General features: G+C 39.9%; 1 protein-coding gene and 1 pseudogene across 5 annotated transcripts; both read left to right on the top strand.

Annotated features, from left to right (window-relative positions):
- The first annotated feature begins 53,206 nt into the window (after window positions 1-53,206).
- Window positions 53,207-112,707, top strand: Gm5150 (predicted gene 5150). 5 transcript variants are annotated; one of them, XR_389592.2, is made up of 5 exons: window positions 53,207-53,328; window positions 68,592-68,948; window positions 95,903-96,259; window positions 98,602-98,750; window positions 100,094-100,155. XR_389592.2 is itself a non-coding variant. In XM_006535485.1 (5 exons), the coding sequence occupies exons 1-4, from the start codon at window positions 53,256-53,258 to the stop codon at window positions 111,503-111,505; spliced, it is 900 nt and encodes a 299-aa protein (XP_006535548.1). In that variant the 5' UTR covers window positions 53,207-53,255; the 3' UTR covers window positions 111,506-111,507; window positions 112,514-112,707. The 5 variants fall into 5 exon arrangements, 4 of the variants coding, with proteins under 4 accessions (XP_006535548.1, XP_011247987.1, XP_006535551.1 ...); XM_006535485.1 differs by lacking the exons at window positions 98,602-98,750; window positions 100,094-100,155 and adding exons at window positions 111,393-111,507; window positions 112,514-112,707; XM_011249685.1 differs by lacking the exon at window positions 98,602-98,750 and adding an exon at window positions 111,393-111,480 and having other exon boundaries at window positions 100,094-100,160.
- Window positions 116,710-117,379, top strand: Gm7343 (predicted gene 7343; annotated as a pseudogene).

Below are 144,179 nucleotides of genomic sequence, written 5' to 3'. Positions count from 1 at the left end.
AGTTTCACTGTGTCCATGTTTAGTTTCTGTTTCCACGATCTGTCCATTGATGAAAGTGGTATGTTGAAGTCTCCCACTATTATTGTGTGAGGTGCAATGTGTGCTTTGAGCTTTACCAAAGTGTCTTTAATTGTTGTGTCTGGCCAGCAGACCACAACCTGGGTTCTAGCCTGGAAAGGCATTTTGGAAACCTGGAAGTGAAGAGGGGCTAGGTGGTGAGAGAAAGAAATGTAGCCAAGACAGTTATTCTGATCAAAGCTCAAATTTTATTGTTGCAACACTAGTTATGAAGGAAGGGGGAGCGGACCCAATTCCCGCCGAATAATCTCTGGTCCAGTAGAAAGGTGCAAGTGTGTGGCTCCGCAGGTTCCAGCAGTGGGCGTGGCAGAATGAATGAGTAGGAAGCTCCACCCCTGAGCAAGCAGGTTTCAGGCTGGGGGAGGGGAGACTACATTTCCTCCCTTTTATTAACAAAATTTTAAAAAAAGAAAAAGCTGGCCTGAGGGTGGGGGGGGAATTACCTATGCTCAATAGTTCTGCCTGGAATCTAGGGCTAAAGAAAAAACCTGCTTCCCTGGGATTCTTTAACTTTTCTTATGGTAAACTGTATCTGGCTTAAGACTGTCCTTTCTTATCTTAGTAAACAACTAACTAAAAAGCTTGGAGCTGCAGGCTCTGACTTTATGATGCTAATTAGTACTTGGTAGGTAACTTTCTAGTTGAATTTTAAGTAGGGCGTTGGAACTCTGGCTAAGTTTGACTGAACAAATTTGAAATACACTATAATAAGAATAACACTAAGTTGATATTCCTCCGCAGTTTTGGGTGATAGGTGGGAAACAGGGAGAAGGGGTTCGACCGGCTCTGTAGTACAAGGCCAATTGGTTTTTTTATATGGGTGGGAGGCAGTGAAGGGCTTGCCCTTTCAATAGTACGGTCTCCAATCTCTCTCCCCCCTATTAATTAAGTTAAATAAGGCAAAACTCAACTGAGGTGATCAAATGATTTTCTCATCCATAGATGAGTGGGCCTTTAACCTTGGCTTGGGTGGACATTGACCCGATTCCTCCCGTGGGTACTGTTAAGACCCACACCTGTGGCTCTCGGTATCTTTTGGGGAGGGGAGGCAGAGCCGAAAAATATTTTTGGTTTTTAGCCAAAATTTGATACCAACCTCTTTCAAACCGGGTTTATCTCACAGGAAACTCAGAAATGGTCAAGCTGGACCTTCCCCTGCAGTAGCTCTCTGCACCAAGTGATACCCATACTGAATTTGTACAATCACAAATCAGTATGCACAGTTCTGAGTGCTGTGCAGCTCCTAAAGGAGAATTATCAACCTCAGATTTAGCAAGGCCTAAGCAATAATTATGTCATTAGTAACACCACGATTTGTGGCTAAAATAGGAGCTGGAAGCCGTTCCTCCTCATCCCTGTTTTTTCCACAGCCTAAGGAGCTAAGGACAACTTGCAGTAACAGCAAGGGTGAAAAGCCAGAGGTCAGCTAAGGGACTAAGCCTGTCTATCAAAATAAAAACCAATCTTTATTAATATAGAAATATCTACTTTTCTAGCCCTCTTGGTAAACCTAATTTTTAACTCAGACTGAAAGTCACGTGCTGGAAATGTCCTGAGAATGGAGATAACAGCTGCCACCTGTGCGCTCTAGGGGGGCGGGGATGCACATCCGCTGGTCTGGCTGGAGAATGTTGATTTACCTGCTTGAAAGACAAAATCTCAACAGTGAGAAAGTAGGAAAGCAGAACTTCTTTTGGGGAAGTCCAGGTACTTTATTCAAATGCAAATTGTAAAGCTGAAGCTAGTCTCTGGCCTCCTGTCGGGGAGCTGGCTCAGAGAGTAGCTTTTTTGGAGCCTGAGTCCTCAAGCTGACTTTTAAGCAAAAGAGGAATTTTAGTCCTCAAGGTGATACTTTAGAAAATTTAGAATCTGTGTTCATCTGACGAATTAATTTATCTGGCAGCCACTGCGCTCTATCTTCATCTCGTGAAAAAACACAAACTGAGCCCCTACCCCAAATTAGAACTGGATCTGGACCCTTCAATTTGTTAGTCAGGGGGTCCTTTTATTTTACCAATGTATTAAGTGACCAATTGCTCTTTAATAGCTTTTTCTAGTAGCTGTAAGGCCAGCAATCCTTCTGAGGTTAGGGATCTAGGGGGAGTGGGGGATGTGCTCTGAATTAACTTTGCTAGGTAATTTAGAATATAGGAATCTCTAACATTGGACTGAATATTAGACCAATCTAAGATTGAGTTAGACTGGCTGGTCACACTGAAGAAAGGAGAAAAATCATTATGACTCTATTAAATGACTAATTTTACTAAGTCTGAATATATAGTCTCTGATGAACTATTGCCATAAAGTTAAAAGGCTAGAAGCTAGTCTAAACTGGAAAAATGGCAAGTAAGGATGGATCTAAAACATGAATTTAATTTAGTTTTTTAGTCAATTCAATCAGGACATGAGCCAACTTACCTACCAGCTCGTCACACGAATTTACTAATATGCTTCTGCAGCGTTCTGTGGAGAAAACCTGTTTTTCCCTTTTCTAATAAGGTAGCTGTTTTAGGATCAATCTATAAGCCAATAAGTAGATTCCTTTAAGATACTATAAAGCATTTATTAAACTCTGACATTAAAATATTAAATTTTGAAAATAAAGCTAAGACTTAAATAGTGTGCATGGGAATGCACTAAATAGTATGCACGGGGATACAATTTTTCTCTTTTTTTGTCTTTTAAGAAGTTAAAGTTTTAAAATTTCACAATACCTAAACTTTTGAATTAATAACTAGTTGACCAAATATTTTAAATACTTGGCTGTAAAGGGGCAGTGACTAATTGCACTTTCAATCAATTTTCTTAAGGAGCGGTTGTAACTAGAAGGCTTATAACGTTATTAAGAGTCACATGTGCATAATTTATTTATTTATTAACTAGGAATATGCATAAGCAATTGTAAATTTGAGAATTAATAGTATCTGAGGGATGAACAATTTAAGCAATTGCGAGCTCAGAGATATGGCATTGACTATTAATATACAAATTAAGGTTTGATTGTTCAGCATTTTAAAACACCGTCTACAGCACACAACTAGATCATCTGTGCTGAAACAGAGGAAACTGTGTGTCTTAAGACTTCACCCCACAGAAGCTAGTTGGGCCCAAGTGGGCCAACGATTGGCTGGGAGGATGAGAAAAATGACTTTACAATAATGTTTTCTCTGGCCAAAGAATTGTTTTGGGCACAACCAAGTTTTAATTACCAATTAATAACAATTATAAAAGCTTTCTTTATTTTTTGTAGAAACTTTTGTAGTAAACTAAAACCCTAAGTAATAAAAGGATATTGTCTCTGAATCTTTTGGGTGAGAGCAAGGATTTAAGGTAAACTTTAAGAAGCATTAGTTAATAAAATACTTTTCACTTAGGAAACAATATACACTGAAAGATTAAAACTCCTGGCTTCTTGTATAGAAGCAGAAACAATAAAAATTTTTCTTACATAATGTAAAGCTATATTAGCCATACCTAGAGGCAGAATTTTCTAGTGATTACAGTTCACTAGAAGCAAAACTCTTTGAATTTAAGCATTATTTTAAACATCTGAATAGATCTGCAACGCTGTTAAAAAGAAATTCTCTTGAACACAGGGAAAAAACTTTCTCAGGCACTGTTTGCAAAACAAAAGAAAGGCCACAAGCCGCTCTGGGGCTGCCCAGAGCCCTGCATTGACTCAAAGGTAAAATACTTTTTAATCTGAGCATCTTGGCCCTCTTGTAATAAGGACCGATTTTAGAGAAACAATATAACTGTCTACGCCTCTAAATTTTGATACTCTTTCTTAAGATGACTTACAGTTAAAACGTTCTTCACAACTTTAGTGTTGTGAAAAAATTGCCCGTACTGCAGTTTCCTGCCAAGCAGCAACTATAGCCAAACTGTTTGTCTAATTTATTCACAAAGACAAACATAACTAGATAACTCTGTCACAGTTTTGTATGAAGTGAGCTGTATGAGCGCTCTCATAAGATGATTACTCTTGTAATTATCTTAATTACAGTATACAGGTGAATTAAAGATCTTAAATTTGAAATCAAACTGCAAGCTGCAGTCAATGGAACAATGGCAGTTTTAACCATAATTTTTAAGTTTCTTGTTCAAGGTTAGGATAATACCTACAACCTTGGGAAAGCAAAACCCAAGTTTAAAACAATTTATTATCTTTAAAATCAATATTAGAAGCATTACTATCATATTACGAAGTTTGGATGTCAATTAATACCTATGAATACCTATTAAAGCAAGCTTTAATGTTTTAATAAAGAGGCATTGCTTTAAATCTTATCTTAAATTTTACTATTTAGGATACGAACCACATTAATTATTATCCTAGAAATATCTTTAGAGACCCAGCCTCTTGGGCTGCCTTATGCCACGTGTCGGAAGGACTCTAAACTTGAGTTATCAAATTTAACACTAACCATCTGTAGCAATGTAACAATTATTAATCTTAATCAACAACTTATGAGCTGAATGTGAAGACATGCAGAGCACATTTTCAATAAAAAAGAACCAAATGAAGCAGGTATATTTAGACCAATCAGAGAACATTAATTTTTGTAGCTAAAATCATAGAATAAAAAACACTTTACCATTGTCAAACACATTAATCATGAACCATTTATTAGCTTTTTTACTCTGAAACTAAGAGGCTGTGCACTCGCCCTTATTTCCTAAAAGGAACAGTTTTTCCAGCAGGGGCCCTCCCGCCATGTGTCTGATTCCTGGCTGAAACACGTGGCAGCTCTCGGCTTTGCAGATAAAGTTTTTTATACCATCTTTATTATCCAACATAAAACATAGAACATTCATTCATAGAGACTGGACACGAACATACATGAATTGAACATGAGAACAGATTGGTGCACTGGACATTAGACAAGACACAAAAGGGAACAGAGTACTCCTGCTATAAGGCCCAGAGAGAAATTTCTCTCTGCTTTTTGGGACATTTTCTTCCCTTATGATGCATTTTTTATTAACTGGGGCAATCCGCCTTTTCCTTTTAATAAACCCTTTCTTTTCTCACACCTCATGTAGCTTCGGAGAGCTACGGCCTACCGCCTATTACCCAGCTCCTCACTGCTGAACCTAAGTGAACCAGCGCTCGGGTTTAACGCTGTCTCAGCTTAGCCCATACCTTCTCCGGTATGAATTTCCTTTATCCTTTATTTTATGGAGCCCCGAACCAGCAGCGTCTCTTCCAAAAATCCTTTGCCGTTTCTCAGTCCCGCATTGGTTCGCCAATTGTTGTGTCCGGCCAGCAGACCACAACCTAGGTTCTAGCCTGGAAAGGCATTTTGGAAACCTGGAAGAGAAGAGGGGCTAGGTGGTGAGAGAAAGAAATGTAGCCAAGACAGTTATTCTGATCAAAGCTCAAATTTTATTGTTGCAACACTAGTTATGAAGGAAGGGGGAGGGGACCCGATTCCCGCCGAATAATCTCTGGTCCAGTAGAAAGGTGCACGTGTGTGGCTCCGCAGGTTCCAGCAGTGGGCGTGGCAGAATGAATGAGCAGGAAGCTCCACCCCTGAGCAAGCAGGTTTCAGGCTGGGGGAGGGGAGACTACATTTAATGAATGTGGCTGCCCTTGCATTTGGAGCGTAGATATTCAGAATTGAGAGTTCCTCTTGGAGGATTTTACCTTTGATGAGTATGAAGTGTCCCTCCTTGTCTTATTTGATAACTTTGGGTTGGAAGTCGATTTTATCCGATATTAGAATGGCTACTCCAGCTTGTTTCTTCAGACCATTTGCTTGGAAAATTGTTTTCCAGCCTTTCACTCTGAGGTAGTGTCTGTCTTTTTCCCTGAGATGGGTTTCCTGTAAGCAGCAGAATGTTGGGTCCTGTTTGTGTAGCCAGTCTGTTAGTCTATGTCTTTTAATTGGGGAATTGAGTCCATTGATATTAAGAGATATTAAGGAAAAGTAATCGTTGCTTCCTTTTATTTTTGTTGTTAGAGTTGGCATTCTGTTCTTGTGGCTGTCTTCTTTTTGGTTTGTTGAGGGATTACTTTCTTGCTTGTTCTAGGGCATGATTTCCGTCCTTGTATTGCTTCTTTTCTGTTTTTATCCTTTGAAGGACTGGATTCGTGGAAAGATAATGTGTGAATTTGGTTTTGTCGTGGAATACTTTGGTTTCTCCATCTATGGCAATTGAGAGTTTGGCCGGGTATAGTAGCCTGGGCTGGCATTTGTGTTCTCTTAGTGTCTGTATAACATCTGTCCAGGATCTTCTGGCTTTCATAGTCTCTGGTGAAAAGTCTGGAGTAATTCTGATAGGTCTGCCTTTATATGTTACTTGACCTTTCTCCCTTACTGCTTTTAATATTCTTTCTTTATTTAGTGCATTTGTTGTTCTGATTATTATGTGTCGGGAGGAATTTCTTTTCTGGTCCAGTCTATTTGGAGTTCTGTAGGCTTCTTGTATGTTCATGGGCATGTCATTCTTTAGGTTTGGGAAGTTTTCTTCTATAATTTTGTTGAATATATTTGCTGGCCCTTTAAGTTGAAAATCTTCATTCTCATCAACTCCTATTATCCGTAGGTTTGGTCTTCTCATTGTGTCCTGGATTTCCTAGATGCTTTGAGTTAGGATCTTTTTGCATTTTGCATTGTCTTTGATTGTTGTGCCGATGTTCTCTATGGAATCTTCTGCACCTGAGATTCTCTCTTCCATCTCTTGTATTCTGTTGCTGATGCTCGCCTCTATGGTTCCAGATTTCTTTCCTAGGGTTTCTATCTCCAGCGTTGCCTCACTTTGGGTTTTCTTTATTGTGTCTACTTCCCTTTTTAGGTCTAGTATGGTTTTGTTCATTTCCATCACCTGTTTGGTTGTGTTTTCCTGTTTTTCTTTAAGGACTTCTACCTGTTTGGTTGTGTTTTCCTGCTTTTCTTTAAGGACTTGTAACTCTTTAGCAGTGTTCTCCTGTATTTCTTTAAGTGAGTTATTAAAGTTCTTCTTGATGTCCTCTACCATCATCATGAGATATGCTTTTAAGTCCAGGTCTAGCTTTTTGGTTGTGTTGGGGTGCCCAGGAATAGGTGGGGTGGGAGTGCTGCGTTCTGAGGATGGTGAGTGGTCTTGATTACTGTTAGTAGGATTCTTACGTTTGCCTTTCGCCATCTGGTATTCTCTGGAGCTGTGCAGGGTACACTCGGTGGGGTCCTGGAACCAAGATGTCTGTGCAGGGTACACTCGGCAGGGTCCCGGAACTAAGATGTCTGCTGCTAATGCTCAGGCAAAGCGCTCCTGTGCCAGGCAGGTCCCTATCCTCTGGCCGGGAAAATGGTCACCTGCCTGTACAGGATACACTCGGCGGGATCCCCGAACCACAATGTCTGCTGCTGATGCTCAGGCAAAATGCTCCCATGCCGGGCAGATCCCTATCCTCTGGCCGGGAAAATGTCCAGCTGTCTGTGCAGGATACACTTGGCGGGGTCCCGGAACCAAGCTGTCTGCTGCCGATGCTCAGGCAAAGCGCTCCTGCGCCGGGCAGATCCCAATCCTGAGAATTCTTAAGATCGCGTGGCTGGTGTTGTGGTTAGCTGGCGGTAGTCAGACGACTGTGCACCCTTGCTACCCCGGTGATGCTCGGACCGAAAGGGGCTTGTGCCCCTACTCAGACCGGGTTTTTGCTTCCCTGACTAATGCAGTTTCAAGTCCCGCGCGATTGGATTGGAGCAGATGCTGTGTTCCACTCACCAGAAGTCTTAAGATCGCTTGGTGGGTGTTGTGAGTAGCTGGAGGTAGTCAGCTGACTCTGCGCCCTAGCTACCCCGGTGCTGCTCCCATTTTCATTTCATTATAAATGTGTTTAATTTCTTTTTTATGTCTTCCTTGACCAAGGTATCATTGAGAAGAGTGTTGGGTTTCTATTACTTATGCTGTTATTGAAGGTCAGCCTTAGTCCGTGGTGACCTGATAGTATATATGGAATAATTTCAATATTTTTGTATCTTTTGAGTACTGTTTTGGGATCAATTATATAGTAAATTTTGGAGAAGGTGCCATGAGGTGCTGAGAAGAAGGTATTTCCTTTTGTTTTAGGATAAAATGTTCTGTAGATATCTGTTAAATCCATTTGTTTCATAACTTCTGTTAGTTATGAGGATCTGTCCAATGATGAGAGTGAGTTATTGAAGTCTCCCACTATTATTATGAGAGGTGCAATGTGTGCTTTGAGCTTTACAAAAGTTTCTTTAATGAATGTAGCTGCCATTGCATTTGGAGTATAGATATTCAGAAGTGAGAGTTCATCTTGGTAGATTTTACCTTTGATGACTTTTTTGATAATTTTTGGTTGTAAGTTGATTTTATTTGATATTAGAATGGCTACTTCAGTTTGTTTCTTTGGCCAATTTGGAGAAGGTGCCATGAGGTGCTGACCAGTTGGGTCCTGTTTATGTAGCCAGTCTGTTAAGCTATGTCTTTTTATTGGGGAACTGAGTCCATTGATATTAGGAGATATTTGGGAAAAGTAATTTTTGCTTCCTGTTATTTTTGTTGTTAGAGTTGGAATTCTGGTCTTGTGTCTGTCTTCTTTTAGGTTCATTGAAGGATTTCATTCTTGGTTTTTCTAGGGCATAATTTCTTTCTTTCTTTCTTTTTCTTTTTTTTTTTTTTTGGTGTTTTCCCTTTATTATTCTTTGAAGGGCTGGATTCATGGAAAGATACTGTGTGAATTTGGATTAGTCATGGAATACTTTGGTTTCTCCATCTATGGTAATTGAGAGTTTTGCTGGGTATAGAAGCCTGGACTGCCATTTGTGTTCTCTTAGGGTCTGCATAACATCTGTCCAGGATATTTTGCCTTTCATAGTCTCTGGTGAGAAGTCTTGTATAATTCTAATAGGTCTGCCTTTATATGTTACTTAACCTTTTTCTCTTACTGCTTTTAATATTCTATCTTCATTTAGTGCAATTGTTGTTCTGATTATTATGTGTGGGGAGGAATTTCTTTTCTGGTCCAATCAATTTGGAGGTCTGTAGGCTTCTTGTAAATTCATTGTCATCTCTTTCTTTAGGTTAGGGAAGTTTTCTTCTATAATTTTCTTGAAGATATTTACTGGCCCTTTAAGTTGAAAGTCTTCATTCTCATCTATACCTTTCCCTAGGTTTAATCTTCTCATTGTGTCCTGGATTTCCTGGATGTCTTGAGTTAGGGTCTTTTTGCATTTCGTATTTTCTTTGATTCTTGTGTCCAGGCTTTCAATTGAATCTCCATATCTTTTACTCTGTTGCTGATGCTTGCATTTATGGTTCCTTATTTCTTTCCTAGGGTTTCTATCTCCAGAGTTGTCTCCCTTTGGGTTTTCCTTATTGTTTTTACTTCCATTTTTACATCCTGGATGACTTGGTTCAATTCTTTCACCTGTTTTGCAGTGTTTTCTTTTAACTCTTTAAGATTTTTGTGTTTTCTCTTTAAGGGCTTCTAGCTGTTTACCTGTGTTCTCCTGTATTTCCTTAAGAACTTCTACCTCCTTAGCAGTGTTCTCTTGTATTTCTCTAAGTGAGTTGTCAATGCCCTTCTAAAATCTGCTACCAGCATCATGAGAAATGATTTTGAATCCGAATCTTGCTCTTCAGGTGTGTTGGGGTACCCAGGACTTGCTGTGGTAGGCTCACTGGGTTCTGATGATGCCAAGTGGTCTTGGTTTCTATTAGTGAGATTCTTAAGTTTGCCTTTTGCCATCTGGTAATCTCTGGTGTCAGCACTCCTGGGAGTCCAACTCTCTCCTGAATCCCAGTTATTAGAGCACTGTCTGCAGGCAAGGTCTCTTCTTGCAGGGAAGGTGCACAGAAGTCTGTAGTTCAGATCCACCTCCTGAGTCCCTGAGTCAGAGCTCTCCCTGGAGGCTGACTCTCCTATAGTGGGGACGGTACCCAGGGATCTGGGTCTGAGATCTGCCTTTTGGCTGAGGATCAAGGCCCAAAGGGACCCTGTCCAAGAAGCTCTGTTGCTTCTGCAGTCCATGTGCTTTCCCGAGTAGACTGGTCTCAGTGTTCCCAAGATTCTGAGTGTGCTAGAGCCTGCCATGTTCTCATCCAAGATGGCGCTGGGCTGGCGCCTATTGAAATAAACCCTAGCTGCTGGTCGGCAGGTTTCCTCTGTCCCTGTTCCTACTGGCACAAGACCCTCTGGGATTTTATAGAGTGTTGTGTTCCACTCACCAATGATCCCAAAGATACTGGGTATGCTAGGGTGCCTGCAGCGTGGAGAGTCCTCTGGAGACCTTGGGACCCTCCTCCGAGTTCGCTCCCAGGATCCACATATAAGTTTTAATTGAAGGATGCACTTATGTCTTATTTTCACAGAACTCATCAAGCAATTTACTAAACAGCCCCAGAGAAATTGTTTTCATAATAACCTTAGAAAATTATACCTCCATGGGAGCATTTCTAACAAGTGAGTTATGATACAGAAATAATGTAACCTTCCTAAGCTAGGCATACCCAAGTATAGTAGGAATATGAATGTGACACCTCTCCTACTTTCCTTTCTCCCACTGTCTCTAGAAACAAACACTTCTCCTCATTACATACATAAAAGCATGTAGTCATATGTGACAACCCTCAGTGCCTACAGTTTCTGGAAAGCAGGAATGCTGTTATTTGCAACTTGCATCCTTACAACTCAGCACTACTTCTGCCACACAGTTGAAAATTTTTGGAAAAATGGTGTCATGAAAGTCTTTTGCAATGTGGTTCAACCTGCCCTGTGTAGTTCCATTTCCCACTGTTCCTCCAAACAAGTTCATATCTCTGAACTGTTCTGTGGCCCAAACATATGCTACAGTTTTACCCTTCTGATTCTTGATGAACTATTTTGTATTAAACATGTTCTTTGTCCAAAGGCTAGAGAGATAGCTCAGTGGTGAAAAACATTTGCTATTACACTCACATCAGGCAGCACACAATAGTCCATAGCATATATATATATATATATATGCATATATATGCACACACACACATACACACACACACACACACGATCCATTTTTATTCTGCCCTCTCTCCAAGTTTCAGATGTCTTCAGAATCTCAGATATTTTGGTTAAATCATCAGTATCTGATGAATGAACGAATGAATGAATGAAAATATGCCGTCAGTTCTCCTATTCATCTATTTACTTTTCCTGTCTCTATTCCTATATCATTTTAGCCAGTTCTCTCCATCAACACAATTTCAGGTTCTCTTTTTCACTCTAACACTTTATGTTACATCAAAACCTAATACTACTCATTGTAGTTGTGCCTGCCTTTAATCCTTAGGAGGGAGAACCAGAATGATCTCTATGAGTTAAAGGTCAACCTGGTCTACACAGCAAGCTCCAGGGCAGCATAGAGACCCTTTCTCAAATAACAAACCAAACCAAACAAAATTGTTGGTCAAAAGAGGCTGGATTCACATTTCTAATTCAGCTTTTTCTTATTTTCTCATCCTCTCATCTAAAATAAAGAAATAAGAAAATATAGCATGTATTCAGGAACAAAGAAAAATCTCATGAAACATCCATGTATGGAGCAGAAAGAAGAGTGAGATGATTTATAAGTTGTCATGTATTCAGTTTCACTCTGTGTCACCTATTAAAATGAATAGTTCATGAGAGAAAGTGTGTGTGTGTGTGTGAAAGAGAAAGGTACAGAGACAGACAGACAGACAGACAGACAGACAGACACACACACACACACAGAGAGAGAGAGAGAGAGAGAGAGAGAGAGAGAGAGAGAGAGAGATGCATTATTAAGATAGAGGCTGTATCTTACTTACACCTAAGATATTTGGTTCCCTCTGAAACAGCACAGCAGTTAGTGGAGGCACCTCTATCTTGTTTAAAACCTCAAAATACTCACCAGCTCCAGCAAAAACTATTTTCTGTGGCCAAGCGTAAGAAAATGCAGAAGTTCTTTGAGCGAGGACACTGAGAGAAGTTCTCTGAGGATGGACACTGGCCTCCTCTGTGTTGAAGACAAGCTGCTCTTAGAGACTCAAATTGCAAGCCTCCTGGATTGGAGACCCCTCTAGTGGACAGGAGCAGGCACAGAAAGTATAGACGATAATTACTACAGATGAAGCCTAGTTAGAAAATTTAATGAGAAGAGAACAATCTGAGAAGAACTTTAATAAAACATAATGAAAAGTTCGGGGTAGATTTATATAAACAAACATGTTGGCACATTAAAAAATAAAGTTTATTTCTTTACTTAAATACCTAAGAAAAGGAACAACTAAAATAATACTACTGCTAAAAACTCAAGGAATAACCACAACAAGTGAACTAACAGGACTTACAAGATCAACACAGCAGAAAGCCAAATTCAGAGGTACTCACAGAAAAGAGGGAAGCAGCTGTCAGGAATATACTTATAAACAAAAATAAGGTTTTCAAGAGACAAAAAGACAAGATGACACAAAAAAGTACATTTTCTTCTTTTCCAAGCTATGAGGCGTCGAGAGATTCCAAGTTGCAGAAGGCCAGACAGGCTTAATGAAAAGTTTAGTCACTTTCTGTTGAAATGTCTGAGCTTCAAGAATGAGGGAGAAAATTTAAAAATCTCTCTCTCTCTCTCTCTCTCTCTCTCTCTCTCTCTCTCTCTCTCTCTCTCTCTCTCTCTCTCTCCTTTTCAAAATGGATTAGGCACCTTAAAGGGAAAGAAGGGACTGATGTGATGCTCAATCAGTAATAAACTTGCCACATAAGCATGAGGTCAAATTTCTAACTCCAGCTTGCACACACTGGAATTATCATATTACTCAGAGCTGGGGACATGGAATCAGGAGTCTAGTCAGCCTAGCCAAAGCAAGTTCAAGTCAAGTGAGAGATATAAATGGGAGTTTTTGGAAGGGAGTTGCCTCTGCAAGGACTGACTGATTAGAATGACAGTGATGGGCAAAGGTCGTGATGCTGCAGGTACAGAGCATACTTCTAGCTTAATTCAGGCTAGCATCAACCTCCTAAATAGCCATTCCTTGTCAACTGTGTTAGACCTGACATCCTCTGACTAAGAGATCAAAACTTTTGCAATTTAACTAGCTTTCACCAATCCAAAGGCTAACAATGTCATTGGATAACAGCTGAATCCTATAGTTCTAGAGATTGTCCCATCTTGCTAAAACCACAGCAGAGAAACAAGAATCAAGTTATGGAGGTCCTCTCCCCACTTTACCCTGCCCCACCAAACACACACACACACACACACACACACACACACACACACACACACACCACACAAACACATAAAAATCATTCAAAAATAAATGGAAAAGGAAAGAGAATCAGAACTGCTTTCTTTTCTTTTTTTAAAATATTTTTATTAGGTATTTAGCTCATTTACATTTCCAATGCTATCCCAAAAGTCCCCCATACCCTCCCCCCACCCCCCTACCCACCCACTCCCACTTTTTGGCCCTGGCGTTCCCCTGTACTGGGTCATATAAAGAACTGCTTTCATATTTCTCACTGGTAGCATCAGGAACCAGAGGAAGGAAAGGGAATAATACTGAGGCCAGCAGATTTCACAGAGTGAGCAGAGACACGGTAGTGCTAGAAGGGGACCTATGTCTCCTGATACTAAAACATGTACCTTGAGGAAGCTGTAAGATGTAATGACATAACCAGCACATACTGCACATACACATGTAAGGAAGATTGCACTACATAAACAGCTCAGGACTTAAGACCCTTCCTACAGCTTTGCCTTCTCGTGTTCCAACATGCTTCTAGCCTTGGAAATGGATCTTGTTTTAATCATGTTCCTGCTTCTGTTTCCACCCACCAGTCTTTGTCCAGTTTCCCACTACAGGAAACAAGAACCTGGAACTTCTCCAGGGGAACCTACTGAACCCAGTTAGCAGTATTAAAGACATTTGAAAGAAGAGTATTATGATTCAAGGATTCTTTGTCTAATGGAATCTCATAAAATTGCAAAGCTCCTGTAAGGCAAATGACACTGTCAATTGGACAAAACAGCAACCAACAGATTGGGAAAAGATCTTTACCAATCCCACATATGATAGAGGGCCAATATCCAATATATACAAAGAACTCAATAAAGTAGACTTCAGAGAATCAAATAACCCTATTAAAAAGTGGGGTACAAAGCTAACCAAAGAATTCTCAACTGCAGAATACTGAATGGTCAAGAAGCACATAAAGAAATATTCAAAGTCCTTAGTTATCAGGGAAATGCAAATCATCACAACCCTGAGATTCCACCTCACACCAGTCAGATCAACAACTCAGGTGACAGAAGATGCTGGAGAGGATGTGGAGAAAGAGGAACACTCCTCCATTGCTGGTGGGATTGCAAGCTTGTACAACCACACTGGAAGTTCCTCAGAAAATTGGACATAGTATTACCTGAGGACCCAACTATATCACTCCTGGGCATATACCCAAAAGATGCTCCAACATATAAGAAGGACACATGCTCCACTATGTTCATAGCAGCCTTATTTACAATAGCTAGAAGCTGGAAATAACCCAGATGTTCCTTAACAGAGGGATGGATACAGAAAATGTGATACATTTACATAATGGAGTACTACTTAGCTACTAAAAACAATGACTTTATGAAATTCTTAGGCAAATGGATGGAACTATAAAATATCATCCTGAGTGAGGTCACCCAATCAAAAAAGAACATGCATGGTATGCACTCATTGATAAGTGGATATTAGCCCAAAAGTTTGGAATACCCAAGATACAATTCATAGACCACATGAAGCTCAAGAAGGAAGACCAAAGTAGTTAAGTGAGGAGAAAAGAGAGACTATTAATTTTTCATCAGCTAAACCCCAGAGATGAAGCAAGATAAGGAGCCAAGCAGGCAGGGCTGGGTCTGAAGTTTATTTGCCGTGGAAAGAAGCTTTAAAGAAGTGAGGTCATAGGGAAAATGCCCCTGACCACACTGGGGAAGAAGGCTAACAAGGATGCAGCTGAGAAACCAATTTGGTAACTAGTAAACATCTGGAGAGAAATGACAGTGAAAGCAGAACAGCAAAGACCGAGACGTAAGTGGAGCGCTATCCGGGGTCTTAGTATGTGAGACCATAAAGGGTAAGGGAGAAGGAAGGGGGGCTGAAGGCAGCCTGGGAGCAAAGCCCCGTGTATAAGGCTTGGGCACAGTGGGAAAGGAGCAGGAGAAGGAAGAGACAATCCAGGAGAACAGGGAGTCTTGGAGCCCAAGGAAACATCCCCTGCCTACTGGAAGAGTAGCTCTTGACTGATGAGCCGTCTCTCCATTCCCCCATTTAAACCTGTGCCTTATGTCAGACCCCCTTCCTGGTGCAGCCACATTGAATAAATTTCTCTCTGCCTTTGACTTTCTCAGCTCCTTGACTGGCCTACTGAGGACAAGTGACTGAGCCTAGTTATTAAGACTGCCAGAGCTCTAATACCAAAGTAAAATCCAGCCTGGAAGCTGTGACTCGATTGCTGGGGCCAGAAGTGTGCTAGACTGAAAGGAAACAGCCCTTTTGGTTTTAAAGGGCTAAAACCAAAGGATGAGCAAGCCTGAGGGCTTCAGACATGAATCTCTAACTTTCTTTCTTTTTTTTTTTTTTTGTACTAGAATTTTCAATAGTAATAGAACTTACAGGATGATTGCTCTCTTATATAGAAAGGAGATTTCTAAGAATGATTTACAGGCTTCATTCAAACTAGTGTGGCAGTAAACAGAAAGTGCAAGGATCCAGTAGTTGCTAGGATAGTGAGGAGGGAGCTGAGGAAATCAACCCAGGTAAACATCCTCAGAAGGCAAGAGAGGGCCAGACAGAACCCTCAGATAAGGGATAGAAGTGACTCAATTATCCTTAGAACTTAAAATAGCATGAAAGGATGGGCAGAAGCAGTCATGTTGCCAGCACTGATTTCAAGATATCCTTTGTTTCTCATTTTGTACTTAGTTTAATGCAGGGCAGACCCCTGCAGCAAGTAGGTAGCCACTAGGTGTCAGCCTTGCGTTATGTTTTGTCTTGACCTCAGGAAGTTCTGAGATCCAGAGTAACTAACTACCTTTTCCTCCCCTTACCTTTTCCCTCCCTGGATATTTGAATTCCAGTTTTGAATTTTGGAATGGTGGGGAGGAGGCTATGCAGTCAAGTATTTGCTGACTCACCACTAAGGCAAGACCCTCTGAGCCATAAAGAGAAACAAATGAAAAGGAGAAACTGAAGCCAGAGGGAGGGACTGTCCAAGAAAAAGCTGATATGGCAAGGAAGGGGGAGATGCTTCCAGAAAAGAGAATATGCTAGGTGTGTGTGCTGTAGAGACAGCACCAGGTCATACAGCCTGAGGCTTTCATAGAGGATGGAGGGTGGGATGCGAGTAGCAAAATATGAGTGGTATAAAATCTTCTGTTGCCTTTTTTCGTATTGTGGCTGACCAGAACTAAGTGTAAATAAGTCGATTAAAAAGAAATATAAGAGCCCTGGTAGAATCCGCAGTAGGTAAGGACACTTAAGCATGCTAGCCTGATGACACAAGTTTGATGCTAGAACTTGCATGGTGGGTCAAGTCCATGAGTTTGTGCTCTGACCTCTATACGCATGCTGCAATATACAGAGTCATCATGCACAGACAACAATAATAACATTTTAGAATGTGAAATTCAATGATGGCTTCTCATTGTCACAAATAAGAATTACCTTTATCAAAACAAAAAAAAATAGTGTTTAGTGCCTTTTGTAAATATTGACCTACATTTGATATGCAACTATGAAATGCTAAAAAAGTTATACTTTTACACAAGATATGAAGGAGGACATTTATGTTCACTGCTGGATTTTATTTTCAAAAAGCGATTATGATGCTCCTTTCTATGCTTTCAGCCCTGGATTCTCACCTTGCAGAAAAACAACAGTTTATGCCTTTGAGGTGGACTACATTGATTCATCCTTTCTTTTATGAATAATGTGGAGAAAACCACAGTATTTTCTGAAGCATTAGCATATCATTTCAAATCTTTTGTTCTACAGTCTCTTTTTGATCAGGTTTTGTGCAGCAATGTAGATTGTAAAGGTAGTGGAATATAGTTAGACAACAGGAATAATGTTTAAAACTCTATCATTCATACAAGTATTAAAATATGACAAACTCCCAGCTCTACATATTTTCCAAATTGTATGTACTATATATCAAGTCTCTGAAAAATTGCTTAGCCCTTATTTAACAAAAGAAGTCAAAGTAATCTTCTGAAGCAAGAGGAAAGAACAACTAATTGCACTAGAGTGTAGTTTGCCATTTCAATTACAAAAGTATTTGTAATGATTTGTTTAACTCTTTGGTCCTCCTCATTTAGAAGTTATAAATTAGAAGGACACAGGAGCCCTCTGATAGTCCAAGCCCCATCTGAAGGTAAGAGCCACTACTCAGCACGACATGATTGCTGACAGTTAAGAAAATATATTCCTGATGGTTGTTAGATCATTTGAACATGATAGGGCAACCCTGTTAGATTGCTTGAATCCTTATTGTAAAGTTCTGATAACCAATTTTTTTAAAAGAAAGAAACAAAAAGAAATCTGAACATATCATGAATCAAACAAAGCATGCATTTTTTTGTTTTATTATTTAATTAAAAAGTAGCCTTTGTGCATTAGTTGGAAAGCTCTGCCTTTGTATGTGTACACCAGAAGAACATGCATCTCTGTTTAGTTATTTGTGTTATCAGAGTCCAGTACATGGCCTTCAATAAAGCACCCTTAAATGGAGGTGTTGGGTGACTGAGACCTCACTCAGGAAAGATTCAAACTATGAAAAGTAATTTTAAAAGGCCTAGTACTAGTTGTGGTGATGCATACCTTTAACCCCAGGACTCAGTATTCATTAGCATGCAGGACTCTGAGTTCAAGGTCAGCCTGGTCTATAGAGCAGGCTCCAGGACAGCCATGTTTAATGAAGAAAACCACTGAATACAGAAAGCTGGTGAAGATGTAATTCAAAGAGGTGGCCATGTTCTAGCCCTAGCAAGTAGCAAAACCTGGCAGTTTTGGCCACATTGTTCTGGTTTTAGAGCCAAGGATAGAAGAAAGGAGTTATGGAATCTCCCTCTGTGCCTAAGCAAAGTCATTAAGGATAGCTGTGTCACAAGGGTAACCCTTCATCGAGGCCTAGAATGGGTATTAGGCGAATCAGTAAAGATGAAGCCTGGATTGACATGGAGACCCCAAGACATCAGAGATATTAGAGGCATGGGATGCCTGTTGAGAAAAGTTGATAACAGGGAGTAGAAACAGCTCAAGAGAAAGAAGTTTTGCAGTCAGCAAAGCTGAGAGGAGTTGGAGATCTGAAAAATATTTGGACATGAAGATGTAGAATTTGAAGTTTGCCCACCTTGTTTTTGGTCTTGCTTTGGTCCACTATTTCCTCACTGTGCTTCCTCCTCTATAATTTGGAATGGTAACATATATCTGCTGTAACTGTATTTTGTAAGTATGTGATCTGGTTTTAATTTATTTTTTTTAGGGTATTACAGTTAAGACATTTCATGAATCTCAAAAAAAGACTGAACTTAGGACTTCTAGACTGTGATAGACAAAAGTGAGTTTTGTAGTTTGACTGAATTCATTGTTGCATTATGTATCGCTACAAGCCTAAGGAGCCAGGGAGTAGAATGTGGTAGTTTGAATAGGTATGGCACCAGTAGACTCCTGTGTTTGACTGTTTGGCCACAGAGAATAGCACTAGTAAGAGGTGTGACCATGTTGGAGTAGGTATGGCCTTGTTGGAGGAAGTATATCACTGTGGAACCTGGCTTTGGTGTCTTCTATTCTCAAGCTTGCCCAGTGTGATACACAATCTTCTGATGCCTGCAGATCAAGATGTAGAACTCTCAGCTCCTTGTCCAGCACCATGTCTGCCTGTATGCCATCATGTTTGCTACTATGGTGATAATGGATGACAACTCTGATATTGTAAGGTAGTCCCAATTAAATGTTTTCCTTTATAAGAGTTGATGTGGTAATAGTTTTTCTTCCCAGCAATAAAACTTTTACTAAGTCACTGTTACTATACTCAAACTAAATGAATGAGTTAATTTTTGTTATAGGATCTACAGAATATGAGAGTTAAGAATGCTTGCTTGAGGCCAGACAAGAATCTCTCCAAGATCCTTTCTGTACAAGTAGTTATAGATTTCCTGTTGAAGAATGGCACCATATTTTAGGTTTATGATGACATGAAGGTGGAACCTATAGACAGAAGGTAACGCCAGAGTGTGCTTGTTAGTTCTATAACCAGAAGGCAACAAATTGGCTGTCATTGAAGATTTGTTTCAGGCCTTATCTAACAGCATGGCAATGTATTTTTTCTTAATGTAGCATTGTAGCCTCCACCAGCTTTGAGTAGGCTGGCTTTGACCTTGCTGCCTCTGAGAATGAGATCACCTGGGATGGAGCCTTCCGACTTAGATGGCTCTATTGTTCTGTCACCTGCTGCTGTTCTTCTCCAAGACACTGCTACCTGCTGAGAGGCCCTTGAGACAAAGTCCAGCAGATTAGAGACAGCATCCCTCAGATCTGCCTACAGGCTGGCAACAGGCATCAAGGATGGATTGGCAGGGATGAGCCTCCCTCCTTTATAAGCACAGACTCTTAGTAAACTTCGGGGGCCTTGAACAGAAACATGTCTTGGCCTCCATTATTTCCCTCACCATTTCATTCCATTCAGCTCTGGCTTCCCCACTCAGGAACCCAGTTAGTGTGGCCGCAGGCGGCGCCCAAACCGGGACCTGAGTACGGGGTGGATCAACTAAGAGAACACTGTCTTGGTAGAGCTCTACAAAAAAGTTTAAGAAGATGTATCAGCCCGGCATGGGATGCAGAGGCAGGTGGATTTCTGAGTTCAAGGCCAGCTTGATCTACAAACTGAGTTTCAGGACAGCCAGGGTTACACAGAAAAACCCTGTGTACTGGCTAGTTTTGTGTCAACTTGACACAGCTGGAGTTACCACAGAGAAAGGAGCTTCAGTTGAGGAAATGCCTCCATGAGATACAACTGTAAGACATTTTCTCAATTAGTGATCAAGGGGGAAGGGCCCCTTGTGGGTGGGACCATCTCTGGGCTGGTAGTCTTGGATTCTATAAGAGAGCAGGCTGAGCAAGCCAGAGGAGGCAAGCTAGTAAGGAACATCCCTCCATGGCCTCTGCATCAGTTCCTGCTTCCTGACCTGCTTGAGGTTCCAGTCCTGACTTCCTTTGGTGATGAACAGCAGCATGGAAGTGTAAGCCGAATAAACCCTTTCCTCCCCAGCTTGCTTCTTGGTCATGATGTTTGTGCAGGAATAGAGACCCTGACTAAGACACCCTGTCTCGAAAAACAAAAAAACAAACAAACAAAAAAACAAGAAAAGAAGAAGAAGAAGAAGAAGAAGAAGAAGAAGGAGGAGGAGGAGGAGGAGGAGGAGGAGGAGGAGGAGGAGGAGGAGGAGGAGGAGGAGAAGGAGGAGAAGGAGGAGAAGGAGGAGAAGGAGGAGAAGGAGGAGAAGGAGGAGAAGGAGGAGAAGGAGGAGAAGGAGGAGAAGGAGGAGAAGGAGGAGAAGGAGGAGAAGGAGGAGAAGGAGGAGAAGGAGGAGAAGGAGGAGAAGGAGGAGAAGGAGGAGAAGGAGGAGAAGGAGGAGAAGGAGGAGAAGGAGGAGAAGGAGGAGAAGGAGAAGAAGGAGAAGAAGGAGAAGAAGGAGCAGTAGTATCTGGCACAGTGAGCAACACTTTGTATTCATGCTAGCGCTGGCTTTAAACTTCATCTTTTCAAAATTGTTGCAGTAGGTGCAAAGGGATACAGGCTAGACTGAGTCGGTGTTGACCCAGTGCTGATATCAGCTAGGGGGTGACAGTGGAAAATGGTTGTGAAAAAGAAAACATGCATTTGTCTGCAGTCAAGAACTGCATCAGGCGAGAGGAGTAGGGATCAAAATAATAAAATAAAATAAAAGTAGTAAAATTCAATAAAAAATCACATAGGGAGAGAGAAAGAGATCAAGAGAGAAGGAAAATGGATTTCAGAACTCTCCCAGGGACACAGGGAAATCCGGAGTCATCCGGCTTTCTCTCTGGCCCCTACAGGAGACACTCCTAGATTTGGTTACATCAAGTTTTCTACCTTTTCTGTGTTGTTTGTGTTTGTTGCACCAATATTTGTCCATGTGTCAATTCACGTCTGTCTTTGTTTCATTGTATGAATGACTGTTGTTTTATGTTTCATGTTGAAAAAGAAAAATGGTTAAAACTTTATCTGCTGGCTTTCCATCTCTCGATTTAGTTAGTCTACCTAGTGGAGGGTGATTTAATTTGCCCTGCACTGTAGCCAGGAGTGACACACAGCAAGGAAGCTCCTGCTGAAAAACTGTTTTTAAAAATGGGAGTCTGCAGCTTCTTAGTTCTAAGGCAAAAAAGCTGATAGTTGTTTTTTTCCTAGAAAATTCTTTACAATTGGATTCAGCAGTTGACAAAATGCTTTTGATCTTAAAATTATAGCTAGAAAAAGTAAAATTCTTCGATTGGTCTAAATTTATAAGATTCATGTAGCCACTTCATTTGATTTTTGACTGGTCTTAAAGGTGTAAATATACTCTGCATGTCTTGATCATAGAATATTGGATTATAATTATTGGGTATGATCAAAAAGGTGTACCACAGGTTTCAAAAAAGTTAGTTTTAAATTGGTAACTCAGGATTGGAGTCATTTTAGATAACACGTAACAAAAACCAGCCCAGAAAACTAGGCCTCTAGGATACGTCTAAATTGAGATAATATTTAATTAATTCTATCGTTTTGTTTTTATTTATTTATTTTTTGATATTTATTTATTTAATTAGGTATTTTCGTATTTTACATTTCAAATGCTATCACAAAAGTCCCCCATATGCTCCCCCCCAACTCCCCTACACACCCACTCCCATTTCTTGGCCCTGGTGTTCCCCTGAACTGAGGCATATAAAGTTTGCAAAACCAAGGGGCCTCTCTTCCCAATGATGGTCGACTAGGCCATCTTCTGCTATATATGCACCTAGAGACATGATCTCTGGGGGTACTAGTTAGTTTATATTGTTGTTCCACCAATAGGGTTGCATACACTTTAGCTCCTTGGGTACTTTCTCTAGCTCCTCCATTGGGGACCCTGTGGTCCATCCAATAGTTGACTGTGAGCATCCACTTCTGTGTTTGCCAGGCACCCGCGTAGCCTCACAAGGGACAGCTATATCAGGGTCCTTTCAGCAAAATCTTGCTGGCATATGCAATGGTGTCAGTGTTTGGAGGCTGATTATGGGATGGATCTCCGGGTGTGGCAGTCTCTATATAGTCCATCCTTCCTTCTCAGCTCCAAACTTTGTCTCTGTAACTCCTTCCATGGGTGTTTTGTTCCCAATTCTAAGAAGGGGCAAATTGTCCACACTTTGGTCTTCATTCTTCTTGAGTTTCATGTGTTTTGCAACTTGTATCTTGGGTATTCTAAGTTTCTGGGCTAACATCCACTTATCAGTGAGTACATATCATGTGAGTTCTTTTGTGAGTGGGTTATCTCATTAGGAATGATGCCCTCCAGGTCCAACCATTTGCCTAGGATTTCATAAATTCATTCTTTTTAATAGCTGAGTAGTACTCCATTGTGTAAATGTACCAGATTTTCTGTATCATTCCTCTGTTGAGGGGCATCTGGGTTCTTTCCAGATTCTGGCTATTATAAATAAGTCTGCTATGAACATAGTGGAGCACGTGTCCTTATTACCAGTTTGAATATCTGGATATATGTCCAGGAGAGGTATTGCATGATCCTCCGGTAGTCCTATGTCCAATTTTCTGAGGAACTGACAGACTGATTTCCAGAGTGGTTGTACCAGCTCTCAATCCCACCAACAATGGAGGAGTGTTCCTCTTTCTCCACATCTTCTCCAGCATCTGCTATCAACTGAAATTTTGATCTTAGCCACTCTTACTAAGGAATCTCAGGGTTGTTTTGATTTGCATTTCCCTGATGATTAAGGATGCTGAACATTTTTTCAGGTGCTTCTCAGCCATTTAGTATTCTTCAGGTGAGAATTCTTTGTTTAGCTCTGTACCCCATTTTTAATGGGTTTATTTGATTTCTGGAATCCACCTTCCTGAGTTCTTTATATATATTGGATATTAGTCCCCTATCTGATTTAGGTTGGTAAAGATCCTTTGCGGGAAGCAGGTGTGGCTGCATGGGCCAAGATGTTTACTGCCGTGCCCGAGCATGTACAGTGAAAAAGCATGCGTGGGCTGCCTGCCAGGCTGGACTGTTCCTCATGATCCGGACCTGAGCTCGTGCCTGGAGCGTGTGTGAATTCTGATTGGATGAGGTGGGGTGGAGCTAGATGAGGTCAATCAGAGTGAGTATAGGAGTTTTGTCATGGTTACCCTTGTGGGAGAAGAGAGAGAAAGCTGCAGCGGGAAGAAGCTGCTGGGGAAGAGAGCTGTAAGAGTGAAAAGCACCAAGTAAAGACACCCGTCTTGGTATCCCTGTTGTTCTCGTCTCTGTGGGTCGGAGACAGTGACATCCTTTCCCAGTCTGTTGGTGGCCTTTTTGCTTATTGACAGTGCCTTTTGCCTTACAGAAACTTTGCAATTTTATAAGGTCCCATTTGTAGATTCTCAATCTTACAACACAAGCCATTGCTGTTCTTTTCAGGAATATCTTTGAGGTTTTTCCATACTTTCTCCTGTCTCTGGTTTTATGTGGAGTTCCTAAATCCACTTAGATTTGACCTTAGTACACGCATATAAGAACGGATCAATTCGCATTCTTCTACATGCTAACTGCCTATTGTGCAAGCACCATTTGTTGAAAATGCTGTCTTTTTTCACTGGATGATTTTAGCTCCCTTGTCAAAGATCAAGAGAACATAAGTGTGTGGGTTCATCTCTGGGTCTTCAATTCTGTTCCATTGGTCTACTTGTCTGTCGTTATACCAGTACCATGCAGTTTTTAATCACAATTGCTCTGTAGTACACCTTTAGGTCAGGCATGGTGATTCCACCAGAGGTTCTTTTATCCTTGAGAAGAGTTTTTGCTATCCTAGGTTTTTTGTTATTTCAGATGAATTTACAAATTGCCCTTTCTAAATTGATGTAGAATTGAGATGGAATTTTGATGAGGATTGCATTGAATCTGTAGATTGCTTTTGGCAAGATAGCCATTTTTACTATATTGATCCTGCCAATCCATGAGCATGGGAGATCTTTCCATATTCTGAGATCTTCTTTGATTTCTTTCTTCAGAGACTTGAAGTTCTTATCATACAGATCTTTCACTTCCTTAGAGTCACACCAAGGTATTTTATATTAATTGTGACTGTTGTGAAGGGTGTTGTTTCCCTAATATCTTTCTCACCCTGTTTATCCTTTGTGTAGAGAAAGGCCAATGATTTGTTTGAGTTAATTTTATATCCAGCTACTGTGCTGAAGCTGTTTATCAGGTTTAGGAGTCCTCTGGTGGAATTTTTAGGGTCACTTATATATACTATCATATCATCTGCAAATAGAGTTATTTTGACTTCTTTTTTTCTAATTTGTAACCCCTTGATCTCCTTTTGTTGTTGAATTGCTCTGGCTAGGACTTCAAGTACTATGTTGAATAGGTAGGGAGAAAGTAGATAGCCTTGTCTAGTCCCTGACTTTAGTGGGATTGTTTCCAGCTTCTCACCATTTACTTTGATGTTGGCTACTGGTTTGCTGTAGATTGCTTTTATCATGTTTAGGTATGGGCCTCAAATCCCTGATATTTTCAAGACTTTTATCATGAATGGGTGTTGGATTTTGTCAAATGCTTTCTCAGCATCTAACAACATGATCATGTGGTTTTTTTTCTCTGAATTTGTTTATATAGTGCATTACATTGATGGATTTCTGTACATATATATATATTTAATATTTTTATTAGGTATTTTCCTCATTTACATTTCCAATGCTATCCCAAAAGTCCCCCATACCCCCCCCCCCACTCCCCTACCCACCCACTCCCACTGTTTGTCCCTGGCATTCCCCTGTATTGGGGCATATAAAGTTTGCAAGTCTAATGGGCCTCTCTTTCCAGTGATGGCCGACTAGGCCATCTTTTGATACATATGCAGCTAGAGTCAAGAGCTCCAGGGTACTGGTTAGTTCATAATGTTGTTCCACCTATAGGTTTACAGATCCCTTTAGCTCCTTGGGTACTTACTCTAGCTCCTCCATTGGAGGCCCTGTGATCCATTCAATAGCTGACTATGAGCATCCACTTCTGTGTTTGCTAGGCCCTGGAATAGTCTCACAAGAGAAAGCTATATCTGGGTCCTTTCAGCAAAATCTTGCTAGTGCGTGCAATGGTGTCAGTGTTTGTGTGAGTTCCTTTGTGATTGGGTTTCCTCACTCAGGATGATGCCCTCCAGGTCCATCCATTTGGCTAGGAATTTCATAAATTCATTCTTTGTAATAGCTGAGTAGTACTCCATTGTGTAGATGTACCACATTTTCTGTATCCATTCCTCTGTTGAGGGGCATCTGGGTTCTTTCCAGCTTCTGGTTATTATAAATAAGGCTGCTATGAACATAGTGGAGCATGTGTCCTTCTTACCGGTTGGGACATCTTCTGGATATATGCCTAGAAGAGGTATTGTGGTATCCTCCGGTAGTATTATGTGCAATTTTCTGAGGAACCGCCAGACTGATTTCCAGAGTGGTTGTACAAGCTTGTAATCCCACCAACAATGGAGGAGTGTTCCTCTTTCTCCACATCCTCGGCAGCATCTGCTGTCACCTGAATTTTTGATCTTAGCCATTCTGACTGGTGTGAGGTGGAATCTCAGGGTTGTTTTGATTTGCATTTCCCTGATGATTAAGGAAGTTGAACATTTTTTCACGTGCTTCTCTGCCATTCAGTATTCCTCAGTTGAGAATTCTTTGTTCAGCTCTGAGCCCCATTTTTAATGGGGTTATTTGATTTTCTGGAATCCACCTTCTTGAGTTCTTTATATATATTGGATATTAGTCACCTATCTGATTTAGGATAGGTAAAGATCCTTTCCCAATCTGTTGTGGCCATTTTGTTTTGTTGACGGTGTTTTTTTTCTTGAAGAAGCTTTAAAACTTTATGAGATCCCATTTATTGATTCTTGATCTTACAGCACAAGCCATTGCTGTTCTGTAGCTATCTTCAGACACTCCAGAAGAGGGCATCAGATTTCATTACGGATGGTTGTGAGCCACCATGTTGTGGCTGGGATTTCAATTCGGGACCTTTAGAAGAGCAGTCGGCGTGCTTAACCACTGAGCCATCTCGCCAGACAGCCATTGCAGTTCTATTCAGGAACTTTCCCCCTGAACCCATATCTGTGAGGCTTTTCCCCACTTTCTCCTCTATAAGTTTCAGTGTCTCTGGTTTTATGTGGAATTCCTTAATCCACTTAGATTTGACCTTAGTACAAGAAGATAGAAATGGATCAATTCGCATTCTTCTACATGATAACCACCAGTTGTGCCAGCACCATTTGTTGAAAATGCTGTCTTTTTTCCACTGGATGGTTTTAGCTCCCTTGTCAAAGATCAAGTGACCATAGGTGTGTGGGTTCATCTCTGGGTCTTCAATTCTGTTTCATTGGTCTACTTGTCTGTCGCTATATCAGTACCATGCAGTTTTTATCACAATTGTTCTGTAGTACAACTTTAAGTCAGACATAGTGATTCCACCAGAGGTTCTTTTATCCTTGAGAAGGGTTTTTGTTTTCCTAGGTTTTTTGTTATTCCAGATGAATCTGCCAATTTCCCTTTCTAATTCATTGAAGAATTGAGTTGGTATTTTGATGGGGATTGCATTGAATCTGTAGATTGCTTTTGGCAAGATAGCCATTTTTACTATATTGATCCTGCCAATCCATGAGCATGGGAGATCTTCCCATCTTCTGAGATCTTCTTTAATTTCTTTCTTTAGAGACTTGAAGTACTTATCATACAGATCTTTCACTTCCTTAGTTAGAGTCACGTCAAGGTATTTTATATTATTTGTGACTATTGAGAAGGGTGTTGTTTCCCTAATTGCTTTCTCAGCCTGTTTATCCTTTGTGTAGAGAAAGGCCATTGACTTGTTTGAGATAATTTTATATCCAGCTACTTCATTGAAGCTGTTTATGAGGCTTAGGAGTCCTCTGGTGGAATTTTTAGGGTCACTTATATATACTATCATATTATCTGGAAAAAAGTGATATTTTGACTTCTTCCTTTCCAATTTGTATCCCCTTGATCTCCTTTTGTTGTCTAACTGCTCTGGCTAGGACTTTAAGTACAAATTTGAATAGGTATAGAGCCTTGTCTAGTCCATGATTTTAGTGGGATTGCTTACAGTTTCTCACCATTTACTTTGATGTTGGGTACTGGTTTGCTGTAGATTGCTTTTATCATGTTTTATTATGGGCCTTGAATTTCTGATCTTTTCAAGACTTTTTTCATGAATGGGTGTTGGATTTTTTCAAATACTTTCTCTGAATCTAACGAGATGATTATCTGGTTTTTGTCTTTGAGTTTGTTTATGTACTGGATTACATTGATGGATTTCCATATATTGAACCATCTCTGCAACCCTGGGATGAAGCCTACTTGGTCAGGATGGATGATTGTTTTGATGTGTTCTTGGATTCAGCTATCGAGAACTTTATTGAGGATTTTTGCATCCATATTCATAAGGGAAATTGGTCTGAAGTTCTCTATCTTTGTTGGTTCTTTTTCTGGTTTAGGTATCAGAGTAATTGTGGCTTCATGAAATGAGTTGGGTAGAGTACCTTCTGTTTCTATTTTGTGGAATAGTTTGTGAAGAATTGGGATTAGATCTTCTTTGAAGGTCTGATAGAACTCTGCACTAAACCCATCTGGCCCTGGGCTTTTTTTGGTTGTGAGACTATTAATGGCTGCTTCTATTTCTTTAGGGGATATAGGACTGTTTAGATCATTATCCTGATCTTGATTTAACTTTGGTACCTGGCATCTGTCTAGGAACTTGTCCATTTCATCCAGGTTTTCCAATTTTGTTGAGTATAGCCTTTTGTGGAAGGATCTGATGGTGTTTTGGATTTCTTCAGGATCTGTTGTTATGTCTCCCTTTTCATTTCTAATTTTGTTAATTAGGATGCTTTCCCTGTGCCCTCTAGTGAGTCTGGCTAAGGGTTTATCTATCTTGTTGATTTTCTCAAAGAACCATCTCCTCGATTGGTTGATTCTTTGAATAGTTCTTCTTGCTTCCACTTGGTTGATTTCACCCCTGAGTTTTATTATTTTCTGCCGTCTACTCCTCTTGGATGAATTCGCTTCTTTTTTCTAGAGCTTTTAGGTGTTTCGTCAAGCTGCTAATGTGTGCTCTCTCTAGTTTCTTTTTGGAGGCCCTCAGAGCTATGTGTTTTCCTGTTAGAAATGCCTTCATAGTGTCTCATAAGTTTGGGTATGTTGTGGCTTCATTTTCATTAAACTCCAAAAAGTCCTTGATTTCTTTCTTTATTCCTTCCTCGACCAAGGTATCATTGAGAAGAGTGTTGTTCAGTTTCTTCGTGAATTTTGGCTTTCTATTATTTATTTTGTTATTGAAGATCAGCCTTAGTCCATGGTGATCTGATAGGATACATGGGACAATTTCAATATTTTTGTATATGTTGAGGCTTGTTTTGTGACCAATTATGTGGTCAATTTTGGAGAAGGTACTGAGAAGTGCTGAGAAGAAGGTTTATCCTTTTGTCTTAGGATAAAATGTTCTGTAGATATCTGTCAGATCCATTTGTTTCATAACTTCTGTTAGTTTCACTCTGTCCCTGTTTAGTTTCTGTTTCCACGATCTGTCCATTGATGAAAGTGGTGTGTTGAAGTTTCCCACTATTATTGTGTGAGGTGCAATATGAGCTTTGAGCTTTACTAAAGTTTCTTTAATGAATATGGCTTCCCTTTCATTTGGAGCATAGATATTCACAATTGAGAGTTCTCTTGGAAGATTTTATCTTTGATGAGTATGAAGTGCCCTTCCTTGTCTTTTTTGATAACTTTAGGTTGGAAGTCGATTTCATTCAATATTAGAATGTCTACTCCAGCTTGTTTCTGCAAACCATTTGCTTGGAAAATTGTTTCCCAGCATTTCACTCTGAGGTAGTGTCTGTCTTTTTCCCTGAGATGGGTTTCCTGTTAGCAGCAAAATGTTGGGTCCTATGTCTTTTTATTAAGGAATTGAGTCCATTGATATTATGAGATATTAAGGAAAAGTAATTTTTGCTTCCTATTACTTTTGTTGTTAGTGTTGGCATTCTGTTCTTGTGGCTGTCTTCTTTTAGGTTTTTTTTTTTTTTTTTTTTTTTTTTTTTTTGAATGATTACTTTCTTGCTTTTTCTAGGGCACAGTTTCCATCCTTGTATTTTTTTTTCTGGATTCATGGAAAGATATTGTGTGAATTTGGTTTTGTTATGGAATACTTTGTTTTCTCCATCTATGATAATTGTGACTTTGGCTGGGTATAGCAGCTGGGCTTGGCATTTGTGTTCTCTTAGTGTCTGTATAACATCTGTCCAGGATCTCTGGCTTTCATAGTCTCTGGTGAGAGGCATGGAGTAATTCTAATAGGCATGCTTTTATATGTTACTTGACCTTTTTTCCTTGCTGCTTTTAATATTATGTCTTTATTTAGTGCATTTGCTGTTCTAATTATTATGTGTTGGGAGGAATTTCTTTTCTGATCTAGTCTATTTGGAGTTCTGTAGGCTTCTTTTATGTTCTTTACATATGGGAAGCTTTCTTCTATAATTTTTAAAAGATATTTTCTGGCTCTTTAATTTGAAAATCTTCATTCTCATCGACTCCTATTATTAGTAGGTTTGGTCTTTTCATTGTGTCCTGGATTTCCTGGATGTTTTGAGTTAGGATCTTTTTGCATTTTCCATTTTCTTTTATTGTTGTGCCCATGTTCCCCACGGAATCTTCTGCACCTGAGATTCTCTCTTCCATCTCTTTTATTCTGTTGTTGATGCTTGCATCTATGGTTCCTGATTTCTTTCCTAGGGTTTCTATCTCCAGAGTTGTCTCACTTTGGGTTTTCTTTATTGTTTCTATTTCCCTTTTAGATCCTGGATAGTTTTGTTCAATTCCATCTCCTGTTTGGTATTGTTTTCTTTTAACTCTCTAAGGCATTTTTGTGTTTCCTCTTTAAAGCTTTTATCTATTTACCTGTGTCTTTCTGTATTTCCTTCTTAAAATTGTCCATCATCATCGTAAAAAGTGAGTTTAGATCCATGTCTTGCTTTTCTGGTGTGATGGTGTATCCAGAACTTGTTATGGTGGGAGAGTTTGATTCTGATGATGCCAAGTAACCTTGGTTTCTGTTGCTTATGTTCTTATGCTTGCCTTCTGCCATCTGATTATCTTAAGTATTTGTTGTCCTCAATATATCTGATTGGAGCCTGCCCTTCTAATAATCCCAGCTGATTCAGGACTCCTCAGAGTCCAGCTTTCTCTGTGACCCTTTACTTGTGGGCTCCTGTTAACCACAGATTCTGGGTGTGTCAGCGTTCTTGGCAGTCAAGTTCCACTGAGACCCTGAAATACTGGTGTGACCAAGCTCCTTTTATCCTGGGATCCTATTGTCCAAGATCCTGGGCATGTTACAGTGCCTATAAGTGGTGTCTCCTTTGAGGAGTGTGGAGCTGTCTGGTCAATGATCCTAAGATCGCATGGAGAGTCCTCTAGGAACTGTGGGGGTGTCCGCCAACTTCACAGACAAGTGACCAGGTACTGGCGCCAACATCGAGGGACTTGTGACTCTGGTCAGGCCGGTTTTCTGTTTCCTTAATGCTGTCTCAGGTCCCTTGCAATTGGATTGGAGCAGAAGTTGTGTTCCACTCACCAGTGGTCCTAAGAAAGCATGGAGAGCCCTTCAGGGACCTTGGAGGTGTCTGCTGACTCCAAGCCTAAGGTGACCAGGTGCTGGCGCCGACCAGAAGGCATTTAATTAATTCTCATCCTAGAAAGTAGGCTTATAGAGACACGATTTAAAACAATGATGTCTCTTTAATGAAGCATTAAAATTTTCACTGTCATGCATTCTTATGTATAAATTGGCAGCCAAACTTTGTAACACGATATTGATGTTTCTAGTATTGATTTTAAAGATGATAAATTGTTTAAAATTGGGATTTGCTCACAAAAAGTTACATATATATTCTAATGTTGAAAAAAGCATAAATTATAGTTAAAATTGCCAATGTTCCATCGACTGCAGCTTGCAGTGTGATTGAAAATTAAAATCTTTAATTCACCTATATATTGTAATTAGGATAATTACAAGAGTAATCATCTTTTGAGAGCACTAATACAGCTCTCTGTGGCCATACAGCCGTACAAAGCTCAGAGCAGCCTCAGAGGGGCTTGTGTGGCTTTCTTTTGTTTTGCAAATAGTGCCTAGGGAAGTTCTTGCCTGCCTTCAGGGGAATTTCTTTTAGCAAAAAACAAAACAAACAAACAAAAACCAAAACCAAATCAATACAAAAAACAAAAAACAAAACAAAAAAAAACATTGTTGCATAGGTGATAGTCTTATTGAAATCTGGTAAATGGGACCCACTAGTGAAACCATGTCAGTATCATACAGATGTCTTTTAGAGACAGAATATCTGCTGAGGACCTGCATGGCCTTAGGAAAATGAGCTGAACTGGACAAAGGCCAAAATACTAATGGTCTCTAGCCTTTAAACTCTCTTTAACTGTACTAGTAACTAAAAAGTTATGGCTTCTAGAAGTTTAACACTCTTTTGCTTATTCTGTGGCTGAGAACTGCTAGATTTGGTGATTAACACATATTTTATAGCAGCAGAGACTTATGTATATGTGACCCTAAAAATTCCACAGAGAACTTCTAAACCCGATAAACAACTTCAATGCAGTAGCTGGATATAAAATTAACTCAAACAAAACAGTTGTCTCTCTCTACACAAAAGATAAACAGGCTGAGAAAAAATTAGGGAAACAACAACCTTCACAATACTCACACATAATATAAAATATCTTGGTGTGACTCTAAGGAAGTGAAAGATCTGTATGATAAGAACCTCAAGTCTCCGAAGAAAGCAATTGAAGAGGATCTCAGAATATGTCTCAGATTATGTCTCCTGTGCTCATGGAGTGGCAGGATTAATATAGTGAAATATATCTATCTTGCCAAAAGCAATCAACAGATTGAATGCAATCCCCTTCAAAATTCCAACTCAATTCTTTACAGAGCTAAAAGGGCAATTTGAAAATTCATCTGGAATGACAAAAAAAAAAAAAAAAACCTAGGGTAACAAAAACTATTCTCAACAATAAAAGAACCTCTGGTGGAATCACCATTGCTAACCTCAAGTTGTACTACAGAGCAATTGCAATAAAAATTGCATGGTACTGGTACAGCCACAGACAGGTAGATCAATGGAATAGAATTGAAGACCCAGAAATGAACCCAGACACCTATGGTCACTTGATTGATCTTTAACAAAGGAGATAAAACCACTTAGTGTAAAACAAACAAACAAACAAACAAAAAACAAAACAAAACAAAAAAAACCCCAGCATTTTCAATAAATAGTGCTGGTTCAACTGAAGACTAGGATGTAGAAGAATGCAAATTGATCCATTCTTATCTCCTTGTACAAAGCTCAAGTCTGAGTACATCAAGGAACTCCACATAAAACCAGAGACACTGGGATTTATAGAGAAGAAAGTATGGAAGAGCCTCAAAGATATGAGCACAGGGGAAAAAATTCCTGATGAGAACAGCAATGACTTGAGCTGTAAGATTAAGAATCAACAAATGGGACCTCATAAAATTGCAAAGCTTCTGTAGAGCAAATGACACTGTCAATAAGACAAAAAGGCCACCAACAGATTAGGAAGGGATCTTTACCAATCCTATACATGATAGGGGACTAATATCCAATATATTTAAAGAACTCAAGAAGTTGGACTACAGAAAACCAAATAACCCTATTAAAAATGGGGTATAGAGCTAAACAAAGAGTTCTCAATTGAGGAATACCAAATGGTGAGAAACCCCCCCCCCCAAAAATGTTCAACATCCTTAATCATCAGGGAAATGCAAATCAAAACAACCCTGAGATTCCACCTCATACCAGTCAGAATGGCTAAGATCAAAAGTTCAGGTGACCACAGATGCTGGCAAGGATGTGGAGAAAGAGGAACACCCCTCCATTGCTGATAGGACTGCAAGTCTTGGACATTGACCTAGAGAAAAATGCTGATCTCCCATGAGTCCTTTGGTCAGAGCACTCTCTGGAGGCAAGCTTTCTTCTGGCAGGGAAAACTCTAACATATTCTTATTTCTGTAGCTATTCTAGACATTTTTCTCTATTATCTATTATTTTGTAAGATAGTATGCCACTTACATCTATATTAATTACTGTCATTTTTCTAGTAGAATCTAACTTATACACAAGTAGCTAGCTATGCAGTCTATTTAACCCACCATGATACACATGTCCTTATAGTAGCTTCTGGCTCATTTTAAGTATCCTGTAACTCTAACTTACACACAGGCAGGTACACAGTCTCTTTTTCCACCAATGATACATATACTTTTATAGCAACTTCTGGCTCACAGCAAGTATCCTATAATTATTTGCATCATGTATGAATTAGTGTGACATCATCCAGGTCACTTAATATATTGTAAATTGATGAATATGTGTCATTTGTCAGAAACTCAGCCTTGTGAAAAGAAAGCATTTTTCATGTGTAGAGGAAACTAAAGAAGTACAGGAGAAAAAAAAATACCTCCTGTCAGTCCACTCTCCCCAGTACCCCATGACATAACGTGAGAAAGCTCATAGGAGAGATCAAGATATCTGCGAACAGTAATGTTGAAGCCATTACTACAATCTAACTACCTGAATTTGAACCACAGCTCTAGCCATTGTTGCTAAGGGACTTTGAAGTTCTTTGTGTCTTTGTTTGTCTATAATGCAGTGTAAGACAAGTACTATCCCGAGCTTATCCCCGTCCCGCGGGAAATAAACACAGGACACACCAGATTCTTCCACGGTTAACTTTTACTTCTATATCATATTGAGGTAGACAAAGAAAGCTCAGAAAATGTGTGGCTTAAATACTTTTGGTGACGTGTCCAAACTAGGACTGGTAGCAACACCCATGATCCTCATGCACCCTGGGGATAGGTTAAAGCCCCCAGGGGTTGGGCAAAAGCCCCGGAGACGGACTGGTGACTTTGGCTGGCTGTGCTCTCGCAGCTGCGCACAAAGAGGTTTAGCACCATCTAGTGGCGGCACATATATTGCAGCCCTTTACAAAGTACTTACCTGGACTATATTTCCACATGAGTTAGAGCTATAAAGTGCCTCCTTAGTGCCTGCCACATAGTATTTATGAAATAGCAAATTTATGAGTGACCTTCAAATACCATGTGGGATTTGACTCACATTAAAGTATCTGAACAGACAATGGGGATGGGCATCAATTTATTGGTGGATATATATCTAGACATAGATGTGGATATGAGCCTGGATATGGACCAGCATGTGAACATAGCTATAATTATAAATTCTTGTTTTACTTTTGTTGTGGCAAATACCTAACACAATTATTCTGAATGAGATATGGCTTCTTTGGTTTACAGTTTCCGGGACTCAGCATATTGTTGACTAGCTACTTTGCAGTGCTGCTATGTTCGTCCTCATGATATAGGAGCAGATGATAGATGGAATGTGCTCATTTAATGGTGGATATGAAATAGGAACAAGAATGCATGTTTGCTAAGTTTTGACTTCAGAGGCACAGACCTATTCCTAACCCCATCTTCTGTAGGCTTAGATTTTTCAAAACCTTCTTTAATAAGGGTTCTTGAATGCTTCAATGATCAGAGGTAGGGGAAAAGAAAGGTTAATAGGAAATAGGAGTTGTGGACCTGTTTAAAAGCAATTCTTTGGGGGCAATTCCAATCTTCCTTCTCAGCAGTTCTATCTAAAACATCAAACACAAATCAGTATCTGCAGTCCAGTCTAAGAGGCAAAGACCAAATCTGAATCAGTAGCAGTGGCTTGGTCCTGAAGAGACCTCAAGGGTTTACCAAATTTAACAGGAATCTGGGAGAAGTGGTGAAATGCAGCTGGAATACCAATAGAAATTCTCAGGTACATTTCTTTCTATGAAGTCACACCAAACAAAGATCAGTGAAGAATTGCAAGGCACAGCACTGTGAGAGCATTTTCAGTGAAGACCAGAGAAGTGTTGCAAGCCAATCCAATATAAGAACATTGTCTACTCTCTGCTTGGGTTATATTTATACCCTTTTCAAATATCATGTGTCCTCTCAAGCATCTGTTCCAGCAAAATATCACATGCCCTTTCACATGACAGCTTCTAGACACCTTTTGAATAAGGACACACTTCCTAATATTGTCCCTCCCTGTAGACCAAGCATTCAAAGACCTGAGTCTGTGGGGGTCAAAGGTATTCAAACAACTGAAAGGCTTATACTGATGTGTTGGTTACTTTTTTATTGCTGATATAAACACCATGAACAAGTAAAAATATAAAAGAAAGAAATTACATTGGCTTATCGTTCCAAAGATTAAGAGTTTATGATAATGGACTAAAGACAGCAGCAGGAACCACTGAGTGCTCACACTCCAGAGCTTTAAGCAGGAGATAGACTACATGTTAGGAATGTCATGAGTCTTTTGAAACCTAAAGCCCACTCCCAGTGATACACCTTCTAACCCTTCACAAATAGTTCCATGAACTGCCAATTATTTAAACATATTAGTCACAGGGACAATTCTCATTCAAACTATCACAACTGGCATAGAAATAGGGCACATAGCTCTTTGAGGAAGGTCATGGGCCATCATATTCATTCTTTTCCAAGATTGCTGCTCCAGAACCCAACCTGGGATGCTAGACCGAGGTGAACAGGGCTCTTGTCTTTTACCTCTAATGTAAGTAGTAATTTCCATTCCGCCATCACATGGAAGAAATGCCCCTTGGTATTGCAAACTTTATATGCCCCAGTACAGGGGAATGCCAGGGCCACAAGTTGGGGGTGGGTGGGTGGGGGATCAGGGCAGGGGGAGGGCATAGGGGACTTTTGGGATAGCATTTGAAATATAAATGAAGAAAATATCTAATAAAAATAATTCTTTATAGTAAACACAAAGACAATGTTTGGAGCAGAGACTGAAGGAATGTGTATCCAGACACTGCCCCACCTGGGGATCCATCCCATAAACAACCACTGAACCCAGACACTATTGCAGATACCAACATGAACTTTCTGACAGGAGACTGATATAGCTGTCTTCTGAGGAGCTCTGCCTGTGCTTGACTAATATAAAAGTGGATGCTCACAGCCATCCAATTGGACTGACCACAAGATCCCCAATGGAGGAGCTAGAGGAAGGACTCAAGGAGCTGAAGAGGTTTGCAGCCCCATAGGAGGAACAACAATATGAACTAACCAGTAACTCCAGAGCTCCCTGGGACTAAACCACCAATCAAAGAAAACACCCGGAAGGACTCGTGGCTCTAGCTGCATATGTAGCAGAGGATGGCCAAGTTGGTCATCAATGGGAGGAGAGGCCCTGGTCCTGTGAATGTTCTATACCACAGTATGGGGGAATGCCTGGGCCAGGAAATCGGGGTTGGGGAGCAGGAGGACAGGGGAGGGGATAGGGGATTCTCAGAGGGGAAACTTGGAAAGGGGATAACATTTGAAATGTAAGTAAGAAAATATCTAATAAAAAATAACAGGTAGTCAGTGCTGAATTTGAGTATGGTTAGTCTTTGAATCCCCCCCCCCCCCATTCTTTCTTTTTCCAACTTTCTGAGTCTCAGTCTCTCTCTGATTCCCAGATTGGCCTTGAACTGGAACTGAGAGTTAAGACCACACTTTGTGACAAAATTACTTTCAGCAAAATGACATTTGCATCATTATCACTCTGAGGTACACTGCACCCAGTGAGTCAGTTCCAAAGAAGTGGGTGGGGCTGCCTGGCTCAAAACTTAGGAAACTCTGTTAGCCTCCTGCCACATCGAGGCTGGCATGCAGGTTAGTGACATGACTTAAGATGCAATGTTTCTGGCAATACTCAGCTATCATCCTTTCTTAGTTAGCTTCCTCATTTTGTCCTCTGTCCTCTATTTCCTTCCTCATCTCATATCAGTCTTCTCACTGAATGCTGCTGCTCTGAGAAGCTATATCATTAATTTACTTTCCTAATGCTTATGTTACCTTGGAAAGGTGCCACAGGCTATTGGCAAAAACCACAGACATCCATTTCCTCACAATTCTGGAGCCTGGAAGTCCAGGGTCAAAGTCTCCACAAAACTATTTTCTTCTGTGCTTTCTCTTCTAAGTTGCACTTTTTTCCTATGTCTTCATACAATCTTATTTCATCCTATGTCTGTGGATCTTGTCCATGTCTTGAAAGGAAACCAGTTACATTGGGTCAGGATTCATACAAATGACCTCAGCAGACCCTTGCCTATTGAAAAACTCTCTACCAAACACAGTTACATTATTTGTTACTGTGATTTCGGCATTGATATGTAGAGTACAAACAATTCATCTATAATAGGTCCCCACACATCCCTTGCCTTCTTGGTCTTTCCATGTAGCCTTATTTTCTTTCTTATGAAAAGCAGGATTATTGACATGCTCTGATTAGTTCCTGCTCATGATTCCTGAGTGGCTGTTTATGCCATATAAGGAATGCTCCAAACTTGTCCTTGTGAATTGATCTGTGTGTTTTCTTTCAGTATTGTTTTATTATAGGTGCCTCCAAGCAATGACTTGCCAAATACCTAAGAAAAATTGAACTTTGCTTCTTGGCCTTCACCAATGCCCCAGGTAGCCCTTGAGCCAACCCTGGGCTTGGAATTCAGTAATAATGTTGCCTATTCATTGACATTCAGAATTGCCTCTAATATTGTAAGAAAGGTAGTGAAAGAAATCAGGCATTACTATCTACTACACAGAGTTAGTAATCTCAGGGCAAGCTTAGAGAAGTAAGTTTAGAATTCTTATTATAGTTATGTATGACAGACTACATTACTTATTAGTAGGAAGTCTACCCACACAATCACTTAGAATAAAAGGCAAGACACTCACATATACAGGAATTTACAATGGTTTAGGAAGCAGATTGGGTTGTGGTTTTAGGAGGAACTAAAGTATTGCATTATTCATGAGAAAGTTAGCTATAGCAGAACTCCCTAATTAGAACCATGACTTGGGCATGAAAGCCCTTGCCCCAGGAGTGTAAAGACCTCTCACCTGGCTTCTAAGAATATAGCGGACCTTAGATAGAGCTGACTTTGTCTCAGTTGTTTTATTGTCCAGTTCCTGGCAGTCTTTATGTTTGCATTCCTCTGTTTTCTGTGAGAGTCATTAAGCATTTGGTAACCTCATTGTACCTTGCAGATGTGTCACCTAACTTCCCTATTTTCTTCTATATTAAAAGTCTGATGCTCAATTTGACAAATAACATTCAGGTAAACACTCTCTCTGTGTCCCTGTCTGTTTGTCATCCTCACCAACTCCTTGCATGCCTGGAACCAGACCCCTGAAGTTTTCCTGAAGATCGAGGACCTAATTGAGGTCCATCTGCAGCACAATTGTTGATTGTAAACACCTGCAATCAAAATATTGAAAGTAAACATGAAAAAAAAAACCCACAGATGTTATTGGTAAAAGAATTCTAAGAAACACACATTCTCAGCACCTCCACACAATAACTCACCCACCTTTGCTTGCATGATTCCTGAGGTAGAGGAAAAATTTCTTGCTTAAGTTGGTGTATCTATCTTTGAGCTGTTAATTTTTTATCCTAGATTCACCTAACCTGAAGATGCAATGTAAATAACATATAATAATTCTTTACCAATTATCCATTCAGATATTGGTTAACATGTCATGGCTATAGGACTCATGTGAGTCTCCTATATGTTAACATCTCCAGTCTCTAGGCATTACTTTTTATTAAAAAACTAAATATTTTTTCCCACGTTTTTATTAGATATTTTCTTCATTTACATTTCAAATGTTATCCCAAAAGTCCCCTATATCCTCCCCCTGCCCTGCTCCCCTACCCATCTACTCATATTTCTTGGCCCTGGCATTTCCCCGTACTGGGGCATATAAAGTTTGCTAGACCAAGGGGCCTCTCTTCCCAATAATGGTCGACTAGGCCATCTTCTACTACATATGCAGCTAGAGACATGAGCTCTGGGGGTACTGATTAGGTCATATTGTTGTTCCACATATAGGGTTGCATACCCCTTCACATCTTGGGTACTTTATCTAGTTCCTATATTGGGGGCCCTGTGTTCCATCCTATAGATGATTGTGAGCATCCACTTCTGTATTTGCCAGGTACTAGCAAAGCCTCACAGGAGACAGCTATATCAGGGTCCCTTCAGCAAAACCTTGCTGGCGTATGCAATAGTGTCTGCGTTTGGTGGCTGATTATGGGATGGACCCCCTGGGTGGTGCAGTCTCTGGATGGTCTATCCTTTCATCTTAGATCCAAACTTTGTCTCTGCAACTTCTTCCATGGATATTTTATTCTGTCTTCTAGGGAGGAATGAAGTATCCATGCATTGGTCTTCCTTCTTGATTTCCTTGTGTTTTGGAAGTTGTATCTTGGGTATTCTAGGTTTCGGGACTAATATTCATTTATCAGTGAGTGCAGGATGAGTTCGCTGGTTTTACTACCTGAGTAGTACTCCATTGTGTAAATGTACCACATTTTCTGTATCCATTCCTCTGTTGAGGGACATCTGGATTCTTTCCAGCTTCTGGCTATTATAAATAGGGCTGCTATGAACATAGTGGAGCATGTGTCCTTATTACCAGCTGGAAAATCTTCTGGGTATATGCCAAGTAGAGGTATTGCTGGATCTAGTGGTAGGACTATGTCCAGTTTTCTGAGGAACCACCAGACTGATTCCAGAGTGATTGTACAAGCTTGCAATCCCACCGGCAATGGAGGAGTGTTTCCCTTTCTCCACATTCTCTCTAGCATCTGCTGTCACCTGAAATATTGATCCTAGGAATTCTGACTGCTGTGAGGTGGAATCTCAAGGTTGTTTTGATTTGCATTTCCCAGATGATTAAGAATGTTGAACAGTTTTGAAGTACTTCTCAGCCCTTCGATATTCCTCACTTGAGAATTCTTTGTTTAACTCTGTATACCATTTTTTTAATGGGGTTATTTGAATTTCTGGAGTTCAGCTTTTTGAGCTCTTTGTATATATTGGATATTAGTCCCCTTTCAGACTTAGGATTGATAAAAATACTTTCCCAATCTGTTGTTGGCGTTTTTGTCTTATTGACAATATCTTTTGCCTTACAGAGCTTTGCCATTTTATGAGGTCCCATTTTTCAACACTTGATCTTACAGCACGGGCCAAAGCTCTTTTGTTCAGGAATTTTTCCCCTGTGCCCATATCTTAGAGGGTTTCTCCAGTTCCTTCTCTATAAATTTCAGTGTCTCTGGTTTATGTGGGGTTCTTTGATCCACTTAGACATGAGCTTTGTACAAGGAGATAAGAATGGATCAATTCTCATTCTTCTACATGATAACTGCCAGTTGTGCCAGCACCATTTGTTGAAAATTCTGCCGTTTTTCCACTGGATGGTTTTAGCTCCCCTGTCACAGATCAAGTGACCATAGGTGTGTGGGTTCATTTCTGGGTTTTCAATTCTATTCCGTTGATCTACCTGTCTGTGGCTGTACTAGTATCATGCAATTTTTATCATAATTGCTCTGTAGTAAATCTTAAGGTCAGGCATAGTGATTCCCTCAGAGATTCTTTTATTGTTTAGAAGAGTTTTTGCTATCCTAGGTTTTTTGTTATTCCAGATGAATTAGCAAATTGCCCTTTCTAATTCGTTGAAGAATTGAGTTAGAATTTTGATGGGGATTGCATTGAATCTGTAGATTGCTTTTGGTAGTATAGAAATTTTTACTATATTAATCTTGCCAACCCATGAGCATGGGAGATCTTTCCATCTTCTGAGAACTTCTTCAATTTCTTTCTTCAGAGACTTGAAATTTTGTCATACAAATCTTTCACTTCTTTAATTAGAGTCACACCAAGGTATTTTATATTATTTGTGCCTATTGTGAAGGGTACTGTTTCCCTAATTTCTTCTTATCCTGTTTATCCTTTGTGTAGAGAAAGGCCACTGATTTGTTTGAGTTAATTTTATATCCAGCTACTGTGCTGAAGCTGTTTATCAGATTTAGGTGTTCTCAGATGGAATTCTTAGGGTCACTTATATATACTATCATATCATCTGCAAACTGATATTTTTGACTTCTTCCTTTCTAATTTGTATTCCCTTGATCTTTTGTTGTCAAATTGCTCTGGCTAGGACTTCAAGTACTATACTGAATAGGTAGGGAGAAAGTGGGCAGCCTTGTCTAGTCCATGATTTTAGAGTGATTGCTTCCAGCTTCTCTCCATTTACTTTGATGTTGGCTACTGGTTTGCTGTATATTGCTTTTATTATGTTTAGGTATGGGCCTTGAATTCCTGATCTTTCCATGACTTTTATCATGAATGGGTGTTGGATTTTGTCAAAAAATTTCTCTGCATCTAATGAGATGATCATGTGATTTTTGTCTTTGAGTTTGTTTATATAGTGGATTACATTGATGGATTTCTGTATATTAAAAAAATCTCTGCATCCCTGGGATAAATCCTACTTGGTCATGATGGATAAGCGTTTTGATGTGTTCTTGGATTCGGTTTGCAAGGATTTTATTGAGTATTTTTGCATCGATATGCATAAGGGAAATTCATCTGAAGTTCTCTTTCTTTGTTGGATCTTTGTGTGGTTTAGATATCACAGTAATTGTGGGTTCATAGAATGAATTGGGTATAGTACCCTCTGTTTCTATTTTGTGGAGTAGTTTGAGGATAGTTGGAACTAGGTCTTCTTTGAAGGTCTGATAGAACTCTCCACTACTCCCATCTGGTTCTCGGCTTTTTTTTTCGTTGGGAGACTATTAATGACTGCTTGTATTTCTTTAGGGGAAATGGGACCATTAACATTGTTAATCTGATCCTATTTTAACTTTGGTACACGGAATCTGTCTAGGAAGTTGTCCATTTCATCCTTGTTTTCCAGTTTTGTTGAGTATAGCCCTTTGTAGCATGATCTGATGATGTTTTGCATTTCCTCAGAATCAGTTTTTATGTCTTCTTTTTCATTTCTGATTTTCTTAATTAGGATACTGTCCCTGTGCCCTCTAGTTAGTCTGGCTAAGGGTTTATCTATCTTGTTGATTTTCTCAAAGGATCAGCTCCTGGTTTGGTTGATCCTTTGAATAGTTCTTTTTCTTTCCACTTGGTTGATTTCAGCCCCAAGTTTGATTATTTCCTGAAGTCTACTCCTCTTGGGTGAATTTGCTTCTTTTTGTTCTAGAGCTTCTAGGTTTTCTGTCAGACTGCTAGTGTATGCTCTCTCTAGTTTCTTTTTCTTTTTTTCTTTTTTTTTTTGTCACTCAGGGCTATGAGTTTTCCTCTTAGGACTGCTTTCATTGTGTCTCATAAGTTTGGGTATGTTGTGGCTTTATTTTCATTAAACTCTAAAAAGTCTTTAATTTCTTTCTTTATTTCTTCCTTGACCAAGTTATCATTGAGTAGATTGTTGTTTAGTTTCCACGTAAATTTTGGCTTTCTATTATTTGTGCTGTTATTGAAGATCAGCTTTAGTCTGTGGTTATCTGATAGGAATGATGGGCTAATTTCCAAATTTTTGTATCTCTTGAGGCCTGTTTTTGACCAATTATATGACCAATTTTGGATGAGGTACTATGAGGTGCTGAGAAGAAGGTTTATCCTTTTGTTTTAGGATAAAATGTTCTGTAGATATCTGTTAAATCCATTTGTTCCATAACTTCTGTCACAGTCCATGTGTCTTTGTTTAGTTTCTGTTTCCAGGATCTGTCCATTGGTGTGAGTGGGGTGTTGAAGTCTCCTACTATTATTGTGGAAGGTCCAATGTGTGCTTTGAGCTTTACTAAAGTTTCTTTAAAGAATATGTCTGCCCTTGTATTTGGAGTATAGATATTTATAATTGAGATTTCATCTTGGCAGATTTTACCTTTGATGATTATGAGGTGCTCCTCCTTGCCTGTTTTGATAACTTTGAGTTGGAAGTCAATTTTTTTTTTTTTTGATATTAGAATGGCTACTCCAGCTCTTTTCTTTGGACCCTTTGATTGGAAAATTGTTTTCCAGCCTTTTACTCTGAGGTAGTGTCTGTCTTTATCCCTGAGGTGGTTTTTCTGTAAGGAGCAAAATGTTGGGTCCTGTTTGTGTAGCCAGTTTGTAGGTCTTTTTATTGGGGAATTGAGTCCATTGATGTTAAGAGAAATCAAAGAAAAGTAATTTGTGTTTCCTGTCATTTTTGTTGTTAAAGTTAGAATATGTTCTTGTGGCTGTCTTCTTTTAGTTGCATTGAAGGATTACTTTCTTACTTTTTCTAGGGTGTAATTTTCATCTTTGTGTTGGTGTTCTCCCTTTATTATCCCTTTATTATTGAAGGGCTGGATTCATGGAAAGATATTGTGTGAATTTGGTTTTGTCATGGAATACTGTGTTTTCTCCATCTATGGTAATTGAAAGTTTGGCTGGGTATAATAGACTGGGCTGACATTTGTGTTCTCTTAGTGTCTGTATAACATCTGTTCAGGATCTTCTGGCTTTCATAGTCTCTGGTGAAAAGTCTGAAGTAATTCTAACAGGCCTGCCTTTATATGTTACTTGACCTTTTTCCCTTACTGCTTTTAATATTCTGTCTTTATTTAGTGCATTTGTTGTTCTGATTATTATGTGTAGGGAGGAATTTCTGTTTTGGTCCAGTCTATTTGGAGTTCTGTAGGCTTCTTGTATGTTCATGGGCATCTCTTTCTTTAGGTATGGGAAGCTTTCTTCTATAATTTTGTTGAAGATATTTTCTGGCTCTTTAAGTTGAAAATTTTCATTCTCATCGACTCCCATTATCAAGAGGTTTGGTTTTCTCATTGTGTCCTGGATTTCCTGGATGTTTTGAGTTAGGATCTTTTTTGCATTTTGCATTTTCTTTGATTGTTGTGTCCATGTTCCCTATGGAATCTTCTGCACTTGAGATTTTCTCTCCCATTTCTTGTATTCTGTTGCTGATACTCACATCTATGCTTCTTGATTTCTTTCCTAGGGTTTCTACTTCCAGAGTTGTCTCCCTTTGGGTTTTCTTCATTGCTTTACTTCCATTTTTAAATCATGGATTTTTTTTCAATTCCATTTTCTGTTAGGTTGTATTTTTCTGTAATACTTTAAGGGAAATTTGTTTGTTTGTTTGTTTGTTTTTGTTTGTTTGTTTTGTTTTTTGTTTTTGTTTTTGTTCTTAACCTGTTTAGCAGTATTTGCTTATAGTTCTTTAAGGACTTCTACCTGTTTAGCAGTGTTCTCCTGTATTTCTTTAAGTGAGTTACTAATGCCCTTCTTAAGATTTTCACCATCATGAAATTTGATTTTAAATTTGCGTCTTGCTTTTCTGGTGTGTTGAGGTATCCAGGACTGGTTGTGTTCTGATGATGCCCAGTGTTCTTGGTTTCTGTTAGTAAGATTTTTACATTTGCCTTTTGCCATCTGGAAATCTCTGGTGTTAATGTTCAAGCTGTCTCTGGTTGGAGTTTGATCCTCCTGTGATTCTTTTAGCCTCTGTCAGCACTCCCGGGAGTCCAACTCTCTCCTGAGTTCCAGTGGTCAGAGCACTCTCTGCAGTCAAGTTCTCCTCTTTCAGGGCAGGTGTCCAGAAGTCTGGAGCTCTGATCTACCTCCTGAGTTCTGAGGTCAGAATTCTCCCTGTAGACCGACTCTCCTTTGGCAAGGAATATGCCCAGGGGTCTGTGTCTCATCTCTGCCTCCTGGCTGAGGATGAAGGCCTGATGTGATCCTGACAAAGAAGCTCTGCTGCTTCTATTGTCCATGTGCTATCAGGTGATTAGGAGGTGTAACCTCCCCTCCCCAGCCTGAAACCTGTTTGCTCAGGTTTCAGTGTTAGAAAGCATAGGGAGCTTGCCACCCTATCATCCTGCTACCCTACTGCCTGCCTCCTAGCTGTTCTGGAGCCATCCCGTGTCCACCTGCAACCCTACTCCAAGATGATTTGGCCTGAATCAGGCCCCTTCCCCTCCTTCATAACTTGGTGCATGAATTACTAAAATTGAGCTTTGATCAGAATTTTTGTCAGCCTAGCTCTCTCTTCTCTTCCAGGTTTCAAGATGCCTTCCCAGAACAGCCCCCAGACATGTGAGCCACTGGCCAGACACAACAAGAAGGTCCTGTGTCAGAGACCATCCCGTGAGAAAGTGAGCCCTTCATAATCTCCCTAACAGGCCAAATGGCCTTGTACTAAGAGCTGGTTATCACCCCCCTTCCTCCCTATTCCTTTCTTGGCACCTGAGGCTGTAAAAGCTGAATTATAGTCCCCTCTTCCCTATCTCTTCCTGAGTTCCCATGCCATCCAAGGACATGAGTTATGCCTGAGCCCAGCCTGACCCCCAAGGCTGTCAAGGAGGATCGATGTTCCAGAGATAAGATCCAGAGTGCCCACTGCCTGGCGCCTGACTTCGGCCCCCATGTCAGCAGATGCCCACTTCTTTGTTCTTTGTATAATTCTCCCTCGACCCCTCCCATATTTCCCGTGATGTATGCTTTATAAAGAAGGCACCTCAGCCTAATAAACGAGACCTTGATAGGTTGATATCTACTTGGTCCTCCGACTTTCTTTCTTTTACTCCCATTTCCTTACAGGTTCGCGGTCCCCCTCGCACCCACAAATAACTGAATCCCGCGGGACGGGATAGTCCTGGGAGTGCTAGGGATCCTGCAGTGTGGAGAGTCCTCTGGTGCCCTAGATGTCCTTGGCCGGTTTCACACAGATGATGGCGGGGCTGGCCCCGACCTGAATTCATCCCAGCCTCTGGTCGGGTGGTGTTCCTTTGTCCCTGTTCCTGCCAGCACAATACCCTTTGCAATTCTTTGGAGCTGATGTTGAGTTCCATTCACCTGTGATCCCGAGGTGATCCCGAGGTCCTGCGGCATGGAGAGCACTCTGGAGCCCTTAGTGGCCTCTGCTGGGCTCAGAAGGGAGATCACATCTTTATATGTATATCTATAAATCATGACTTTTTTTATGGTCTGATTCTCTGGGTATAAAAGAGAGCTACTATTTCCCATATTTAAAGTATTATCGTTTTACTCACTGTGTTGACACTGCCATATGACAATACTTGTGTATTTTTTTTGTTTTGTTTTTATGGGAGTGGTTTATTTCATTCAATATAATATATCTAGATTCACATATTTCACCTAAGACAACAGATTGTTTTCCTTTCTATGGATGACTAAAATTCTATTATATATATGTACCACATTTTGTTTATCCATTCATAGCTTGTTGAGCCATACCTTTGCCATTGTAAATAGACCCATAATATATATGGGAATACAGATTCCTGTACTTTTCCCATTGCTGTGATAAAACACCAAACAATGAGAAAGTTAAGGAAAATGAGTGTGTTTTGACTTACAATACAAAGGGGATACAATTCACCATGACACAGAATACATGGCAACAGGAGCAGATGTCCCCTGGTCACATTTCAGTTAAAGTCAGGGAGAAGAGAGTGATAAACACTTGTTCTCAACTCACTTTGCTTTTTAAAATAATCATTCTCAGAGTCTAGACCATAGTATGTTAATACACATTTAGGCTAAGTGTTCTATGTTAATTAACCTAAATTAAATAAATACAGATATGCCCAGAGCTTTGTTTTTATGTTCATTCTAAATCCCACCATGTTGATGATTTGTTAGGAGCAGGTGTGGCGGCAGTCCTAAAGGAGCCAGAGACTGCAGCTAAGTCATATGACTTGCACCTGACTTCCTCATATAAGACACAAACATCTTGAGTGCTGCGCAGGTGTACCAGGATACAGGTGAATCCAATTTGGTGGAGATTTGCCCCTGCTGCCCTGATTAGCTGAAGCTGCGTGCCTGGTGAGGTGGCGTGGCCTGCTGTGCGTGGATGGGAACTGAGAGTATATAAGAGTGAGAGGCCCGGGTTAGAGGGAGGATTATTATTCGAGAGAGGATTACTATTAGGGGGGAGATATAAACAGGGGAGATATAAAAACAAGGGAGATATAAAAACGAGGGCGATATATAAACAAGGGAGATATATAAACAAGGGAGATATAAAAACAAGGGAGATATAAACAGGGGAGATATAAACAAGGGAGATATATGGAGAAAGAAGAAACAGGACTGAATAAATGTGTGCAGAAGGATCCTGTAGCAGCGTCGTTCTTCCTGGCCAGTTGGGCTCGCGCAACAGTTGGTGCCAAAACCCGGGAAAAGAAACATCTTCAGGCAAGAGCGAAGACCCCCTGCTACAGGGAGGATTCAGAACTGCATAACGGGGAAGAAGGGGTTAATAAAGGTTCCCGTAAAACAGACTGTTGAGAAGGATCCGGCGTGGATTCAGAACTCTTCAGCTGGGGAACGGTACTGATGAAGAGAAAGAAGAAAGATGAAGACTGAATAAACTGCTGTTAGAAGGACTGGTGGTCGCGTTGTTCTTGCTGGTCGAGAGCGGGCGCGACAATTGGTGGCCCGTACGGGGAACCGACTCCCCCACCGAGTTCAGAACTTTCAGCAGTCAGTGGTTGCCCGCAGGGTAAGTTCATGGTGAGTGAAACTTGGGACCCCAGGAGTTTGGGAAGGACCTCGGATAAAATAGAGGCAAGCATAAAGTTGCCAGGAAGCAGGCACAAGGTAACAAAAGGTTCCCGGCTTTGGGACAAGTTAGGTTCCCTGTTTGGGGACAAGTTAAGGAACTATGATAACCTCAGTGTAGTGATCAATAGATCCTCGCTGTGTAGTTATGCTTTTTTCTCCCGTTGACCCTTTGTGGGTAGGTCTGATAGTTTTGGTCTTGTTTGTTCTGATATATGGACTCTGTTACTGTTTGAATCGAGAGGCAGTCAAGACAGGTCAGCAAATCCTTACAGAGCAACAAGAAAGTATGTCGGAAGAGGAGAAGGGCTTAAAAAGAAAAAGGAAAAAGAAAGGAGACACAGTGTTATCAGGTGGACAGAAAGGACAAAACAAAAGAGCCAAGGCGGAGGAGGAAGGCAAATTAGCTTCTGTGCCTCCTCCCTATGCCTCCTCAGCAGTGAAAACTTGACTCTCATATTGACTCCCCAGATGAACACACAGGTGATTGAGGTTATGGTCTCATTACCACGAGGTATTGTGTCCATCTCCACTGGGGATCGAGTAGATCAGGTGTTGACGTGGGCGAGAGGGTCTGTTTGTGTATTCCCACAGGACCAGATGGAACCTCTTTGGGTGCCGGAGAGATTGGTGAGACGCTGCAAGAATGAGGCTCCTGATCCAGTTGCCCCTGTGGATGTGGTGGATGATCCCACAAGCACAAAGGATGGAGCCGAGATGGGAGATCCTTTCGGTATTCCAGAAGCCGATACCAGCTCGACATGACATTCAAATTTTTCCATGCCTTTTTGATCCCTGAATTCCCCTTAAAGAGATAGCCCCTCTGGCTATCTATCCCTTGCTTTAGGGAAGATGAGCGGGGATGAGAGCCCTGGGATGTATGCTTGTTATAGTGTGTGTGTGTTTTGTGTTTGGCACATGTGTTAGGTGCAGAGTGTGCAGGCCCGCACTTTCGCTATGGTAGCATAGGCTTTTGCTGCAGTGGAGGCGGGACAATCTCCTCAGATTCGGTTTGCCGCTCTAAAAGAAATTATGCTGCGTTATGCCGTGGGGTGCGAGGCTAAGCACTGCACAGAGGATAGCTGCTGTTGGCATCCTGTGGAAGGCATGTCTGATTGCATGAAGGTTCAGTGTCCTAGTTCCCTTCCCCCAGGAAAAACGACACGGGAGCTGGCCAAGACCTCTCTGGGTGATGAGCCTAAGGGATGGTTTTGTGTAGGGCCCCTATGCTTGCACACTGGGGATCAGACCTCTACCTTCACCCATGAGGCTTGCTTGCAGCAATTAAGATCTGGCCATAAGTTAATTAATATCCTGGCCTTTTGATGCACCTGCTGCAAGCAAAACACAATCTCCCCAGGAGTGGCTTGGCATGATTGAGAGGTAGTCAGTGATAAGACTCCCTGGGCATGTCACCAACCTAAGACAGGGATCAAACCAATGCTGTTTGTCACCCAAGGACGGGTAAGGGGCATGGCTGCGAGGGGCTATCTACAGACATTCTCTCTGCCAAAAAAGAAAAAAGGGGGAATTGTTAGGAGCAGGTGTGGCGGCAGTCCTAAAGGAGCCAGAGACTGCAGCTAAGTCATATGACTTGCACCTGACTTCCTCATATAAGACACAAACATCTTGAGTGCTGCGCAGGTGTACCAGGATACAGGTGAATCCAATTTGGTGGAGATTTGCCCCTGCTGCCCTGATTAGCTGAAGCTGCGTGCCTGGTGAGGTGGCGTGGCCTGCTGTGCGTGGATGGGAACTGAGAGTATATAAGAGTGAGAGGCCCGGGTTAGAGGGAGGATTATTATTCGAGAGAGGATTACTATTAGGGGGGAGATATAAACAGGGGAGATATAAAAACAAGGGAGATATAAAAACGAGGGCGATATATAAACAAGGGAGATATATAAACAAGGGAGATATAAAAACAAGGGAGATATAAACAGGGGAGATATAAACAAGGGAGATATATGGAGAAAGAAGAAACAGGACTGAATAAATGTGTGCAGAAGGATCCTGTAGCAGCGTCGTTCTTCCTGGCCTGTTGAGTGCGCGCAACAATGATTAGCCATTATTAGCAGGTATTTCTTTCTTTCTTTCTTTCTTTTTTTATTTACTGGTTATTTTATTTATTTACATGTCAAATGTTAGGAAAAGAAAGTACCAAAGTGTGGATGCTTTAGTACAACTTAGAAGGGGAAGCAAAATAATCATGGGAGGTAGAGGATAGGAGGAACTTGGGAGGAAGAGAGAAGGAGGAGAGAAAAAGGGGGTCAGTATTATGAGTGGGAGAAGACGGGAAAGATGTACAAAGGGTCAGGAAATTGAACAGAGATGTGTAGCAATGGGAGACGGGGAGCTGCGGGTAGCCACCAGAAAGTCCAAGATGTGAGGAAAGCAAGAGGCTCCCAGGACCCAACAAGGGTAACATTAGCTGAAATACCCATCAAAGGGGAGAGAGAACTTGTAGAGACTATATCTAGAGTTTAAGCACAGTATCCAGTTAAGGAATGGAGCCACCTACCCATCTCAAAAGTATTAATCCAGGGGCTGGCAAGATGGCTCAGCAGTTAAGAGTGCTGGCTGCTCTTCTGAAGGTCCTGAGTTCAAATCCCAACAACCACATGGTGACTCACAACCATCTGTAATGAAATCTGATGCCCTCTTCTGGAGTGTCTGACTAAGCTTATGTTGTATCATGGCTTCTTATTCTTTCTGTCCCATTGGCTTATGTTAGGCAACATCTAGTGACAATAGGTATGAAAAAGCATGCCACATTGATGAACCTACCAAGATTTACCAGGCAACATCACTTTAAAAAATATTAACAAATTTGATGTGTATTTGCAAAAAGGCAAGATAGTGTATCTATCCTCTTTCTTAAAACTACTTCTGCATTACTTCATGGAAGTACATTTATGTTTAAATTTTCTGTTTCACTGGGTAAATTCCTACATTCTTAGGGAACTGAGTGGACATTGACACTTATTTACACTTTAATGACTTTTCAAATTTCTATCTCAGTTAATTTGCTGGCTAGAAATTAGCCCCAGAGTTACCACTATTAATTTTAAGTTTTAATTTAACAGTATCACAATAGTGTACAACAATTGTTTGATTAGCAATCTATTCCTACAGACCAAGCAATATCCAATATTGTAGTTGTATACAATAATGCACACTGACTTCCCCCTCACATAAAGTATGTTCATTAGTCTTTGCTTGACTTACTATGAGCTATGACTGTCAGTGGATATGTTACTCATGACTACAAATGTAAACCTCTTACCATTTGGATATATTTTTTCTCTCCGTATAAATTACCAAGGCACAGAAGCCCAAATTCAACCATGCAAGTACATTTCCATTCCTCATTTGTTTAGTGTATGATATCATGACATTGGACAAAGACTCGTGGACAATTCCTAATGTGACTAAAAAAATTTCAAAGTTCTGGCACATCTGTAACAACATCATCATATTCCACTAGAAATATTTCACCTTAGCAAAAATGAAACTCTTATGTTCAGAAACCCAAGGTGAAAGACATCACAATAGCTAAAACAGCATTTGGATCAGTTTTGCTGGACTTTGTCAATAGATGTGCTGGCTTCAAGGCTCTTGCCACATTTTACTAGTCATGGCTGTGACACCCGTGGGGCAGCATAAAGTAGGAAATTGCTCAATTGAGGTTCCTGTTTTCAGCTGTTGAGTTAACAGTCAAGATTAACATTTGTATACACTGAAACACCAAAGCAAACAATTCTTATTTATTTATTTATTTATTTATTTATTATTGGTTATTTTATTTATTTACATATCAAATGTTATCCCCTTCCCAGTTTCCCCTCCACAAATCCCCTATCCCATCCCCTTCTCCTTGCTTCTATGAGAGTGCTCCCCTGCCCACCCAATCCCACCTCAGAGCCTTAGCATTCCCCTATGCTGGGTCACTGAGCATCCACAGGACCAAGTGACTCCCCTCCCATTGATGTCTGATAAGCAGGGACTAAACCACCAATCAAAGAGTACACATGGGAGGATCCATGGCTTCAGCTGGCTATGTAGCAGAGGATTGCCTTATCTAGCAAATCGTTCTCATACCTTCATTACAGGAAAAAAAATACATCTTGAGGCCTAGGTCTCCTTCTCATTTTCCTACACACATATCTGAGATTGATGAAGGCACTTATACCTCTCTTTCCTAGTTCCTATCTGCATATACTAAAAATTGAAATATCTTATTTCTGTCTAAAACAGACTCTGACTTCATTGTGTCAGTAACACCTCTCTGTCTCAAAAAGCAGATTATTCAATATTCTTTGCAATATACTATTTCAGACTCCGTTAAGCATATGCTTATTAAAGTGTTCCCACTTGCTAGCTAGAAGAGATCAAAATTATATGACTGAATATCCTGCCAAAGACAGGATATTAAAGAGATCACGGGTTTTTTGGGCTTACAACTCCAAATTACAGTTCATCATTTCAAAGACTTCAGGGTGGCAAGATCTGAAACAGGGTAAAAAAGTATATTCATAGACAATAGCAGAGGCCAATTAATTAATGCATGCATGCTACTATTCAACTGGCTCACTTTATTTTACACTTCAAGATGCTCTATGTAGGACAATATTTTATACAAAATTAAGATGAGTTTTCCCAAATCAGTTAGCTAAAGACAATCCCTCACAGATGGGCTAAGATATAGTCAGACTTCAACAATTTCTCATTGATATCCCTTGTGACTTTCTTCATCTGTGAGAAATTGGCAATTAATAATAATCATAACATATTTTACTGTGCTTGCATAGGCAAAATGACTCCTAAGTTTCTCTTGGACTACATTTACCGATATCAATAAAGGATATCCAAAGGATCAGTCCAAGAGAACAGCTGGCTTACTCTAGCATTGAGCTGATCTTATAAATATTATATAGGCCCAATTGAGAACTTTTATGTGATACTGGGAAAAAACATGGCACAAATCAACAACATCTAGGATCTTAGGTGTTTGGGAAACATTCTTTTGTACTGAATTCTAACTGGTGTGTTACCAAGACAAAATACTTGAGACAACATGGCACCAGCTCAGGGTCAAAAGAAAGAGAAAAGATAATGTTACGCACATTTGAGTCCCTCTAAAAAAAAAAATTAAAATAGGAACTCCTTCCCAGCAGCTACATGCAAAACTGTTTATCTATTTCAAAATAAGCAGTATGGTTCCTGTTTTCACATAATATTGAAGTGATCTTTATGCAGAGTAAGTTAAAGCACTTCCTTTTTGTACATATAAGAACCTGGGATCTCATGAGAACTGATTCTGGTCCCGACAGGGTTCTTAACCCCAACCATGCTTCTCCTAGATGCCCAGACCCAGATTCATCACAGTGTCCTGCTGTTGATCCTGCTGCTGGGACTTAAAGGTGAGCATGCCCCAACAACAGAATCATCTCCCTGACACTGAGCTACTCTTACTATTGAAAGCAAAGGATTCCAGTTAATTACCTGAACTGTCACAGCAGAGGTAAGAACATTGTCTCACATAATAGAGCCAGAATTCTGAACACTGCCTGTAATGGAATTTGAGCTTATAGTTTTGATACATAGAGTAGAAATGATTCATCTATAACAGTTTTCCACACAAAGCCTGCTCTTCTTGACCTTTTTCAGTGAGCTTTAGTTCCTTCTATACGTGCCAAAGGGATTACCGATACTCTACATGGTGCCTCTAAAATTGTCAGGTTTTCTTTTTCATTTCTTTTATTTTTATTGGTTATTTTGTTTATTTACATTTCAAATGATATCTCCCTTTACAGTTTCCCCTTTGTAAAACCCTTATCCCATCCCCCCACACTCTGCTTCTATGAGGATGCTTCCCAAACCACCCACCCACTCTAACCTTATCACCCTAGCATTCCTATATACTGGGGCATCGAGACTCTACAGAACCAAGGGGATCCCCTCCACTTGATGCCCTGGGGGCTCTGATTTGTTGATATTGCTATTCTTCCTATGGGGTTGTAATTCCCTTCAGCTTCTTCAGTCCTTCCTCTAACTCCTCCTTTGTGGTCCCCATTCTCAGCCTGATGGTTGACTGTGAGCATTCACATTTGCATTGGTCAGGCTCTGGCAAAGCCTCTCAGGGGACAGCTATATCAGGATCCTGTCAGCAAAAACTTCTTGGTATTAGCAATAGTGTCTCGGTTTGGTGACTGCAGATGGGATGGATCCCCAAGTGGGGAAGTCTCTGGATGCCCTTTCCTTCAGTCTCTGCTCCACTTTTTGTCTCTGCATTTCCTTCAGACAGGAACAATTCTGGGTTAATATTTTTGAGATGGGTGGGTGGCCCCATCCCTCAACCTGGGGCCATGCCTACCTCTGGATATGGTCTTTACAGGTTCTCCACTTTGATGGGTATTTCAGCTTATGACATTCACACTGGGTCCTGGGAGCCTCTTGCTTTCCTGGAATCTGGGACTTTCCAGTGGCTACACATAGTTTTCCATTCCCTGCTGCTACACACCTTTCTTTCTTTCTTTCTGTCTGTCTGTCTGTCTGTCTGTCTGTCTGTCTGTCTGTCTGTCTTTCTTTCTTTCTTTCTTTCTTTCTTTCTTTCTTTCTTTCTCTCTCTGTCTGTCTCTCCCTCCCTCCCTCCCTCCCTCCCTCCCTCCCTGTCTCCCCCTCTCTCTCCCTCCCTCCCTCCCTCCCTTTTTCTTTCTTTCTTTCTTTTCTTTCTTTCTTTCTTTCTTTCTTTCTTTCTTTCTTTCTTTCTTTCTTCCTTCCTTCCTTCCTTCCTTCCTTCCTTCCTTCCTTTCTTTCTTTCTCTCTTTTTTTCTTTCTCTCATTCTCTCTCTCTCTACCTCCCTCCCTGTCTCCCTCTCTCTCTCTCCTCCCTCTTTCTTTCTTTCTTTCTTTCTCTCTTTTTTTTTGTATGTGAACACAAAGACTGTTTTATACTGCAGAAGACCAGCTTGGTGGGGTCTACCATTTACAAAGAAGGAACAACACTGAAGTGAGCACGTAGACTACATTTAAAGCACATTAGGAAAATTCTGGGAAGGGGTAGGTGACCTCTTTCTTAATCTTGTCTCTATCTCTAGGGACATTTCAGGCTGGAAACTTTTGCTAGGAAGGTCTGGTAACTGTTGCTGAGGAAGTCTGGAAGCTGCTACTGACCCACTCATTGTCTTTGCCTCCGGCCAGGTGGTGGTTCAGCTTCTGAGGCTTGGACTTGTCTAAACTTGTCCAGTTCTTAGAGATTTAGACATAGTCTCAACTGCCCGTTTGAAGCCTGTCATGGAGTAAGCCTAACCTTCTCAACACTGGCCATTCTGACAGATAAAATGAAATCTCCAAGTATTTGTAATCTGCATTTCCATGTGGCTATGGATACATTGATTTTGTTGTTGATATTTTTAAGATAGTGAATACTTTTTGAAGTATATTTGGTCATTTATTGTAGGAGTGAGTCTGTGTTCTGATTATCAGCCTGCAGTGACCCAGGCATGTGGAGCAAGTGATTCTGCATTCACTAACCCTGGGCTCTGCCTGATATCCAGACAGAGTATGACCAGGGCAGGCCATCTGCTGGTGGCAGCAGTGCAGCACAAACAGTTGTGGACCAAGAGGGTGGAGGATATATAGGCATCCATCATTAGTTCATTAAACGAATCTGTTTCTCCTTCTCACCTGGTCCCCATTTTTGGGATCTGCCTTCTTACCTGCTACCCCTAAGAAGCTTCTTGGGGGGCATAGGGTTAAGGCAACATCCTATGTTTCTCCTCTTGAAAGCTATTCATTTGGTTCTCTAGAGCACTTTTAAATGAGGTTGTGTTCTTAAATAGTTCTTTGAAAAGTGTACATTCTGGGTTTTTGTTTATTTGTTTGTTTTGTTTTGTTTGTTTAGTTTTTAGTTTTGTTTTGTAAGGTCCAACTGGTTTACTGTCAGCCTGTTTTTTGAATGACTGGCTTTCTATTCAGAAACTCCTTAAATATGTCTATATCTTGAGTTGTACTCTCTTTATCCTACAGAAGTTTCAAAGTTTTGGGGCTTAATATTATAATATTTGAGATAAGTTTTGAATAAGAGATAAAGGTCAAGTTTTATTCTTATATATGCAAATATTCAATTTTCCCAGCACTATTTTTTTTTAAAGTGCTATTGTTTTCCTCTATATGTGTTTTTAATTTGTCAAGAATCAAGTGGCTGTAGTCTCATGGATTTCACATAGTTTCTGGGTCCTCTATTCTGTTTGTTCATGTGTCTGTTTACATTTCACATGTTCACAATGTTTGCATTACTGTCTTTGCAGTGTTCAAAATGAAGTATGTAGTACTTCCAGCAGTATTCTTTTAAAATTTAAAACTCTCCTTAAAATTTCTTTAGTTATCTACGAGATTTGGTGCTTCCTTATAATTCTTCCTGTATATATCTGTAGAAATGTTCATTGTGATTTTGTTATATTGGTACATTGCTTTTGGTAAAATTCTGTAATCATAGGAAGTCTTTCTACCTTCTAATGCCTTTTTCAATTATTTTATTATGTTAAAATGTTATTGCAGAGCTATTTTTTCAGGACAAGATCTTAAGCATAGAAGGAACCTGCAGGTAGGAGCTGATGAAGAGGTCATGGAGGGGTGTTGCTTCCTGGATTGCTTCCTATAGCTTGCTCAGCCTGCTTTCTTTCTTTCTTTCCTTTTTTTTTGGTTCATCATCATCTTTTTTTTTTTTTTTAAATTAGGTGTTTTCCTCATTTACATTTTCAATGCTATCCCAAAGGTCCCCCATACCCACCCCCCCAATCCCCTACCCACCCACTCCCCCTTTTTGGCCCTGGCGTTCCCCTGTACTGGGGCATATAAAGTTTGCAAGTCCAATGGGCCTCTCTTTGCAGTGATGGCCGACTAGGCCATCTTTTGATACATATGCAGCTAAAGACAAGAGCTCCCGGGTACTGGTTAGTTCATATTGTTGTTTCACCTATAGGGTTGCATTTCCCTATAGCTCCTTGGGTAATTTCTCTAGCTCCTCCATTAGGGGCCGTGTAACCCATCCAATAGCTGACTGTGATCATCCACTTCTGTGTTTGCTAGTAAGATCAAGAATCGATAAATGGGACCTCATAAAATTGCAAAGCTTCTGCAAAGCAAAAGACACCGTCAATAAGACAAAAAGGCCACCAACAGATTGGGAAAGGATCTTTATCTATCCCAAATCGGATAGGGGACTAATATCCAATATATATAAAGAACTCAAGAAGGTGGACTCCAGAAAATCAAATAACCCCATTTAAAAATGGGGCTCAGAGCTGAACAAAGAATTCTCACCTGAGGAATACCAAATGGCAGAGAAACACCTGAAAAAATGTTCAACATCCTTAATCATCAGGGAAATGCAAATCAAAACAACACTGAGATTCTACTTCACTCCAGTCAGAATGGCTAAGATCAAAAATTCCGGTGACAGCAGATGTTGGCGAGGATGTGGAGAAAGGGGAACACTCCTCCATTGTTGGTGGGATTGCAAGCTTGTACAACCACTCTGGAAATCAGTCTGGCAGTTCCTCAGAAAATTGGACATAGTACTACCGGAGGATCCCGCAATACCTCTCCTGGGCATATATCCAGAAGATGTCCCAACCGGTAAGAAGGACACATGCTCCACTATGTTCATAGCAGCCTTGTTTATAATAGCCAGAAGCTGGAAAGAACCCAGATGCCCCTCAACAGAGGAATGGATACAGAAAATGTGGTACATTTATACAATGGAATACTACTCAGCTATTAAAAAAATGAATTTATGAAATTCCTAGGCAAATGGATGGACCTGGAGGGTATCATCCTGAGTGAGGTAACACATTCACAAAGGAACTCACACAATATGTACTCAATGATAAGTGGATATTAGCCCAGAAACTTAGGATACCCAAGATATAAGATACAACTTGCCAAACGCATGAAATTCAGCCTGCTTTCTTATAGAACCCAGGGTCAGCAGACCAAGGGTGGCCCCATCCACATTGGGCTAGGCCCTCCCATATCAATCACTGATTAAAAACATATCCTATAGTCCTGACTATAGCTTGATCTTACTGAGATATTTTCTCAGTTGAGGCTCTCTTAGTTTTAGGAGTTTTTCCATATTTCCTTCCTTACCACATGTTCCTTTATCCACCCAATTTGACCCTCCCCTTCCAATCCACCAATCTCTGTCCATAAATAACTAGCTATTCTATTTACCCTCCCTAAGGAGATCCTTCCCTGTTCTTTAGTAATCCCTTACACTCTAACTAAGGATTATAATAAGAATTATAGCTTACTTATAAAAAACTTAACTTACCTCAACATATAAACTAATGCATACCATGTTTGTCTTTAACAGTCTGTGTTACTTGACTCAAGATGACTTTTCTAGCTCTATCCCTTAAACTATGAATTTCATGATTTCCTTCTTTTAATCAGCTTAGTAATATGTTCCATACATTCCTTTATCCATTCATTTGTTGATAGACATTTAGGCTGCTTCAAATTTATGGCTACTGTGAATAGAGCAGCAAGGAAGATGGTTTACCAAGTGCCTCTGTGGTAGAATAAAACATCCTTTGGGTATATGCCTAAGAGTGTTGGAGCTGGATCTTGAGGTAGATCTATCCCCAGCTACATAAGGAACTGCCATACTGGTTTCCATAACAGCTGTAGAAGTTTCCACGCCTACCAGCAATATACTTACCGTACACCCTTACCATCCTTCTTGCCAGTGTGATCTGTCACATGTAGTATTGATGTTGGCCATTTTAGATTAAATTCAAAGTAGTTTTGAATAGTTCCTTGATGATTAAATGTGTTGAGCAATTTTAAATATTTCTCAGCCATTTGTCTTTCCTCTTTGGATATATGTGGGTTGAATTTGTATCCATTTATTAATTAGGTTGTTTTCTTTATGCTGATTTAAAAAATTAAATGAATAAAATTTACTTGAAAATATACCACCCAGTATTGACATTTTTTAAGTCATAATAGTTAAATGTCTCTTAAATATACATGATATCTTCTGAAACTAAAAGTAATATGCACTCAAACGGTTTTTAAAATCTGTTTGGCACATTAAACATGACAGAAGTAGAAAAAAAACTCATAAAATTCTCTATGAAAGGAAATTGTGACAAATTCCTGATTAGACAGAAACTGTTTCATCTCCAAGGGAGAATATGCAGTGTAACTGTGGCTTAATAGAATGAATGGGATATGGTTTCTTCTGTTTCTAATTTGAAAAGTATTGCTATTAGATCTTCTCTGAAGGTCTGATAGAATTCTGCAGTAAACCCATCTGGTCCTGGGATTTTTTTCATTGGGAGACTATTAGTGACTGTTTATATTTCTTTAGGGGTCAAGGGACTGTTGAGATGGTTTATGTGATCCTGATTTTACTTTGGTATTTGGTATCTGTCTAGAAAATTATTCATTTCATCCAGATCTTCCAGTTTTGTTGAATACTTTTGTATATTATGATCTGATGATGTTGTGAATTTCCTCAGTTTCTGTTGTTATATCTACCTTTTCATTTCTGATTTTGTTAATTTGGATGCCGTCTCTGTGTCCTTTGGTTAGTCTGGGTAGGAGTTTATCATTCTTGTTGATTTTCTCAAATAACCAGCTCCTGGTTTGACCCGTCCAGCAGGTCCAGTTATTTGAGGGTCTTGAGGGGACCTTCTCCTAAGAACCACATGGGGGGAAAAGAGAGACTAGAACCTTGTGTAAAGAACGACACAGAAACATTCTGTGCAACATCAAGGTTCCAATGTATTAGCCAGGCCCAAGGTTTAAATGCACAAGCAAAAAGGGAAGTACCTTTCAGCAGGAGGAATGGGGCATTGGAAATGCACCTCAGCAGGAGGGATGGGGCAGTGGAAAAAGAGGAAGTACTTCTCAGCAGGAGGGATGGGGCAGCTGAAAATTTTCTTTTGGTCACTACAAGGGGAAGCAGGAACTTGACAGTATCATGGTACATCTTGAGGTCAGGACATGATGCGCTGACTTAGGGCTGTAACAATCTGTGGTTGTTCTCAGAGCGGTGCATTGGTGGCCCGCTTTTGACCCCCTTTTCTTCTGGGGGGGGGGAGAGGCCCAATTCAGAGATCAGGACAATTGTGTTGTCTTAATAGCTCCCAACACTGATTTTGTTGACTTTTTGTATAGTTTTTGTTTGTTTGTTTGTTTGTTTGTTTCTACTTGGTTGATTTCAGCACTGAGTTTGATTATTGCCTGACTTCTACTCCTCTTGGGTGTATTTGCTTCTTTTTGATCTAGAACTTGCAAATGTGCTGTAAAGCTGTTAGTGTATGCTCTCTCTAGTTTCTTTTTGGAGGCACTCAGAGCTATGGCTTTTCTTCTTAGCACTGCTTTCATTGTGTCCCATAAGTTTGGGTATTTTGTGTCTTCATAGTCATTAAATTCTAAAGTCTTTAATTTGTTTCTTTATTTCTTCCTTGACCAAGTCATCATTGAGTGGGACATTGTTCAGTTTCCATGTCTATGAGGGATTTCTGTTGTTTTGTTTCTATTGAAGATCAGCCTTAGTCCATGGTAGTATGCATGGCATTACTTCAATCTTCTTGTATCTGTTGAGGCCTATTTTGTGACCTATTATATGGTTGATTCTGGAGAAGGTGCCATGAGGTCCTGAGAAAGTATAGACTTTTGTTTTAGATTAAATGTTCTATAGATATCTGTTAAATCCATTTGGTTCATAACTTCTGTTAGTTTCAATTTGTCTTTGTTTACTTTGTGTTTCCATGATTTTTCCATTGATGAGAGGGTGATCTTGAAGTCTCTCACTATTATTGTCTGAGGTGTAATGTCTGCTTTAAGCTTTAGTAAAGTTTCTTTTATGAATGTGGGTGTCCTTTCATTTCAAAGATGTTCAGCATTGAGAGTAACTCTTATTAGATTTTTCCTTTGATGAGTATGAAGTGTCCTTCCTTATTTATTTATTTTTGATAACTTTTGGTTGAAAGTTGATTTTATTCAATTAGAATGGGTACTCCAGCTTGTTTTTTGGGACCATTTGCTTAGAAAATTGTTTTCCAGGCGTTTACTGTGAGGTAGTGTCTGTCGTTGTCACTGAGGTGCATTTGCTGCAAAATGCTGGGTCTTGTTTACATTTTCAATGTATTATTCTATGTCAGCTTTATCATCTTCTGTTGCAGTAACTCTCCAACCCAAATATGCCCTGGCAATGAAAACACAACTAATTAATATGAATTTGTGCCTAGATTAGGCAGATCTACTTCTATACTACCATCTTCCATATCTATGAGACCCCTTAGAACTTGCAGTTTCTCCAGGCCATATGCTTTTTGTCTGCTTTTCTTCTCCTTCTTCCCCCTCTGCATCCTCTCCCTCTACCATTTCTCCTTTTAGTCTTTCCAAATCTTCTGCTCTACATTCCCTTTATCTGCCCAATCTTCAGCTCTCCTTTATTTTGCAAATTAGGGTGAGAAGCAGCTTTACAGGAAATCACCTGAGTGATGACTCACTCCTTGTTCAAAGCCAGGGGAATGAGGTTACTATCAAATATAATTAGCCCCAGGGCTATCCACAGCATTTCCCCCTATCTGTCCGATTAAAAGATTATTTTATCTCAGATATAGTTGGACATAACTATTATTATTATGTAATTTATAAAGTACAAGGGACCTAACACCCAGTCCATCATCCTTGTTAATTAAACAGAACCTCTCTTCTTTACCAGTACTTAAAAGACTTATAATTCTACATCTCAATATGTCTTGGCTTTAGATTGATTGTCATCTGAAAATCATCCTTTCAAAACTGTTCCTCTCAATGTAAAAAGCTTGTGTTGGCTAGGAGACTATGTAGTTTTTCTAACCTATCAGAAATCTAAAAATGACCAATAGTATCTAAAAATATATAGGAAGCCTAAAACAGCGTCCAAAACTTAGCCAATCCATAGAGACTGGTGATCACCTGGACTGTCCCTTACATCAACATGTTGGAGCATCGCTCTTCAGCCTACTGGCCAGGGTCTTCTGACAGACTTAGAGAAACAGCAATATTAAGGACTAGCCTACTCTGTCTCAGAAGAATCAAGCTCTCCTAACCTGTCATTGTGTCCTTTTTTGGACAGTATTATGTCTGTAGATGAAATGAGGCAATTCTTGCCTAGTGGTTGTTTCGCCACAACTGGGATAACTCAAAGATGCTCAGTTTCTTCTCTGAATCCAAAACAGGGAAAGCTGTCAGAAACAGACTAGTCTCAACAAGTGAATAAATCATCATTAAATGTCACATTCTGTGGACTTCTGATATTTTTGAAAATCATCTATCTATGTGAAGTAATCTAGATTGTTCTGTGTTAACTGTTCTCCTTCATTTCTAATTAAAATAACTGAAAACAACCTAACAATAAACTCAGAGCCATGGATTTTCTACTTGGACCTTAACTCACAGGCTTACACATCTCAGATCTGTTTATAATAACAGTAATAAAAGGAGTGGGTTTTAGCCCTGTACTTTAAAATTTTAGTATCAAAGACAACCTATAATAACCACCCTTAGGTCCAAAGACTAAGGAACTAGGACGATGACTCTTCATAACTTCTTCAAGCTGAATATGGGTGTTGAGATATTTTGAAGGGAGGGGAAGGGTAGGAAAATGGGGGAGGTGGTTGGCCTTAAGAAGGCCATACCAATGATTGTAGTAGCCTCTGATGTCTGTGTCCTGACTGGATCTAAGTGAAAAAACAAGACATCAGGAGTTTAGGCAGGTCAGTTCAGCATGTTTGACAATGAAATTCACCAAGGCTGTATATTATGTAATATATTAATCTCCAAACAAAATTTTAGTATCATCAAGATAACCTTTTGGCTTGATTTTCTGGAATCTAGTTCTTTAGGTAGGTCTCCCCCTGTCAAATCTGATCCTTATAATTCTGGAAGGTGTAAATACATTAATCATGTTTTTCAAAAGCACAAAGACAAAACCTTTCCCCAAATCAGCATATCCTTCAGTAGCTTGCCCTCTGTTCCAGAGGAACAATAAAACAACCACAATACTCGAAATCACACATATTTTAGCCTATTTAGGCCTTTCTAATTTGTCATGTCAGGATATTAACCCAAAATTCCTGTGGAGCCTATGTTAGAAAGAATATGAGTCTCCTGCAGACTTTATTATACCATTTTGTAAACAATTGATTCACACTTGTATTTTCCCTTCCTTTTCCTCTCCTCTCTCCTCCCCTCCTCTTTACCCTCCTCTCCTCTTTGCCCTCCCCTCCCATCCCCACCCCTCCTTTTTGACCTCCCCTCCCCTCCCCTTCCCCCTCCCCTTCCCCCTCCCCTCCCCTCCCTATTCCCTACGGGCTCTTCATTCTTATATGCAAACAACTTTTCTTGAAAATATAGTTTTCATGAATAACTTGGTTTCTGTTCTATAGTTTATGAAGTTCAAATGAATTTCAATGACATAGGAAGAAATCACACTGAACAAATCAGATGTGGGGAAGATATTCTTTGGATATTCACTTGAAGCTAGAAGTTGTTCTGTGAATATGTGTGGCAATGGAGAATAAAAGTAGAGGCAGAGTAACACATGCATATATTAAAGTCTATTAAGGAAAATAATGAAGATAAAGGATGAAGTGTGTAGTACTTTATATATATATATATATATATATATATATATATATATATATATATATATATAAATATGTGAAATATGTCCTATTGTCTAAAGAAATAAGCAGGCTCTTTTGGTGACTTAGATATTGAAAACAGGGTGGGGTAAGTGAGCATCACTAAGAAGAGGAAATTTGATAAAAAAGATACAGAGATAAAAAGATAAAAAGAAAATATGAGAGTGAGTCATATGGCCCAGCATTCTGGAAGGATTTCACTGATGACCCCAGCATATGCTAAGGAAATAATCTTTGCCACAGAGCCTCCTGCCCTGTTCATGGACTGAGCTTTCAATCCAGGATAATGGGAGCAACTCCAGGCTTGGAAAAGAGAAACACCATAACCTAATGTGGGTTTTTTATTTTTCTTTATCCAATTTTTTATTAGGAGTTTTCTTCATTTACAGTTCAAATGCTATCCTGAAAGTCCCCTATCTCCCAACCCCTTGTGGGTTTTTTTGTTTGTTTGTTTGTTTGTTTTGCTTTGTTTTGTTTTTTTGAGACAGGGTTTCTCTGTAAAACCCTGGCTGTCCTGGAACTCACTCTGTAGACCAGGCTGGCCTCGAACTCAGAAATCTGCCTTCCTCTGACTCCCGAGTGCCCACTTGGAATGAAAGATGTGTGCCACCACACCCAGCTTCCCTTGTGGGTTTTTTTTTTTTTTTTTTCTAAATGATGACTGAATACAGATTCTTCTGAGCCTAATAGAAGAAGTGCCATGGTGGCAGATATTCCAAGACCTCTAGTTCTTTGCTAGTGTTAGCAAACATTCACATCGAAGTCCACCCCTTGTGGGGTTTGTTTGTTTGTTTTGTTTTGTTTTTCAAGACAGGGTTTCTCTGTATAGCCCTGGCTGTCCTGGAACTCACTCTGTAGACCAGGCTGACCTCAAACTCAGAAATCTGCCTGCCTCTGCCTCCCGAGTGCTGGGATGAAAGGCATGTGCCAACATGCCCAGCTTCCCTTGTGGGTATTAAACTGTTTTTCTTTTTCTTTTATATCTGATGACTGAACACAGATTCTTCTGAGCCTAATAAAAAAGTGCCATGGTGGCAGACATTCCAAGACCCCCAGGTCTTTGTCCTAGTGTTAACACACATCCACATCGAAGTCCACATAACATACTTGACTCTTATGAACTATACTTTATGCTCCTCTGAGGTGAAACACTTTTCTACTGAATCACAATGTACTTCAGAGCCTTTCATGTTGATGTCAGTGGTCTTCTAAGTAAGGTGAATAGTGACACTGCAACCCCTGTCCTAGTATCCTGAGATTTCTTTGCACTCAGTGATGAGGATATGGACTGTCTGATCTTCAGCCACCCAGTTGGCTTGAATTCAGAAGCACTACACTAGTTTAGATAGTACAAGGTTACTGCACCCTTGCCCCTGGAGATGGAAGAGTATAAGTGACGGGGGATTGTCCCAAGCATTGTTCCTGTAAAGATTCCAGCTGGTTCCCCTCTGTCAGCTGAAGACTGTAGTAAATGGATGCTCTCACTACCTATGATTGCCCACATCCTCCAAACAGAATTAGGTGAGATTCTCAAATCCCCTCTGCAAGTAAAATTGCACAGGTAATTGGATTCTTAGCTTAGTTTCCAGTGCCCTCATCCCAGATAGGAAATATTTGGGGCCCTCTCTTGATGAGTACCTTAACTTCAATAATTGGTTGCCTGAAAGTGCTGCTGAATAATGCTTTAATTCTTTGTGACAGATTAGGTGTGTCCTGGATATTGATATTTAAAGTTCCTCATGTTTACCCTTTTATCTTTATAGAATTAAATTTATCATCTGCTTTATAGGTGTTAAAACATTATTGTTTTGTTAATCATTATGATAAAGAATCTATGGTAACAGAAATATTTCAGAGGCATGGATACCACACATGTATTATTTCCAGATAATCCTACCAGAACAGCAAGCTATCATACTATTTTTCTACTCTGTATTTTATTCCTGAATCCCCTTAGAGGTCCCAGTGCTAAATAAGATTTTAAGTTACAATGTTGTTTTTCAATATTATAAGTCCATAAAATTTTAAGATTTGCTTCACTTTTCAGTTTGTTGTTTTATGTTTTCTTAGTCCAGAAGCTAATAAGACTTTTAATCTCTATGCTATTTTGACACAAACATTTTAGTGTATAAATTTGGTATATTGTTTTGGTATTTCCAGTTGGAACAAATTATAGAGCTTTGAAGATATTAGTTTTGTTTAAATACACATATCAAAATATAAATTACTATATAGGCTTACACAATGCAATTCATTCCTGCCACTCTTAATTATATGTTAGTTTTTTATCAGTTAATATCCAAGTAGTATGCTCATGTTTATTAGATCTGGCATTAGCTCATTACACAACATTTTAATAATTTGATATTCCATTGATTTTGGCTTCAGTTATCTAGGAAGCTGAGTTTCCACATCAGACCTAATACTTGCAGACTCAATAGTGACTGTTTAGGCTGAGGCTATCCCTCATATTTTTCATCACCTACTATTGTGGAGCCTGACTTAAGATTATTAATGGTTGCCACCAAAGTGAAATATTAGAGCCATTATTACCCCCCCCCCCCAAAAAAAAAAGAGTGGAGGCTCTGGGTTTATGATTTTTTTTATGCTTTAATAATATTGAAATATTCAAGGATTGGTATAGTAACATTGGTACACTCTGTTAATGCCATATTATCATTGTTGTTGTTCATTACACTGGTATATTGCTATCCACATTTAGGATAAATATCACTCTAGGAGCCAGTTTTTCAGTTAATTTTTGTTCGATTTGGTTTTGTTCCTTGCTATTGTTTCCTCTTTGGTCTTCTGGTCTTTGTGGTCTCTATTCCTGGTATCCAGCTTCACCTTTGGTCCAGCAGAGAGTCTCAGTTAGACAGGGGGCTAGATTTCTGGTAGTTAACATGGCATTTGGTCCATCTTTGTTCTTCTGTCTGGCATGGCCTGTGCTCAGTATACATTATCCATCTATGTATGAGTGGGTATGGCAACAGGGAGCAGGTAGAAGATGAGGTATCAGAAGCCTGGGTCTTTTTACCATGAAAGGAATTCTTTGGAGGGTTCAGATGGCATGTGGGGATCATATCTTGTATTCCTGGTACGGCAGCCTGCACCTAGACAGTCATTGGCTGTCTTAGTGGGGGAAGATGTATGGAAAAAGGCAGTGGATGGCAGGAAGTGTCAGTGGCTTGGGCCATGACTTGTAAACTGAGAGATTAGGAGGGTTAATACAGCAGGTATGGCTCTTAACTTTCCTGGCTGTCATGCATATGGCCTTCACCTGAGTAATGGGTAACTACATGAATAGCAGGAGTGTGGGGCTATACTGTGGTATGAAAGTGAGGGTGTGTGTTGGTGCCAGGAGCCAGACCATCCTGGAATGGTGTGAAGTGGGACACATCATTGGACTTAGAGGTAGCACTGAAGAATGACTATTCTCTGGCCTTCTCTCTCTCTAACTATACTTGATTGGTGATTATAACTTCTAAAAAGTACAAAAACCTTTCTTGCTTATTCTGTGTTTAAAAACCATTGGCTTAAGCAATTAATACCTGTTGTCTAGCAGTGGGGAATTGAATGAAAATTTTATTGCTATTGTTCTATACTCTGTTCATTATCCAGAAGCCTCTCTGGTGAGTCTTCTTAAATCTGTGAGCCAGAGAGGAAGGAAAGGAAATGAATTAAAATGCTTTATACAGGCAAATGTGTATATCTATCTACCTACCTATCTATCTATCTATCTATCTATCTATCTATCTATCTATCCATCCATCCATCCATCCATCCATCTATCTATCTATCTATCTATCTATCTATCTATCTATCTATCCATCTATCTATTCATATACCCAAACTCAGGCTGGGCCCAATTGTCACAATCAGCTCCACAAGCATTCACACATGCTTACATGCATATCTATACCTACACACACACACACACACACACACACATATATATATATAAAGACGTACACGTTTGGATGGCAGGATGGATGGATGGATGGATGGATGGTTCAGAACTCCTCAAGGCAAACCATCCAACAACATATGTAAGCAAGCACAAGTGGTGGTCAAGGTTTTAGACGTTTCAGTCATTTAGTTCTGAAAGAAGGGCATAGAAGTGTTCAGATTGAAGATGGGGATCTCACCTGTTCTGGCTTTTGTGAGCAGCAGATCGTTGTCCAAATAGGGGAAGGTACATGAAATGGGACAAGGGCAGTGTGTACAGGAATGCATCAGTGGCTTGCTTATTAGCTTCCAAACCAATGGAGTAGGAAGTCCAGACTATAGGTAGGCCTTTTGTGAATGGCATGACCTGCACCTGAGTAGTGTATGGTCACCTGGGTAGTGGAATAGGGGTTGGGAACAAAGTGGATTATGAGGTGTAGATTTATCTTGGGTGTGACAACCTTGTGTCGTTGGGCTCTCAATCAAGGAAGTGTGAATAGAAGGATTCAGATGACAGATTAGGCTTTTACGTGTTCTGGCTGGAAGTTTTATTTCTTAATTAGGATGCATGTTATTAGGACATATCTATGACATGATCACTCTACCTGATACAGCAAACACCATACTAAGGATCTTTTAATCAAATGTATACTTCACTATACTTCAGCCCTTGCATTCATATCCCTTTGGTGTAAAAGAGTTACACAATCACACCCATCACCATTATAACAGAGTTTCTCTAGGCCACATTCACAGAAAATAAAACAGAAGCAGATACTGATGAAGCATGATAATTCCAAAAAAAATTAGGGCTGCAGTCAGAATCCTGTCAAGTTTCAAGTATCTCTGTTATTCAATTTCTTTGTCAGTACTATATTCTTGTATTGAAATGCCCAACCAGGAACTATGTTCAGGAACTTGCTGAGCTCTAGTGAGTAACATGTTTTTGTTTTTGTTTTATCACAAAATTGAGGAGCTTGTGGCTTTCCATCAGGATGAGCACTAACTGTTGTTTTCTGTAGGAGCCGCTGGGAAAGAGTTGAAGGTGATCCAGCCTGAGAAATCAGTTTCTGTTCGTGCTGGAGGGTCGGCTACTCTGAACTGCACAGTTACATCCCTCCTCCCTGTGGGGCCCATCAGGTGGTACCGAGGTGTAGGACACAGGAGAAACTTGATATATTCTTACACAGGAGAACACTTCCCCAGAATAACAAATGTTTCAGATACTACAAACAGAAGAAACCTGGACTTTTCTATCTGCATCAGTTATGTCACTTTTGCTGATGCTGGTACCTACTATTGTGTGAAGTTCCAGAAAGGACCATCAGAGCCTGACATTGAGATTCAGTCTGGAGGCGGCACTGAGTTGTTTGTCCTTGGTAAGTACTACCTTTTTTTTTTTCATCCATGATTTCTCCTACAGGTTGAAACAGTGTCCAATACTCTGTGAACAACAATTAATACACCCATGTAGAAGGAACACTAATATACATAAGTTCACTTTACCCCATATCTGACCAAGAAATCTGAGAAGAATAGAGGATATGCTATGTGTTAGAGGTTTCCCCTTCTGGGAATCAGGTGTAAATTCATAAATTTGTTTGTTGCCCCACTGAACTTATATTTCTCAAACCATCTCAAATTAGTGGCTGTAGAAAAACCATGAAAGCGATGACTCTCCTATTTATTGACAGTGTCAGACCAGGCCTACGGACGGACTCCAAAGTGTACTTTCATATCTGATCAAGTCTTCTCTTTCTTCCCAAACACTCTGGGGCTTAGATGTCCCAGGCACAACTCGACATATCTATCGAGACAGCGAACATTTTACCCGAGTTGTATGACTCGTTTCCAAGATAAGAAGTACATCACACCAGAAAGATCCAGACCAAGGAGTTTTTTCTCATTTCCAGTTCATTCACAGCACACAGAAAATTCCAGAGATGTCCACATTCTCTGTGGAATCTTATCCCTGGTTTAGATGTGGGCAATAAGCAAGGGACTGTCAGAGAGCATATTGTATCAGAGTGCTATTCACACAGGCACTGAAGGCTTGAGCCAATGCTTACTTGCTACCTGGAGGAAAGTTCCATGAGGATTTTATTCAATCACCAAACAAAGCAGTCAAACACTCACTTTGAATTTCTTGCCACATGCATGAAGCTCTTGATGTTGAGAATTTTAAAGCATGAAGGACAGTCAAACGATCCAGCTCAATAGAGAAGGGAGACCTGTATGAGACCTGTCCATGACCACAAAGCCAGTTATTATGAAGATCTGTGATGGAATCCACCTCCCATTCCTGGCCATCCTCTTTCTGTACAAGCAAAAGGCACCATCTGCATTCAGGCAACTGATGCACAAGAGATGTTGAATCAGAATTACATGAACCCAAACCCCATTTCTATTCATCATCACCTCCAAAGTTTCAAGATTTTCCTCAGACTGAGATTCTAATATGCACTATTCATCAGAAAGCCACACAAATATCAACAATGCTCTCACCCCATATTGTATGTGAGACTGTTTCCTGTTAGAAACTGTAAGGCAGCAGCTAGAGATACTATACTTCAGATTGCAGGCCATGAATATTTCATTTGTATGTATGTTGGGCTACTAAAATAGTAGTTAGTGGTTGGTGGTTAGCAGCTACATGGACCCAGAATGGACCTACTCCCACCCTGATCATAAAAGAAAATGTCCTCTCTATAGGAGGGCTGTGGCATTTTAGAGTAAATAAGTTTATAAAGATGGTACCATTTCCCCACTTGGGTGTGGTATAGCAAATCTTCTCACAACCCTTCAGTGAAGAGAGGCAGTGAGAATGGTTTCACCTTGAATTCATACAAGGAATTCATAACAAGGACACTGAGGTTCTAGGAAATGCAAAATATAGCAAACCACAATCTGCAAGTGACTGAGGTAAGATGCCGTCCGTAGTTTCCAGTGACCCTAGCTTCATGTGCCTTGTCATTTGTTATAAGGATGTTCTTCATCATGATGTTGGCAGACAGAGGAGTAACAAATAGTAATTGCCTTTATATGTTACTTGACCTTTTTCCCTTACTGCTTTTAGTATTCTATCTTTATTTAGTGCATTTGATGTTCTGATTATTATGTGTCGGGAGGAATTTCTTTTTTGGTCCAGTCTATTTGGAGTTCTGTAGGCTTCTTGTATGTTCATGGGCATCTCTTTCTTTAGATTTGGGAAGTTTTCTTCTATAATTTTGTTGAAGATGTTTGCTGGTCCTTTGAATTGAAAATCTTCATTCTCATCCACTCCTATTATCCGTAGGTTTGGAATTCTCATTGTGTCCTGGATTTCCTGGATGTTTTGAGTTAGGATCTTTTTGCATTTTCCATTTTCTTTGATTGTTGTGCCGATGTTCTCTATGGAATCTTCTGCACCTGAGATTCTCTCTTCCATCTCTTATATTCTGTTGCTGATGCTGGCATCTATGGTTCCAGATTTCTTTCCTAGGGTTTCTATCCCCAGCGTTGCCTCACTTTGGGTTTTCTTTATTGTGTCTACTTCCCTTTTTAGGTCTAGTATGCTTTTGTTTATTTCCATCACCTGTTTGGATGTGTTTTTCTGTTTTTCTATAAGGACTTCTACCTGTTTGGTTGTGTTTTCCTGTTTTTCTTTAAGGACTGTAACTCTTTAGCAGTGTTCTCCTGTATTTCTTTAAGTGAGTTATTAAATTCCTTCTTTATGTCCTCTACCATCATCATGAGAAATGCTTTTAAACCCAGGTCTACCTTTTCAGGTGTGTTAGGGTGCCCTGGACTGGGCGAAGTGGGCGTTCTGGGTTCTGATGATGGTGAGTGGTCCTGGTTTCTGTTAGTAGGATTCTTACATTTACCTTTCGCCATCTGGCAATCTCTGGAGTTAGTTGTTATAGTTGTCTTTGTTTAGAGATTTTTCCTCTGTTGATTTTGTTACCCTCTATCAGCAGACATGGGAGACTAGGTACCTTCTCTAAAATTGACCACATAATTGGTCACAAAACAAGCCTCAACATATACAAAAATATTGAAATTGTCCCATGCATCCTATCAGATCACCATGCACTAAGGCTGATCTTCAATAACAAAATAAATAATAGAAAGCCAACATTCACGTGGCAACTGAACAACACTCTTCTCAATGATACCTTGGTCAAGGAAGGAATAAAGAAAGAAATTAAGGACCTTTTGGAGTTTAATGAAAATGAAGCCACAACATACCCAAACTTATGGGACACAATGAAAGCATTCCTAAGAGGAAAACTCATAGCTCTGAGTGCCTCCTAAAAGAAACTAGAGAGAGCATACATTAGCAGCTTGACAACACACCTAAAAGCCCTAGAACAAAAGGAAGCAAATTCACCCAAGAGGAGTAGATGGCAGGAAATAATCAAACTCAGGGGTGAAATCAACCAAGTGCAAACAAGAAGAACTGTTCAAAGAATCAACCAATCAAAGAGCTGGTTCTTTGAGAAATTAAAACAAGATAGATAAACCCTTAGCCAGACTCACTAGAGGGCACAGGGAAAGCATCCTAATTAACAAAATCAGAAATGAAAACGGAAACAGAACAACAGATCCTGAAGAAATCCAAAACACCATCAGATCCTTCTACAAAAGGCTATACTCAACAAAACAGGAAAACCTGTATGAAATGGACAAATTTCTGGACAGACACCAGGTACCAAAGTTGAATCAGGATCAAGTTGACCATCTAAACAGTCCCATATCCCCTAAAGAAATAGAAGCAGTTATTAATAGTCTCCCAGCCAAAAAAAGCCCAGGACCAGATGGGTTTAGTGCAGAGTTCTATCAGACCTTCAAAGAAGACCTAATTCCAGTTCTTCACAAACTCTTCCACAAAATAGAAATGGAAGGTACTCTACCCAACTCATTCTATGAAGCCACAATTACTCTGATACCTAAACCACAAAAAGACCCAACAAAGATAGAGAACTTCAGACCAATTACCCTTATGAATATCGATGCAAAAATCCTCAATAAAGTTCTTGCTAACTGAATCCAGAACACATCAAAACAATCATCCATCCTGACCAAGTAGGTTTCATCCCAGGGATGCAGAGATGGTTTAATATACGGAAATTCATCAATGTAAGCCAGTATATAAACAAACTCAATGACAAAAACCACATGAACATCTCGTTAGATGCTGAGAAAGCATTTGACAAAATCCAACACCCATTCATGATAAAAGTCTTGGAAAGATTAGGAATTCAAGGCCCACACCTAAACATGATAAAAGCAATCTACAGCAAACAAATAGCCAACATCAAAGTAAATGGTGAGAAGCTGGAAGCAATCCCACTAAAATCAGGGACTAGACAAGACTGTCCACTCTTTCCCTACCTATTCAACATTGTACTTGAAGTCCTAGCCAGAGCAATTAGACAACAAAAGGAAATCAAGGGGATACAAACTGGAAAGGAAGAAGTCAAAATATCACTTTTTACAGATGATATGATAGTATATATAAATGACCCTAAAAATTCCACCAGAGAACTCATAAGCCTGATAAACAGCTTCAGTGAAGTAGCTGGATATAAAATTAATTCAAACAAGTCAATGGCCTTTCTGTACACAAAGGATAAACAGGCTGAGAAAGAAATTAGGGAAACAACACCCTTCTCAATAGTCACAAATAATATAAAATACCTTGGCGTGACTCTAACTAAGGAAGTGAAAGATCTGTATGATAAGAACTTCAAGTCTCTAAAGAAAGAAATTAAAGAAGATCTCAGAAGATGGAAAGATCTCCCATGCTCATGGATTGACAGGATCAACATTGTAAAAATGGCTATCTTGCCAAAAGCAATCTACAGATTCAATGAAATCCCCATCAAAATTCCAACTCAATTCTTCAACGAATTTAAAAGGGCAATCGGCAGATTCATCTGGAATAACAAAAAACTGAGGATAGCAAAAACTCTTCTCAAGGATAAAAGAACCTCTGGTGGAATCACCATGCCCGACCTAAAACTGTACTACAGAGCAATTGTGATCAGAACTGCATGGTACTGGTATAGTGACAGACAAGTAGACCAATGGAACAGAATTGAAGACCCAGAGATGAACCCACACACCTATGGTCACTTGATCTTTGACAAGGGAGCTTAAACCATCCAGTGGAAAAAAGACAGCATTTTCAACAAATGGTGCTGGCACAACTGGCGGTTATCATGTAGAAGAATGCAAATTGATCCATTTCTATCTCCTTGTACTAAGGTCAAATCTAAGTGGATTAAGGAACTTCACATAAAACTAGAGACACTGAAACTTATAGAGGAGAAAGTAGGGAAAAGCCAGAAGATATGGGTACAGGGGAAAAATTCCTGAATAGAACAGCAATGGCTTGTGCTGTAAGATCAAGAATCAATAAATGGGACCTCATAAAATTGCAAAGCTTCTGCAAAGCAAAAGACACCGTCAATAAGACAAAAATGCCACCAACAGATTGGGAAAGGATCTTTACCTATCCCAAATCGGATAGGGGACTAATATCCAATATATATAAAGAACTCAAGAAGGTGGACTCCAGAAAATCAAAAAAACCCATTAAAAATGGGGCTCAGAGCTGAACAAAGAATTCTCACCTGAGGAATAACGAATGGCAGAGAAGCACCTGAAAAAATGTTCAACATCCTTAATCATCAAGGAAATGCAAATCAAAACAACACTGAGATTCCACTTCACTCCAGTCAGAATGGCAAAGATCCAAAACTCAGGTGACAGCAGATGCTGGCGAGTATGTGGAGAAAGGGGAACACTCCTCCATTGTTGGTGAGATTGCAAGCTTGTACAACTTTCTGGAAATCAGTCTTGCGGTTCCTCAGAAAATTGGACATAGTACTACCGGACGATTCCGCAATACCTCCCTTGGGCATATATCCAGAAGATGTCCCAACCAGTAAGAAGGACACATGCTCCACTATGTTCATAGCAGCCTTATTTATAATAGCCAGAAGCTGGAAAGAACCTAGATGCCCCTCAACAGAGGAATGGATACAGAAAATGTGGTACATTTACACAATGGAATACTACTCAGCTATTAAAAAAATGAATTTATGAAATTCCTAGGCAAATGGATGGACCTGGAGGGTATCATCCTGAGTGACGTAACCCAATCACAAAGGAACTCGCACAATATGTACTCACTGATAAGTGGATATTAGCCCAGAAACGTAGGATACCCAAGATATAAGATACAACTTGCCAAACGCATGAAATTCAAGAAGAACGAAGACCAAAGTGTGGACACTTTATCCTTTCTTAGAAATGGGAACAAAACACCCATAGAAGGAGTTACAGAGACAAAATTTGGAGCTGTGATGAAAGGATGGACCATCTAGTGATTGCCATATGCAGGGATCCATCCCATAATCAGCTTCCAAATGCTGACATCATTGTATACACTAGCAAGATTTTGCTGAAAGGACCCTGATATAGCTCTCTCTTGTGAGACTATGCCGGGGCCTAGCAAACACAGAATTGGAGGATCGCAGTCAGCTATTGGATGGGTCACATGGCCCCTAATGAAAAAGCTAGAGAAATTACCCAAGGAGCTAAAGGGAAGTGCAACCCTATAGGTGGAACAACAATATGAACTAACCAGTACCCAGGAGCTCTTGTCTTTTGCTGCATATGTATCAAAAGATGGCCTAGTCGGCCATCACTGCAAAGAGAGGCCCATTGGACTTGCAAACTTTATATGCCCCAGTACAGAGGAACGCCAGGGCCAAAAAGCGGGAGTGGGTGAGTAGGGAATTTGGGGGGTGGGTATGGGGGACCTTTGGGATAGCATTGAAAATGTAAACGAGGAAAATACCTAATTAAAAAGAAAAAAAATAAAAATGGTTGAAAAAAAAAAACAAATAGTAATTGCCATATCTCTGTTATGTTTTCTTCTTCATAAGCATGCTCTATAAAAATGTCGTCACATGTTCCCTTAGAGAAGACCTTGAGTTTCATTGAAGGACCAGATATGTGAACAGGTAATAAAGAGGCAAGTGTTTACTACTACCTCTGCCTCATGAAGTAACACAGTACAGATGCTTTTTCTCCCTACATAACCTATTCTCTGAGCAGCAACCACAGAACAGAGCTGTCAATTGTTTTCAGTTCTGAAAATGCAATGAAGAAATAAATCAGGATATGCAGGAATCCAGGTCCTTTGGAGCAAAGGCCTCTCTTTGCCCAGAACTCCCTGGAGCAGGGATCTAGCAGAAAATTCCTCAAATTGGAGTATAGGTTAACAATGGTGCAATGTCACTGGGATGGCTTCAGTGGAGAACAGCAGCTTTCTTTTGGTAAATGAATGTGAAGTCACAGAAAATAACCTCTGAAACAGTAAGGGATAAAAGACAGTTTTTGTTTCAGTCTCAGTGTCTTCATCTGTAATGTGGTAATGATCACAGATCTCTCAGAGGAAAACAACTGTATATAAACCAATACAACAGCATGCCAAAGCACACGTGGTATATCATGGTCATTAAACCTTGGGCAACTCATTTAATCTCACTCTTAGTTTTCCTTCTGTAGAATGAGGAAACCTGTGCCCATTTTGAGATAGATATGATTACTCAGAGAAACATTGAGTGTCTGGCATCAGGAGATCATAGAGTGAGAAATCTTCCTATGTGTACAATGCTCAGTTTCCTCTTCTGTGATGATTACACCCATGGTTGATGGTAGTTGTTCCTTGAGAAAAGAGAAGACATGCACATATTATTGGCTTGTAGTGTTTGGGTAGTTAGCAACATCAGAATCCCATAAAAATCTCAGTCTTCACAAAAGAGGACTGAATCTAAATGCCTTGGTATGTATCCTAGTACTGCTACTTTTTGACATGTACCCAGGACAAGATCTTCAACACAGGGTAGTCTCTTCCTGCTAGCAGAGAATATGAACATGTGTTAATGAAGGAGTAAAGTTATTCAACATACTTAGAGAAAGTGCTGACAGCTAGGAAATATTTCAATATTTCAAATATTGGGTCATGTAATTTTTGGAAATTCCATTTTCCCTCATAGTCTTTTGGTTTATTAACATGAAGTTAGGTTCTTCATTGGGCTACTTTTGGAATTTCCTGAGAAACTGAAAAAAAAATCCAGATCGATGTTCCTTTAGTTGTACTGATATGGGTGTTGGTATCTGGAATAGCATATACATGATTTGAGGCAACAGGAGATATTTGGGGTTATTCCCTTGGTAGAGCTGTGAGCATAGCGAATTGAGACATGATATAACCCCCTCATGCTTCAGAGCAGCAAGGGTCATGCTGTAGAACACAATCCCTTAAAACCCAAGTAATGTGCTAGAGACATCTTTCAGTGAGCAAATTCAAGTTTCCTAAGGTTCAAAGAATTGAAAGGCCTCTTCAAACTCGTCCAAACTTGTCCTTGAGATAGTAAGTGAATGGATCTGTGTGCTTTCTTTCAGTATTGTTTTATTATTTGTGCCCCCAAGAAATGATTTGTCAAATACTTAAGCTAGATTGAACTTTGCTTCCTGGCCTTCACCACTGTCATAGGCAGTCCTGGAGTCAACACTAGGCTTGGAATTTCATAAGAATGTTATTCATTCACATGAAATGCCCCAGTGTTGACAGTAAGCAGGCGTCTCACAGTTTGCCAGATAGGTGCTAGTAATCTCAGGGCTTCTTCCAAACAGTAAACTTAAGATCTTCATTACAGTCAGGTATCGCAGACTACATTACATATTAGAAGAAAGTTGCTGAGTTACTCTGACAAATGGAGATTCCCTACAGACACTTAAAACAGCAGCCAAGTTACTCTCATATGCAAGAATTTACAATGGCCTAGGAAGAAGGAGGGTTGTGGTTTAGGGAAGAACTACAGTATTCCATTATTCATGAAAAGGTCAGCAAGAGCAGAACCCCCCCCCCCCACTGTACAAGCTTTCACAAGGCTCAGAGGAATAGCATAAATGGTGACTAGAGTGTGAAATCTTCACCTGACTCCTGTCAATAGCTGACTTTAGATAGGGCTGATATTATCTCAATTGTAAACACTGCCTGGTTCCTGTTAGTCTTTATGTTTGCATTTTTTGTTTTGTGTCAGATAACTTCAATGTATCTTGGCTGATATGTCACCTAACTTCTTTGTTTTCTTCTGTAATATAAGTCTGATGCTTGCTTTGAGAAATTACATTCAGACACAGTACTCTCTGTGTGTCAGTGTCTGTTTATAACTTCCTCCTGACTCCTTGCTCACCTGAGCACTGAAGCCCTGGGTCCCTACGGGTTGAGGGACACATTGAGTTCAGTCCATGGCAAACAGGGACAAAAATAGAGAAGAGAATAAGTAAAAGGAGATCCAGCAAAAGACCCAAATTGGAATCCAGCTCAAGGGAGGCTCCAAGGCCTGCCAATATTACTGATGCTATTGTGTGCTTACAGAAAGGGACCTAGTATGGCTACCCTCAGAGAGGCCGGACAAGCAGCTGAAAGGATCAGATGCAGAGACTTACACCCAAATAATAGACAGAAGCTGGGGAACCCTGTGGTTGAATCAGGAAAAGTCCTGAAGAAGCTGAGGAGGAGGGCAACCCTATAGGAAAGCCATCAGACTCAACTAATCTGGATCCCAGAGGTTTCTTAGAGACTGAACCACCAACTATGCCACACCAACTCCAGTGGAGTCTGTGTATCAATGAAAGAAAAACTCCTTGAATGGCTACCGGACCCGAGGTTTGTGTTCTGTGGAGCTAGGCCACCTGGAGGTCCCTGTTAGTACTAGCAAGGAAACTGTGCTGGGTGCTTTGACCTCAGTGTTCTTGACCACTGTGCTGGTGTCTGGAGCAAAAATAGATGAGAACCTGATTCCAATTACCTGCAATGTCATCCCACCAGTGATTTTGTCTGAAACAGCACAATTGATTTTGCAGATCTTGCAAAGAGAAAATATGATTTTGGGCACCATCATTAGTTTAATACAACAATTAGATTTAGGCAGTAATAAAATTGTCAGAAGTAAAAGAGAAATTATATAGGACGAAGAAATCCAGAATTTATAGGAATTAGGACTAACAGTAAAAGAGGGTGAATTAGTCATTTCTAGTGAAGCTGCGTAGAGGATGGGGGGAAGTACCTAGATATCGTGGCCCTTAAAAGTTTAACCCAACAGATATTCCACTTCCCTGGAATTTATGAGAAGAACTTAGTCAGATGGATTGTGAAAAACAGGAAGAAAATGAGATATTCAGAATTAAGTCTATGGGAAAGAATAAGAAGATGTAGGGCTCCATGGTGTGCCTTAACAGATGAGCAACAGTGGACCTTGAGATGGCAGGTGTATGTCTTCCTATCATTTGGAGATAATTCTAGATGGCCAGGAGTAAACATATTTGGGAACAAAAGAAATAAGCAAGAAATAGTACAAAGTTTAGATTGGGATTGCATGTGCTGTTGAATAAGATTATTAGAGTAGTAAATAAAAAGTTATGAGAGCCTTGAGCCAATATGAAAGTTCAGTCTGGTGGGAGTTGCCAGAGCATCTGCGGGAGATATCTTGGTTCCCGGATTCCACTAAGACTGGTCTGTGCAGACATCTGGGCACTTTCCTGCCAGAGCAGAGGTGTCCGCCCAGCCTGGGAGGGAGTTGCAAGAGCATCTGCAGGAGACATCTTGGTTCCTGGATTCCACCAAGATTAGTCTTCTCAGGTGAGAATGTGGACTACAGACGCTAACTGCTTCTGGTTCAGGCACTTTTCAGGCCTTCATCTTCTGCCAGGAGGCAAGTCCGAACGCCAGATATCTGTGCACCTTCCCTGAAAGAGGAGAGCTTGCTTGCATAGAGTGCTCTGACCACTGAAACTCAGGAGAGAGCTAGTCTCCCAGGTCTGTTGGTAGAGAATAACAGCATCAGGAGAGGAACAAGCTCTAACGAGAGACAATTATAACAACTGACTTAAGAGATTACCAGATGGCAAAGGCAGACATAAGAATCTTACTAATAGAAACCAAGACCAATCACCTTCATCAAAAACCAGCACTCCCACCTCAGCCAGTCCTGGGAACCCCAACACACCAGAAAAGCTAAACCCAGATTTAAAGGCATATCTCATGAAGATGGTAGAAGACATCAAGAAGGACTTTAATAACTCACTTAAAGACATACAGGAGAACACTGCTAAAGAGTTACAAGTCCTTAAAGAAAAACAGGAAAACACAACCAAACAGGTGATGGAAATAAACCAAACCATACTACCATACTAGACCTAAAAAGGGAAGTAGACACAATTAAAAAAAAAAAAAACAAAGTGAGGCAACGCTGGAGAGAGAAACTCTAGGAAAGAAATCTGGAACCATAGAACAACAGAATAAAAGAATACAGGACACAACAATCAAAGAAAATGCAAAATGCAAAAAGATCCTAACCCAAAACATCCAGGAAATCCAGGAAAAAATGAGAAGACCAAACCTACGGATAATAGGAGTAGATGAAAATGAAGATTTTCAACTTAAACGGCCAGCAAATATCTTCAACAAAATTATAGAAGAAAACTTCCCAAACCTAAAGAAAGAGATGCCCATGAACATACAAGAAGCCTAAAGAACTCAAAATAGACTGGACCAGAAAAGAAATTCCTCCCGACACATAATCAGAACAACAAATGCACTAAGTAAAGACAGAATATTAAAAGCAGTAAGGGAAAAAGGTCAAGTAACATAAAGGAAGGCCTATCAGAATTACACCAGATTTTTCACCAGAGACTATGAAAGCCAGAAGATCCTGGACAGATGTTATACAAACACTAAGAGAACACAAATGCCAGTCCAGGCTACTATACCTGGCCAAACTCTCAATTATCATAGATGGAGAAACCAAAGTATTCCATGAGAAAACCAAATTCATACATTATCGTTCCACGAATCCAACCCTTCAAAGGATGATAATAGAAAAAAAAATACAAGGATGGAAACCATGCCCTAGAAAAAGCAAGAAAGTAATCTTTCAACAAACCTAAAATAAGACAGCCACAAGAACAGAATCCCAACTCTAACAACAAAAATGATAGGAAGTAACAATTACTTTTCCTTAATATCTCTTAATATCAATGGACCCAGTTTCCCAATAAAAAGACATAGACTAACAGACTGGTTACACAAACAGGACCCAACATTTTGCTGCTTACAGGAAATCCATCTCAGGGAAAAAGACAGACACTACCTCAGAATGAAAGGCTGGAAAACAATTTTGCAAGCAAATGGTCTGAAGAAACAAGCTGGAGTAGCCATTCTAATATCTAATAAAATCAACTTCCAGCCCAAATTTCCTAGTAAGCTATATTTGTGTTAGACTTTTTTTTTTTTTTTTGGTTTTTTTTTTAAAGATTTATTTATTTATTATATGTAAGTACACTGTAGCTGTCTTCAGACACTCCAGAAGAGGGCGTCAGATCTTGTTACAGATGGTTGTGAGCCACCATGTGGTTGCTGGGATTTGAACTCCGGACCTTCGGAAGAGCAGTCGGGTGCTCTTACCCACTGAGCCATCTCACCAGCCCCTGTGTTAGACTTAAAAGAGAACTAAGATGTGTGATTTGCCAAGAGAAAATTGTTCCTTCTTGATTGCGAATATAATCTGAACCCTAAAGTAAAGATTTTGCAGGAGCTTCACCACCGAGTGCTTGTCTGTCTGTCACACCGATCCTATTCCCAACCTGGTTATAGTCCCCTTGGGTTCCTGACCACTTAGGTGGAATTCCCACTGTGCGGTCGGCGGCATAACTAGGCAAAATACACTAGCTGATATGAAGCCCCACACACATATACAGCAGAGGAGAACCTGGTTTGGCTTCAGTGAAAGAAGAGGCACTTAACCCTTGAGAAATTTGAGGCCTCAAAGATGGGAGATCTTGTGTGATGGTGCTTTGAGGTGGGGACACCCTGTTGGAGACAGGACAGGAGTAATGGTATGAGGAACTGTGGGATGTTGGACCAGGAAGTGTATACCAACTACACTATAAAAACAGATTAAATACTACTACTCTTACTCTTACTACTACTAGTACTATTAATACTAATAATGGAAGAAATTCTTAGCCCAGAAAGAAAAAAATATAGGTAGAATCTCATGGTTAAATATGTACATTAAAAAATCCTCCTTATCAATGTCCTTATTACTAGTTTTAGGATCACATTCTTATATTTTTTGCTAGTTGTGTCACTCAGCAACAATATTGTTGTGTGTTTCTGCCTTGTTACTGGCACTACCATGAAAATACCACCTATGGAGCAAAATCTTCTATACCTTGACATCTTCCTTTTTCTTAGTGATCTGCTCATTAAGTTCCCCAGTAGCTTTCACAGTATAGTCACTTCCATCAGAGAGGTTAATGATATAGAGCACATGACCATGAGTTTGGAGAAACACAGTGCTGTTGTTGATCTTCTGTATCATTAACTTACATTCCTAAGTAAAGCGGAGAAATTTCTGGCCTGGGAAATTGTTCTAATGCAGGTGCATGCATTATAGGAAAGACTCACCCTGAGATTAAAGTTGAAGAGGGCTTTCAATTATTTGAACCATAGGAAACGTGAATTTGCTCACTGAAAGATGTGGACCAAGAGGGTGGAGGATATATACGTATCCATCATTAGTTCATTAAATGAATCTGTTTCTCCTTCTCACTTGGTTCTCATTTTTGGGATCTGCCTTCTTACCTGCTACCCCTAAGGAGCTTCTTGGGGGATATAGGGCTAAGGCAAAATCATATGTTTCTCCTCTTGAAAACTATTCATTTGGTTCTCTAGAGCACTTTTAAATTAGGTTGTTTGTGTTCTTAATTAGTTCTTTGAAAACTGTACATTCTGGGTTTTTTGTTTGTTTGTTTGTTTGTTTTTTTAGTTTTTAGGGTGTTTTTGTTTTTGTTTTGTTTTTGTAAGGTCCAATTGGTTTATTGTCAGCCTTGTTTTTTGAATGACTGGAGTTCTATTCAGAAAGTCCTTACATATGTCTATATCTTGAATTGTACTCTCTTTATCCTATAGAAGTTTCCAAGTTTTGGGGCTTAATATTATAATATTTGAGATAAGTTTTGAATAAGAGATAAAGGTCAAGTTTTATTCTTATATATGCAAATATTCAATTTTCCCAGCACTATTTTTTAAAAGTGCTATTGTTTTCCTCTATATGTGTTTTTAATTTGTCAAAAATCAAGTGGCTGTAGTCTCATGGATTTCAAATGGTTTCTGGGTGCTCTATTCTGTTTGTTCATGTGCCTGTTTACAAGTCACATGTTCACAATGTTTGTGTTACTGTCTTTGCAGTGCTCAAAATGAAGTATGTAGTACTTCCAGCAGTATTCTTTTAAAATTTAAAATTCTCCTTAAAATTTCTTTAGTTATCTATGAGCTTTGGTGCTTCCATATAATTCTTCCTGTATATATCTGTAGAAATGTTCATTGTGATTTTATTATATTGGTACATTGCTTTTGGCAAAATTCTGTAATGATGGGAAGTCTTTCTACCTTCTAATGCCTTTTTTCAATTATTTTATTATGTTAAAATGTTATTGCAGAGCTATTTTTTCAGGACAAGATCTTAAGCATAGAAGGAACCTGCAGGTAGGAGCTGATGAAGAGGTCATGGAGGGGTGTTGCTTCCTGGATTGCTTCCCATAACTTGCTCAGCCTGATTCCTTATAGAAGCCAGAATCACCAGACCAAGGGTGGCCCCATCCACATTGGGCTAGGCCCTCCCATATCAATCACTGATTACAAACATATCCTATAGTCCTGACTATAGCTTGATCTTACTGAGATATTTTCTCAACTGAGGCGCTCTTAGTTTTAGGAGCTCCTCCATATTTCATTCCTTACCACATGTTCCTTTATCCAACCTGTTTGACCCTCCCTTTCCAGTCCACCAATCTCTGTCCATCAATAACTATCTATTCTATTTACCCTCCCTAAAGAGACCCTTCCCTGTTCTTTAGTAACCCCTTACACTCTAACTAAGGATTATAATAAGAATTATAGCTTACTTATAAAAAACTTAACTTACCTCAACATATAAACTAATGCATACCATGTTTTTCTTTAACAGTCTGTGTTACTTCACTCAGGATGGCTTTTCTAGCTCTATCCATTAAACTATGAATTTCATGATTTCCTCCTTTTAATCAGCTTAGTAATATGTTCCATACATTCCTTTATCCATTCATTTGTTGATAGACATTTAGGCTGTTTCAAATTTATGGCTACTGTGAATAGAGCAGCAAGGAAGATGGTTTACCAAGTGCCTCTGTGGTAGAATAAAGCATCCTTTGGGTATATGCCCAAGAGTGTTGGAGCTGTATCTTGAGGTAGATATATCCCCAGCTACATAAGGAACTGCCATACTGGTTTCCATAACAGCTGTAGAAGTTTCCACACCTACCAGCAATATACTTACCATATACCCTTACCATCCTTCTTGCCAGTGTGATCTGACACATGTTGTATTGATTTCGGCTATTTAAGATTAAATTTCAAAGTAGTTTTGAGTAGTTCCTTGATGACTAAAGGTGTTGAGCAATTTTAAGTATTTCTCAGCCATTTGTCTTTCCTCTTTGGACATCTGTGGGTTGAATATGTATCCATTTATTAATTAGGTTGTTTTCTTTAGGCAGATTTTTAAAAAATTAAATGAATAAAATTTATTTTAAAATATACAACTCAGTATTGACATTTTTAAGTCATCAAAATAATTTATAATAATTAAATGTCTCTTAAATATACATGATATCTTCTGAAGCTAAAAGTAATATGCACTCAAACAGTTTTTAAAATCTATTTGGAACATTAAACATGACAGAAGTAGAAAAAAATCCCTTATAAAGTTCTCTATGAAAGGAAATTGTGACAATTTCCTGATTAGACAGAAACTGTTTCATCTCCAAGGGAGAATACGCAGTGTAACTGTGACTTCATAGAATGAAAGGGGTATGGTTTCTTCTGTTTCTAATTTGAAGAGTATTGCTATTAGTTCTTCTCTGAATGTCTAATAGAATTCTGCAGTAAACCCATCTGGTCCTGGGATTTCTTTCATTGGGAGACTATTAGTGACTGTTTATATTTCTTTAGGGGTCAAGGAACTGTTCAGATAATTTATGTGATCCTGATTTTACTTTGGTATTTGGTATCTGTCTAGAAAATTATTCATTTCATCCAGATTTTCCAGTTTTGTTGAATGTAGGCTTTTGTAGTAGGATCTGATGATGTTTTGAATTTCCTCAGTATCTGTTGTTATATCTCCCTTTTCATTTCTGATTCATTAATTTGTATACCGTCTCTTTATCCTTTGGTTAGTCTGGATAAGAGTATATCATTCTTGTTGATTTTCTCAAAGAACCAGCTCTTGTTTTTTTTTTTTTGTTGTTGTTTGTTTTTTCTTTGTTTTTTTTTTTTACTTTGTGTATAGTTTTTGTTTGTTTGTTTGTTTGTTTCTACTTGGTTGATTTCAGCACTGAGTTTGATTATTGCCTGGATTCTACTCCTCTTGGGTGTATTTGCTTCTTTTTGATCTAGAGCTTGCAAATTTGCTGTAAAGCTGCTAGTGTATGCTCTCTCTAGTTTCTTTTTGGAGGCAGTCAGAGCTATGAGTTTTCTTCTTAGCACTGCTTTCATTGTGTCCCATAAGTTTGAGTATTTTGTGCCTTCATATTCATTAAATTCTACAGTCTTTAATTTCTTTCTTCATTTCTTCCTTGACCAAGTTATCATTGATTGGGACATTGTTCAGCTTCCATGTCTATGAGGGATTTCTGTTGTTTTGTTTCTATTGAAGACCAGCATTAGTCCATGGTAGATTGCTTGGCATTACTTTAATCTTCTTGTATCTGTTGAGGCCTATTTTGTGAACCATTATATGGTCAATTTTGGAGAAGGTGCCATGAGGTCCTGAGAAAGTATATTCTTTTGTTTTAGGATGAAATGTTCTATAGATATCTGTTAAATCCATTTTGTTCATAACTTTTGATAGTTTCAATTTGTCTCTGTTTACTTTGTGTTTCCATGATTTGTCCATTGATGAGAGGGTGATTTTGAAGTCTCTCACTATTATTGTCTGAGGTGTAATGTCTGCTTTAAGCTTTAGTAAAGTTTCTTTTATGAATGTGGGTGTCCTTTCATTTCATAGACGTTCAGAATTGAGAGTAGCTCTTATTAGATTTTTCCTTTGATGAGTATGAAGTGTCCTTCCTTATTTATTTTTGATAACTTTTGATTGAAAGTTGATTTTATTCAATTAGAATGGGTACTCCAGCTTGTTTCTTGGGACCATTTGCTTAGAAAATTGTTTTCCAGGCCTTTACTCTGAGGTAGTGTCTGTCCTTGCCACTGAGGTGCATTTGCTGCAAAATGCTGGGTCTTGTTTATATTTCCAGTGTATTATTCTATGTCAGCTTTATCATCTTCTGTTGCAGTAAATCTCCAACCCAAATATGCCACGGCAATGAAAACATGACTCAATTAGTATGAATTTGTGCCTAGAATGGGCAGGTCTACTGCTACACTACCATCTTCCATATCTATGAGACCCCTTAGAACTTGCAGTTTCTCTGGGCCATATGCTTTTTCTCTGCTTTTCTTCTTCTTCCTCCTCTGCATCCTCTCCCTCTTTGATTTTCTCCTTCTTCTCTCTCCCAATCTTCTGTTCCACATTCCCTATATCTGCCCAATCATCAGCTCTCCTTTAGTTTGAAACTTTAGGTGGGAAGTAGGTTTACAGGAAATCACCTAAGTGATGACTCACTCCCTGTTCAAAGCCAGGGGAATGGATTACCATAAAATATAATTAGCCCCGGGCTATCCACAACATTTCCTTCTTTCTGTCTAATTAGAAGACCATTTTATCTCAGATATAGTTGAACATAACTATTATTATTATGTGATTTATAAAGTACAAGAGACCTAACAACCAGTCCATCATCTTCGTTAGTTAAACAGAACCTCTCTTCTTTACCCTTACTTAAAAGACTTATAATTCTACATCTCAATATGTCTTGGCTTTAGATTGATTGTCATCTGAAAACCATCCTCTCAAAACTGTTCCTCTCAAAGTAAAAAGCTTGTGTTGGCTAGAAGACTGTAGTTTTTGTAACCTATCAGAAATCCAAGAATGACTGATATTAACTAAAAATATATAGGAAGCTTAAAACAGCTTCGAAAAATTAGCCAATCCATAGACACTGGTGATCACCTGGACTGTCCCTTACTTCAACATGTTGGAGCATCGCTCTTTAGCCTACTGGCCAGGGTCTTCTGACAGACTTAGAGAAACAGCAATATTAAGGACTAGCCTACTCTGTCTCAGAAGAATCAAGCTGTCCTAACCTGTCATTGTGTTCTTTCTTTGGACAGTATTTTGTCTGTAGCTGAAATGAGGCAATTCTTGCCTACTGGTTTTTTAGCCACAACTGGGATAATTCAAAGATGCTCAGTTTCTTCTTTGAATCCAAAACAGGGAAAGCTGTCAGGAATAGACTAGTCTCAATAACAAGTGAACAAATCATAATTAAATGTCACATCCTGTAGACTTCTGACGTTTTTGAAAATCATCTATCTATATAAAGTAATCTAGATTGTTCTCTGTCAACTACTCTCCTTCATTTCTAATTAAAATAACTGAAAACAACCTAACAATAAACTCAGAGCCATGAATTTTCTACTTGGACCTTAACTCACAGGCTTAAACGTCTCAGATCTGTTTATAATAACAGTAATAGAAGGTCTGGGTTTAAGACCTGTACTTTAAAATTTTAGTATCAAAGACAACCTATAATAATCATCCTTAGGTCCAAAGACTAGGGAACTAGGACGATGACTCTTCATAACTTCTTCTTGGTGAATATGGGTGTTGAGAGATTTTGAAGGTAGGGAAAGGGTAGAAAAATGGGGGAGGTGGTTGGCCTTAAGAAGGCCATACCAATGATTGTATTAGTCTCTGATGTCTCTGTCCTGACTGGATCTAAATGAAAAATCAAGACATCAGGAGTTCAGGCAGGTCAGTTCAGCATGCCGGACAATGAAATTCACCAAGGCTGTATATTATGTAATATTTTAATCTCCAAACAAAATTTTAGTATCATCAAGATAACCTTTTTGTATGATTTTATGAAATCTATTTCTTCAGGGGGGTCTCCCCCTGTCAAATCTGATCCATATAATTCTGGAAGATGTAAATACATTAATCATCTTTTTCAAAAACACAAAGAGAAAATCTTTTCCCCAAATCAACATATTCTTCTGTAGCTTGCCCTCTGTCCCAGAGGAACATTAAAACAACCAAAATACTCAAAATCACATACATTTTAGCCTATTTAGGCCTTTCTAATTTGTCATGTCAGGATATTAACCCAAAATTCCTGTGGAGCCTATGTTAGACAGAATATGCGTCTCCTGCAGACTTTATTATACCATTTTTAAAACAATTGATTCACACTTGTATTTTCCCTTCCTTTTCCTCTCCCCTCCCCTCCCCTCCACTCCCCTCCCCTCCACTCTCCTTTTCTCCTCTCCTCTCCTCCCCTCCCCTCCACTCTCCTCCTCTCCTCTCCTCTCCTCTCCTCTCCTCTCCTCTCCTCTCCTCTCCTCTCCTCTCCTCTCCTCTCCTCTCCTCTCCTCTCCTCTCCTCTCCTCCCCTCCCCTCCCCTCCCCCCCTCCCTTCCCTTCCCTTCCCTTCCCTTCCCTTCCCTTCCCTTCCCTTCCCTTCCCTTCCCTTCCCTTCCCTTTCTTTTCCCTTCTCTCTTCCAACCTTCTGCTCCACCTTCCCTTTATCTACCCAATCATCAGCTCTCCTTTATTTTATAAATTAAGGTAGGAAGAAGGTTTACAGGAAATCATCTGAGTGCTGACTCATTCCTTGTTCACAGCCACTCACAGGAGAATGCAATTACCACCAAATATAATTAGCTCCAGGGCTATCCAAAACAATCTTCCGTATTTTTTATTAGATATTTTCTTTATTTGCATTTCAAATGTTAGCCTTGTTCCTAGTTTCCCCATCTGAAAACCCCCTATCCCTCCTTCTGCTCACCAACCCACCCACTCTTGCTTCCTGGCCCAGGCATTCCCCTATACTGGGGCATAGAACCTTCACAGGACCAGAGGCCTCGCCTCCCACTGATGACCGACTAGGATATCCTCTGCTACCTATGCAACTAGAGCCATGAGTCCCTCCATGTATTTTCTTTGGTTGGTGGTTTAGTTCTAGGAAACTCTGGGGTACTAGTTAGTTCATATTGTTGTTCCTCCTAGGGTGCTGCAAACCCTTTAGCTCCTTGGGTTCCTTCTCTAGCACCTTCTTAGGGGACCTTGTGCTCTGTCCAATGGATAGCTGTGAGAATCCACTTGTGTATTTGTCAGGCACTAGCAGAGCCTCTCAGGAGACAGCTATATCAGGCTCCTATTGTATGTCCTTTTATTGGGGAATTGAGTAAATTGATGTTAAGAGATATTAAGGAAAAGTGATTGATGCTTCCTTTTACTTTTGATGTTATTTTTATATTTATGTGGCTATCTTTTTGGGGATTTGTTGAAAGATTAGTTTCTTGCTTTTTCCAGGGTGTAGTTTCCCTCCTTCTGTTGACATTTTCCATCTATTATCTTTTGTAGTGCTGGATTTGTGGAGAGAGATTTTGTCAATTTGTTTTTGTCTCTGAATATCTTGGTTTTTCCATCTATTGTAATTGAGATGTATTGTTGGGTATAGTAGCCTGGGCTGGCATTTGTGTTCACTGAGGGTCTGTATGAAATCTGCCAAGGCTCTTCTGGCTTTTAGAGTCTTTGGTGAGAAGTCTGGTGTAATTCTGATGGTCTGCCCTTATGTGTTACTTGACCTTTTTCCCTTACTGCTTTTAATATTCTTTCTTTGTTTTGTGCATTTGGTGTTTTGACTGTTATGTGATGGGAGGAATTTCTTTTCTGGTCCTATTTGGAGTTCTGTAGGCTTCTTGTATGTTTATGGGCATCTCTTTTTTTAGGTTAGGGAAGTTTTCTTCTATATTTTTGTTGAAGATATTTACTGGCTCTTTAAGATGGGAATCTTTGTTCTTTTCTATACCTATTATCCTCAGGTTTTATCTTCTCATTGTGCCCTGGATTTCCTGGATGTTTCGAATTATGAACTTTTTGCATTTTGTGTTTTCTTTGTTGTGTCAATGTTTTCTATGTTATCTTCTGCCCCTGGGATCCCCTCTTCTCTCTATTGTATTCTGTTGGTGATGCTTGAATCTAACTCTGAATGTCTTTCCTAGGTTTTCTATCTCCAGGGTTGTTTCACTTTGTGATTCCTTTATTGTTTATATTTCCGTTTTTAGATCCTGGATGGTTTTGTTCAATTCCTTCACCTGCCTGGTTGTTTTTTCCTGTAATTCTTTAAGGAAGTTTTGTATTTTCTCTTTAAGGGCTTCTAAAATGTCCTCATTGTCCTCATTGCACTCTCACTGGACCTGAGACTGCAGAAAATGACAAGTTTTAATGATAATTTTTTGCACTTCCTGATGCTTTCAGGTTTTTTTTATAGTTTCTGAAACTAATAATTACATAATTTCCTTCATCTTCTTTTCAAAATACATGCTTTCTCTTTACTTTTTTAAGTCTCTGTCTCTCTGTTTCTGTCTGTCTCTGCCTGTCTGTCTGTTTGTCTGTCTGCTCTCTCTCTCTCTGTCTGTCTCTCTCTCTCTCTCTCACATACACACACACAAGCTCATACTTATGTATATGTTCCTAAATATTTAAATACAATTTTCTCTGTCTATATCTTACCTGAGCAAAGACTATACCTATCAGAGGAGCCATATCTCTGTGAGGAAGATTGTGTATTGCTGATGTGTTCTTTTTATGGACTATGTTCCAGCTTTGCTTTGCTTGACTGGTGCCTCTCTGCCACAAGTATCTCTCTTCTTCTAGGCCCCAATGCAACAGGACTGTCAGAAATTAAAAATTCTAAGCTGTGATATGTAGCACAATTTCTACATTTATCAGTTGAGTTATTTTAGAAATTTGCTTCCTTCTTGGGAAGTTGCTTAACACAAATAATATGCTTTGAGTCTCAAATATATCAAAATCTTTAAGTGTTAAAACCTGTTCAACAGATAATGGCACCAGTTTGAAAGATGATTGAGTATTTAGAATGTAAGGTCTAAGAGAATAGAAGGTAAAAGTAGCATGCTTTTGAATTGGACATGTAAGCCACATCACTGCTTGCCACTCAGTGATTTCTGCCACTATGAGATGTGTAACATAGCTCTATCACATACCATCATTATGATGAGACTCTGTCTAAGCTGCGACCAATGGAAACAGTCAATTATCAGAATGCTTAACTCTGAAACAATGAGCCAGAGAAAATGTCAATTCACTTGAATTCCTGTTCCCAGATATTTTTCAAATCAGTTAACACCTACTTCATCAAGAAATAATTATATCCACATCCCCATCCCTATGTAAACCTAGAGAGAGCTGTACCTAGCTCTATGTCTCCGTGCAGATCATCCAATGTCAGGTGAAGGTATCATGACTAAGCAAACCAACTGAGAAGTTACATTTTAAAGTTATGACACTCACCATGTCCAAGATACTATGGGAAGTACTCCCATATCATATGGACCAACATCTCCAGTTAATGATCTTGTCAAACTGAACACAAATACAGAAAAAGAATCAGAAGTACAAACACTAATTGCAATGTGTAAAGCTGAAGATTGGATTCAGGATGTCTGACTGAAGTCATGGAATTAGCAACTACTCTTCCCAGAAACTTCAATCTATCCCAAGATCTTTAGTGTGAAATGAGGACAGGGTCAATGATTTTCTTTTCGGGGCTCTTCATACTTATATGCAAACAGCTTTTCTTGAAAACATATTTTTCATGAATAACTTGGTTTCTATGCCATAGATTGTCAAGTTAAAATGGATTTCAACGAGATAGGAAGATATCACACTGAACAAATCAGATATTCTTTGGATACTCACTTGAAGCTAGAGGTTGTTCTGTGAACACGTGTGGCACTGGAGAATAAAAGTAGAGGCAGAGTCACACATGCATATATTAAAGTCTATTAAGGAAAATAAAAATTAAGATAAAGGATGAAGTGTGTACTTTAAAATATATATGCCAAATATGTCCTATTATCTAAAGAAATAAGCAGTCTCTTTTGGTGACTTAGATATTGAAAACAGGGAGGGGTAAGTGAGCATCACTAAGAAGAGGAAATTTGATAAAAAAGATACAGAGATAAAAAGATAAAAAGAAAATGTGAGAGTGAGTCATATGGCCCAGCATTCTGGAAGGATTTCACTGATGGCCCCAGCATATGCTAAGGAAATAATCTTTGCCACAGAGCCTCCTGCCCTGCTCATGGACAGAGCTTTCAATCCAGGATAATGGGAGCCACTCCAGGCTTGGAAAAGAGAAACACTATATCCTAATGTGTTTTTTTTTTCTTTTTCCAATTTTTATTAGGTATTTTCTTCATTTGCATTTCAAATGCTATACGGAAAGTCCCCTATCCCCCAACTACTTGTGGGTTTTTTGTTTGTTTGTTTGTTTTGATTTGTTTTGTTTTTCGAGACAGGGTTTCTCTGTAAAACCCTGGCTGTCCTGGAACTCACTCTGTAGACCAGGCTGGCCTCGAACTCAGAAATCTGCCTGCCTCTGACTCCCGAGTGCCCACTTGGAAGGAAAGCCCAGGACCAGATAGGTTTAGTGCAGAGTTCTACCAGACCTTCAAATAAGATCTAATTCCAGTTCTGCATAAACTATTCCACAAAATAGAAGTAGATGGAACTCTACCCAACTCATTCTATGAAGCCACAATTACTCTGATACCTAAACCACAGAAAGACCCAACAAAGATAGAGAACTTCAGACCAATTTCTCTTATGAATATCGATGCAAAAATCCTCAATAAAATTCTCGCTAACCGAATCCAAGAACACATTAAAGCAATCATCCATCCTGACCAAGTAGGTTTTATTCCAGGGATGCAGGGATGGTTTAATATACGAAAATCCATCAATGTAATCCATTATATAAACAAACTCAAAGACAAAAACCACATGATCATCTCGTTAGATGCAGAAAAAGCATTTGACAAGATCCAACACCCATTCATGATAAAAGTTTTGGAAAGATCAGGAATTCAAGGCCCATACCTAAACATGATAAAAGCAATCTACAGCAAACCAGTAGCCAACATCAAAGTAAATGGAGAGAAGCTGGAAGCAATCCCACTAAAATCAGGGACTAGACAAGGCTGCCCACTTTCTCCCTACCTTTTCAACATAGTACTTGAAGTATTAGCCAGAGCAATTCGACAACAAAAGGAGATCAAGGGGATACAAATTGGAAAAGAGGAAGTCAAAATATCACTTTTTGCAGATGATATGATAGTATATATAAGTGACCCTAAAAATTCTACCAGAGAACTCCTAAACCTGATAACCACCTTCGGTGAAGTAGCTGGATATAAAATAAACTCAAACAAGTCAATGGCCTTTCTCTATACAAAGAATAAGCAGGCTGAGAAAGAAATTAGGGAAATAACACCCTTCTCAATAGTCACAAATAATATAAAATATCTCGGCGTGACTCTAACTAAGGAAGTGAAAGATCTGTATGATAAAAACTTCAAATCTCTGAAGAAAGAAATTAAGGAAGATCTCAAAAGATGGAAAGATCTCCCATGCTCATGGATTGGCAGGATCAACATTGTAAAAATGGCTATCTTGCCAAAAGCAATCTACAGATTCAATGCAATCCCCATCAAAATTCCAACTCAATTCTTCAACGAATTGGAAGGAGCAATTTGCAAATTTGTCTGGAATAACAAAAAACCTAGGATAGCAAAAAGTCTTCTCAAGGATAAAAGAACTTCTGGCGGAATCACCATGCCAGACCTAAAGCTTTACTACAGAGCAATTGTGATAAAAACTGCATGGTACTGGTATAGAGACAGACAAATAGACCAATGGAATAGAATTGAAGACCCAGAAATGAACCCACACACCTATGGTCACTTGATCTTCAACAAGGGAGCTAAAACCATCCAGTGGAAGAAAGACAGCATTTTCAACAATTGGTGCTGGCACAACTGGTTGTTATCGTGTAGAAGAATACGAATCGATCCATACTTTTCTCCTTGTACTAAGGTCAAATCTAAGTGGATCAAGGAACTTCACATAAAACCAGAGACACTGAAACTTATAGAGGAGAAAGTGGGGTAAAGCCTTGAAGATATGGGTACAGGGGAAAAATTCCTGAACAGAACAGCAATGGCTTGTGCTGTAAGATCGAGAATTGACAAATGGGACCTAATGAAACTCCTAAGTTTCTGCAAGGCAAAGGACACCGTCAATAAGACAAAAAGACCACCAACAGATTGGGAAAGGATCTTTACCTATCCTAAATCAGATAGGGGACTTATATCCAACATATATAAAGAACTCAAGAAGGTGGACTTCAGAAAATCAAATAACCCCATTAAAAAATGGGGCTCAGAACTGAACAAAGAATTCTCACCTGAGGAATACCGAATGGCAGAGAAGCACCTGAAAAAATGTTCAACATCCTTAATCATCAGGGAAATGCAAATCAAAACAACCCTGAGATTCCACTTCACACCAGTCAGAATGGCTAAGATCAAAAATTCAGGTGACAGCAGATGCTGGCGTGGATGTGGAGAAAGAGGAACACTCCTCCATTGTTGGTGGGAGTGCAGGCTTGTACAACCACTCTGGAAATCAGTCTGGCGGTTCCTCAGAAAATTGGACATAGTACTACCGGAGGATCCAGCAATACCTCTCCTGGGCATATATCCAGAAGATGCCCCAACTGGTAAGAAGGACACATGCTCCACTATGTTCATAGCGGCCTTATTTATAATAGCCAGAAGCTGGAAAGAACCTAGATGCCCCTCAACAGAGGAATGGATACAGAAAATGTGGTACATCTACACAATGGAGTACTACTCAGCTATTAAAAAGAATGAATTTATGAAATTCCTAGCCAAATGGATGGACCTGGAGGGCATCATCCTGAGTGAGGTAACACATTCACAAAGAAACTCACACAATATGTACTCACTGATAAGTGGATATTAGCCCCAAACCTAGGATACCCAAGATATAAGATATAATTTGCTAAACACATGAAAGTCAAGAAGAATGAAGACTGAAGTGTGGACACTATGCCCCTCCTTAGATTTGGGAACAAAACACCCATGGAAGGAGTTACAGAGACAAAGTTTGGGGCTGAGATGAAAGGATGGACCATGTAGAGACTGCCATATCCAGGGATCTACCCCATAATCAGCATCCAAATGCTGACACCATTGCATACACTAGCAAGATTTTATCGAAAGGACCCAGATGTAGCTGTCTCTTGTGAGACTATGCCGGGGCCTAGCAAACACAGAAGTGGATGCTCACAGTCAGCTAATGGATGGATCATAGGGCTCCCAATGGAGGAGCTAGAGAAAGAACCCAAGGAGCTAAAGGGATCTTCAACCCTATAGGTGGAACAACATTATGAACTAACCAGTACCCCGGAGCTCTTGACTCTAGCTGCATATATATCAAAAGATGGCCTAGTCGGCCATCACTGGAAAGAGAGGCCCATTGGACTTGCAAACTTTATATGCCCCAGTACAGGGGAACACCAGGGCCAAAAAGGGTGAGTGGGTGGGCAGGGGAGTGGGGGTGGTTGGATATGGGAGACTTTTGGTATAGCATTGGAAATGTAAATGAGCTAAATACCTAATAAAAAATGGAAAAAAAAAAGGGACGGGGTTCTGGCACTCCCTCTCTCCCCCTCTTCGTCTCTTCGTCCCTCTCTTCGTCTCTTCATTTCTTTCTCTTCGTCTTTTTCTCTGCTCTCTTCCTCTGCTCTCTGCCTCTCTCTCTCTCTCTCTGCCCCTCTCTCTGCCTCTCTCTCTGCATCTCTCTCTCTCTTCCTCTCTGCCTCTCTCTGCCACGCTCTTCCTCTCTTGCTCCTGAGTAAGCAATAAAGCTTTGCCGCAGAAGATTCTGGTTTGTTGCGTCTTTCCTGGTCGGTTGCGAACGCGAGTAAGATAATTCCAAAAAAAATTAGGGCTGCAGTCAGAATCCTGCCAAGTTTCAAGTATCTCTGTTATTCAATTTCTTTGTCTGTACTATATTCTTGTCTTGAAATGCCCAACCAGGAACTATGTTCAGGAACTTGCTGAGCTCTAGTGAGTAACATGTTTTTGTTTTTGTTTTATCACAAAATTGAGGAGCTTGTGGCTTTCCATCAGGATGAGCACTAACTGTTGTTTTCTGTAGGAGCCGCTGGAAAAGAGTTGAAGGTGATCCAGCCTGAGAAATCAGTTTCTGTTCGTGCTGGAGGGTTGGCTACTCTGAACTGCACAGTGACATCCCTCATCCCTGTGGGGCCCATGAGGTGGTACCGAGGTGTAGGACACAGGAGAAACTTGATATATTCTTACACAGGAGAACACTTCCCCAGAATAACAAATGTTTCAGATGCTACAAAGAGAAGAAACCTGGACTTTTCTATCCGCATCAGTGATGTCACTTTTGCTGATGCTGATACCTACTACTGTGTGAAGTTCCAGAAAGGACCATCAGAGTCTGACATTGAGATTCAGTCTGGAGGCGGCACTGAGTTGTTAGTCCTTGGTAAGTACTACGTTTTTTTTTTTTTTTTTCATCCATGATTTCTCCTACAGGTTGAAACAGTGTCCAATACTCTGTGAACAACAATTAATACACCCATGTAGAAGGGACCCTAATATACATAAGTTCACTTTAGCCCATATCTGACCAAGAAACCTGAGAAGAATAGAGGATATGCTATGTGTTAGAGGTTTCCCCTTCTGGGAATCAGGTGTAAATTCATACATTTGTTTGTCTGCCCCACTGAACTTATATTTCTCAAACCATCTCAAATTAGTGGCTGTAGAAAACCCATGAAAGCGATGACTCTCCTATTCATTGAGAGGGACAGACCAGGCCTACGGACTCCAAAGTGTACTTTCATATCTGATCAAGTCTTCTCTTTCTTCCCAAATACCCTGGGGCTTAGATGTCCCAGGTACAACTCTACATATCTATCGAGACAGCGGGTAGCTGTCAAGCAGGAACATTTTACCCAAGTTGTATGACTCCTCCTTCCCAAGATAAGACGTACTTCACACCAGAAAGATCCAGAGCAGGGAGTTTTTTTCTCATTTCCAGTTCATTCACAGCACACAGAAAATTCCACAGATGTCCACATTCTCTGTGGAATCTTATCCCTGGTTTAGATGTGGGCAATAAGCAAGGGACTATCAGAGAGCATTTTCTATCAGAGTGCTATTCACACAGGCACTGAAGGTTTGAGACAATGCTTACTTGTTACCAGGAGGAAAGTTCCATGGGGATTTTATTCAATCACCAACCAAGGCAGGCAAATACTCACTTTGAATTTCCTGCCACATGCATGAAACTGATGTTGAGAATTTTAAAGCATGAAGGACAGTCAAACTATCCAGCCCAATACAGAAGGGAGACCTGTATGAGACCTGCCCATGACCACAAAGCCAGTTATTATGAAGATCTGTGATGGAGTCCACCTCTCATTCCTGGCCAACCTCTTTCTGTCCAAGCAAAAAAGGCACCATCTCTATTTAAGCACCTGATGCACAAGAGATGTTGAATCAGAATTTCATGAACCCAAACCCCATTTCTATTCATCATCACCTCCAAAGTTTCAAGATTTTCCTCAGACTCAGATTCTAATATGCAATATTCATCAGAAAGCCACACAAATATCAACAATGCTCTCACCCCATATTGTATGTGAGACTGTTTCCTGTTAGAAACTGTAAGGCAGCAGCTAGAGATACTATACTTCAGATTGCAGGCCATGAATATTTCATTTGTATGTATGTTTGGCTACTAAAATAGTAGTTTGTTGGTGGTGTTTAGCAGCCACATAGGCCCAGAGTGGACCTACTCCCACCCTGGTCATAAAAATAAAAATGTCCTGTCTATAGGAGGGTTGTGGAATTTTAGAGTAAATAAACATAAAGATGTTCCAGTTGCCCCAATTGGGTGTGGTGAAGCCAATTTTCTCATAACCCTTCAGTGAAGAGAGGCAATGAGAATGGTTTCACCTTGAATTCATACAAGGAATTCATAACAAGGACACTGAGATTCTAGGAAATGTAAAATATAGCAAACCACAATCTGCAAGTGACTGAGGTAAGATGCAGTCCATAGTTTCCAGTGATCCTAGCTTCATGTGCCTTGTCATTTGTTATAAGGATGTTCTTCATCATGATGTTGACAGACAGAGGAACAACACATAGTAATTGCCATATGCCATATCTCTGTTATGTTTTCTTTTTCATAAGCATGTTCTATAAAATGTGGTCACATTTTCCCTTAGAGAAGACCCTGAGGTTCATAGAAGGACCAGACATGTGGCCAGGTAATGAAGAGGCAAGTGTTGACTACAACCTCTGCCTCATAAAGTAACACAGTACAGATGCTTTTCTTCCTACATAACTTATTCTCTGAGCAGCAACCACAGAACAGAGCTGCCAATTGTTTTCAGTACTGAAAATGCTATGGAGAAATAAATCAGGATACGCAGGAATCCAGGTCCCCTGGAGCAAAGGCCTCTTTCTGCCCAGAGCTGCCTGGAGCAGGGATCTAGCAGAAAATTCCTGAAATTGGAGTCTTAGGGTAGAAATAGTGCAATGTCACTGGGATGGCTTCTGTGGAGAACAGCAGCTCTCTTTTTGTAAATGAATGTGAAGTCATAGAAAATAACCTCTGAAACAGTAAGGAATAAAAGACAGTTTTTGTTTCAGCCTCAGTGTCTTCGTCTGTAAACCCGTGATGATCACAGATCTCTCAGAGGAAAACTACTGTGTATCAACCAATACAACAACATGCCAAAGCACTCGTGATATATCATGGTCATTAAACCTTGGACAACTCATTGAACCTAACCTTTAGTTTTCCTTCTGTAGAATGAGAATACCTATGCCCATTTTGAGATAGATATGATTACCCAGAGAAACATTGAGTATCTGGCATCAGGAGACCATAGGGTGAGAAATCTTCCTCTCTGTACAAAGTTCAGTTTCCTCTTCTGTGATGATTACAGCCATGGTCGATGGTAAGTGTTCCTTGAGAAAAGAGAAGACATGCACATATTATTGGCTTTTAGTGTCTGGGTAATTAGCAACATCAGAATCCCACGAAAATCTCAGTCTTCACAAAAGAGGACTGAATCTAAATGCCTTGCTATGCATACCAGTACTGCTACTTTTTGACATGTACCCAGGGCAAGATCTTCAACACAGGATAGTCTCTTCCTACTAGTAGAGAATATGAACATGTTCTAATGAAGGTGTAAAGTTATTCAACATACTTCGAGAAAGTGCTGACTGCTAGGAAATATTTCAACACTGTAAGTTTGCTACTACTGGGTCATGTGATCTTGGACATTCCATTTTCCCTCATATAGTCTTTTGGTTTTTTGACATGAAGATAGGTTCTTCATCTGGCTACTTTTGGAATTTACTGGGAAACTGAAAAAAAATCCAGATCCATGTTCCTTTAGTTGTACTGATATGGGTGTTGGTATCTGGAATGGCATGTACATGATTTGAGGAAACAGGAGATATTTGGGATTTTTCCCTTGATAGAGCTGTGAGCACAGCGAATTGAGACATGATATAACCCCCTCATTGTTCAGAACAGCAAGGGCCATGCTGCAGAACACAATCCCTTAAAACCCAAGTAATGTGCTAGAGACATCTTTCAGTGAGCAAATTCAAGTTTCCCAAGTTTCACATAATTGAAAGCCCTCTTCAACTTTAATTTCAGCGTGAGTCTTTCCTGCAATGCATGCATCTGCATTAGAACAATTTCCATGGCTGGAAAGTTCTCCCCTTTACTCAGGAATGTAAGTTAATGATAAAGGAGGTCAACAACAGCACTGTGTTTCTCCAATCTCATGGTCATGTGGTCTATATCATTAACCTCTCTGGGGGAAGTGACTATACTGTGAAAGCCACTGGGGAATTTAGTGAGCAGATCACTAAAAAAAAAAAAGGAGGATGCCAAGGTATAGAAGATTTTGCTCAATAGGTGGTATTTTCATGGTAGTGCCAGTAACAAGGCTAAAAGACACAATAATATTGTTGCTGAGTGACACAAATAGCAAAAACGTATAAGAATGTGATCCTAAAGCTAGTAATAAGGACATTGATAAGGAGGATTTTTTAATGTACATATTTAACCATGAGATACTACCTATATTTTTTTCTTTCTGGGCTAAGGATTTCCTCCATTATTATTATTATTGTTATTATTATTATTATTATTATTATTATTATTAGTAGTAGTAGTAAAAGTAGTAGTATTTAATCTGTTTTTACAGTGTAGTTTTTATACACTTCCTGGTCCACCATCCCACAGTTCCTCATACCATTACTCCTCTCTTGTCTCCAACAGGGTGTCCCCATCTCATCCAACCATCACACCAAATGTCCCATTCCTTGAGGCCTCAAGTTTCTTAAAGGTTAAGTACCTCTTCTTTCACTGAAGCCAAACCAGGTTCTCCTCTGCTGTATATTTGTCAGGGGCTTCATATAAGCTAGTTTATTTTGCCTAGTTGTGCCGCGGACGGGGCAGTGGGAATTCCACCTAAGTGGTCGGGAACCCAAGGTGACTGGAACCAGGTTGGGAATAGGATCAGTGTGACAAACAGACAAGCACTCAGTGATGAAGCTCCTGCAAAATCTTTACTTTAGGGTTCAGATTATATTCATAATCAAGAAGGAACAATTTTCTCTTGGCAAATCACACATCTTAGTTCCTCTTTAAACCTAAAACAAATATAACTTACTAGGAAATTAAATCACCCCTCGGTGCCCGCCTGTAGTTTTGCTGCCAGATTGAACTTTCATATTGACTCAAGGCTCTCATAACCTTTTATTTACTACTCTAATAATCTTATTCAACAGTACATGCAATCCCAATTTAAACTTGTAATATTTCTTGCTCCTTTCTATTGTTCCCAAATATGTCTATTCCTGGCCATCTAGAAGTATCTCCAAATGATAGGAAAACGTACACCTGTCATCTCAAGGACCACTGTTGCTCATCTGTTAAGGCACACCAAGGAGCCCTACTTCTTCTTGTTCTTTCCCATAGACTTAATTCTGAATATCTCATTTTCTTCCTATTTTTCACAATCCATCTAAGTTCTTCTCATAAATTCCAGGGAAGTGGAGTGTCTGTTGGATTAAACTTGTAAGGGCCACAATATCTAGGTACTTCCCCCCATCCTCTACGCAGCTTCACTAGAAATGGCTAATTCACCCTCTTCACTGTTAGTCCTAATTCCTATAAATTCTGGATTTCTTCGTCCTATATAATTTCTCTTTTACTTCTGACAATTTTATTACTGCCTAAATCTAATTGTTGTATTAAATTAATGATGGCGCCCAAAATCATATTTTCTCTTTGCAAGATCTGCAAAATCAATTGTGCTGTTTTAGACAAAATGTCTGTTGGGATGACATTGCAGGCAATTCGAATCAGGTTCTCATCTATTTTTGCTACAGACACCAGCACTGTGGTCAAGGACAATGAGGTCGAAGCACCCAGCACAGTTTCCTTGCTAGTACTGCCATGGACCTCCAGGAGGCCCAGCTCCACAGGGCACAAACCTCGGGTCCGGTAGCCATTCAAGGAGTTTTTCTTTCATTGATACACAGACTCCACTGGAGTTGGTGTGGCATAGTTCGTGGTTCAGTCTCTGAGAAACCTCTGGAATCCAGATTAGTTGAGACTGATGGCTTTCCTATAGGGTTGCCCTCCTCCTCAGCTTCTTCCGGCCTTTTCCTAATCCAACCACAGGGTTCCCCAGCTTCTGTCTATTATTTGGGTGTAAGTCTCTGCATCTGACCCTTTCAGCTGCTTGTCAAGCCTCTCTGAGGGTAGCCATACTAGGTCCCTTTCTGTAAGCACACAATAGCATCAGTAATATTGGCAGGCCTTGGAGCCTCCCTTGAGCTGGATTCCAATTTGGGTCTTTTGCTGGATCTCCTTTCACTCAGTCTCTTCTTGATTTTTGTCCCTGTTTGCCATGGACTGAACTCAATGTGTCCCTCAACCTGTAGGGAACCAGGGCTTCAGTGTTAAGGTGAGCAAGGAGTCAGCAGAAAGTTATAAACAGACACTGACACAGAAAGAGCACTGTATCTGAATGTAATTTCTCAAAGCTAGCATCAAACTTATATTACAGAAGAAAACAAGAAGTTAGGTGACACATCAGCCAAGATACATTGAAGTTATCTGACACAAAACAAAAAAATGCAATCATAAAGGTCAACAGGAACTAGGCAGTGTTTACAATTGAGATAAGATCAGCCCTATCTAAAGTCAACTATTGACAGGAGTCAGATGAAGATTTCACACTCTAGTCACCATTTATGCTATTCCCCTGAGCCTTGGGAAAGCTTGTACCAGGGGGTTTCTGCTCTTGCTGACCTTTTCATGAATAATGGAATACTGTAGTTCTTCCTTAAACCACAACCCTCCTTCTTCTTAGGCCACTGTAAATTCTTGCATATGAGAGTAACTTGGCTGCTGTTTTAAGTGTCTGTAGGGAATCTCCATTTATCAGAGGAACTCACTAACTTTCTTCTAATATGTAATGTAGTCTGCCATACCTGACTGTAATGAAGATCCTGTTTACTATTTTGAACAAGCCCTGAGATTACTAGCACCTATCTGGCAAACTGTGAGATGCCTGATTACTGTCAATACTGAGGCATTTCATGTGAATGAGTAACATTCTTATGAAATTCCAAGCTCAGTGTTGGCTCCAGGACTGCCTAGGACAGTGGTGAAGGCCAGGATGCAAAGTTCAATCTAGCTTAAGTATTTGACAAATCATTTCTTGGAGGCACCTATAATAAAACAATACTGAATGAAATCACACAGATCCATTCACTGACTGTCTCAAGGACAACTTTGTAGCATTCCTGCTATGGGATGCCAAGGCTCCAGGAGACTAAGATTCTGTGAAACTTTTTGCCTCAGAACTGCATCCAAGCTTTTGAACTTGCCACATAGACTTCACTGGAGTGGGTATGGCACCTATTAGACAGGAACAATTCAGGATCAGAATTTTTGACTGTGTAATGGCAACCCCATCACTCCACTTGATGTCCTGTCTTTCTTGTGGAGATAGCCTCTACAAGTTACCTCTCCCCACTGGTGTGCATTTTATCTAAGTTCTCTCCCTTTGAGTCCTGGGCATCTCTTACCTCTTAGGTCTTTGGCACATTCTAGAGGAGCTCGATACCTCCTACCTCTCAGGATTGCCTGTTTCCATTCATTCTGCTGGCCCTTGGGGCTTCACTCCTGTTTCCCACCCCATATACCTGATCATGCTCTTACTTTCACATCCATGTCCCCTCTCCCAACTAGGTTCCTCCCTCCCTCTGCCCCACATTATTGTTTTCTTCTTCCTCCTAAGTGGGATTGAGGTATGCTCACTTTGGCCCATTGGTTTGTTAACGTTCTTGAGTACAATGGATTGTATCCTGGGTATTCTGTATTTTTTGGCTAATATTTACTTATTAGTGAGTATATACAATGCGTGTCCTTTGGGGTCTGAATTCCCCCACTCAGGATATTTTCTAGTTCCATCCATTTGCCTGCAAATCTCAGAATGTCCTCATTCTTAATAGCTGAGTAATACTCTATTGTGTAAATGAACCACACTTTCTGTATCCATTCTTCTGTTGTGGAACATCTGGGTTGTTTCCAGCTTCTGGCTGTCACAAATAAGGCTACTATGAACACAGTGGAACATATGCTCCTGTGGCATGATGGGGGCATCTTTTAGATATATATCCAATAGTGGTATAGCTGGGTCTTCAGGTAGATCTATTTCCAATTTTCTGAAAAACCTCCAGATTGATTTTTAGAGTGGTTGTACCAATTTGCAGTCCCACCAGCAATGGAAGAGTGTTTTTCTTTCTCCACATTCTTGCTAACATGTGATGTCACCTGAGTTTTAAATCTGATGTATATTAATTAAAGTTCAGAATTTAATCAATCACTTGTTGGATGTCAAAAAGAATTTTGACTTTAACCTGTGTAACTTCTCCACTCAAATGTACTCTGATCTTAATTTTACCAAAGGTTGGGTTGCTACAATCTTGGCAGTGTCAGATCAGCCAGAAATTCCCAATAAATTGTGACTGATATTTTGCCGCAGACCCTCTGGGTCCCTGTGTCTGCGTGGAATGGGTCTCTCGAGCAGGTGGGCAAAGCATAGGAATTGACAAACAGATGCACACAAGAGAGGTGTTGAATCTGAATGTAATCTCTGGTCAAGCATTAGACTATTTTATATTACAACGAATTATCAGGAGCTACAAATCACAATAAGACAAGGTACACTGAAATTTACCAGATACAACAGAAAGGAATTTGCAGAAAGGAATGTTTACAATAGAAATTACCAGCCCTGCCTAGGATCAGCCTAATGCCAGCCAAGAATTTCACACTTTAGTGTTAGTAGCACCAGGGGGTTTTAACTCTTGACAGGCCTCAAGAATAATGTAGTGTCATGGACCCCTAAATTCCAGGCCTTGTAAAATCTTATCTTGTCTGGAGAATTCCCCATATATCAGGATAGTATATCAACTTGCTCTTGGCATGGAATGTAGCCTGTACTAAAGATTTTTATTTCAGTGAGATTCCCAGGCTCTTTCTGCAGACCAATTGAGTTAATGGCTCTGTCTATTGTAATGCTTAATTATTTACTGAATAGGTTAAACTACCTTGCTGTAATCTGGGATCTTGGAACACTGGGAGAGGCTTTAGCTATGTCAGAATTCAATCTTAAAAGGCACTTATAATAGGGTAATGCTTAATAGAGGGCACGTGGATCCATATACTAGACTAACACGGGAGTGGAAAATTAATTTTATGGGTTAGGGGGATTGCCAGACTTCAGGAGGGAGTTTCCTTGAAACTCTTTTCCTCACGAGATATCTTCCAAGCTTTCACCTGTCAAGCTGACTCCACCAGAGTGGGTGGCAGTATTTTGATAGCCTGACTTCAAAAATCACTTGTTTACCTTCCTCACTGGCTGGTCATTTAAGAAGGAATCATATATGTACAAATAGAATTGTGTATGATAATTATCAAATCAGCCTGTTGCATATAGTAACCTCAGCATAAGACATCTACAGGACACACTGCCTTCTTCACAACAGTCCAGAACTATGTGTGGATTTAAGGCTAGAGATAATTTCTACCTGATCAATAATAGGCTTGCATCTGTGTCTCTTGAAATTAACAATTTGAAAATGAACCAAATCTCGCTTCATTGATATAGGATACTCTCTGTTTTTTACTTGAGAATAAGTACAATTGAAACCTACAAGTGTAGATACAGATGATTACACACTCAATTTTAAATTCAGTTCTTGGCACAGACTAGACATAAGGCATATAGGTACAAAGAAAGGAAGAAAGGAAGGAAGGAAGGAAGGAAGGAAGGAAGAGAAAGAAAGAAAGAAAGAAAGAAAGAAAGAAAAGAAAGAAAGAAAAGAAAGAAAGGAAGGAAGAAAGAAAGAAAGAAATGGAGAAAGGAAGAAAGAAAGAAAAGAAGAAAGGAAGGAAGGAAGGAAGGAAGGAAGAAAGGAAGGAAGGAAGGAAGAAAGAAAGAAAGAAAGAAAGAAAGAAAGAGAGAAAGAAAGAAAGGAGAGAAGAAAGAAAGAAGGAAGGAAAGAAAGAAAGGGGGAAACAACTAGCGTAATGAGGAATGGCACTAGCTTTGTGGTAATTTTGTTATATATGTACATTTCTGGTTTACAATAATGGTAAGGTAAATCTAGAAACAGTTCCCTTAGACTCTCAAGGTTTCATGAGGAGGCCAGCAGGAATAAATGAAACAAAATTTGAAATACATTGAGAATTGTCTTCCCTGGCTTGAGGCCTAGAAATGCACCTGGCCTTGTCCTTTCTTGTTTTCTCCTGGGTATTTTTGCTATCTTGTGGAGACACAGAACACTGGATAGCACAGATAGATATCGCAGGTCTAGGATAGTTGAAACTATCCTAGGTCCTCCTACAGGGTCACTCTCCTCCTAAGCTTCCAACTTTTCCCTAATTCAACCACAGCAGTGAGCAGCTTCTGTCCATTGGTTGAATGTAAATATCTGCATCTGGCTCTTTCAGCTCCTTGTTAGGTCTTTCAGAGGGTCATCATGATAGGCCCCTTTTTGTGAACATACCATAGCCTCAGTAATAGTATCAGACCTTGGGGCTTTCCCTTGAGCTGGATCCCAATTTGAGCTTGTCACTGTACCTCCTTTTCCTCAGGCTCTTCTCCATTTTTGTCCCTGCAGTTCTTTCAGGCTGGAACAATTATGGGTCAGAGTTTTTGACTGTGGGTTGGCAAACCCATTCCTCACTTGATGTCCTGTCTTTCTACTGGAGGTAGAGTCTACAAGTTCCCTCTCCCTACTGTAGGGCATTTCATCTAAGGTCCCCCACTTTGAGTTCTGAGAGTCTCAAACCGTCCAGGTCTCAGGTACATTCTGGAGGATTGCCCTACCTCCTACCTCCCAAGGTTGCCTGTTTCAATTCTTTCTGCTGGCCCTCAGGACTTCAGTCCTGTTCCCCCCACTCAATACCTGATTATGTTCCTCCTTTCCCCTCCCTGTCCCCTCTCCTACTCAGGTTCCTCCATCCTTCTTCCCTCTTTGCTGCCATGATCACTTTCTTTCATCTCCCAAATGGGATTGAGACATCCTAACTTGGGCTTTTCAGCTTGTTAACCTTTTTAAATTCTGTGGACTGTAACCTGGATATTCTGTACTTTTTTTAAAAAGCTAATATCCAGTTATTAGTGAGTACATACCATGCATATATATATATAGGTTCTGAGTTACCTCCCTCAGGATGATATTTTCTAGTTCCATCCATTTGCCTGAAAAAACTCAGTGCCCTGACCTGCAGGGGCAGGGATAATCAGTGGGGACCCAGGGAGAGAGAGAGAGAGGGAGAGGGAGGGAGAGGGGGAGAAAAGGGGAGGGGGAGAGGGGGAGAGGGAGTGAGAGAGGGAGAGGGATAGGAAGAATGAGAGCAAGTAAATTTTCTGTTCAAGCTCTGAAAGACTTTATTTAGGAATGGCAATATAAGCATAAGCAAGAGGAGGCTTCAAGGGGGAGGGGGGAGAGTATGGGAGCTCTCCAAAGGTCAGGTGGCAATCTTCAGCTCCTGGAACCAATGGTCACAATGTCCTCTTTACCCCCAAACATTCTTACTGTTATGACCATGAATGTTCTCTCAGGATTGTTTATGTAAGCTAGAAAATTTCTACAAGACCATGGCTGAGGCCATGGCTCCCAGCAACTCAGGATGTCCTTGTCCTTAATAGTTGAATCAGATTCCATTGTGTAAATGAACCACATTTTCTGTATCCATTCTTCTGTCGTGGAACATCTGGGTTGTTTCCAGCTTCTGGCTATCACAAACAAGGGGACTATGAACAAAGTGGAACATGTACCCCTGTGGCCTGATGGGACATCTTTTGGGTACATTTCCAAGAGTGGTATAGCTGGGTCTATATAGGTAGATCTATTTCCAATTTTCTGAGGAACCATCAAACTGATTTCCAGAGTCGTACAAGTTTGCAATCCCACCAGCAATGGAGGAGTGTTCCTTTCCTTCATATCCTCTCCAACTTGTGTTGTCACCTGTGATTTTGATCTTAGTCATTCTAATTGGTCTAAGATGGAATCTCAGGGTCATTTTGATTTGCATTTCTCTGATCACTAAGGACTTTGAATATTTCTTTAGGTGCTTCTCAGCCATTTGAGATTCCTCTGTTGTGAATTCTCATTTTAATTCTATACCCCATGTTTTAATTTTCTTTTTTTTGTTAGCTTCTGGAGTTCTTTATATATTTTGGATATTTGCTCTCTATAGAATGTGGGGTTAGTGAAGATTTTTCCTACTCTGTATGTTGTTGATTTGTCTTATTGACTATTCCCCTTGCTTTGCCGAAGATTTTCAGTTTCACGAGGTCCCATTTATCAGTTCTTGATCTTAGAGCATGAGCCATTGGAGTTCTGTTTAGGGATTTTCCCTCTGTGCCAATGAGTTCAAGGCTCTTTCTCACTAGACTAGATTCAGTGCATCTGGCTTTATTCTTAGGTCCTTGTTCCACTTGGACTTTAGCTATTTGTCAAGGTGACAAATATGGATCTATTTTCATTTTTCTACATACAGATTGCCAGTTAGACCAGCACCATTTATTGAGGATGCTTTCTTTTTTCTGTTGTATAATTTTGGCTTCTTTCTCAAAGATCAAGGGTTCATTAAAGTGTGTGGTTTCATTTCTGGGTCTTCAATTTTATTCCATTGATCAACATGTCTGTTTCTGTACCAATACTATGCAGTTTTTAATCACTATTGCTCAGTAGTATAGACTCTTATCTATACAATTTCCATCCTTTTCTTACGTGTTTTCCATTTCACTAGGATTCTTTTGTTCCCCCAAATTTGGTATTTTCCAGGTGCTTATATCTAAACAAGGCAGTCTGTCAACTCTCTTCCTTTCCATTGACCACCATCTTTTATTTGTATGTCATGTTCACAGCTCTTCCTCAGTACTTGAGAGACTGAAACAATCTTGGTCAAAGGACACTCTCTCAGGGGTCATCCAAAATACCACCAATTATGAGCATCTCTTGATCCCACTAACCTTGTAACCCTCCTTAAGGATCAGTTTTCCCAGTCCTGACCCACAGAATTTTGAAAATCAAGCATTTAACTGTTGACAGAGAACCACAACTCTCTCCTCAAAGAGGACAAGAGGTGTTTTATTCTGAAATGGACTAGGAAGCATGTCCCAAGAACACAGATTTGGGTCACCTGAAAGCCAACTGTGGAAGCAGTTTATAACAGTGTTGTAGTAATAGACGGAAGCCATAGATCAAGACTTTTAAAATTAATTGGTGAAACCATGAAAGAGGTGGATTACCATGTATCAGAGAAACCCGTTTGAGACTTTAGATGCTAACTGATGAAGCCCTAAGTATGGGTTGGTTGAAACTAGTAATCTTCTAAGTTAATGCATTCCACAGGGAAACTAGTACTCACTTGTACACTCCAGATGATTCACGTAAATTGTTACAAAGCTGTTTAGTCATGGACAAAGGAAGATAATATATGGCTATTAAGAGGGATAAATATGATTCAAAATAATTTGCAATGAATCTGCAACATGCCAGAATTCTTTCAAGTTCTAAAGATCCAATCACCATTGTAAAAGGTTCAGTTGGAAAGTTTCATCTACTTTGTGTAAAATTGTGTTGATAAAATATGGTGCTATAAGTTGCAGACCTGACATGAGGCTAATAGAGAAATAGACACCTATTTTTTCTTTATCTTTCTTTCTTTCTTTCTTTCTTTCTTTCTTCCTTTCTTCCTTCCTTTCTTTCTTTCTTTCTTTCTTTCTTTCTTTCTTTCTTTCTTTCTTTCTTTCTTTCTTTCTTCCTTTCTTTTCTTTCTTTCTTTCTTTCTTTCTTTCTTTCTTTCTTTCTTTCTTTCCTTCTTTTTTTGACTTATTCACTTTATATTCCACTTGCTACACCCCTTTCACAATCCTTCCCCTATCCCTCCTCCCCTTCTCCTCTAAGCAATTTGGGGTCCCTCTGGTGATCCTCAACCAACAAGGCACATTGAGTCTTTATGATGTTATACAGTTCCTCTCCCATTGTAGCCAGACAAGTCAGCCCAGCTAGAAGAACATATTCCATGTTCAGGCAAAAGTTTTTGGAATAGTCCCTATTGCTGTCATAAGGGACCCACATAAAGGCCAAACTGTACATCTGCTACAGTTCAGGGAGGCCTAAGTCCATCACTGCATGTCCTTTGGTAGGTGGTTCCGACCTTGAGAGCCCCAATGATCCAGATTAGTTGACTCTGTTGTTCTCCTGTGGAGTTCTCAACCCCTTCATGCCCTGCAATCTTTCCTAATATTCATCTGTAAGAATCCCCAAACTCTTTCCACTGTTCAGGTGTGAATATCTGAATCTGTCTTAGTCACCTGCTAAGTGAAGCCTCTCAGAGAACATGATTCTGTCTGCAAACATAACAGTATCAGTAGTAGGGTTAGGTATTGGTGCTTGTTCATGGGATGGGTCTCAACCTGGACCACTTATTGGATGGCCATTCCCTCAATCTCTGTTCCATTCCTCCATTTCTGCATTTGTTGGAAACAGGAAAAAAATTGGATTGGAAGTTTTGTGTGTGGGTTGGTGGCTCTATTGCTCCACTGGGGTTACTGTCTGGCTACAGATGGTGACCTCTTCAGGTCCCCCATCCACAATGTTGTGAGTTACAAGTAAGGCTAACCCCATTGATTCTTGAATGCCTCCCTTATTCCATGTCTCTGTCTCATCATAGAGATCTTCCCATGTGATCACTACTATCAGTTGCAGATTTCCAATAATTATCATGGTCATCTAGTCATCTCATCTGTCTTTCCCCACACCTGATCCTGAAGGTCTAATACCTCTCCCCAAACCCCTCCTTCCCAAATCTCTCCTTCCATCTGTGTCTTATGACTATTTTATTCCTCCTTCTAAGTGAGATTCAAGCTTCCTTGATAGTGCCTTCTTTCTTGTTTAGCTTTCTTGTATATGTGGAGTATAGCATGGTACCTGCATTTTGTAACTGATATCCATTTATAAGTAAGTACATATCACACCTGTCCTTTTGGGACTGGCATACTTCACTCACGATAATTTTCTCAAGTTTTACTCATTTACTGGCAAAATTCATGATGTCTTTTTTTTTCATAGCTGAACAGTATCCCATTGTGTCTACACATTATCCACATTTTTTTAAAATCTGTTTTTCAGTTGAGGGACATCTTTGTTGTTTTCAGTTTGTGGCTATTATGAGAAAAGCTATTATGAGCATAATTAATCAAGTGTCTTTGTGGGATATTGGAGCATCTTTTGAGTATATGCCCAGAAGTGGTATGGCTGGGACTTGAGGTAAAACTATTCACAGTTTTCTGAAAAACCACTGTACTGGCTAGTTTTGTGTCTACTTGACACAGCTGGAGTAATCACAGAGAAAGGAGCTTCAGTTGAGGAAATGCCTCTATGAGATCCAACTGTAAGGCATTTCCTCAATTAGTGATCAAGGGGGAAAGGCCCCTTGTGGGTGGGACCATCTCTGGGCTGGTAGTCTTGGGTTCTATAAGAGAGCAGGCTGAACAAGCCAGAAGAAGCAATCTAGTAAAGAACATCCCTCCATGGTATTTAGGTTGCTGTTTTGTCCTATTGACAGTGTCCCTTTTCTTACAAAAACTTTGCAGTTTCCTGAGGTCTTATTTATCAATTGTTGGTCTTAGAGCCTAAGTCAGTTATTCTTTCAGAAAATTATCTCTAGTACAAACGTGTTGGCATGTATTTCCCAGTTTCTTTTCTATAAGATATATTGGATCCTGTCTTACGTTGTGGTCTTTGTTCCACTTGGACTTGGTTTTGTGCAGGTTGATTATATATACATGTATTTTCATTCTTCTACATGTAGACACCCTCTTTACCATGGTTTCTAAGTTGAACTAGTGCATTTAATGGGAAAAAACCCACACAAACTCCTCAGGGCTTTGTTGGGCTTAGAAGTCAACCAGTGGGTCAAGAATAGAGCACTGATGTGATTTTTCTAATGAGTTCTCATACTCCTTGATTTTCAGAACTGAAGACATCAGGCAATGCTAAAATCCTTGCAGCTGTGCTCCTTGGATCCAAACTACTGCTGGCAATTGCTGTCATTGTCATTTACATACACAAGATGCAAAATGCCTAAATGTAAGTTAGAAGAGACAAAGATATATTAGTTAAATTTCTGTTACTGTGACTAAATTCCATGACTAAAATAGTTTATGGATGAAAGGGTTGATTTGGCCCCTTACTATTTCAGTATCTCATGAGTCCATCATGCAGCCAATACAGTAGTGTCAGCCAATGTAGACAAATGAGTTCTCACATTCTTAAGCGGAAAGCATGAACCAGATTAGATAGAAAGGAAATGTAAAAAGCATTTAATCTCAAAGTTCATTATTTGTGAAGTAGTTTCTCTAACAGTGCTATATCAGCTAAGTTTTCCAAAGAGCAATGACAACTGGGAATCAAGATTCAGTATCCTATTTAGTATATAGGGCACAATTTGTATTCAAAACACCAAATGGATGTTAGTCTATGTAGTTCCTAGAAGGAGCAAGACCAATAGAAGGGCCATACTGTTCATTATACATTGTTTAAACAGAGCCGCCTCAAGAATCTCAAAGGGTACTTTGAGTCATTCTAACCTTCCAGAAAGTTTGTTCATATTGTATAATTGTTAGTCCAGCATCAATAGAGATGCCCAACATATCCTAGAAGATGGGATGACCCTAGGCCCCAGCGGTAGGCTATTGGTTATTAGCTTCAAAAGTCCTATTTGAGGTGATTACAGAAAAAGACAAGGAGTGCATGGGAAGGATCTATCTAGATTCGGTGCCAAAATTTAGACATTTAATAAGTCCTGTAAAAATGACCATTTCTACTTTGATCTGTCTGTCATCATGGAGAATAGATTCAGAAGATTGCATGATTCAGGAGCTAAACTGAAATGCTACATGTCACTTTTTTAATATGGGCATCTTATTCACTCAGGACAGGGGTGCTAAGAGAAGAGCTGTATCAGGAACACTATAGAACTAAGATAATCTGTAAATGATGAATGAAGTATCCAGTCAGAATTGATTCTCCATAGTTTTTCCTTTCATCATCCACCACATTGGAGCCTAAATATCTACCATCACTTTCCTTGTAGGAGCATAGCATGGAAATAGATGCTGATAAGAAGCCATTGAAGACTCCTCATAAAGACACCATTAGAAGGAAAACTTCAACTCACAATTTCGTGTTTTTCTGCTGCATATGTATTGTTATCCCAGAGTTTTAATGCTGTGCCTATTGAGTTATATTCTTGGTATCTTTATTTTCATTATTAAAAGAATTCAAGGATGTACATGGTAATATCTATTCTTGGTTGTCAACTTGACTATATCTGAAATGAACTGTAATCCAGAATTGGAGGGCATACCTACTGAAAAGGAGTTGGAAATACCTGATATTCCTTGGCTTAATGTTGATGAGGCAACTTTAAGGCTCAGGGGAATTGCAATTCTAGAGTGCATATGTTATGTAAAACCTAATCCTCCACAATGGTAAGGCCCAGAAGATATGGCCTTCATCAATCTTATAAGATGGTAAGAGGGGCACAAAGACATTTGAAGAATTTCATTCTTGCCCTTTACCTTGTGCCATACCTTAGGGTTTGATGATGCTGCTCACTTGGATGAATTGAATGCAAAGAGTTTAATTAGGCCTTGAGGTAACAAGGTCCAAGTGGCAGCACTGAATAGCCAAAGATAAGGTGATTGTACCTACTATAATGGGAAGTATAGACAAGACAACATTCATAATGACCTAGCCTCTAATGGCCAGCATAGGAAAGGTGAAATTTATAATGGCATAACTCATATGTACCTTTGGTACTGGCTAATCAATCATGGTATTTCCAGGCATGAAATAGATAGGAAGCCTACTGCATATGTGTTTGATATGTATAAGCAGAGAAATTCTCAGACAAATGAAAAAAATACTTCATCGGTTGATGGCAAAAAAATAATCTTGGCCAGTGAATTAATTTGCAGACTTGAGCCAGTTTGCAGACCCATAACCTCTTGAATAAATGTATGTCCAGGTTCCCCTAGGAAGGATCTTGAGGAAACACCTGAAAGTTTTGCTGTTAGTCTTTTTCCCGTTCTTCACAAAAGGGTTCTTTGGCCTTTTACAAGTGTAACTGTACACTGGGGGAAAGGAAATAATCAAATGTTCTATGGTCCATTGGATATTAGTCTGACTTGACCCTGATTCCAGGAGATCACAAGAAACACTGTTGCTCTCCAGTTAAAGTAGTAGTTTATGGAGGTGTGGTGATTAATGGAATTTTGGCTGATGACTGACTCACAGTAGGTCCAATAGGTCCTCAAACACATCTTGTCATTTCTGCAGTTACAGAATGTATAACTGGGATAAATATACTAAGATGTTGGCAGAATCCTTACATTGGTTCCCTGACCTCTGGAGTGTGGGACAAAGAAATTAGTGAATCAAAACCAGTATCTTATTCATGGAGGAATTGAAGGGGTGGTGGTTCTCACTACATCTCCCTTTATCTCTCAAATGTGACCAGTGCAGAAGACATGGAGAATGTCAGTTGATAATTGGAAACTAAGTCAGAATTGAGAGTTCATCTCTGTAGATTTTTCTTTTTATCAGTATGAAGTGTCCTTCTTTGTCTTTTTTGATAACTTTTGATTAAGCATTGATTTTATTTGATATTAGAATGGTTACTTCAGCTTGTTTCTTGGGACCACTTGCTTGGAAAATTGTTTTCCAACCTTTTACTCTGAGGTAGCGCCTGTATTTGTCACCAAGGTGAGTTTCCTGTATGCACCAAAATGCTGGGTTCTATTTACGTATCCAGTCTGTTAGTCTACGTCTTTTTGGGGGAATTGAGTCCATTGATATTAAGAGATATTAAGGAAAAGTGATGGTTACTTCCTCTTACTTTTGTTGTTAGAGGTGGAATTATGTTTGTGTGGCTATCTTCTTTTGAGTTTGTTGAAAGAAAATTACTTTCTCCCTTTTTCTAGGTTGTAGTTTCCCATCTTGTGTTGATATTTTCCATCTATTATCCTTTGTAGGGCTGGATTATGGAAAGATATTGTGTAAATTTGGTCTTGTCATGGAATATCTTGGTTTGTCCGTGTATGGTAATTGAGAGATTTGCTGGGTATAGTAGCATGGGGCTGGTATTTGTGTTTGCATAGGGTCTGTATGATATCTGCCCAGGATTTTTTAGCTTTCATAGTCTCTGGTGAGAAGTCTGGTGTAATTATCATTGGTCTGTCTTTATATGTTACCTGACCCTTTCACTTACTGCTTTTAGTATTCTTTCTTTGAATTGTGCATTTGGTGTTTTGACTGTTATGTGATGGGAAGAATTACTTTTCTGTTCCAATCTATTTTGAGTTCTGTAGGCTTCTTTTATGTTTATGGATATCTCTTACTTTAGGTTAGGGAAGTTTTCTTCTATAAGTTTGTTGAAGATATTTACTGGCCCTTTAAGTTTGGAATCTTCACTAGTTTCTATTTGTATTATTCTTAGATTTCATCTTCTCATTGTGTCCTGGATTTCCTGGATGTTTCTCTTATGGTCTTTACTGTTGCTAGGTAACTGGGGAGGAATTTAGTCTGAAGGTCAGAAGCTTGGGATATTGCCTCACTATATCTGACTGGATCTTCCTATATCTATCTCTATCTCTATCATCTCTATCAATCATCTCTATCATCTCTATCATCTCTCTATCTCTATCTCTATCTCTATCTCTATCTATCTATATCTATATCTGCCTGTTTTTCCTGTGATCCTGATTGTGTCAGAACTCCTCAGAGTTCAGCTGTTATCCTGTGATCCTGGGATTCTGGGTGTGTCAGCGCTCCTAGGGATCACACTGCCTCTGTAACCCTGAGATCCTGGTTTGACCAAGCTCCTGGGATCCTGTAATCCTATGATCCCATGGTTCTGGGCATGTTAGAGCTCCTGGGAGTAGAGCTTCCTCTGGGTGTTATGGGACTGGCTGCAGAGTTTGTGCCCAGTGCAAGGGCACCAGCATTGATAAAAGAAACTAAAGCTCAAAGAACACATCACACCCCACACAATAATAGTGAGATATTTCAAAACCCCACTCTCAGCAATGTACAGATTATGGGAACAAAAACGAAATAGAGACACAATTAAACTAACAGAACTTATGACCAAATGGATCTAACAGGTATTTATAGAACATTTTACCCTAAAGCAAAAAACACCCTTCGGAGGGTGGACAAGGGACAACCCAACCTGGGAGCCCCAGTGGTACTTTCCTAAAGCCCTGAGGTTATAGAAGAGAGGAGTGAGGGAAGAGAGGTTCCCACATCAGCAAGAGTGAACACAGCGAATCTTGACTGGAGCACAGGAAGGCCTTCCATTGGGAGATTAGAAACAGCTCATTAGGAGAAAGCCTATACCATCCTCCAAGCATAGTGGGCCTTGATGAGCAGGGACATTCTATGGTTTTAGAGCTTTATTATAGAAAGGCAGGGTGAAAGAGAGAAGGTAGAAAAAAGAGAGAGGAAAATCTAGAGAGAAAGAGAGTAAGAGGGAAAGAATGGGAGGAGAGGAGAGAGGAGAGGAGAAGACAAAGAGAGGAGAGAGGAGAGAAGACAAAGAGAGGAGAGAGGAGAGAAGACAAAGAGAGAGGAGTGAGAGGGTGAGAGTAAGAAGTAAGAGAGAGACCAATAAGAGATAGGGGTGAGGCCAAGCAACCCCTCTTATGGTCTTTACTGTTGCTAGGTAACTGGGGAGGAGTTTAATCTGAAAGTCAGAAGCTTGGCATATTGCCTGTGTTATTTCTAGCCAGGCTTCCCTTGTGGGGGATGTGGGGGGCAGTAACTAAGGCAGGAGCCAGAGTTCCAGGAGCATGAGGGAACGCTTACCATGTCATGTAGGTGAATTATTACCCTTTCAGGGTTCAGACCTCAGCTCAACTGGAGCCCATCTGTGCATAGCCCAATGCCCAACGTACACCCAAGAGGAGTAGATAGCAGGAAATAATCAAACTCGGATGTGAAATCAACCACATAGAAACAAACAAAGAAAAAGAACTATATAGAGAATCAGCCAAACGAGAAGCTGGTTCTTTGAGAAAATCAACAAGATAGATAAACCCTTAGCTAGAATAACCAGAGGGCACAGAGGCAGTATCCAAATTAATAAAATCAGAAATGAAAAGGAAAACATAACAACAAAATATATCTTAAAATAGTTATTCTGTTTGCTGTATATTAACAGTTGAAAATATTAAAGTAATGTTCTAAACAAGCAAACAAACAAAAATAAAATAAAACTAAATGAGGGCTCCTCTAGTTTACCTAGGATAATAACTATACCTGAAGTACTGAACATCAGGAAGAAACTCTATGAACAAAAACAAAAGAAGTCTATGAATTGTTTGATAATCCAGGAGGAGTCCTCCTGCAGTTCAAGGATCAGATTACAGCAGGAAATATAGCTAGAGAGAAGCACCTGGAAGGCAAAACAGCAGTCTCCAATGAGATCTCCAGCTGCATATTTCACATGTTACAGAAAGCTGGTATAAAAACTGCTTTCATGAAAAAGTTTGGGGAGACTGCTTTCATTGCATACCAGTGTGAAATGATTTCAGTTGAATGGGGCCGAAGAATAGCAATGGCATCTTTTGTCAAAAGGAACTCTGGTGTAATGGAAGGGTATAAGTTTTATCCACCAAAAGTGTAGATGTTCTTCAAGAATGATGCCAATAATGATCCACCATGGTCTGAGAAGCAAGCCATCACTGCAAAACTGTGTTTTGCTGGACTTATTCTAGGGCTGACTGAAGTGGACATCATGAGTCATGCCACACAAGCTATATTTGGAATCCTGGAGAAATCCTGGCTGCCCCAGAACTAACTGTATGCTGGTTGATAGGAAGATTGAATTTGACATTGATATAGCCATCAAAGAGATTTGTTCTTGCTAATGTCATTGATAATGACTCCTGGAGTCATGATCTTAAAGAATTAACTCTGGAAGGACTCTAGATGGTAAAGAAAAAATTTGAGTGGGTTGTAAAACAAGTGGTATTGCTTCTCATGCCAGACAGTCAGTGGAGGTGGTAGTGCTGATGGGTTCAACTTCTGACCTTGGTTACTGTGAAAAAATTAGGAAAGCCTGTAGAAATTTTGGAATTCCATATGAACTTAGAGTAACATCTGCATGAAAAGGACCAGATGAAACTTTGAATATTAAAGCTGTATATGAAGTGGATGACATACCTACTGTATTTGTCACAGTGGCAGGCAGAAGCAATGGACTAGGCCCAGTGATATCTGGTAATACTATGTATCCAGCTATCAGCTGTCCCTCAATCAAATCAGACTGGTTGCTCAGGATGTGTGGTCATCTCTGACTACCCAGTGATCTTGCCTGTTCATTTAGTGTTTGGATAATTCTGTGTGGAGGTTTTCTTTTCTGATCCCACTTATTTAGTTTTCTATAGGCTTCTTGTACATTTATTGCCATCTCTTTCTGTAGATTGGGGAAGTTTTTTTCTATTATTTTATTGAAGACATTTTCAGGTCCTTTGAGCTGGGAATGTTCATTCTCTATTCTGATTATCCTTAGATTATCTTTTCACTGTGTCTTGAATTTCCTGGATGCTTTGGGTTAGGAGTTATTTTTGTTTGGTTGGTTGGTTTTGTTTTGAATTTTCTTTCACAGTTGTGTCAATCTTTTCTACTGTATCTTCTATATCTGAGATTCTCTACTTTGTCTCTTTTATTCTGTTGGTAATATTTACACCTGAAATTCCTAACCTCTTTCCTAGTTTTTCCATTTCCAGGTTTGCCTCCATTTGTGTTTTCTTTATTTTTTCTACTTCTACTTTTAGGTCTTGGATCACTTTATTCAATTCCTTCACCTGTTTACCTGTGTTTTCCTGTATTTCTTTCAGTGAGTTATTGATATAATCCTTAATGGACTCTATTATCTTCATGAGATAGAATCTTAGGGCAGATTCCCGATTTTCAGGTGTGTTGATGTTTTCAGGGCTTGTTGTGGTGGGAAAACTGGGTCTGATGATTCCTAAGTATATTGGCTTCTGCTGCTTATGGACTTGTACTTGCCTTTCACCATCTGGATATCCCTGGTGTTTGTTGGTCTGGATGACTGTCTGGCATCTACCTTTTTTTTGTCCCTGGGTTGCTTCAGATCTCCTGGTAGGCTTGAAACCTTGACTGTCCCAGACCACCTGTGGTGCCTTCCAACTGGGGGCTCTTCACAGGGGCATAAAAGCGGCTGATCGGTTGCCCTGGCTTCAGTAGATCTCCTGTGAGGCCTTCAGACCTTTGGGACTTCAGTGGAGTTGTCAAACTGCTGTTCAACTGTGCTCACTGCAGCCTATCTTCAACTGCTCTGAGTGCCTACGGTCCTTAACTGCTCATGTGCTCTGAGTGCAGTGGGCCCAACTGTTCTGTGTGCAGCAGGTTCTCTAGTATGGGTCAGGACATGGTGTCTTCACTGGAGCAGACCAACTAAGAGTTTGCCCCAGCATAAAGAACTGGAAGGAAGAGGTGGGCAGGACAGAAGGGGAGTGCTATTCAGGAGGGTAGGGTGTTTGGTGAGTGTTGGGTCCTGCATCCACCTGGCTCCCAACAGCAGCTCTGTGACTCTGAAGGAAAGGGGTGTGTTCTTACCAACTGCTCTGAGTTTAGCGGATCCTCTAGGAGGCTTCAGGATATATTGTCTTCACTGGAGCAGACCAGCTAAGTATCTGTCCCAGAAGAAAGAACCAGGAAGAAGGGCATTGAGGTTTTATTAATTAATTATTTTATTTATTTACATTCTAAAGTTGCCCTCTCCCTGTCCCCCTCACAGAAATCTTTCTCCCATATACCTCTTTGCCTCTGAGAGTGTGCTGTCTGTATATCCCTCCCCTTGACCCATCAAGTCTCTATGGGATTAGGTGCATCATTTCCCACTGAAGCCAGATAACACATATTGGGTTACCCACTCTGCTATTTATGTGCTGGTGGCCTTGGACCAGCCTGTTTATGCTCTTTGGTTGGTGGCTCAGTCTCTGAATGTTCCCAGGGCTCCAATTAGTTGAAGGTGTAGGGTTTCCTATGGGCTTGCCACCTCCTTTCTTTCCTTCATTCCTTCCTCTAACTCTTCTACATCCCATGGATAGGCACCAATACCTGAAACTCTCATTGATGATATATTGTGCTTGCAGACAGAAGTCAGTATGGCTATCTTCTGAGAGGTTCTATTCACAGCTAATTGAGATAGATGGAGACACCCACAGCCAAGCACTGGACAACAGTTGGGATCCCATATAGTGTTCAATATTTTCAATTAACATCTGTTAATTAAGTCAGAAAGGAACCTTGTATTTTTGCAGTTCCTTTTATGACTATGTTGTGCTTTTAGGACTAGATTGCAAATATCCATACAGTAAACATTAAGCTCATAAATGAATGAGTACATAATTGATTATATGGATTTGTCTTCTTAAAATTTCTTCACGTACTTTCCAGCTAGTTCCTGAAAGGACATTGTACCATACTTGAATGCTACATTTTCATGGAACTAAGGTATTTAGCTTTCTTTCATTATAACCAAAATACTTGCAACAATTAGCTTATAATGAAATGTTAATTTTTGTGCCAGCTTCAAAAGTTATAGTTCCTGATGTAATGGGTCTTTCTGTCTTTGTGCATATAGTTAAACAGCATTTCACAGGGTTATTCTGGTTCAGAGGTAGCTATTCACCTCATGATATCAGGAATCAAAGAGCAAGACAGTAAGATTACAACCTCCTTCCAGCATATGCTGAGTATAACATATCACTTCCTATATCTCACTTCTTAAGCTTCCACAACCCTCTGATTTGACAAATGGATCAAAACATGGGTCCTAACGTGGACCTTGTGGAGGCTGGGATTAAGACAAAATACAAACTATAGTACTAAAGAAGTGCTTTAAAAAGGAAATAAAATTGATTTAAGTCAATGAAATAGAGGCAAAGGAAACAACAATAATGGTCCTCAGAATCTGAAACAACGTAAGACAAAATATAATATGATCCAAATTTAAAATCAGTGCCTCAAATCAAGAAAAGTCTGACAGGACCTAAATAGACATATTAAGTAAAATTCACATAGCATCCCATGTTGGATCTCAAAGTGTAACAAGAATATTAAGAATGAGATAAAGAAAAAGCAAATTCATAAAATGTATAGAATGCAAAAATTACTGTGCTGTCACTCAGCAAGGTACAATAGGTCATAGGAAATAAAGATAAATTGGTGAAAGGCTTTTAGAAAGATTGGAATCCCCATGGTTTCAGTGGTTCCTGACCCATGACATGTATGTGAGGTTCTTGGGTAAACAAAGCCTTAATGACTTGGGAGACCCTGAGATAGAATGAGTCATAGGAAGGAGCAAGATATGCAAGAGGAAGACTTTTACCTCCATCAACCATGCACACTTTTCAGTTCCATTTCTAAACTTGTCTCAGCCATTTTTTTCTCCACATTTATTATCAGGAAGAAAGAGTCCTTGTTCCATATATTTTCCTCATATCACAATCCACCCCTTCTAATGTTTTAATATAGGATTTGGAAGACATTTACAGGAGAGACATTCAAACATAGCTCACTATCTTTTCACAGAAAAAGATACTCAGAGCTTTTCATGTGAACTTTAAATAGTGCTGGGAAGACAAAAAGCATGTGAAAAACTCTAAGTGTCCAGAATGTCTCTTGTTGTCTACTTTGTTGGGGAGCAGCTGCATGTAAATATGGATAGAATGTTTAAACCATCTTTACAAAGAAATGGAATGGGGCACTTACTAGATCACCAGGAAGAGCAAAGAAAACAAAGTGCAGATAAAAACAAAACAAGTCTTTACAACTTAAGAAATAGTTAATTCTTATATCTGTAAAGTGGAAATGTGTATTGTACAGGTAATTTCACTCTTTCGTTAGAGTCCCAAGTGTCAGACTATTTTTGAATATAGAATGTGTCATCTATAGGATGGGACACAGGGCCCCCAATGGAGGAACTAGAGGAAGTACCCATGGAGCTGAAGGGGTCTGCAAATCTAAAGGTGGAACAGCAATATGAAATATCCAGTATCTCCAGAACTCGTGTCTCTAGCTGCATATGTCGTAGAAGATGGCCTAGTCAGTCATCATTAGGAAGAGAGGCCCCTTGGCCTTGCAAACTTTATATGTTCCAGTACAGGGGAATGCCAGGGCCAACAATTGGGAGTGGTTGGGTAGGGGAGCAGGGTAGGGGGAGGGTATAGGGGACTCTTGGGATAGCATTTGAAATGTAAATGAAGAAAATATCAAATAAAAATAATTCTTTATAGTAAACACAATGTTGGAGCAGAGACTGAAGGAATGTCTATCCAGAAACTGCCCCACCTGGGGATCCATCACATAAACAAACACTGAACCCAGACCCTATTGCATATACTAACAAGATCTTGCTGACAGGAGCCTGATATAACTGTCTCCTCAGGGGCTCTGCCAGTGCTTGACTAATACAGAAATGGATGCTCACAGACATCCATTGGACTGACCGCAAGGTCTCCAATGGTGGAGCTAGAAGGACTCAAGGAGCTGAAGAGGTTTGCAGCCCCATAGGAGGAACAACAATATGAACTAACCCGTAACCCCAGAGCTCCCTGGGACTAAACCACCAATCAAAGAAAACACCCAGAAGGACTTGTGGCTCTAGCTGCATATGTAGCAGAGGATGGCCAAGTTGGTCATCAATGGGAGAAGAGGCCCTGGTCCTGTGAATGTTCTATACCACAGTATGGGGGAATGCCTGGGCCAGGAAATCGGGGTTGGGGAGCAGGAGGACAGGGGAGGGGATAGGGAATTTTCAGAGGGGAAACTAGGAAAGGGGATAACATTTGAAATGTAAATAAGAAAATATCTAATAAAAAAATAACAGGTAGTCAGTTCTGAATTTGAGTATGGTTATTGTTTGAATTTTCTCCCCCCGCCCCTTTCTTTCTTTTTCCAACTTTCTGAGTTTCAGTCTCTCTCTGATTTCCAGACTGGTCTTGAACTGGAACTGAGAGTTAGGACCACAATTTGTGACTGTTTTATAAAGGTTACTTTTTAGGAGTCCAGTTATACTCATCACAGTTCTTAGACAGTTGGGAAAGCAGTACTCGAGATGTTTTGCAAAGATTAGTTTGGGTTGTTTTTTTTTTTTTTTCTCCCTCTCTATCTCCATCTCCAACTCATTCTCCCTCTCCTCCTTCTTCTATCACTACCCCTTCCCCCATGTATGAGAGACTGAGAGAATAAGTTTAAATAGGAAGAATTTAAGTAAAGCAACTCTTCTTTCTAGTATAGGTGCACACCATCCTATCCATGGGTCACTTTACCTCAAACGAACAAAAGATTTATCTCCCTAAACAGAAGCAAAGCATCAGCAAAGGTCTTTAGAAATTTCCTGGGTGTTCACAGAGCAATACAAACTCAACTTTCCAGTCTCCAAAATCCTATGAGTCATTTACATGAATGAAATCTCAAGAAGACAATTCTCTTTTGAAAGGAAAAATAAATTAAACGACACCAAAGCCTACACTGGACTGGCTAGAATACACTAATGTGAACCGGAACATTTCTTTTTAGCTCTGATGTAGGTGGTTTCTGCCCTCTCATCCTATATTTCACAGTTCAACTTCCAAATCTAAAGTAGTTAATTGATTGCAGAAAGGAAAAGAGGAGTTTCAGGAAATATGATTGTTTTATACCAGAAAAAAACTTCAGTGCATATCTGTTGTTTAGTTTTGTTTTCATATTTTTATGGGGAGCCCTAAATCATACCCATGGATTTCCCAGTCAAATTACATTTGTGTTTTCTAGTAAAGTGTTTTCTTTTGTTAAACACCACTCAAATTTCTTCATAGTACATCAAAGTTAGAGGTATATATATATATATATATATATATATATATATATATATGTGTGTGTGTGTGTGTGTGTGTGTGTGTGCGTGTGTGTGTATATATATATATATATATATATACATATATATGAATGACATATTATTGTTCATGTAAGTCTTTGGAGAAACATTCGCCTCATTTGAACACACCACTTCATTTATATTATACACGAAGTCTCCTTTTCCTGTTCATTTTTTTCTGTGATTTTTATTTTATTTTTTAAAATTTTTTATTAGGTATTTTCCTCATTTACATTTATAATGCTATCCCAAAAGTCCCCCATACCCTCCCCCCCATACATCCTGTACTGGTTAGTTTTGTGTCAACTTGACACAGCTGGAGTTATCACAGAGAAAGGAGCTTCAGTTGAGGAAATGTCTCCATGAGATCCAACTGTAAGGCATTTTCTCAATTAGTGATCAAGGGGGAAAGGCCCTTGTGGGTGGGACCATCTCAGGGCTGGTAGTCTTGGTTCTATAAGAAAGCAGGCTGAGCAAGCCAGGTGAAGCAAGCCAGTAAAGAACATCCCTCCATGGCCTCTGTATCAGCTCCTGCTTGCTGACTTGTTTGAGTTCCAGTCCTGATTTCCTTTGGTGATAAACAGCAGCATGGAAGTGTAAGCCGAATAAATCCTTTCCTCCTCAACTTGCATCTTGGTCATGATGTTTGTGCAGGAATACAAACCCTGACGAAGACACATCCATACTAACCCGCTCCCACTTTTTAGCCCAGGCATTCCCCTGTAGTGGGGCATATAAAGTTTGCAAGTCCAATGGGCCTCTCTTTCCAGTGATGGCCGACTAGGGCATCTTTTGATACATATGTAGCTAGAGTTAAGAGCTCCAGGGTACTGGTTAGTTCATAATGTGGTTCCACCTATAGGGTTGCAGATCCCTTTAGCTCCTTGGGTATTTTCTCTAGCTCCTCCATTGGGGGCCCTGTGATCCATCCAATAGCTGATTGTGAGCATCCACTTCTGTGTTTGTTGGGCCCCAGCATAGTCTCACAAGAGACAGCTATATCTGGGTCCTTTCAGCACAATCTTGCTAGTGTATGCAATGGTGTCAGCTTATGGAGGCTGATTATGGGATGGATCCCTGAATATGGCAGTCTCTAGATGGTCCATCCTTTTGTCACAGCTCCAAACTTTGTCTCTGTAACTCCTTCCATGGGTGTTTTGTTCCCAGTTGTAAGAAGGGGCAAAGTGTCCACACTTTGGTCTTCGTTCTTCTTGAGTTTCATGTGTTTTGCAAGTTGTAACTTATATCTTGGTTATTCTAAGTTTCTGGGCTAATATCCACTTATCAGTGAGTACAAATCATTTGAGTACTTTTGTGATTGGGTTACCTCACTCAGGATAATGCCCTCCAGGTCCAACCATTTACCTAGGAATTTCATAAATTCATTCTTTTTAATACCTGAGTAGTACTCCATTGTGTAAATGTACCACATTTTTTGTATCCATTCCTCTGTTGAGGGGCATCTGGGTTCTTTCCAGCTTCTGGCTATTATAAATAAGGCTGCTATAAACATAGTGGAGCATGTATCTTTCTTAGTAGTTGGAACATCTCCATATGCCCATGAGAGGTATTACAGGATCCTCCAGTAGTACCATGTCCAATTTTCTGAGAAACCTCCAGACTGATTTCCAGAGTGGTTGTACAAGCTTGCAATCCCACAAACAGTGGAGGAGTGTTCCTCTTTCTCCACATCCTTGCAAGCATCTGCTGTCACCTGAATTTTTGATCTTAGCCATTCTCACTGGTGTGAGATGGAATCTCAGGGTAGTTTTGATTTGCATTTCCTTGATGATTAAGGATGCTGAACATTTTTTCAGGTGTTTCTTAGCCATTCGGTATTCCTCAGGTGAGAATTCTTTGTTTAACTCTGAGCCCCAATTTTTAATGGGGTTATTTGATTTTCTGGAGTTTACCTTCGTGAGTTCTTTATATATACTGGATATTAGTCCCCTATCTGATGTAAGATAGGTAAAGATCCTTTCCCAATCTGTTGGTGGTTATTTTGTCTTATTGACAGTGTCTTTTACCTTACAGAAGCTTTGCAGTTTCATGAGGTCCCATTTGTCAATTCTTGATCTTACAGCACAAGCCATTGCTCTTCTATTCAGGAATTTTTTTCCCTGTGCCCATATCTTTGAGGCTTTTCCCCATTTTCTCCTCTATAAGTTTCAGTGTCTCAGGTTTTATGTGGAGCTCCTTGATCCACTTAGATTTGACCTTAGTACAAGAAGATAGGAATGGATCAATTCGCATTCTTCTACATGATAACCACCAGTTGTGCCAACACCATTTGTTGAAAATGCTGTCTTTCTTCCACTGGATGATTTTAGCTCCCTTGTCAAAGATCAAGTGACCATAGGTGTGTGGGCTCATTTCTGGGTCTTCAATTCTATTCCATTGGTCTACTTTTCTGTCGTTTTACCAGTACAATGACATTTTTATCACAATCACTCTGTAGTAAAGCTTTAGGTCAGGCATGGTGATTCCACCAGAGGTTCTTTTATCCTTCAGAAGAGTTTTTGCTATCCTAGGTTTTTTGTTATTCCAGATGAATTTGCAGATTGTTCTTTTTAATTTGCTGAAGAATTGAGTTGGAAATTTGATGGGGATTGCATTGAATCTGTAGATTGCTTTTGGCAAGATAGCCATTTTTACAATGCTGATCCTGCCAATCCATGAGCATGGGAGATCTTTCCATCTTCTGAGAACTTCTTTAATTTCTTTCTTCAGAGACCTGAAATTCTTGTCATACAGATCTTTCACTTCCTTAGTTAGAGTCACACCAAGGTATTTTATAATATTTGTGACTATTGAGAAGGGTGTTGTTTCCCCAATTTCTTTCTCAGCCTGTTTATTCTTTGTGTACAGAAAGTCCATTGACTTGTTTGAGTTAATTTCATATCCAGCTACTTCACTGAAGCTGTTTATCAGGTTTAGGAGTTCTCTGGTGGAATTTTTAGGGTCACTTATATATACTATCATATTATCTGCAAAAAGTGATATTTTGACTTCTTATTTTCCAATTTGTATCCCCTTGATCTCCTTTTGTTGTCGAATTGCTCTGGCTAGGACTTCAAGTACTTTGTTGAAGAGGTAGAGAGAAAGTGGGCAGCCTTGTCTAGTCCCTAATTTTAGTGGGATTGCTTCCAGCTTCTCACCATTTACTTTGATGTTGGCTACTGGTTTGCTGTAGATTGCTTTTATCATGTTAGGTGTGGGCCTTGAATTCCTGATCTTTCCAAGACTTTTATCATGAATGGGTGTTGGATGTTGTCAAATGCTTTCTCAGCCTCTAATGAGATGATCATGTGGTTTTTGTCTTTGAGTTTGTTTATATAATGGATTACGTTGATGGATTTTCGTATATTAAACCATCCCTGTATCCCTGGAATAAAACCTACTTGGTCAGGATGGATAATTATTTTGATGTGCTTTTGGATTCAGTTAGCGAGAATTTTATTGAGTATTTTTGCATCGATATTCATAAGGGAAATTGGTCTGAAGTTCTCTATCTTTGTTGGATCTTTCTGTGGTTTAGGTATCAGAGTAATTGTGGCTTCATAGAATGAGTTGGGTAGAGTACCTTCTACTTCTATTTTGTGGAATAGTTTGTGCAGAACTGGAATTAGATCTTCTTTGAAGGTCTGATAGAACTCTGCACTAAACCCATCTGGTCCTGGGCTTTTTTTGTTTGGGAGACTATTAATGACTGCTTCTATTTCTTTAAGGGATATGGGACTGTTTAGATCATTAACTTGATCCTGGCTTAACTTTGGTACCTAGTATCTGTCTAGAAATTTGTCCATTTCGTCCAGGTTTTCCAGTTTTGTTGAGTATAGCCTTTTTTAGAAGGATCTGATGGAGTTTTGGATTTCTGTAGGGTTTGTTGTTATGTCTCCCTTTCATTTCTGATTTTATTAATTAGGATGCTGTCCCTGTGTCCTCTAGTGAGTCTGGCCAAGGGTTTATCTATCTTGTTGATTTTCTCAAAGAATCAGCTCCTCTTTTGGTTGATTCTTTGAATAGTTCTTCTTGTTTCCACTTGGTTGATTTCACCCCTGAGTTTGATAATTTCCTGCTGTCTACTCCTCTTGGGTGAATTTGCTTCCTTTTTTTCTAGAGCTTTTGGGTGTGTTGTTAAGCTGCTAGTGTGTGTGCTCTCTAGTTTCTTTTTGGAGGCACTCCAAGCTATGAGTTTCCCTCTTAGAAATGCTTTCATAGTGTCCTATAAGTTTGGGTATGTTGTGGCTTCATTTTCATTAAACTCTAAAAAGTCTTTAATTTCTTTATTTAATCCTTCCTTGACCAAGGTATCATTGAGAAGAGTATTGGTCAGTTTCTACGTGAATGTTGGCTTTCCATTATTTATGTTGTTATTGAAGATCAGCCTTAGTCCATGGTGGTCTGATATGATTCATGGGATGACTTCAATATTTTTGTATATGTTTAGGCCTGTTTTGTGAACAATTTTATGTTCAATATTGGAAAAGGTATCATGATGTGCTGAGAAGGTATATCCTTTTGTTTTAGGATAAAATGTTCTGTAGATATCTATTAAGTCTATCTGTTTCATCACTTCTCTTAGTTTCACTGTGTCCCTGTTTATTTTGTTTCCACTATCTGTCCATTGATGAAAGTGGTGTGTTGAAGTCTCCCACTATTATTGTGTGAGGTTCATATGTGCTTTGAGCTTGACTAAAGTTTCTTTAATGAATGTGGCTGCCCTTGCATTTGGAGCATAGATATTCAGAATTGAGAGTTCCTCTTGGAGGATTTTACCTTTGATGAGTATGAAGTGTCCCTCCTTGTCTTTTTTGATAACTTTGGGTTGGAAGTCAATTTTATCCGATATTAGAATGGCTATTCCAGCTTGTTCCTTTAGACCATTTGCATGGAAAATTGTTTTCCAGCCTTTTACTCTGAGTAGTGTCTGTCCTTTTCCCTGAGATGGGTTTCCTGTAAGCAGCAGAATGTTGGGTTCTGTTTATGTAGCCAGTCTGTTAGTCTACATCATTTTATTGGGGAATTGAGTCCATTGATATTAAGAGATATTAAGGAAAAGTAATTGTTGCTTCCTATTATTTTGTTTTTAGAGTTGGCATTCTGTTTTTGTGGCTGTCTTCTTTTTGGTTTGTTGAAGGATTTCTTTCTTGCTTTTTCTAGGGCGTGGTTTCCATCCTTGTATTTTTTTTTTTTTTTCTGTTATTATCCTTTGAAAGTCTGGATTCCTGGAAAGATAATGTGTGAATTTGGTTTTGTCGTGGAAAACTTTGGTTTCTCCATCTATGGTAATTGAGAGTTTGGCTGCATATAGTAGCCTGGGCTGGCATTTGTGTTCTCGTATGGTCTGTATAACATCTGTCCAGGATCTTCTGACTTTTGTAGTCTCTGGTGAAAAGTCTGGCGTAATTGTGATAGGCCTGCCTTTCTATGTTACTTGACCTTTTTCCCTTACTGCTTTTAATATTCTGTCTTTATTTAGTGCATTTGTTGTTCTGATTATTATATGTCAGGAGGAATTTCTTTTCTGGTCCAGTCTATTTGGAGCTCTGTAGGCTTCTTGTATGTTCATGGGCATCTCTTTCTTTAGGTTTGGGAAGTTTTCTTCTGTAATTTTGTTGAAGATATTTGCTGGCTCTTTAAATTGAATATCTTCATTCTCATCTACTCCTATTATCCGTAGGTTTGGTCATCTCATTGAGTCCTGGATTTCCTGGATGTTTTGAGTTAAGATCTTTTTGCATTTTGTATTTTCTTTGATTGTTGTGCCGATGTTCTCTATGGAATCTTCTGCACCTGAGATTCTCTCTTCCATCTCTTGTATTGTGTTGCTGATGCTCACATCTATGGTTCCAGATTTCTTTCCTAGGTTTTTTATCTCCAGTTTTGCCCCACTTTGGGTTTTCTTTATAGTGTCTACTTCCCTTTTTAGGTCATGGATGGTTTTATTCAATTCCATCACCTTTTTGGTCATGCTTTCTTGCAATACTTCAAGGGATTTTTGTGCTTCCTTTTAAGGTCTTCTACCTGTTTAGCAGTGTTCTCCTCTATTTCTTTAAGTGAGTTATTAAAGTCCTTCTTGATGTCCTCTTCCATCATCATGAGATATGCTTTTACATCCGGGTCTAGTTTTTCGGGTGTGTTGGGGTCTCCAAGACTGGGTGGGGTGGGAGTTGTGCATTCTGATGATGGTGAGTGGTCTTGGTTTCTGTTAGTAAGAGTCTTACTTTTGCCTTTTGCCATCTGGTAATCTCTGGAGTTAGTTGTTGTAGTTGTCTCTGGTTAGATCTTGTTCCTCAGGTGTTTATGTTAGCCTTTATCAGCAGACCTGGGAGACTAGCTCTCTCCTGAGTTTCAGTGTGCAGCCTACTCTCTGCAGACAGGTCTCCTCTTGCAGGGAAGGTGCCCAGATATCTGTTGTTCGAACCTGCCTCCTGGCAGAAGTTGTGATCCACTCACAGAGGTCTTAAGATCCCGTGGAGGGTCCTGTGTATACCTTATGGGTGTCCCCAGACTCCACGCCCAATGTACCCCTGTGCTGGTGTGGACTGGAAGGGACTTGTGCCCCTGATCAGGCCGGGTTTTCTGCTTCCCTAATTAATGCAGTCTCAGGTCCCATGGGATTGGATTGGAGCAGACACTGTGTTCCACTCACCAGAGGTCTTAAGATCCTGTGGCGGTCTTGTGGGTAGCTGGCGGATGTCAGCCAACTCCACGCCCTAGCTACCCTGGAGCTGGCCGCCTGTTAATTTTTAATAATCAATGCTGTGAATATAATTCTTGAGCTTAGTTCCATAGCAAATAATTACTTTAAACTTAAGATCAGAGTGCCCTCTTGTAAACACTTGCCTTAAAGATGTTCAGAGCTGGGTGTGGTGGCATGTGCCTTTCGCCTTTAATCCCAGCACTCGAGAGGCATAGGCAGGCAGATTTCTAAGTTTTAGGCCAGCCTGGTCTACAAAGTGAGTTCCAGGACAATCAGGGCTACCTTGTCTCAGAAAAAAAGAAAGAAAGAAAGAAAGAAAGAAAGAAAGAAAGAAAGAAAGAAAGGAAGGAAGAAAGAAAGGAAGAAAGAAAGAAAGAAGTTCAGAGTACAAGTGAATAGAACTACAGATGTGATTGATATTAAGACTTAAAAGGGGCTTGGGAGGCGACCTCAGCCTCAGCAGCAGCGGTCGCCATCTGGGTTCCGGGACTCCGCGGGACCTAGGAAATTAGTCTGAACAGGTTAGAGGGTGCACCAGAGAACCGGACAGCTTCTGGGACGGGCGGAAGCACAGAGCCGCTGAGGCAGCAGCCGGGGCGGGCCGCAGATAACCGGCCACCATCCGGACCAGAGGACAGGTGTCCGCCTGGCTTGGGAGGCGACCTCAGCCTCAGCAGCAGCGGTCGCCATCTTGGTTCCGGGACTCAGCAGAATTTAGGAAATTAGTCTGAACAGGTTAGAGGGTGTGCCAGAGAACCGGACAGCTTCTGGAACGGGCAGAAGCACAGAGCCGCTGAGGCAGCAGCCTGGGCGGGCCGCAGATAACCGGCCACCATCCGGACCAGAGGACAGGTGTCCGCCTGGCTCGGGAGACGGCCTCGGCCTCAGGAGCAGCGGTCACCATCTTGGTTCCAGGACTCCCTGGAACTTAGGATTTTAGTCTGCACAGGTGAGAGTCTGCACCACAGAAGCTGACAGCTTCTGGGAACTGCCAAAGCAACACAGTGTCTGAGAAAGGTCCTGTTTTGGGCCTTCTTCTTCGGCCAGGAGGAGGTCCAAATACAAGATATCTGCGCACCTTCCCTATAAGAGAGCTTGCCAGCAGAGAGTGCTCTGAGCACTGAAACTCAGAGGAGAGAATCTGTCTCCCAGGTCTGCTGAGAGACGGTAACAGAATCACCAGAAGAACAATCTCTAAACAGAGTCAACTATAACTACTAACTCCAGAGATTACCAGATGGCGAAAGGTAAACGGAGGAATCCTACTAACAGGAACCAAGACCACTCACCATCATCAGAACCCAGTACTCCCACTTCGCCCAGTCCAGGGCACCCCAACACACCCGAAAACCTAGACCTAGATTTAAAAGCATATCTCATGATGATGGTAGAGGACATCAAGAAGGACTTTAATAAATCACTTAAAGAAATACAGGAGAACACTGCTAAAGAGTTACAAGTCCTTAAAGAAAAACAGGAAAACACAATCAAACAGGTAGAAGTCCTTACAGAAAAAGAGGAAAAAACATACAAACAGGTGATGGAAATGAACAAAACCATACTAGACCTAAAAAGGGAAGTAGAAACAATAAAGAAAACTCAAAGTGAGGCAACACTGGAGATAGAAACCCTAGGAAAGAAATCTGGAACCATAGATTTGAGCATCAGCAACAGAATACAAGAGATGGAAGAGAGAATCTCAGGTGCAGAAGATTCCATAGAGAACATCGGCACAACAATCAAAGAAAATGGAAAATGCAAAAAGATCCTAACTCAAAATATCCAGGAAATCCAGGACACAATGAGAAGACCAAACCTACGGATAATAGGAGTGGATGAGAATGAAGATTTTCAACTTAAAGGGCCAGCAAACATCTTCAACAAAATTATTGAAGAAAACTTCCCAAATATAAAGAAAGAGATACCTATGAACATACAAGAAGCCTACAGAACTCCAAATAGACTGGACCAGAAAAGAAATTCCTCCCGACACATAATAATCAGAACAACAAATGCACTAAATAAAGATAGAATACTAAAAGCGGTAAGGGAAAAAGGTCAAGTAACATACAAAGGCAAGCCTATCAGAATTACACCAGATTTTTCACCAGAGACTATGAAAGCCAGAAGAGCCTGGACAGATGTTATACAGACACTAAAAGAACACAAATTCCAGCCCAGGCTACTATACCCTGCCAAACTCTCAATTACCATAGATGGAGAAACCAAAGTATTCCACGACAAAACCAAATTCTCACATTATCTCTCCACGAATCCAGCCCTTCAAAGGGTAATAACAGAAAAAAACCAATACAAGAACGGGAACAATGCCCTAGAAAAAACAAGAAGGTAATCCCTCAACAAACCTAAAAGAAGACAGCCACAAGAACAGAATGCCAACTTTAACAACAAAAATAACAGGAAGCAACAATTACTTTTCCTTAATATCTCTTAACATCAATGGTCTCAACTCCCCAATAAAAAGACATAGACTAACAAACTGGCTACACAAACAAGACCCAACATTTTGCTGTTTACAGGAGACACATCTCAGAGAAAAAGATAGACACTACCTCAGAATAAAAGGCTGGAAAACAATTTTCCAAGCAAATGGTATGAAGAAACAAGCTGGAGTAGCCATCCTAATATCTGATAAGATTGACTTCCAACCCAAAGTCATCAAAAAAGACAAGGAGGGGCACTTTGTTCTCATCAAAGGTAAAATCCTCCAAGAGGAACTCTCAATTCTGAATATCTATGCGCCAAATACAAGGGCAGCCACATTCATTAAAGAAACTTTAGTAAAGCTCAAAGCACACATTGCACCTCACACAATAATAGTGGGAGACTTCAACACACCACTTTCACCAATGGACAGATCATGGAAACAGAAACTAAACAGGGACACACTGAAACTAACAGAAGTGATGAAACAAATGGATCTGACAGATATCTACAGAACATTTTATCCTAAAACCAAAGGATATACCTTCTTCTCAGCACCTCATGGTACCTTCTCCAAAATTGACCACATAATAGGCCACAAAACAGGCCTCAACAGATTCAAAAATATTGAAATTGTCCCATGTATCCTATCAGATCACCATGCACTAAGGCTGATCTTCAATAACAAAAAAAATAACAGAAAGCCAACACTCACGTGGAAACTGAACAACACTCTTCTCAATGATACCTTGGTCAAGGAAGGAATAAAGAAAGAAATTAAAGACTTTTTAGAGTTTAATGAAAATGAAGCCACAACGTACCCAAACCTTTGGGACACAATGAAAGCATTTCTAAGAGGGAAACTCATAGCTCTGAGTGCCTCCATGAAGAAACGGGAGAGAGCACATACTAGCAGCTTGACAACACATCTAAAAGCTCTAGAAAAAAAGGAAGCAAATTCACCCAAGAGGAGTAGACGGCAGGAAATAATCAAACTCAGGGGTGAAATCAACCAAGTGGAAACAAGAAGAACTATTCAAAGAATTAACCAAACGAGGAGTTGGTTCTTTGAGAAAATCAACAAGATAGATAAACCCTTAGCTAGACTCACTAGAGGGCACAGAGACAAAATCCTAATTAACAAAATCAGAACTGAAAAGGGAGACATAACAACAGATCCTGAAGAAATCCAAAACACCATCAGATCCTTCTACAAAAGGCTATACTCAACAAAACTGGAAAACCTGGACGAAATGGACAAATTTCTGGACAGATACCAGGTACCAAAGTTGAATCAGGATCAAGTTGACCTTCTAAACAGTCCCTTATCCCCTAAAGAAATAGAAGCAGTTATAAATAGTCTCCCAGCCAAAAAAAGCCCAGGACCAGACGGGTTTAGTGCAGAGTTCTATCAGACCTTCAAAGAAGATCTAATTCCAGTTCTGCACAAACTTTTTCACAAGATAGAAGTAGAAAGTACTCTACCCAACTCATTTTATGAAGCCACTATTACTCTGATACCTAAACCACAGAAAGATCCAACAAAGATAGAGAACTTCAGACCAATTTCTCTTATGAATATCGATGCAAAAATCCTCAATAAAATTCTCGCTAACCGAATCCAAGATCACATTAAAGCAATCATCCATCCTGACCAAGTAGGTTTTATTCCAGGAATGCAGGGATGGTTTAATATACGAAAATCCATCAATGTAATCCACTATATAAACAAACTCAAAGACAAAAACCACATGATCATCTCGTTGGATGCAGAAAAAGCATTTGACAAGATCCAACACCCATTCATGATAAAAGTTCTGGAAAGATCAGGAATTCAAGGCCCATACCTAAACATGATAAAAGCAATCTACAGCAAACCAGTAGCCAACATCAAAGTAAATGGAGAGAAGCTGGAAGCAATCCCACTAAAATCAGGGACTAGACAAGGCTGCCCACTTTCTCCCTACCTTTTCAACATAGTACTTGAAGTATTAGCCAGAGCAATTCGACAACAAAAGGAGATCAAGGGGATACAAATTGGAAAAGAGGAAGTCAAAATATCACTTTTTGCAGATGATATGATAGTATATATAAGTGACCCTAAAAATTCCACCAGAGAACTCCTAAACCTGATAAACAGCTTCGGTGAAGTAGCTGGATATAAAATTAACTCAAACAAGTCAATGGCCTTTCTCTACACAAAGAATAAACAGGCTGAGAAAGAAATTAGGGAAACAACACCCTTCTCAATAGTCACAAATAATATAAAATATCTCGGCGTGACTCTAACTAAGGAAGTGAAAGATCTGTATGATAAAAACTTCAAGTCTCTGAAGAAAGAAATTAAAGAAGATCTCAGAAGATGGAAAGATCTCCCATGCTCATGGATTGGCAGGATCAATATTGTAAAAATGGCTATCTTGCCAAAAGCAATCTACAGATTCAATGCAATCCCCATCAAAATTCCAACTCAATTCTTCAATGAATTAGAAGGAGCAATTTGCAAATTCATCTGGAATAACAAAAAACCTAGGATAGCAAAAACTCTTCTCAAGGATAAAAGAACCTCTGGTGGAATCACCATGCCGGACCTAAAGCTTTACTACAGAGCAATTGTGGTAAAAACTGCATGGTACTGGTATAGAGACAGACAAGTAGACCAATGGAATAGAATTGAAGACCCAGAAATGAACCCACACACCTATGGTCACTTGATCTTCGACAAGGGAGCTAAAACCATCCAGTGGAAGAAAGACAGCATTTTCAACAAATGGTGCTGGCACAACTGGTTGTTATCATGTAGAAGAATGCGAATCGATCCATACTTATCTCCTTGTACTAAGGTCAAATCTAAATGGATCAAAGAACTTCACATAAAACCAGAGACACTGAAACTTATAGAGGAGAAAGTGGGGAAAAGCCTTGAAGATATGGGCACAGGGGAAAAATTCCTGAACAGAACAGCAATGGCTTGTGCTGTAAGATCGAGAATTGACAAATGGGACCTAATGAAACTCCAAAGTTTCTGCAAGGCAAAAGACACCGTCAATAAGACAAAGAGACCACCAACAGATTGGGAAAGGATCTTTACCTATCCTAAATCAGATAGGGGACTAATATCCAACATATATAAAGAACTCAAGAAGGTGGACTTCAGAAAATCAAACAACCCCATTAAAAAATGGGGCTCAGAACTGAACAAAGAATTCTCACCTGAGGAATACAGAATGGCAGAGAAGCACCTGAAAAAATGTTCAACATCCTTAATCATCAGGGAAATGCAAATCAAAACAACCCTAAGATTCCACCTCACACCAGTCAGAATGTCTAAGACCAAAAATTCAGGTGACAGCAGATGCTGGCGTGGATGTGGAGAAAGAGGAACACTCCTCCATTGTTGGTGGGATTGCAGGCTTGTACAACCACTCTGGAAATCCGTCTGGCGGTTCCTCAGAAAATTGGACATAGTACTACCGGAGGATCCAGCAATACCTCTCTTGGGCATATATCCAGAAGATGCCCCAACTGGTAAGAAGGACACATGCTCCACTATGTTCATAGCAGCATTATTTATAATAGCCAGAAGCTGGAAAGAACCCAGATGCCCCTCAACAGAGGAATGGATACAGAAAATGTGGTACATTTACACAATGGAGTACTACTCAGCTACTAAAAAGAATGAATTTATGAAATTCCTAGCCAAATGGATGGACCTGGAGGGCATCATCCTGAGTGAGGTAACACATTCACAAAGGAACTCACACAATATGTACTCACTGATAAGTGGATATTAGCCCAAAACCTAGGATACCCAAGATATAAGATACAATTTCCTAAACACATGAAACTCAAGAAAAATGAAGACTGAAGTGTAGACACTATGCCCCTCCTTAGAAGTGGGAACAAAACACCCTTGGAAGGAGTTACAGAGACAAAGTTTGGAGCTGAGATTAAAGGGTGGACCATGTAGAGACTGCCTTATCCAGGGATCCACCCCATAATCAGCATCCAAACGCTGACACCATTGCATACACTAGCAAGATTTTATCGAAAGGACCCAGATGTAGCTGTCTCTTGTGAGACTATGCCGGGGCCTAGCAAACACAGAAGTGGATGCCCACAGTCAGCTAATGGACGGATCACAGGGCTCCCAATGGAGGAGCTAGAGAAAGTACCCAAGGAGCTAAAGGGATCTGCAACCCTATAGGTGGATCAACATTATGAACTAACCAGTACCCCGGAGCTCTTGACTCTAGCTGCATATGTATCAAAAGATGACCTAGTCGGCCATCACTGGAAAGAGAGGCCCATTGGACACACAAACTTTATATGCCCCAGAACAGGGGAACGCCAGGGCCAAAAAGGGGGAGTGGGCGGGTAGGGGAGTGGGGGTGGGTGGGTATGGGGGGGACTTTTGGTATAGCATTGGAAATGTAAATAAGCTAAATACCTAATAAAAAATGGAAAGAAAAAAAAAAAAAAAAAAAAAAAAAAAAAAAAAAAAAAAAAGACTTAAAAGAAAGCTTATAGATCTACAGCACATCCACAGAATAATTCACTTATCCTGGTTTGTATGCTTTTTGTGATGAAGAAATAGCCTCTTGTTTTACTTTCTGACTCTCTTTGAACAGTTCTGCCTTTCTCATGGATTCACCTGACATGACACTACAATATAAAAAAATACCTATCTCTTCTTTTTTGATTATACCTTCAAATGTTTCTTGGCATATAATGGCCCTGTGTCTCATGTGAGTCTTTGTAGAACAGTATCACCCACTCTTCAGGAGTTGCTTCTCATAAAAAATAAAATAAAAAAAATAAACCTACATCTTTAAATGTTTATTTATAAAGTTGAAGACTTATGTGACCACTGTTAAAAGTAAGAATATTTAAATCAAGTGAAAGCAAGTAAAATATATTTTATTATCCATTGATAGGTTCTCCATATGTAGTCCTGGCTGGCCTGGAACTCAGAGAGACACAACTGCCTCTGACACCTAGGGTTGGGAGTAATGGCATGTACCATGATACCTGGCTTGACTTCAATTTTTACTCAGCCATTGTCCACCTTTCTCAGGTATCCTTGCCCATGGGGGGGGTGTCAACCCTTACTAATTAGCAATGAAGAAATACCACAGACATAAGTCAGCATAAAACAGAATATTACTCAATTGATGTTCCTCTTCTTAGTGGCCATGCTTACAGCCTCTATTAGCTATCACACTAAAGCACCACAGCAAATACTTATTAGGTCTGAGTTAGAGAGGAAAAAATTGGGTCTTGATTAAGACTCTCATGCTCTACCAACTGAGCTAGCTGGGCAACTAGAAAACTGGGTCTTGAAAGCTTAGCTCTCTTGCTTTTTTTCTATGCATAAGTCTGTGGTCACTGAAGGCACTTACCCTTCTCTCTCCCTAGTTCCTAGCTGTACATATTACAAAGTGGAATATGTTCTTTCTTTCTATCCAGTACAACTATGAGATTATTGTTTCAGTGTGTTCACCCTGTCTTAGGAAACTGTCCATACTATTTTCTTCTGAGTAAAAATATATGCTCTTTCCTACCCCATTAATCACATACTTACTGAGCAATACCAAGTTGATCTCTGGAAGAAATTTATGTGCTGTGATAAAATGCTCTGACAAAGGCAACTTAAGGGAGGAAGGAGTAATTTGTTGCATGAGGAGACTGCTCCTAGCTTGCTAGATGTGAGGCAAAGAGGATTCCTGTCAATGTTAGCATACTGAGATAATAAGGCATATTTTCTCAGATAGTGGCCTTCATGATCCTTTTTCATGAAAAAGTAACTTTGTTTTACTTATATAGAACAACACATCAAACATTTAGACTGCTTGCAGATTTCTCAGTCTGCAAGATTTGAGTCACTTTGAATCAAGATAAGCTATTGCTAAGAAAATAGCACATGGTGAAAACTAGAATCTGTGGGAAATCTTTCTTATGCATTTCATTTAAAAGAAGTTAGAACTTTGAATAAACTGGACATTGGCTGACTTGACTGTGTACTTCCTGCGTTAATGTGGCTCCATTTCTGGGACTCCGATGCACTAGACATTGACAGTTGTTGTCCTTCTTGTTGTTGTTGTTTGTGTTTACTTTAGTTTGTTTTGATCTTTAGCTCTCAACTCTACAGTTCATATAGCAGTGAATTCCAAGTAGATAAAATTTGAATCAGGGAGTCACATTATATCCATAGACAAGAGTAGGGAGAAATGAATTAGTGTATGCTTGCTAGTATTCAGCTGGCCCTGTCCATTGTTTAGTACAAAATCCCCTACTCAAGAAATTGTTGTGCTAAAAAGGTATATTTGCAAATCAGTTAGCTGAAGACAATCTCCCACAGGCATCTCAAAAGGCATTCAAAATCTCACCCAACATTCATAGATGTCCCTGGAATCCTGCTTCTTCTGTGTCAAGTAGACAATACTAATGATTCTACTTTATTTGTGAATAGATGCTTAAGCTTCACTTAGAATACATTTACAAAGATATCAATGAAAGATTTTCAAATTGACACTCTAAGAGGACAGCTGATTTATGCCAGCTTAAGTGAGAACTCTTAGATGAGACTGAGAAAGGATAGGCTTCAAATTAACATCTAGATTCTAAAACATAGGTGTTTAAAAAATATTCTTCTCTCCTGGACTCCAACTGATGAGGTAACAAGACAACATGTCTTGAGACCAGGTAGATCTAGTATAGTTCTAATATATAGACCTATATAATAGGTCATACTATATAGGAGAAAGAAGAGGGAGAAGGAGAAAAATTACTTGTGTAAGCCATATCTGAATCCTTTAAAAATACATAATAAAAATTCTTCCTTTGAATCTGCCATCAACCTTGTGTATCTATTTCAAAATAACCAGTGTGATTCCTGTTTTATGACAACACATACAGATCCTTTGTGCAAATTGAGACATAGCACTTCTTTTCTCTTACAGATTAGAACCTGAGATCTTACATGCACAGACACTGGGCTGAACAGGCTCCTCAGCTCTCATTGCTTTTGACCTTGCCTCTTAACAAAACATTCCTCAGTGTCTTCCACTGACCCTAATGCTAGAATTCACAGGTCAGCATTTCCCTGGTGTGTTAATCATCTTTCTGCCTCTGACTATCCCTGCTAATGAAATTCAAGGACTCCAGAAAAGCACTAGAACTACCACTGGAGAGAAACATCAGAACATTATTTCCCAGAGGCAGAATCCTGTGTACTGTTTTACAAGTCCATAATTGCAACATTTGACCAGAAGCATCCTTTCAGAAAATGTTCAAAAACAATAATTAAAATTTTCTAGTATTTCAGCTGACAAAATTACTTTCAGCAAAATTACATTTGAATCATCATCACTCTGAGGTACACTGTACCCACTGAGTCAGTTCCAAAGAAGTGGGTGGGGCTGCCTGGCTCTAAACTTAGGAAACGCTGCTAGCCTCCTGCCACATCGAGGCTGGCATGCAGGTTAGTGACATGACTTGAGGTGAAATGTTTCTGGTAATACTCAGCTATCATTCTTTCTTAGTTAGCTTCCTCATTTTGTCCTCTGTCCTCTATTTCCTTCCTCATCTCATATCAGTCTTCTCACTGAATGCTGCTTCTTTGAGAAGCTATATCATTAATTTACTTTCTTAATGCTTATGTTACCTTGGAAAGGTGCCACAGGCTATTGGCAAAAACCACAGACATCCATTTTCTCACAATTCTGGAGTCTGGAAGTCCAGGGTCAAGGGCTCCACAAAACTAATTTCTTCTGTGCTTTCTCTTCTGATATAAGTTGCACTTTTTTCCTATGTCTTCATACAATCTTATTTCATCCTACGTCTGTGGATCTTGTCCATGTCTTGAAAGGAAACCAGTTACATTGGGTTAGGATTCATACAAATGACCTCAACAGACCTTTGCCTATTGAAAAACTGTCCCAAGCAGAGTTACATTATTTGTTACTGTGATTATGGCATTGATATGTAGAGTACAAACAATTCATCTATAATAGGCCCCCACACATCCCTTGCCTTCTTGGTCTTTTCCATGTAGCCTTATTTTCTTTCTTATGAAAAGCAAGATTATTGACATGCTCTGATTAGTTCCTGCTCATGATTCCTGAGTGGCTGTTTATCTTCATTTCCTTCTTTGTTTATGAAGAAAACTTTATTGCTTCAGGTCCAGACGCAGGCTGCCCAATTCAGTTAGGTGTAATATCATCTAGTGTTTCAGAAGCTGGACTTTTTTTTAATTAGGTATTTTCCTCGTTTACATTTCCAATGCTATCCCAAAAGTCCCCCATACCCACCCACCCCCAACCCCCTACTCACCCACTCCCCCTTTTTGGCCCTGGCATTCCCCTGTACTGGAGCATATAAAGTTTACAAGTCCAAAGGGCCTCTCTTTCCAGTGATGGCTGACTAGGCCATCTTTTGATACATATGCAGCTAGAAACAAGAGCTCCGGGGTACTGGTTAGTTCATATTGTTGTTCCACCTATAGGGTTGCAGTTCCCTTTAGCTCCTTGGGTACTTTCTCTAGCTCCTCCATTGGGGGCCATGTGACCCATCCAATAGCTGACTGTGAGCATCCACTTCTGTGTTTGCTAGACCCCGGCATAGTCTCACATGAGACAGCTATATCTGGGTCCTTTCAGCAAAATCTTGCTAGTGTATGCAATGGTGTCAGCATTTGGAAGCTGATTATGGGATGGATCCCTGGATATGACAATCACTAGATGGTCCGTCCTTTCGTCACAGCTCCAAATTTTGTCTCTGTAACTCCTTCCATGGGTGTTTTGTTTCCTATTCTAAGAAGGGGCAAAGTGTCCACACTTTGGTCTTCGTTCTTCTTGAGTTTCATGTGTTTTCTAAATTGTATCTTATATCTTGGGTATCCTAAGTTTCTGGGCTAATATCCACTTATCAGTGAGTACATATTGTGCGAATTCCTTTGTGATTTTAAAATGTCCTCATTACACCCTCACTGCACTTTAAAAAATTAAACTATGAAACACAGAAATAAATAGATAGAATTAGAAAATTTTACCCTGAGTGAAATATCCTAAATCAAGCACAACAAATATACTATCTGTTCCTGTATATGTATATATTATCTGTTAAGTTAGCAATGTAAATAATATACAAGTCACAGTCTATAAAACCATAGAAATTAATCCTCTTACTCTGTTGTAAGGAAAAAGGCAGTACAATAAAATGAAATAATATATATAGTTATGGATAAATGGGGTAGTGAGAACAAGATCAAGTGGGAAAAGGGAGGAGAGAGGGGAACAAAGGAGAGAATATATGGAGACACAGCTAAAATTAAGAGCCATTAGAGGGATAGTATGGAAACCTAATACAATAGAAGCTTCCTAAATCATATAAATGAAGGAAATCTAAATGAAATTGCTAAATGGCTTCATCAAAATGGCCATATCTTGTCAGTAAATGAAGCTTCCAGTAACAAGTTGAATTACATATAATTTAGTTGTTGGTCAAATGGATCTTATGGGAATCACCAAAACCTAGTCAGTTGCCAAAACTTTAAGTGACTCTTCAAATTGATTTAAGTAACTAGAGGTGTTAAAATACAAAATACCTATGGAAATATCTAGTATTGTTTATAAGTAACAGGAAAACTGAGTGACTTTAAAATTATTTAAATCTGACTTGGTACAAGCTAAATTCCAACACATCAAAGGGCAAAACTTGAATCTGAAAGATAGTACATCAGGAAAGAGTTTGTTTTGTTGTTGTTGTTATTATTTTATGTTTTAAAATGTATTAATTTTTACTTATTCACATTATATTCATCTCACCTTATACCCCAATACAGACCACCTTTCCCACAGCCCTTCTCCGATCAGCCTCCCCTTCTCCCCTGAGCAGTTGTGGGCCAACCAGGGTATCCACAATCCTGGCACATTCAGTCACTATGAGACTAGACAAATGCTCTCCCACCGAGGCCAGACAAGGCAGCCCATCTAGAAGTACATAGCCCACTTACAGGCAACGGCCTTTGGGATATCCCCCAACTCCAGTTGTTCAGAACCCACGTAAAGACCAAGCTGCATATCTGCTAAATATGTATGGGGGGGGGGCTGGGTCTAGCCCATGTATGTTCTTTGGTTGATTGTTCAATCTCTTAGAGCCCCAAATGTCCAGGTTAGTTGACTCTATTGGTCTTCTTGTGGAGTTCCTATCCTATTCAGAGCCATAATCCTTCTTCCTATTCTTCCATAAGAGTCCCAAAGGTCCATTCACTGTTTGGCTGTGGGTATCTGTATCTGTCTCACTCACCTTCTGGATGCAGCTTCTCAGAGGACAGCCATGTTAGACTCCTGCATAGAATATCATTAATAGCATCAGAGATTGGTGTTTGTCTATAGTATATGTCTAAAGTTGGGCTAGTTATTTGCTTGGCAGTTCCCACAGTTTGTGCTCCATCCCCCTTCCCTGCATTTCTTGTAGATAGGACATTTTGGATAGAAAATTTCAGGGTGGTTCTTTGTAGGGCTATGCACAGACAGCCTGGTCTCCAGTCGAGCTGAAGTCCTGAACCTCCGTGGGACCTGGTGGGTGGTAATTTCCAAGTACATGGGACAGAAGGTGTTTGATTAAGGCATGTGGCTTTCAGTCAAGTAGACAATGCCCCAAGCTTCTGGCATTCTGGCTAGACTCCTCCCCATAGTTACCTAGCAACAGCAAGATAGCCCAGCCCACTATAAGAGGGGCTGCTTGACCCCCTCCTTGCTCTCTTTAGCTTTCACTTTTCTTACTCTAAACTTTAACCTCTCTTACTCTCTAGCCTTTCTTCTCTCTCTCTCTCTCTCTCTCTCTCTCTCTCTCTCTCTTCCCCCTTTCTCTGCACATGGCCCTGGCCAGCCTCTCCCTCTCTCTTTCTTTCTCTCTTGCCCCCTGCCTTTCTACAATAAAGTTCTAAAACCATAGACTATCTCTGAACATGAAGGCCCAACCTGCTGGAATGATTGGATAGGCTTTCTCCTAAGGAGCCACATCTAACCTCCTGCCAGAAGGCCTTCCTATGCTGTAGGCATAGACTGGACTAAGGACTAAGGACTCTTGCCTGTGTGGGAACCACCCAGTACACCCCTCTCCCCCTGCCCTCTCTTCCTTTTCCCTCTGGGGCTGAGTGCTGCCTCAGGGCCCCTATCCATTTTCAGCTCTTCTGCTGTATCCAGCATGGGATGTTGGATACTGAAAACCTGGTACCTGGGGCTGCCCCTTGCCCACCACCCACTGTGTGAGGTCAGTGGCTTAGCACAGTCAGATGCCCACCTGGGGTCGCATGGAAAGCATGTGCAGTCCTCTTGTGTCTGCTCACCCAGAGCACTGGAATTCTGGTGGGTTGCCAGCTCTCTCCCACTCGCCTATTTCCCACACACCCACGGCCCCGCAGTTATTCAAGTTTTTAATGCTTAATAAAGCTGTTAGAGTGAGTCAAAGATATGATAAAATAATGGTAAAAAGTGCTTGGCTATTGGGAGAATCTTCAGTCTGGAAAGTTAGAGGGACCAGTTTGCACTGCAGGCAGCAGGAAATTACTATTCAATTTCCCACACCCATGGTAGCCTTTGCCATCATTTTTATTCATTGTTCATCTTATCCATTTTGATTTAAATAAGC

This window comes from Mus musculus, chromosome 3, assembly GCF_000001635.26.
Source record: "Mus musculus strain C57BL/6J chromosome 3, GRCm38.p6 C57BL/6J".
In the NCBI taxonomy this organism is placed as follows: domain Eukaryota; kingdom Metazoa; phylum Chordata; class Mammalia; order Rodentia; family Muridae; genus Mus; species Mus musculus.
Note: the sequence above shows the minus strand (reverse complement) of the source record. Positions and strands in the feature narration are given on the sequence as shown.

Coding starts and splice junctions, on each gene's coding strand:
- Gm5150 (XM_006535485.1), top strand. CDS start 53,256: ATGCTTCTCCTAGATGCCCAGACCCAGATTCATCACAGTGTCCTGCTG. Junction 53,329..68,591: donor CCTGCTGCTGGGACTTAAAG/GTGAGCATGCCC, acceptor TGTTTTCTGTAG/GAGCCGCTGGGAAAGAGTTG. Junction 96,260..111,392: donor CACTGAGTTGTTAGTCCTTG/GTAAGTACTACG, acceptor CTTGATTTTCAG/AACTGAAGACATCAGGCAAT.